Below are 141,044 nucleotides of genomic sequence, written 5' to 3' on the forward strand. Positions count from 1 at the left end.
AAAAAATTACCCAAATATTGGATGAAACTGGATCAGGATTTTTATAAAGACTTCCAGAATCGAGTTTCAATCCAAAAACTCTCTTGAGAAACTCGAGTTTCCTAAAGGGTTCACAATAGCATTCTGGGCTGTGTGGTTGAGAGAAGGCAGGCAAAGGCCCTTAGCATGGGAGTTAGTTCCAACCATTCCCAATTTCCAGAAGATTTAAAAGCTGAAAGCAAAAGAAAAAAAATAGTAGCATCTTAAGAAAAAATAAAATCAAACTGCCATGATTTATTTAACCTTGTTTTTCACAGAAAATACAATAATAAATATGTAACGTAAACACTGATACATGAAATAAAACCCAAAGGTCAGGAAGACAAATGAACTGGACAACACTCTGTGGCTTCAACACTGTAAGGTCTGCTCCTGGATGGCTGGAATGTAAGGTCTGCTCCTGGATGGCTGGAATGTAAGGTCCGCTCCTGGATGGCGAGCAGACTCCACCCTCCTCGAAGCAAAGTCTCCGCCCACCCAGTGCCTGTTACCTAGGCACCTGGCACACCTGGAAGAGGTCACATCGGCATCTGCCGAGGTCACATCTGAATTTGATGTGGCCACACCTTTCTCTGCCCATACCCTAGATAAGGCCTAGCCCTGACCCAGAGGCTCTTTCCCAGGCCTTTCCCAGCCACATGGCGGGCCAACATGGCCTGGCGCCAGCCAGAACAATGAATAAACCTACCTCTTACCTGAATACATGTGCATGGTGTGATTCTTACCCAGCAACCCCTCTTTAAAAACCTAACATAAATGGTGCCAAAACCTGGGAAGGGCTTAAAGTCAGGATAGGTGGGATTCCTCTCCATTTTTTTTTCTTTTGTTTGTTTTTTTCCTTTTTTGCTCTGAGGAATACCCACAGTTCTGACGGCCTTTTTGCAAACCGGTCTGTCTGCTGCGGACACAGCACCTCAACACCATTGCCGGCCTCTGCATCCACCTCCACGCTTCTACATTCTGGTGAGTGAACTACTTTCTGAGGGTTCTCTGTCACTCAGTCTCTCTCCAGATGTGGTACCACGCCGGAGAACCTGCTAGGCCTTTAACTGAAAGGCAGGTAACCTCTGGAGTCAAGGACACTTGACTCTGGTTGCTTAGCCACTCCTCCCTAGAGGGACGCCACTTCCATCCGATAAGCCCTCCTTCACTCACTAATTTCTTCTCTCCTACACCTTTAGTAGGGTGCTGTGTGTCACGCCAATGCCGTGAAACCCCTCTGAAATGCCTCCTGTGCTCCCTGGAAAGCCAGAGCGCCCAATTTTTTTTATGCTGTTCTCAGATTTAGACAATTTTTGCCTCTGCAATGGGAAATGGTCACAAGTCTGTTTACTTTCAGGCTCTCTTTGCTCTCTCTCTGCCAATCATGTCCAACTTTCCATATCTCTCCCTTTCACTTTTCTACAACATTTCGGCTTATGCCCTGAAGAGTGCGACGCAGGCCGGGTCCCGGGGACCCCCCTCTAGGTTCCTTCTCAAAGGCTAGCCAATGTAGGCTTGATCTATTTGTTCAGGCTTTCTTTGCATTTTTTTCAGAAATTCGCCATCTTGAGTCCCCCATCTTGGCCACATGGTGGGTTAAGGGTTTGGCCCCACCTGACCTACCCTTCCACCAAGCTTACTACTCCTCCATCTATTCTAAGGTGCCTTGCTAACAAGTTGTTCTTTTCACAGACCCTGGTAACTGAGGCCCAAACATCTGATGTGCTTTGTTAGCAAAGATGTCTAAACATTGTCAAAATTTTAGGTTTTGAGTTTTGCCTTTTTTGTGTTATGTATTCTAGTACTGACTACGTGATTCTAAAATACTGGGCATATCTGTGCTAAGATTCTCACATCTAATGAGTTTTGTCATTGCAGAATATTTCTTGGTCAATTCTTGATAAGGACCAGGTAAGCTCTATTCTATTTGATCTCCTTGTTGCTTTAATTGGAAATAATAAAGTGTTTTCATGGCAAAGATTGCAATTCAAAGCCAGCCCGGGCTGAAAAACCCCTAAGACTCCATCTCCTAACTAACCTGCAAAGAGCCAGGCTGGAAGCATGGCTCAAAACGCTTATCTCTAACCAGCCAAAGACAGTGGTAATGGTAGAGCACTAGCCTTGAGCACAAGTGCTCAGGGACAGTGCCCAGGCCTTGAGTTCAAACCTCCATGAATACTAATTGGGAAAAATTATCCCAGCAATGAGCACCTAGACTTAGCCAGTCTGGGGAACAAAGGACCATGGAGAGGAATAAGAGGCGATGATGTCATATCAGCAACTTTGTGCCTGCCCTTTCAAAATTAACCAAAGCCAGGAGGGTCAACAGAAGAAAGAAGCCTGCCCATCAGTATCCATACCTGTCTACTTATTAACTGGACAGGAACTTATATTCTTGCCTTTGTTACCTGACTTTTCCTCTATCTAGTTGCCAGATGCCAGAAGTAGCTAGGGACATTTATTTGCTCTTTAGTATCTTTTTCAGTCCATCAATGCCTCATGAGACTTCTCCAGACTTTATCTAAGGACTCACGCCACCAAGTGACAGTTGCTGCTCACTGACTTCTCTGGGAGGGGACCAAATCCCAGCCTTTTACCCCTAATGTCAACGCCCTGATCTCTGCTGCAGGGGAATGGGGTGTGTGTAAAGCATTTACTCAAGGCATTTCACGTAGAAGCATAAGAACAGATTAACATGTGAGCTTTGTTTGTGGATGTAAAGGTTTGACTGTGCCTCATTTAACCAAAGTAAAAGCAGAGCTGCCTGGGACTGGCCAGATGACCACACAATCACAGTGATTTCTTAATTCAATAAATCCCAGGAAACGCAAAAAAACTCAATAGAGGATTGCTTCTGGTATCTCATGCTGCAGATTCACATTGGGGTTTCACAGTTTTTTCCCTGAACTCCAGTCCAGTAAAAATGACTTAAATCCATGGTTCTGATCAAGAACCACCTCTATTCAAAACCGAGTCTTCCTCTGAATTTCAAATTTGACAATACAGAGTTTGGCCTGCAATTTTCCTTGATTATCCCAAGAGATTAAAAGGACCTGTCTTTGATTTTTTTTTTTTTTTTAATCAATGACACCTAGGAGGTGAGGGGACATTTTGAAAATAGATGCCTACCACACAGTCTGGCTAAGTTCAGATAAGGCACTTCAGAGCTAGGAATCAGAGAATCTGAGACTGACAAGTGTACTCACTCCCTCATTTAGCCCATAATCAAAGGCTATTCTGAATCATCCATAGTCCCTCCTTCTTTGATACTCAACAACCAATGGAGTAATAAGTACCTTATCTACTTTCTCCTTACAGGGAGCAGAGCAGAAGCTCATGTGGAACTCTGGTTCTTTGGAGGAGAAATGCTACTCTGACCAAGTGTCTCAATACACTTTTCCTCAGGCAAATCTAACTTCCCTATATTACTAAGAGAGGGGCGATTTTTTTTTAATGTTCAGAAAATATCACTTTTAAGATCTTTACAACATATAGCATTTAGCACAGTATTCTGCAATTCATTATGCTCTCATCAAAAGGATACATATGAGAGGAAAAAAATGAGGTTTTTCAAAGCAGAAGTCATATTCTCAAGGGAACCCTGCCTGGATCATATTTTCTGTGCTATGTTTAAGTTCTCTCTCAAGTCTTTGATTTTTTTTTTTAAATACACAGATGATAAAATAGATCAATGCTATACCATGTTTTTATGTGTACGTGTGTACACACACACGGCCTTAAACCTAGGGCCTCATGCATGCTACCACACTGTACCCTTTCCTCCTTGAACGCTCTACCACTTTGATTAGAAAAAAGGCTACTCTCCACTTACCCACATTGCTGGACTTGTTTTTCTTGGGGTTGTGCTTCCTAGGCAGGCGCTCTACCCCGAACCATGCTCCCAATGTTTTTTACCTTAGTTACTTTTTCAAATAGGGTCTCATAGTTACATTCAGGCCAGCCTGGACTGCAATCTTACCCTCTTATGTAGCTGGAATGGCAGGCACACAACACACTGGTGTTGTTTTAATTGGCTGAGATGGGAATATCTTAAACTTTTTTGTCTAGGATGGCCTTAAAGTGTGATGCTCTCCATCTCTACCTCCCAAGTAGCTAGAATTACAGGCCTATGAGCCACTATGCCCAGCTTAGACTCTTACACATCCCTAAAAAAAGAAAGGACTTTGGCTACTGTGAAGGACAGCACTGTTACCGAACATAAGGCAAGATGCTCCACTTACAGTGCGCTGTTCTGTTGTCAGATCATATACCCGCTATTTGCTCTGGAAGACAGTAGTGGAGTATGGAGACTTAAATGTCAAAGGTCTTTCTTCCTTTACTATTCTGCCTAGACCTATTCTCTCTCTGCTTCAACACCAGCTCAGCTATTCCTTTACAAGGAATTCTCAAGAAGAGACATGTTATATGGTAACTAGCATTTCTTAATTCCTACTGGGAAGTCTTTCTCTAAAAAAATTAAAGATGGAAATTCTAAAAAATAGGTCCATCCTATTTTCAGGTATTAGAATCAGCTTAGTAGAATAGGGCACGGATACCACGACCCCTGATGGGCAATAGGAACAGTGCCTGTGTGATGGTATGCCCTGTTGTGGGCCTGGCTCCGCCACCTAGCATTGCGCTGATGGGTTTTACACACAGGCATGTTGGAGGTGCCAAAGAACTAAGAAATATAAGTAAAACTCTTCCTTAAAATAGAAAGTTGTAATATCAACCAGGTCTTGGCCAACCTCATCCTCTACCACATCATGGTTGAACGGGGGGAAGCATGGAAATCATGCAACCTGGATTTCCCCAGGCAAGTCATTTTACCTCTACCACTTTCCTCGTCTGTAAAATGATAATAAATTCACCTGCCAGGCCTCCCCCTCATGGTGACTGAGGACACTGAGATGCTGTGAAAATGCCTTGGAACCTGTGAAATACTGTGTGTTAAGGTAAGTAATAGAATGTACTTACTGCGTGTGAACTGGGTCTTAATCACTGCCTACTAGAGTGCCCAGGGAGGTTGCAATAGAATGAAAAACCATGTGCTACAAGTATACACTGGTCCTTTTCACTAGCTTCCTCAGAGATGGCCTCAGAATGCATTACCTAGAAAGGTGTTGGCATCCGACTCTACCAATGGCGAGAATTAATTCTTTCCAAGGTTGCCCTATACAAATTTAGGCTGTTGATACCTTTGTACAGCAGAATCCAGAATTCAAGTTATAGCATGCTAAAGTTAAAACAAACACGGTTCAAGGTGGTTGTAAAGGAAATAAAATGAAAGTCAGAGGCATCATCTGTAACAAAATTAAGTCACAGTTCCTCCAGTGGTCGCCTTTTTCCTGAGATAGTCCTCCCTGTAAAGTGCTTCACAGAAGTTAGTCTTGCTGAAGGTGGAAAGGACATGTCAGTTGGCGACTAAGCTGAGCTCACTTTCAGTACTAGGATTGGAGCGTGAAGGTCTCCTAGGAGCGGCCAGATAGCTTTGGTGGAGAAGCCCCTTCATCCTGAGAGAGGCTTGCTACTTCTTGGGTGTGAGGCCACAATGTGGAGAACAGCTTAACATAGCCATCCAGCCCGGGGATTTTCAATTCTTCCTGTAAGTTGGTTCTGCTCTTCTCCGGTCTAGTAAGTAATTGAACAGAAGAAAAACAATGAGTCGTGGAGCCATATATCTACTGGTGCTTTAGGGCTTTTCTCTGCCTATCTACAAAAAGTTTACAGGCAGTACATTGATACAGGCAAGAATTGAATGTAACTTTAATTAGAATTTGAAACAGACTGATTAGCCAAGAGCACCTGGATTCCGGTGTTCCTGTCAGATGACTTTATTACAAAAGTTACAGGTGATGATATGGAGGGAGTCAGGTCAATGGAATCAGGTAACAAGATGGCTGTCCACGGGGGCCACGAGTGTGTTGCTAACCTCCACTCTTCTTCCTACTTTGCTTTGCTTTCCGAGGTTTAAGGATGGTGTAGTTCACATACACTGTATACTGATCTGACAGGAAGGGGATGTAGAATGCCCGAAACAGCTTTGAAGACCTGAAAAATAGGAGGAAAAGGACAGAATTTCATTAATGAGGAATATAGCTCCTAAAGAAGCAGCAAAAGAAAAAAAGCTTATATAGGTACCAGATCAGGATAAAAGATCTGAATCAAGACCAAGTATCTGTTATAGCAATCAATTAAACAATAAACAAATGTCTCCCTAATAAGTCACAGAACATCCTTCAAAATAGTGCCAGGTCTTTATTTTACCTTAGAATGCAACACAGAAAAGCACCAAGTCATTGAGCCCCTGCTACTGAAATGGGTTCTTTGGGGGGTAGGTTGACACAGGATCTTGCTATGTGGCCCAGGCTGGCCTAGAACTCACTTTGTGATGCAGGTAGCCCTTGAACTTAGCTCTTTTACGTTTACCTTCTAAATGCTGTGGTTACAGGGGGGTCTATCACAAAGCTTGAAATGAACCCTTAACACCCAAAAGATTTCTGCAAATAAAAAATCTGCAGAAATTCCAAATATATAAATGATCCTGACTTCAGCCCTAAATCTTCCTGAAGAGGAGAAAAAAATTATGTCTTGGATGCTTGTGCACAGTGTTCCAGTAATGCCTAAGTCAGAGAGCGAACGCAGATAAACAATTCATGTTGTAATAGCACAACCCTGTAAAATCCTATCTACTTATTACTGAACTATCAGAACAAGGAAAAACTGAGTTTCTTGTGGGTTTCTGAAGAGTGTCCTAAGTGCTTTTACACTTTTTAAACAGATCCTAAATACATAAGTGCTGGTATGTTTAAAGTGCTTTTTTTTTTTTCTTTTGGTCAGTCATGGAGCTTGAACTCTGGGCCTGGGTGCTGTCCCTCAGCTCTTCAGCTCAAGGCTAATGCTCTACTACTTAGGCCACAGCACCACTTTTTCTGCTCATGTGGTACTGAGGAATCAAACCCAGGGCCTCATGTATGCGAGGCAAGCACTCTACCACTGAGCCACCTTCCCATCCCCAAAAGTGCTTTTGCTTTTAAATATATTTACTCCATTTAAGAACTCCTAGGAGGAAGGAGACATTACTCACTCAGTATCCACAGTGAGCCTATGATAGAGTTTCATTCAAATCTGTTCTAGCATGCGCAAACTCGGCCAGCTTACAGGATTTATCATTTCCTAGAAAAAGTCGTGGCGAAAGCTACAAATTCTATATGAAATATTACTTCCTGAAAACGATTTCTGAGTCTGGAAGTGAAAAGCTGGCACAGTTCCTGCCACCTAGACAAGACAGCTGAGAGGTGTTCCACCACCAATCCTTTTCCAGATTCTAAACTTGTAAATGTCATGTCAACGTGGCATTTGGACTGGCAGCCTACCTCTGAGCTTGGCAGATTCCCACAATGCCTGCACACAATGATATCGTGCTTGGCAAACATAACTCTTGGAGATGCTTCCCAACTGGGATTCTGGCAGTGCCCTGTGCTCCCCAGAGATGCACTTCGCTTTACTAGCTAACAGCTTGAGGGCTCCGACAGAGAAGAGGCTTAGGGAAGAGACACAGGATAAGGGCTGGGCTCTTGCAAACAGAATGAACCCACCTCAGGCCAAAAGAACTGTTCAGTCTTTTGTTCAGTATGTACAGATGAGGTACTGGGATAGAAAGATGGAAACTGGAGCAAACTCCTGCAAGCGCAAGTGCCATTTCCACTTCAAGTTACTCCCCAATAAAAGCTTCATTCTTGGGGCTGGGAAGGTGGCTCAGTGGTAGAGCGCTTGCCTTACATGCCTGAGGCCCTGGGTTCGATTCCTCAGCACCACATAAGCAAAAAGAAAAAAAGCCAGAAGTGGCACTGTAGCTCAGGTAGTAGAGCGCTAGCCTTGAGCTGAAGAGCTGAGGGACAGCGCCCAGGCCCAGAGTTCAAGCCCCATGACCGGATCCCAAAAAAAAAAAAAAAAGCTTCATTCTTATAGGTACTAGAACAATGCTCAGCCCAGCCTTTAATTTAATACCAGGGTCCATAGACTCAACTACAATTTTTCACTTTCTTTCTAGAGCAATTCCTTTCAATTTCTTTCTAGAGAAATGAAAGTATTTGCAGTATATCTAATGGAGGATTCACATCAAGATTACAGAAACTTTCTACAATCAGTAAGAAGACATAACTCAATAGGAAAAAAAAATTGACGAAGACATGAACAGAGAAGAGAAACATAAGGGATAATAAACATATGAAATGATGTTCGATCTTACCAGCAATCATAGAAATGCAAAGCTAGACACAAAGTTTTCAGAGTTTTCAGTGATCAGTTGAAAGTTTAGAAAATAATCTTGGGGCTGGGAAGGTGGTTCAGTGATAGAATACTTGCCTTGCATGCATGAGGCCCTGGGTTTAACTCCTCAGCACCATATAAGCAGAAAAAGCCGGAAGTGGTGCTATGACTCAAGTGGTAGAGCGCTAGTCTTGAGCTGAAGAGTTGAGGGACAGCACCCAGGCCCAGAGTTCAGGCCTCATGACCTATAAAAAAAAAGTCTTGCCAGGCACAGGTGGCTCACACCTGTAATCCTACTCAGGAGACTGGATGAGGATCACAGTTTGAAGCCAGCCCAGGCAGGAAAGTCTGAGACTCATCTCCAACTAGCCACCAGAGAAGCAGAAATGATTTCGCTGTGGCCCAAAGTAGTAGAGTACCAGCCTTGAGCAAGAGTTCAGGGACAGTGACAAGGCCGAGAGTTCAAGCGCTATGTATCTGTTAGTTAACTTTTGTTTGTCCTTCTACCCTCTACATCTAGAGTTCAAGGACTGAGCCTGTTTTATTTACCAATATGTGGTTGGCCCTAGAGAGTTGGAAAAACTCACTGGAAAGAAAGACAGGTAGATAAAGAGAGTGAGGGAAGGATATTACATAAATGAGTTTAATTCAGTTCAACAAGTCACTGGGCTAATTAAGCAATGGGTGAATTAAGTAAACATCAAGAATGCAAAGATAAATACAAACAGCTCCTACTCCCAAGGAGACATTCAAAGTCCAAGACTTTGTGGTCTGGGATAGTATGTCTTACAGAACACAAACCTGTATCTAATTTCAAACTTAGGCCAAGAAACACCCTGATCCTGCCAGGCTTCCTCAGTGGAAAACCAGCCCATTTGGAATTGGAAATACTGTGTTCCGGAACCCAGGAGGCCTTTTTAGGTACTCCTGAACACAAACCTGTGCAAAAGACTGGGATTACATAAAAGCAGAAGCTGAGAAGACAGTCTCTCCTCCAAGTCCAGCCTGGAGAAGCTCTCAGTAAGGAGGTGGCCTCCTATTCTCCTGCAGGCCTGGGGTGTGTCCCATCTCCACTACAGATCTCTTCCAAAAGCAGCTGCTGTCAAAGCATGCTATACTCACTCTCCCCTCCCAGCTAGAATGGGAAGATTGTGTCACTTTCTTTCATTGAAACAACAGGGCAGGGCAGGGAATGTCATCAATGGTAGAGCGCTTGCCTTGCATGCATGAAGTCCTGAAGTTGGAATGACTGAACCTTTCATTAAGATTTTTTTTAAAACCAACAATAGCTTTATTAATGTTAAGCATGACTGGGCATTGTTAATTTGTTATATCATATTGTTGCTCAAGAACAAAAAGAGAAATCAAATTGGTTATTTGTCCTTAAGAAAGAAAAAAAGCAGTTGAGGATTAGAATACTATGAGTATTCCAAACATCACGTTCATAAAAATAAAATAAAACACGGCTAGAACAAAACTAATGCCTACCAAAACTCATATCACAATGTCTGCAACAAAGTAGAATGCCAAAGAATGACCCAAAGGAGCTTAGGGGAACTCAGAGAGACATAAATATGTGCCTCTCTCATAGAAAAAGACCTTCCCTCCCAGTGACAAGCCCATTCAAGTGATTCAAGGATGAAACAGACCTGGACAAAGCAACTGCCTGTGCAGCATAATTAACTGACAGCTCAGAATGTTTTCTAATTCAATTACCAGTCCTATTTACCAGGGCTCAGGAGCATTCTGCTGTGGAGATTTAAATCTGCACTTGCTGACGTCAATGGAAGACTGGCTGCCAGTCCCTGATGCCACCAGTTCAATAGGCGTAAATGGAAATGCTGGGTCAATTTGTTTAGTACTCCAGTTTCTCTTATCCATATATTTATCTATCCATCCATCCACTCATCCAGCCAGCCACTGATCCATGCAAACATCAATATCCCTGTAAACCTATACTCTAAGCCTCCTGCCAGTTCTCTTTCAGCTGGGTTTTGACCTAGCTTTTTCTCCCTTTCTCCTGCAGATGGGCTTTTCATGGCTACTTTCAGCTCTAAAGAGACTGTACTGCAGAGGTTCCTCAGAAGAGAAAGAACATATGAGTGGAATGTTGTATGTTCCATTCCTTTAGGCCACCAGCACCCTGAAGACAGAACTTCTCAAACATATTAGTTCTTAAGCCACTAGGTGGGGCAGAGCAAAGGTGGTTCCTGTACCATGTATGTGTGAAGGGGAGTGGGGGCCACAGTAGTCCATGGAATGTTGGTGTAGGAGGGAGCTGAAAGACATCCACATTAGCAAAGGTATTACCGTAAGAGGTCAGGTAACCTCTCCAGGTTTGTAGTAACCTCTCCAGGTTTCTGTTTATACAAACGTTGCTAAGTCACCATTATTTAGCACTATCCATGTGACCAGCATGATACTTTATTTTCAGTAGTCACATACAACAGAGCCTTGCCATTCAAGGAATATACACACAACTTTTTTCAGAGTAACCTCAGTGATACATTATATGGAACAATTGGAAGTTTATAGAGATTGGAATTAGCAGTGTAATACTGGGGTTCACAGTGAATCATCTGATCTGTGGTCCTAGCCAACAGCTGGCATACCATCAAAACCCCTGACCAGTGACCTTTAGCCAATATTCAGATTGAGGGAATTGAGGAAGCACTAGTATTAGGCAACTGGCTATTTTCTGACCTCCAGTCCCAGCCTGGCTTCTGGGGAAATGCTCCTCACCAGTCCCTTCCTCAAATGACTGGCATAGGTAGAACCTGCTCCCTTTACCATTGTGGTGGAAAAGAGGTCTCTGCCCCTGCCCTGTGGACTTTCGCTTAGGCTAGTTCTACGAGACCAACAGAAGCAGTGGTGGAGGCTATGCCACACTGACAGGCAAGCTTCAGAAAGCGCCGTTATAATCACGAGTAAACTTCTATTAATGATCACTGCTTTACCAAATAAAGCTACTACAGACTAATGAGGAAATCCTTCTGGCCATTTATTTTATTATTATTATTATTTTTTACTGTAACATAAATCTGGGCTTAGGAATGTGAAATACACCAAATGACTCCACAGTGTGCTAGGCGTAAAGAATTACTATTAAGGACTGGGAATGTGACTTAGTGGTCAAGTGCTCGCCTAGCATGCAGGAGGCCCTGGGTTTGATTCCTCAGTACCACATACACAACAACAACAAAAGAATTACTATTAAATGTGGTTCGAACTTCCAAAGAACCAAGAACAAAGACCTCTAATGATGCCAGCTGCTCAGTCTACTAGCTGGAAGCCGTAGACAGTCCTAAAACACACACACACACACACACACACACACACACACACACACACACACACACACACACACACACACACACACACACACACACACACACACACACACACACACACACACACACACACACACACACACACACACACACACCTCTGAGGTAAGATGGAGAGCACAGGCTGTGTCAACGGTCTCCTTCTACAAAATGTTTCATAACAATACAAAGTAGACTTGGAGCTCCAAAAGTCAAAAGGGGTTTTGTCTATCCTTCAAATATGAAGCAGCTGAATAATGCACTCAAAGTACCTCTTGCAGGGAAAGTCTCAGGAAAGTATCTCAAGAAGAAAACAAAAAACTAAAACCTGGGGCTGGGAAGGTGGCTCAGTGGTAGAGCGCTTGCCTTGCATGCCTGAGGCCCTGGGTTCGATTCCTCAGCACCACATAAGCAAAAAGAAAAAAGCCGGAAGTGGCGCTGTGGCTCAAATGGTAGAGAGCGCTAGCCTTGAGCTGAAGAGCTGAGGGACAGCGCCCAGGCCCAGAGTTCAGGCGCAACAACCGGACCCCCCCCCCAAAAAAACAAACAAAAAAACACTAAAACCTGACAGAGACCGAAACAAAAACTACAAATGAATAACAGGTGATTTTTTTTAAAAATACAAAAATAGGGCTAGATATAGTGGCATATACCTATAAAGTCAGCTACTTGGGAGGCAGAGGTAGAAGGAACTTGTGTTCATGGCTAGCTGAAGCTACATAGCAAAATCCTGTCGAAAAAAAGAAAGAAAGAAAGAAAAAAAGAACACCTATGCCCAGTGACAACCTACAATCTGCAGCTACTCAGGAGGTAGAGACCAGGAGGGTCACAATTCAAGGTCAGCCTAGGTAAAAAGTTAGCAAGATGCCATTTCTAAAAGTAAGCTAGGTGTGGTAGTGTTTGCCTATGGTCTCAGTTATGTGAGAGGTACAGGCAGGACAGTATTTGGAGGCAAGCCTCAGGCAAAGATGTAAGACCCTATGCAAAACAATAAATCAAGCCGGGCATCGATGGCTCATGCTGGTAATCCTAGCTACTCAGGAGGCTGAGATCTGAGGATGGAGGTTCAAAGCCAGCTCAGGGCAGGAATGTCCATGAGACTCTTATCTCCAATAAACCACCAGAAAACTGGAAGTGACGCAGTGGCTCAAGCAGTAGAGTGCTCACCTTGAGCTGAAGGGTGCAGGGACAGTGCCCAAGCCCAGCATTCAAGCCCCACAATCAACAGAAAGAAAGAAAGAAAGAAAAGAAAGAAAGAAAGAAAGAAAGAAAGAAAGAAAGAAAGAAAGAAAGAAAGAAAGAAAGAAAGAAAGAAAGAAAGAAAGAAAGAAAGAAAGAAAGAAAGGAAGGAAGGAAGAAAGGAAGAAAGAAAGAAAGGAAGGAAGAAAGGAAGAAAGAAAGAAAGAAAGGAAGGAAGGAAGAAAGGAAGGAAGGAAGGAAGGAAGGAAGGAAGGAAGGAAGGAAGGGAAAGGGTGGGAAGGGAGGGAGGGAGGGAGGGAGGGTGGGAAGGGAGGGAGGGAGGGAGGGAGGGTGGGAAGGGAGGGAGGGAGGGAGGGAGGGAGGAAGGAAGGGAGGAAGGAAGGAAGGGAGGAAGGAAGGAAGGAAGGAAGGAAGGCAGGCAGGCAGGCAGGCAGGAAGGCAGGTAGGCGCAGGTAGGCAGGCAGGCATGCAAGGCAGGCAAGGAAGGCAGGAAGGACAGGCAGACTAGGGACATAGTTCATGTAGTAGATAGAGCACCTGCCTAGCAAGTTTGATAACCTGAGTTCAAACTCCATTACCACCCAAAAAAGTAGTACAAAAGAAATTCTGATTTCTTGGAGTTCTTTCTTGGCCCTATGCAGATCACCGGGACTATTATGCTGGGAAAAGACAAGAGCATGCCAGCTACTACTCAGGAGGAAGAACCAATTCCACCAAAAGAGCACGTCATCCCATGGGCCCACAACCAAGCTGTGCCACAGGTATAGTCACCCTCGCAACTGCATACTAAGAAGCCCAGAGGGAAGCAGCCTGCTGGACTCCTTTAGGCACCATTTGTCTAAAAAATAAATAAACAAAATCTTGGAAAGGAAAAATTACTTAACTCAGGAGACTAGCCTTAAGAGAGCTGAAGTACTTTTAAGACATGTTCATAAATTCTCATTGCTTTTGCCATAAATAGGGAAACTAACTCTTCTCCTTTTGAACATGGGCTAGTCTACAAACTTGTTTCTATCCAACACAATATGAGACGTAAGTGATCCTATATGCATCCCAAAGTTCACTCATAAGAAGACTGGAGGGGTGGGAAGGTGGCTCAGTGGGAGAGTCTTGGCTTGCATGCATGAGGTCCTGGGTTTGATTCCTCAGCACCACATAAGCAGAAAAAGCTGGAGGTAGCACTGTGGCTCAAGTAGTAGAGCACTAGCCTTGAGCTGAAGAGCTGAAGAGCTGAGGGACAGCGCCCAGGGCCCAGACTTCAGGCCCCACGACTGACACAAAAAAAAAGAAGACTGGATTGCTTTTGCGATGCTTCCTTTTGGGAGTCAGCTACCATGCTGTACACAGGCCCAGATCACATGGATAAGGTTACCTATTCTGGCCAACAGCCAGCGTCCATTGCTAGAATGTCTCCAGCCTCATCCATCATTTCTCAGCTGTGCATAAGCAAGCCTGAGTCAGAAATGACTAGTTGAGCCTAGTCAGCACCTAGAACCACAAGGGAAAACAGTAATACTGTGTATCACTACTTTGAGTGCCTGCTACACCACAATAACTAGAATATAAATTTCCAATTCATTTATCCTGTATAGCTATTACTCAAAACAAACAAAAAGCAAACCAATAGACTGAGCTAGAGCCTGCGGGGAAACGATGAGTCTCATCAAACAGCCTACCCTACCACACAGGACACAAATGGACACAGACACATGGGGTGCCACGGACTCTGGGCCTGACAGCTACTGGGTTCACCTCTTAGAGGCTAAAAGGAAAGGCATGGGCTTAATATATTCTCCAGAGCCGCCACAGCTCATTGGCCTCTGTGAATCTTCTGCTGGACCCAGAATCAACAAAGCGGCATAGCTCATCAGCAGTCCCCACCTGACTGTGCTGAGAGGCCCTCTGAGAGGAAAAGGCCCCTCTCCTGTACACTAGCAGAAAGGTTGGACTCCTAGCTTTTCTTGCATCTGTTCTTCACCCATAATTATAAACAGGCAGGGCTTTGGAATCTTTTCCTATCTAAATTCTCAAGCCTCTCATCAAACAAGCCTGAAATTCATTTGGAGGCTAATATGCTCCAAAATATGGAAGAATAAAATCTCACAATCCAGGAACTACAAATGAAAGTAAAGCACATAAGCCAAAAGGAAGCTATAATGAAGGAGGAAGCAGTGGGTGGAAAGTAGCTGCACCAACAGACTCCGTGGCCCAGGAGGACAAGTCTGGCATCCTGGAGAGCCACTTCCCACCAGGCGCCCACAGCCCAAAAAACGCTCACCACATTCAGAAAGCAAGCCACCACCAAGCTGGCAATTGACGGTACCACTCTCCCATTGCTTCTCCCCAGGAATCTCAGAGTAGGCATTATATCCACCCACTTTTCAGGCTATTTTATACAAGTAGCAATTATGTCATGATTCTAAAAAAGAAAAAAAAAACCCTCTCTCATTTTTATAAAGTATGTGGCATGAGATGGCCAGAGTGACAATGTTCTTAGTTGGTGATATTGTCAACTAGTTTAGACTCCACATCCAGGGAGCCTGTAATCCTTTGTAAAATCAGCCAGCTACAAACATGGTAAACTCAAAGAGAGGAAGCTGGGGCTCTGGGACCAGAGCTAGAAATTGGTTGTGATCTTATTCTTGGATTCTCCCTCAAACTAATAGAGTTGGCTAAGTGTCTCTAAGCCCCTGATTAAACAGAGAAGCAGCAGATTCTGGATCTTGCTCTCCAGTCACACTACATTTCTCTAGCTCTTTTTGCCTTTTAGTATCCTCAATTATTTCACATTTTCTCTCACCTCAAATCTCCAACACTTCATCTCTTACTCTTTCTTCTCAACCTATAACCCTACACTCTACTGGTGAAGCCATCACATCATGTATTGTCAGAGATAAAAATTAAAACAAGATACCACTCTATACATGTGGACCCATTGCAACAATGAGATGTACAGGTCATTATGTCGAAAAAATGAACTTTACAACTTTGGGTGGGCAGGGGGGGCTGGAGGGGATGGGAGATGGGAAAGGATGGGTAAAAAAAGAAAATTAAAAAAAATGTAACTTACTCATGTAAATGTAACCCCTCTGTACAGCATCTTTATAATAAAATAGATTTTTTAAAAAGATACTACTCTACACCTATTTTGCATACATATATATACCTGCATACATAATATGTACCCAAATCCAGAACTATGACAATCCTAAATGCTTGCAAGAATGTAGAACAACAGACTAATTCACGGCTGGAAAGAATGAAAAATGGTAATCATTCTGAGAGAGATAATATGGCATTCTGAGAGAGATAATATGGTAGCTTCTTATAAAACTCAACATTTGTCGGGTGCTGGTGGCACACACCTGTAATCCTAGCTACTCAAGAGGCTGAGATCTGAGGATTGCTGTTTGAAGCCAGCCCATACAGGAAAGTCTGTGAGACTATTTTTTTTTTTTGTCAGTCGTAGGGCTTGAACTTTGGGCCTGAGCGCTATCCCTCAGCTCTTCAGCTCAAGGCGAGCACTCTACCACTTGAGCTACAGGGCCACTTCGGTTTTCTAGTGGTTTATTGGAGATAAGAGTTTCACAGACTTTCCTGCCCAGGCTGGCTTTGAACCAAGTTCCTCAAATCTCGCCTCCTCAGTAGCTAGGATTATAGGCGTGAGCCACCAGCACCTGGCTTTGTGAGACTATTACACCAATAAACTACTCAAAAAAGCCAGAAGTGGTGCTGTGACTCAAGTGATAGAGCACTAGCCTTGAGCAAAAGAAGTTCAGTGACAGTGGCCAGGCCCAGATTTCAAGCCCTAGAACCAGGAAAAAAACAAAACTAAACTGAACACTCATTCCATATAATCCACAATCACATGGCTTGCTATTTACCCAAAGGAGATGGAAACATGTTCACATAGAAACCTGGACATTTATTTTATACTGGTTGAACATCTATAACCTGAAAATGTAAAACCCAAAAAGGTCCAAAAGCCAAAATATCTTGAATTTTATCATGGTACCATCAGTGGAAACTTACATGCCATAAAAATTTGTCTCATAAATAGCATTATTTAAAATATTGATAAAATTACCTCAACTTTGTACAACTACTCAAAAATAAAAATATATTTAAAAATTACCTTCAAGCTATATGTATAAAGTATATATGAGAAATAAATGAATTTTGTGTTTAGTGCTTAGCTATCTCCTTATATATAAGCAAGTATTCCAGAATCTAAAATATGAAATACTTCTGGCCCAAAGCATTTTGGAAAAGAAATCTTCAAAGTTCATATTTGCAATCTATTCTCCACTGGATGGTATTCTGAATTGGACCTCTGGGAAGTAAACTTAGCCATGAGGGTAGAGTTCAAGAATGGGTTAAGTGTGGCTGGGAAGGTGGCTTAGTGGTAGAGTGCTTGCCTTGCATGGATGAGGCCCTGGGTTTGATTCCTCAGTACCACATAAGCAGAAAAAGCTGGAAGTGGTGCTATGGCTCAAAGTGGTATAGTGCTAGCCTTGAGCTGAAGAGCTGAGGGACAGTGCCCAGGCCCAGAGTTCAGGCCCCATGACTGACAGAAAAAAAAAAAAAAAAAAAAGAATGGGATAAGTGACCTTTCAGAGGCCAATGTGCCAATGCAAGAAGAACCTGCAAATGGAGGGACAAAGAGTAAATAAATGCAACAATGGTACTCACTGGACACCACGTTGAAAATGAATTTTACAACTTGTGGGTGGGGATAGGAGGGAAAAACTTGGAAAGAACAGGGGAAGTGGTAACAACAACAACAAAAAGTACCTGCAGCCTGGAGGAGGAACCTCATTGCAATCTGACTGTTAGCATCTTATCTTGGACTTCCGGCCTCCAGGACCGTGAAAGATAAATGTTGTTTATACTACCCAGTCCATGGTAATTTGTTATAGTATGAACTAAGACAATTGACAAAACTTGGAAGCAAGTAGATGCCCTTTGATAGTTGAGTGGATAAACAAACTGTGGTATATTTAAACTATGGAATATATGTTAGTCAAGACATGTACATCACTGTGACAGAATACCTAAGCAAAATAACTCAAGCCAGGGAATGTTTATTTTGTGTCATGGTTGCAGAGTTTTAGTCCATCATGGTAGGGAGGCTGAGGCAGAGCATCTATATAATGGCAACTAAGAAGGAGAGAAAAGAGTAAAAAGAGAGAACAGAAAAGGAGAAGGGGGGAGAAAAGGAGAGAGAGAGAGAGAGAGACAGAGACAGAGACAGACAGAGACAGAGACAGAGAGAATATGTCTATGCTAGTGGGTTCTCCTCTTTTCCATTCTATTCCATCTGGGTCTCTAACCCATTGGACGGTGCACCCTACATTCAGGTCAGGTCTTATTACTGCAATTAATCCTCTCTAGAAACATCTTCATGGACCCCAAAATGTCACTCACATATTTGGGTTCTCTACAGTAGACCTACCTTTTCACTTGAATGACATCAGAATATACTCTTAGAATGCTCTTAGAACTCTCAGGGAGCTGGACAAAAACAAACTATGCACTGGACCCAAATGAAAAAAAAAAAAAAAAGCATAGCCTAGGTCCGAAGTTACGCAATTCTAGAGTTCACTTTTAAAGACTGGTCTTAGGAATAAAGCCACATACCTAGAAGCATCAAGGAATGGTCTGTAGGCCAGGCTGATCCATTCTTCTTTATTGGATGCATATTTTGGTTCCCGCGGTGTTTCTGTCATGGTATCCAAATCCACCAAATAATGACATTTATTGATGTCAATCTGAAATGAAAAAGAAAACTCTCCATCGATAACTGTGAAGATCCCTGCATGGTAATAAACATTAATTGCGATTTCAAGAATTTTACAAGGTTTTAAAGGAACAAATATACCAGTCCTCTGACAAGGATACCAGTACTTTCTCCATTCTGATAAGACATCAAGATTTAAGGCTCATGGAGGGCAAACACTTGCTCAAACATAAAGGCCTGCAAGTTCTGAGTGATCTCATTCTTGTTTGGGTACAGTCCCTCTACTCCCACAGACATTCATGCAGCCCAAAGCTGTGCCCACAACTGACCTCTGCAAAATCTACCTTCTGCTCACCATTTCCCACTTCCAGTGTATCATCCTTTACTCCAGAGACTGAAAGGGCATGACTACATACAACCTCACTCCACACACTAAAGTCTCTTTCAGATAAACTATACACATAAACACAAAAGAAAATTATAAACCTCTTGGCAAATAATATATAGCATCTTCCAGAGCTTAGGGCAGAGGATAAGACCCAACATTAACTATAAAAAAGAAATGAAGCCAGGCGCTGGTGGCTCACCCCTGTAATCCTAGCTACTCAGGTGGCTGGGATCTGAGTATCACGGTTCAAAGTCTGCCTGGGCAGAAAAGTCGCTGAGACTCTTATCTCTTAATTAACCACCAGAAAACCAGAAGTGGTACTGTGGTTCAAGTGGTAAAACACTAGTCTTGAGCTGAAGAGCTGAAGGACAGCACCTAGGCTAGAGTTCAAGTCCCATGACCAACCAAAAAAGAAAGAAAGAAAGAAAGAGAGAGAGAGGGAGAGAGGGAAGGAAGGAGGGGGAGGGAGGGAGGGAAAGAAAGGAAAGGAAGGAAGGAGGGAAGGAAGGAAGAAAGGAGGGAAGAAAGGAGGGAAGAAAGAAAGAAAAGAAAAAGATAGTCAGATGCCGGGGCTCACACCTGTAATCTTAGCTACTTAGGAGGCTGACATCTGAGGATAATGGTTCAAAGCCAGCCCAGATAGGAAAGTCCATGAAACCCTTATCTCTAATAAACTCCCTCAAAACTGGAAGTGGAGCTATGGCTCAAGTGTTAGAGCACTACTTTGGCCAAAAGAAGCTCAAGGATAGCAACCAGGCTGTCCCTGAGTTCAAGTTCTTGAACCAGAAGAAAAAAAAAGATAAATTTAACTGGATTAAAAATAAGAATATCTGATCTGAAAGCATGGATGAAGTAGAAGACTGCTTGTCTAGCAAGTATATAGAGTTCAAACCCCAGTACCACCACACAAAAAAAAGGACACTTCTAGGGCATGAAAAGATGAGTATAGAAGAAGAGAGGGGACATAGGCCACACGTTTAGCCATCAGGAATTAATGTCTAGAATATATAAAGGACTCTTGCCAATCAATGAGATAAAGATAAACCACTCAATAAAAAATGGCAAATTATTTAAGTACTTCACAAAACCTCTAAATGGCCAAAACAAATGAAATTATATTCAATCTCATTAGCAATTATGAAGCCACATGAAAAATTATAATACCAAATACTGGCCATAATGTGAAGCAACAATTATATATTGATGGTAAGAAATTAAGTTGGTACAAAAATCTTTAGAAAACTATTTGGTAGACTCTACTAAAATTGAACACATGGATTCCTATGATGCAACAATCATAGGAAGTGATTTAATATCTAAACCTACACAGTAAGGTGCCCCATATGAAATCATTTATATTTAATGTTTGATCCACAAACATCAAATAGGCAATTTCCTATGGTTCATCTAAAGTATATCTAATAGAAATGCCTGCAACAAAATACAAGTTCAAGAATATCCTAAGTGATGTTATTTGTAGTTGTCCCAGATTGGAAAAAGCAAAACATTCATTAACAGTAAAATAATAAACAGTGGTACATACAATGAAAAACTACATACTAACGAGAGAACTATAGCTATAAATGTAATTATTAAAATAAAATACTGAGTGAAAGATTAAGACAAACACACACACAAAAATAAATACAACATAATTCAAGCAAAACTAACTTAAATCATTTAAGAGATGCATGTAAAAATGGCATATCAAAAGCCAAAAGCCAAAATATTATTACCATGTAAGTCAGCAGAACCTGCCTCTGAAAGGGGAATGTGAGCATGATCCAAAACAATTCTTGGAAAAGTTTGGGTGCTGGGAATGTTCTATTATCTGACCTTGGGTGGTGGTTTACACTGGCATTTTCTCTATTATAAGTGATTTATATTTACATTTTACAAATATTTAGGTTTATAGGTTTTTCATGACTAGAGAGTTTTTTTAAGTGCAATGAGAGCAACTTGCTCATTGCTAGCTTAGAGTAAACTCTGTTCTTTCCCAGATTCCACCTCGCAGCAGTGTTCTCATTCTCTGCAAGCATGGTTTGTAAAAAAGATTTCAGTCTCACATCTGTCTCTGCATATGGGCTATTCCTCCAGGGGAGAGAAAGCACACTGAGAATTGACGTCAGACCCAATTCCATTCTGCAGAACTCTCTAAAAATGATGCTCGGCATAAACACTTCAGGAAGTAGCCTTTTTTTGCCTAAACACCCACTTTGTAGCTCCCAAGCACTGTAAGAACATGAAGCAAGTTTTTAAAAGCTTTTATGATGCTTCTATTAAACAGAATGAGCAAAAAAGGAGATTCTTATGCTCTCAAGTGAGCCCTTGGTATTGATCTTTCAATTCTTGATCTCAGCCTGGCCTTTTCTAGACAGGCACAATACCAGTCTCAAAGGGAGATTGTGTGTTAGGCACAGAGTCTTCTGCAGATGTGGGTGGTTAACTATTAATACCCAATTCTACCATTCATCTTAAGTGTGTACTCATCACAGCTCCGTAAGTAAGTTCCATTTAAAATTTAGATACTAAAGCAAAATTATATTAATTGAGATACTAATACATTAAAATGTAACTTCTATTTCATCCTTTGGGAAGTAACTGCTAAAAATTAAAGTACATATGAACAAAGGCTTCTAGAACACACTGGTTAGGTGTAACTCAGGACAAGTTCTTCTTTAGAGGAAAAATAAGGTGATTAGAAAAGGAGTTTTAAGTCAGCAGGTCTTGACAAAGTCTGGATTCTGTCACAAACTAGCTCTTATTTATATCTTGAATACTTCTGTAACTTAAGTATGCTACCAATTACCTCAAAAAGCTACAATAAGGGAATTAGAGCTGTGGCTCAAAGCAGTAGAACCCTAGCCTTGAGTGCAACAGCTCAGGGATAGTGCCTAGGCCCTGAATTCAAGTCCCATGACCAATAATCCCCTCCCCGCTGAAAAAAAAAGGAAGAAAAGAAAAAGAGGAAAAGTTTGGGGGCTGGGAATTGGCCTCAGGGGTAGGGTGATTGCCTAGCATGCATGAAGCCCTGGGTTCGATTCTTTAGTACTACTTAAACAGAAAAGGCCTGAAGTGGCACTGTAGCTAAAGTGGTAGAGTGCTAGCCTTGAGCAAAAGAAGCTCAGGGACAGTGCCACCCAGGCCCTGAGTTCAAGCCCCAGAACTGGCCAAAAAAAAAAAAAAAGAATTAAATGAGATGAATCATTTAAATAAAACTGCCAAACAGTAAAGGATTATTTATACAAATAGCTGAAATATCAGAAGGAATATCTGACCAGCTGCCATTCAAAGCCAGCCAAGGCAGATAAGTTTGTGAAACTCTTATCTCCAGACAACCATCAAAAACCAGAAGCAGAACTGTGGATTAAGTGGTAGAGAGCAAGCCTTGAACAAAACAGTCATGTGAAAGCTTGAGGCTCTGAGTGTCTGCAGAGAAACAAAGCAGAGAGGGGAGGTGGGGGGAGAGAAAGAGAGAGAGTGTGTGTGTGTGTCTAAGGATTGGCAAGGGAGAACCCAAATGAGGAAAAGCTGGATCGTGTGCAACCGAAAAGGTAATACTTTATAGAGTAAAGAGTCTTAGAAAACACTTTGTATGCTAATAATCTCAGCTACACTGGAAGCACAGTTAGGAAGACCATAGCCCAAGGATGGCCTATGAGCAAATAGCACAAGACCCTATCTGAAAAATGACTGAAGCCAAGGGCTGGAGGCCTGGCCCAAGTGCCTTAGCAACCCCAATGGCCCTGACTTCACAACCCAGCATTGCCAAAACAAAACAAAAAAACCAATTGTTTAAAAAAAAGAGAGAGAAAAAGAAGCAAAAGAGGGCCCTATACTAACTCCCCTGGCGAGAGGAAAGCTGAAGCAACCACGCCAATCACTAATATGGTATCTAGATGTGCAAGGACAGAAAGTCTTCTTGAATTTTCATGCCTTCTTCTTTCTAATAAATCTCAAATCTACTCAAAGGAAATTAATGACACCAATGACACCAAGATTTCCAACTGAGGAAACAGGGGAAGAGAGGACTATACCAAAGAATTGGTACACTTGAGGAGAAGACAGGAATTATCTTACAGACCAAGGCAAGAAGCAGCATGATGTGTGTAACCAATTGAAAGAAGGCCAACTTGGCTAGAGTGAATACTGAGAGTAAGGAGTTAGCTTCTGGAACATTCTCTGCTGCTACCTCACAAATTTTTACTTATCCTTCAGATTTTACCTAAAAATTATTTCCTTAGGAAAGACTTCACTGACTGCTTAAACTAGGATAGATCCACAGGTAACACATTCTCAGAGCAGCTAGAACTTCTCAAAACATTTCACAGGGGCTGGGAAGGTGGCTCAGTGGTAGAGAGCTTGTCTTGCATGCAAGAAGCCCTGGATGGGCTGGGAAGGTGGCTCAGTGGTAGAGCGCTTGCCTTGCATGCATGAGACCGTGGGTTTGATTCCTCAGCACCACATAAGCAGAAAAAAAAAAAAAAAGCTGGAAGTGGCACTGTGGCTCAAGTGGTAGAGTGCTAGCCTTGAGCTGCAGAGCTAAGGGACAGCCCAGAGTTTAGGCCCCATAACCAACCAAAAAAAAAAAAATTCACAGTTACAATCTATGGTAACTGAGAAATTCATTTCAAACTTTATAGAAGATAACCACTTTATACTCCAAAAGCAAAGTACAAAGCACACAGCAGCTGCTAAGTAAGTCTAACAAACCAGACACGGAATGTATGAAATATGCTACACAGGAATGAAGGAGGGAAGGCCAAGTGCAAAGAGCATGAAAAGAGAGAGAAGGGAACAGAAAGTAGCCAAATGCCATGGACAAAGCTTTGGAAGAGGCAGGCGTGGTGGCCCATGCCTGCAATCCTGGCACTTAGGAAACTGAGACAGAAAGATCCTGAGTTTGGGTGCATTACAGCAAGATATTATCACACACAAAAATTAATTAAAAATCTAGCTTCAAAAAGAGGTATAAGAGGGGCTGGGAAGGTGGCTCAGTGGTAGAGCACTTGGCTTGCATGCATGCAGCCCTGGGTTTGATTCCTCAGCACCACATAAGCAAAAAGAAAAAAGCTGGAAGTGGCGCTGTGGCTCAAGTGGTAGAGCGCTAGCCTTGAGCTGAAGAGCTGAGGGACAGCGCCCAGGCCCAGAGTTCAGGCCCCACCACCACTGGACCCCCCCCCCCCAAAAAATAAAAAAGAAAAGAAAAGAAAGAGGTAGAAGATGTAAGAATAGAAGGGATAGCTACAAGAAAGGAGGTAGACACAGGGCACTTCACCATTTTGAAAAGCAGGATGGAGAGCAGACTTGAAACTAAACAGAAAGGCTAAGAGGAGGCTGAAGACTGAACCGGAATGGGTTCAACAATTGTATCAAGTAAAATTATCACAACATTCTAGCTGTGTGAGGACAAGGAATGAATTAATAGTCCACCCTCTTATTCTTGGTGATATCCCCTGCTGTCTATCCAGCTGCCAGAGTCAAGCCCTGCAAGTCCTCAAACAGGAAGGATGTGCACTTGCATTCAGGCATCTATCAGCTGGAAATGACAGTGACGCACGTAGCTGTAAAAATAGAGATCCCGGCAAGGGCCGACGTGCCGATGTGAAGTTCAGGGAACATCAATCACAGAGTAACTATCTCCACGAAGGCAGATCTGACTGCTCAAATGCCATCAAGATTCTTTGGTAAACAACCATAGTAAAAAGCAAGTCTTGTATGAGTTGAAGAGGAAAATGTGGGCGATCAGTCAAAGTCATTTGTCCTGGCCTTTAAGGCAAAGCAAAGATGAAAGCTGAAAAAAAACTCCTTGGAGGGCTGGGAAGGTGTCTCCATGGTAGAATGCTTGCCTCACAAGCATGAGGCCCTGGCTTCGATTCCTCAGCACCACAAAAACAGAAAAAAGCTGGAAGTGGTGCTGTGGCTCAAGTGGTAGAGCACTAGCCTCAAGCTGAAGAGCTGAGAGACAGCGCCCAGGCCCAGAGTTCAGCCCCCATGACCAACCAAAAAACAAAAAACAACAAAACTCCTTGGACACTTTGCCCATAGCAAAGGAAAATGTGACACTAAGACTAGCCAACAGCAACAATGGTTGACACATTTCGACATAGGATTCTGCAGTTTAATGTTCAATCTTAGGAAGGATATCTTCTTTCCAAGCACAAAATAAAATCTGATTGATAATATATTCTCTTCTATTTTTGTGAATAACTACAGCCAGAATGCCCAGGCTTTCCTACACCAAAGCATTTACAAGCTCTATGAGAACAGTGGTTGGGTCTTCGTGGTATCTGATATCATACCTGGCATACCTTAGGCAATCCAAGTGTTTGGGAGGGCTTGCCTGGTGGTACTAACAGAGACGCACAACAACTACTCATGTAGCCTTTTTCTATCAGGGAAGGTCATCCTCTTCCACCTGAGTATGCAGCTTCAGAAAGGAGGAGGGGGAAGAAGGGGAGAGAGGGGGAGGAAAAGAGGAAAGGAACACTTGCCTAGCTAGCCAGATCTCTACTTAGCAAGGTGAGTTTCTTTTCAAGGGGATACATTCAAACCATACATTAATCCAAAGCCCAAACAGATACCTCTTGCTTTTCTCAGTTCACAGAGAAAATACAGAGATAACTAAACCCAGTTCTGCATCTTACAGAACCTCCTGCATCTAAAGAATATTTCTGTTTACCTACAACTCTATTTTAGCCATAATATGTTAATATAAAAATTCAAGTTCAGTGGCATATTGTTTGTTTTATATACTTGAGGCCCTGGTTCAATCCCCAGAATTAAAAAATAAAGAAAAAAGAAAAAACATATTCTATTGCATGTGACACCCATGGTAGCTCACACTTCTAATTCCAGGTAATCTAGAGACAAAGATAGGAAAGAATGAGTTCTTGGGAGACCTTGGGTAAGAGGATTGCAGTCTGAGGCTGGCCCTAGGCAGAAAATATGAGGCCTTACATGAAAACCTACATTAAAACAAAAGCAAAAAGGGCCAGGGCATTGTTCAAGTGGTAGAACACTCCTGAGTTCAAACTCCAGTACTGCCAAAAAAAAGGCTATGTCTTTTTTTTTAACACTACACAAACCTGAAGATACATAATTGTCATAAATGGCATTCATTCAGTTCTGTTCATCTGTTCTTGTTGAGAAGCTAAGAGCCAAGTGTGGAGACATACAAGTGTGGACATGCAGCACTTGGGAGCTGAGGCAGGAGGATCATGAGTTGGAAGCCAGCCTGGGATACACAGTGCACTCCAGACCAATGTGGGATACGTAGCAAGACACTATCTTTAGACAACAGACAACAAAGACATTGGGTTGGGGAATAGCTCAATGGTAGAATATTTGCCTAGTTCAAGGCTAGCTTCTCAAACAGCTATCCTCCTGATCTCTACCTCCCTAGTAGGATTATAGCATGAACCATTAGTTCCTAGTGTGATCATTGCTACATAGGGAAAAGATTAGAGAATTTTTGTAGGTCTGCATGCCTGAAATGTTCTAAGTTTTCAGAGCTTCAAAACTAAGTACTTAATTAATATAAAAGATATGACTTAAGGGAGATAAGATGGTAGAGGTATCCAGACACACTTCTTGCTTCTCTCTGAGACTGAAACAGAACAAGAGCTGCATGACGGCAGGGAGAGGTGGATGGTGTGGAAAGGCACAGGAGTGACACCGTAAACACTAAACAGTAAACAATCAAGTGAGTTCCAGCAATATTCCACTTTAAATTTGTAAAACAAAGCACCCTAACACCAGGCACTCTGCAACATGGCACTACAGAAGGGGCTTTAAGCAAGGGAAAGAAGGAAAGCTTCTGTGAGTTCACAGCTGCAGCAGCTGCCTCTATAAAATGAGTCTGAGACCCAAAATCTGCAATTCGTGTAGCATGCAGATGCTGGTAAGGGCTCTGCTCCCCATCGCTTGCTCACTGGGGCTGTGATATGGAATTAACCTTGAGAGGGATCTGAATATGGAACTATAAGGCTGGTGGAAACTGGAGGCCCTTGAATATTTTTGTTTCCAAATCCCAAAAGTCTCTACACTTCAAAGCTAAGCAGCATCCCGAGTTTGTGTGACCCAGGAAACTGGTGGTGACTCTGCATCCAGATTTACAGACACAGGTCTGTATAGTTGGAAGAACTGAAACAGAGGTCACTTCCACCTGGGAACAGTGGCCTGACCTCTGGGAAAGGAGTCAGCCCAGCCTGTTGAGCACAAGAGGGGACTGGGATAGAGACTGGAATGGCCAGGGCAGACAGAACCACTGCCAATAGCAGCTTGCTTTTGTTTGATTGTCTTCTCCATGCCGAGTCCCAGAGACATTTGGTGGAAATAAAAGCTACTGCTCAGGCTTATCCCATACAACTCCATGCACTGACAAAGCAATGGGGGACATCCAACAGATGGTCCCTGTCCTCAGCCTGCAAGAGCAGCTTGAGGCAGCTCCTGCACTCTCTGCATTGCCAGGGCCATAGATGGATCTCACTGGCACATATGGACATCAGCCCAGCTTTGGTCATTGTCTTAGCTCACATGTACCTGCCCTGGGCAAGGCAGAACAGGGCTCAGCCTCCTCACACCTCTTTCAGGTTTGACTTGTTACGATGTGAGACAGAAAATGACTCACTGCTCCTCTCTCCCACACAGTGAACTTCAAAACAAGACATCTGGGGGAAAAGCAAAGCACTTCCCTTCTCCCTCTCTCAGCAGACAGAACGATTCACTGGTCTTTTGTTTTGTTATTTGTATTTATTTTGTTCTCCCTCATTATTTCCCTCACTTTTTTATTTTGCTGTTTCTCTCTCTCTCTTTCTCTCTCTCTCTCTTCTGACCTCACTTCCTTACCACTGTTATTAATATTCCTATCCTCATTACTTTATCATTTACCTTCTTTCTTTTCAGTCCTTATTATGGATGTTGGTGTTGTTTCCAAAGGTTTTTATGCTATTTAAATATCTGCTTTGCTTTTGTGTTCTTGTTACTGTAGTCTACTTTCTTTTTACCTCATAGAGTGCTAATGGGGATTGAAACCTCAAGAAAAGTCTGCTCAAAAAGAAAAAAAAAAGACATATAAAATTGGAAGAGATATCTACCCGTACATATGTAATCATAAAAAAGAACAAGAACTATGAAAAGCAAGGCAACATGACTCCAAAAATTCACAACTCTTCAATAACCATATCCAAAGACAGTGAAATAACCATATCCAAAGATAGTGAAATGGTTAAAATCATAAAGTACTCAAATGTTTGATTCCAAAATGAACAATTAATCTCAGAAAGAATATAAAGAAACAGATCATCAAGAAGTCACTTCACACTGGGTACTGCTGGCTCACGTCTGTGATCCTAGCTACTCAGGAAACTGAGATCTGACGATCATGGTTGGTACAACAAAGTCTGTGAGACTCTTCAAAAACCACTTAGAAAAAGCTGGAAGTGAGTGGCACTCTGGCTGAAGTGGTAGAGCGCTAGCCTTGAGCAGAAAGAGGCTCAGAGACAGCCCCCAGGCACCAGGGTCAGGACTAGAAAAAAAAAAAAAAGTCAATTCAAAGAGCACTAGAGGCTTACAGCTATAATCCTAGCTACTCAGAAGCCTGAGATTTGAGAATATCAGTTCAAAGCCAGCTCAAACAAAAAAGCCCCTAAAAATTCATCTAGAATTAACCAGAGAAGAAAAAGGAGAAAGGAGGAAGAAGAGGAACAGGAAGAGGAAAAGGTGGAAGAGGAGGGAGGAGGAAGGGAAGGAGGGAGAAAGGAAGAGAGGAGGAATGGGAAGGAGGGAGGGAAGAAAGGGAGAAGGGAGGGAGGGAGGGAAGAGGAGGAGGAAGAGGAGACAGAGGTCAATTTAAGATTTGAAGGAGAAATTCACCAGAAAAAGATCATGAAAAAATTAAAAATAAAAGGGAAATGAATCTTGGAACCAAAAAGCATGGTAGGTAAGATCTTACCAATGAACATCTTCCCAACCTCAGTTCCCAGACTTTGGTTGCCATAAATGACACTCACTGGGGAATTTAGAAGCATCTGTGTGAAATAGACCTAACATAGCTAAGAGACTTTCCATCTTCAGGCAACATATCACACTTGATAGGGAGCCATAATATGCAAGTGTGCCAAACTCAACCCTCTGCCAATTCCCATCAGAAACAAATGATAGAAGAAAGCCAGGCATGATCTCTGTTCTCTGGGAAGTTGTAACCTCAAGTTAATCAGAGCTTGAAAAATAGTAGTGTTTGGGTCCTAATTAGCCATTTCCCATCATTAACGGGTTTTACGGAGACCTTTCAAGGAAAGTAAATGAAGGACTATTTGAATATTTTCATGCATACTCTTTAAAAGTCATCTGCTGGTCCAGGAATGGTGGTGCAACCTGTAATCCCAACACTCAGGAAGCTGAGGCAGGAGGCTTCCCAGTGAGAACATTTTAAAATGATGGAGAAGGAAAGGAAGCAACTAAGATTCACAGCCCAGTGATAGACTTCTGGACTGCCCCACTAATAGACAGCCTCTAGCATGCTTACTGGACACACAGGGCTTTTGTCCAAACCCAACAACAGGCAAATGGATCTTATTTATTGTGTTTTGTTTCCTGCAGCACAGTCTTGCACCCCACACTGGTCTCAAATTCACAACTCTCCTGCCTTGGCCTCCTAAGTGCTGGAATTACAGATGGGTGCCACACACTTGGCTTTATTTAAACTTTTATGTAGTTCTTTAACTCTTCTCCTGCCTGGATGAGTTTAACATAGTTGACTTGCCTTTTCTACTGTAGTATGCTTTTTGGTTAAAAAAAAAAATTCCCTAGTCCTTATAGATAAAACACATCTATTTCTTTGAAGTAATCCAGATCGAGTTTGCAGAAAGAGCAGAAAAGGCATCTTAAATGAAATAACTGCAACAACTTACTGTAGAAGAGACCAGAAGGCTCAGAGACAACAATTAACTATCTCCCAATTTTGAACTTAAAGTTCCTCTTGTGCCCCACTAATAAAACACTGATAAAGCAAACTGGAAGATTTTCCAGGCAGTTTCAAAGGCATTTTTCCCCTTGAATGATAAAAGTAAAAAATAATTGGTTCTCAAAAGCAAGAGAAAAGTATTTTAAGAAGTTTCTGGGTTTTGTTGTTGCTGTTGTTTTCTTTTGTTTTTGCTGGTCCTGGGGCTTGAACTCAGAACCTGGGCTCTGTCCCTGAGCCTCTTTTGCTCAAGGCTAGCATTTCACCAATTGAGCCACAGCACCACATCTGGCTTTTTCTGAGTAGTTTATTGGACATAAGAGTCTCAGGGGGCTGGGAAGTTGGCTTAGTGGTAGAGTGCTTGCCTTGCATGCATGAGGCCCTGGGTTCCATTCCTCAGCACCACATAAAAAAGAAAAAAGCCGGAAGTGGCGCTGTGGCTCAAGTGGTAGAGCACTAGCCTTGAGCTGAAGAACTGAGGGACAGTGCTCAGGCCCAGAGTTCAGGCCCCACGACCAGACCCCAAAAAAAAAAAAAAAAAAATTAAAAAAAAAAAGCCGGGCGCTGGTGGCTCACGCCTGTAATCTTAGCTACGCAGGAGGCTGAGATCTGAGGATCACGGTTCAAAGCCAGCCCGGGCAGGAGAGACCGTGAGACTCCTATCTCCAATAAACCACCAGAAAACCGGAAGTGGCGCTGTAGCTCAAGTGGTAGAGCGCTCACTTTGAGCTGAAGAGCTGAGGGACAGCACCCAGGCCCAGAGGTTAAGCCCCACGACCGACAAAAAAAAAAAAAAAGTCTCAGGGACTTTCCTGCCCAGGTTGGCCTTGAACCTCAATCCTCAGATCTCAGTCTCCTGAGTAGCTGAGATACAGGCGTGAGCCACCAGTGCCTGACAACCCCCCCCCACCCCCCCACTCCCTGGGTAGTGGGGCCTGAACTCTGGGCCTGGGCGCTGTCCCTCAGTTCTTTAGCTCAAGGCTAGCGCTCTACCACTTGAGCCACAGTGCCACTTCCAGCTTTTTCTGCTTATGTGGTACTGAGGAATCAAACTCAGGGCCTCATGCATGCAAGGCAAGCACTCTACCACTGAGCCACCTTCCCAGCTGTGAAGAAGTATTTTTAAAAGAAAGAAATCATCAGCAACTTGTCAGATCTTTTTCTCCGCAAATACTGATCTTTCCTTACAAAATCTTGACATACTGTATATACTGCTCTATGTAATATGTTATATATAGATCACATATATATGCTGTTCTACTATATGTAATATGTGCATATGTATATTATATATACTTTAGTTTGAGATTTCTCAGTTTAAACCTCCAGTGACATCAGTAATCTCCTAAACGCTAAAGCAATACTAATTGAATTTGAAGCAGAAAAAAATAGTTCCCTCTCTCAATTTTATGAGTATCACATGCTGCCAGAATTTGAGGACACTCACCATAACCACATCATCTACAATTCAAAAATCAAGAAACTAGATTTAAATCTGCCTTAAGTGTAACCAAAGAGGTCATTTTTAAAATTTTTTCAGATTTAACCATTCTTTCTTACATCAAAAATAACAAAATTGCAGGGTGACATTAACACATGATCATGAAACAAAAATGTGTTTCATGTCATTAGTCACAGGCTATATATCAGCCAGCTGTTGAAGTTAAAAATATGCCTTAATTTGAAATTTTGTAAAATACAAGCATTCAACACTCATTCTGAAAGAAATGTAACTTCCTTTAGTTTCTCCCAGCCCACTAGAAGCTCTGTAGAGGCACACACACATGAGCACCTCTAAACCACAGAAAAAAAGGGTAATGATTGGGAAATTCAAACAAACTTACTAACCATCAACTTTACCTAGCAATAAACATATGTTAAGAATGACAATTTAATGGCACCACAAGTATAAACAAAACCACTAGTTCTCAATAAACCAAGAGTCTGGAACACAGATCAAGTTATGAATAATAATATGTGTGCATTTTCTTGGGGGAGGAATGAGCGAAGGAGAACTGAATGTAATAAAACAAGTATTGTCATAGTTTTTTCTCCTCCCTGGGAACAGAAACAAAAACTCTCAGGGTTGGAGTCTGCAGTAAAAACTTCCCAACCCTTCAACACCAGCAGTGCGGAGGAAGCTTCTAGTCTGCAGATTCTCCTCCTTTGCAAAGTGGCAGAAGGTAACTTGTCTTCCATCATGAGATCTCATGGCCCAGGTAAACTCTGCCACCCTAAAATATTTATGAGCAGACAGGTAATGGAATAATCTGAAATATAAACACTCCAACTGGATTTCAAATGGAGAAAAAAAGATGAAAAAAAAGAAGAGAGTCTAGTCTTTGAAATTCCCAGGCATTTGAAAAGAAAATACACTTTGCTCAAATCCAGACAAGTCCCACTCCACCTCCTAATCAGTGCTTTTGCCACTGCACCATGTGCCACACATCAATCAGTGTCTTCCTATGATAAAATCCTTTACTGAAATCAGAACACTGCGGCCTGGGAAGGAACTTTTGAAAGCGAAAGAGTATTTTTCTGGCTTTTCATTTCTTCTTTTAGATAGGCTCCATCCAACTAGATTCTAAAAAGTAGTTGCCACCAGGAGGCACAGACTGCCTTACAGTTTTCCTGTCCCACATACAGCCTTGCTAAATACATAGTTGTTAAATGAATGTTTAAATCCAGGCGAAAAAATGATGGCACTGTTATAATGTGAACTCACAAGAAAAATTTTTTGGCTATTCAAGCACTAGAGATCATTTAGAAAAATCAATTAATTTCTAAATGCCAATATGATGGATTTTAGAAAATTAATGTTTTTTTGGCTGGGTACTGTGCACTGTCCCTGAACTTTTCTGCTCAAAGCTAGTGGTATACCATTTTTTTAAGCCACAGCTCTACTTTGGTTTTCTGGTGGTTAATTGGAGATAAGTGTCTCTTGGACTTTCCTGCCCCAGCAGGCTTTGGATTTCAATCCTCAGATCTCAGCCTCCTAAGTAGCTAAGATACAGGCTTGAGCAACCAGCACCAAGCTAGAAATTAGTTTTTAAAAGTCTTCTGGGGCTGGGAAGGTGGCTCAGTGGTAGAGTGTTTGCCTTGCATACATGAGGCCCTGGGTTTGATTCCTCAGCACCACATAAGCAGAAAAAGCCTACGTGAGGCTGTGGCTTAAGTGGTAGAGTGCTAGCCTTGAGCTGAAGAGCTTGAGGGACAGCACCCAGGCCCAGAGTTCAGGCCCCACGACCCACAACAACAACAAAAAAAGTCTTCTGATGCCAGGTGCCAATGGCTCACGCTTGTAAGGCTAGCTACTCAGGAGTCTGAGATCTGAGGATCGCAGTTCAAAGCCAGCAATGGCAGGAAAGTCCGTGAGACTCATCTCTAATTAACCACCAGGAAACAAGAAGTGGTACTGTGGCTCAGGGACAGCATCCAGGCCCAGAGTTCAAGCCCTGTGACTGCCCGCCCCCCTAAAAAAGTCTCCTGGACCCCTCTCTTAAATTCTTAGTGAATTCTGGTCTATATATACTCTAAGTATAGCAATTTGAAACTGTACATTCATGCTCAAAGACTAGTAACAATTAACCCTGAGACCAGTAAGGCAATTTATCAAACTTCCAATCAAGGAAGGAGACAGGATGAAATGAGAGGGGGAGGAAAAAAACATCAAGTGAAAGTCAGAGAAACGTCTCTCCCTGTAAACTCCCTTCTTTTTTTTTTTTGTCGGTCGTGGGGCTTGAACTCTGGGCCTGGGCGCTGTCCCTCAGCTCTTCAGCTCAAGGCGAGCACTCTACCATTTGAGCTACAGCGCCACTTCCGGTTTTCTGGTGGTTTATTGGAGATAGGAGTCTCACGGTCTTATCTGCCCTGGCTGGCTTTGAACTGCGATCCTCAGATCTCAGCCTCCTGAGTAGCTAGGATTACAGGCGTGAGCCACCAGCGCCCGGCTAAACTCCCTTCTGAATGCTGTTTTTTCCCCATCTCTAATCATTGATTAGTTCCCAAATCAGATACTGGTCTTGGAGTCAGAGAAGGAAAATAAGTAAAGGATGATGGCACTAATTGGACACAATGGCTCAAAAATAACCAAGTGCAAAGCCAGGCACTGGTGGCTCATGCCTGTAATCCTAGCTACTCAGGAGGCTGAGATCTGAGGATCACAGTTCAAAGCCAGCCCGGGCAGGAAAGTCCGTGAGACTCTTATCTCCAATAAACAAATAGAAAACCAGAAGTGGTACTGTGGCTCAAGCAATAGAATGCTCACCTTGAACTGAAAAGTGTAGGGACAGCACCCAGGCCAACAGTTCAAGCCCCACAACAGACAGAAAGAAAGAAAGAAAGAAAAATAACCAAGTGCAAAAAAGACTGGAGCCATGGCTCAGCAGATAGGGTACATGAGTGGGAAGCATAAGTCATTGAGCTCAAACGGAAGGAAGGAAGGAAGGAAGGAAGGAGGCAAGCAAGCAAGCATGCAGGCAACATTGAGTTTATAGATTCTACCAAAAATCTTACCATAAGCCAGTCTACATGACAACTGCTCAATAATGGGAGGTTTAATAGCTACTAAATCCCTACCATGAAAAAATAGACAGAAAAATACTATTATCTCTGTAATACACTTCAAGCAGTAAATGAGAAACCAGAGGGCCTTCACAAGCATTCCTATTCCTGGTAAATTCAGAGTAAAGCAGGTCAATGAAATAAAAGAGGTCATGCATCTTCCCTAGTTCCCATGCAGGGCACAAACAAGGAACAGACTGAATCACTTAGCTAGAAAAAGGGCTGGCTAAAACCTGTCATTGAGAGCCAAAGGGCAGATAAAAATAATCCTACCAGCTGGACATAGTGGTACACATTGGCACTTGAGCAATAGTAGGATCCCAATTTCTATGTAGGCTACATAAAAATAAAAACAAAACAAAGCACTGTTTGGGGGTTTTTCGCTGCTAGTCAGGATATTCAGAAATGATAGAGAGCAAAATGATTTTGTCTTCTTGAACTAACCTGGACTTAGAACCAGAGCTGATACCAAATTTACAAACATATTTCAATCACTTAAAGGAAGGACTGCTATGTGCTTAAAGACCTGAGCATTATCTTCATTACTCTCACTTGTTTTACCACCAAAGATTTATAGGCATCAAATGCTGAAAGTTATCATCTTTCAAAAGAGTCAAAATAGAATTTTCCTGATCTCAGCATGTGTAAAGACATGTAGGCAGGAGATCTTGGCACTGACAAAGATTGTTCCATGGCTCTCACTATGGAAATAGTATGCCTGACTATTTCATGTGCTAAAACCAGAACATAGGAAGAGCTAGGTCAAAGGGAACTGATGAGTAACTGATGACTTGAAAATTCCCTACCAAGCATTTTAGTAGGCCAAGCAGTATTATGTGATTCAGTATGTTTCAGAATAGTTCAGATTTTACCATAAAAATTTTTCCAGCCTATCCAAAAGTTAAGAGGTTATACTGAAACTGTAGTTTACACAGAAAAACATAAAAGAAATATGAAAATTTAAAAAAATGATTCTGTTCACTCTGTCGCAACAAAAGTTGTTCTCTGCCTCACTCTAAAGAAATTACTTTATGCTTGGTATAGTGATTCACACCAGTAATCCTAGGTACTTGGAAGGCTACAAACAGGAGGATTGCTGATCAAGGCCAGCCTAAGCAGAAAAGTTCACAAGATCTCTACTCAACCCATAGCTGGGTATGGTGGTACACACCTCTCATCCCATGTTATGTGGGAGGCTAAGAATGGGAGGATCATGATTCTTGCCAACTCAAGCAGCCAAAGTCCAAGGGATTCCATCTCAGTGGAAAGAAGCTGGGTATGGTAACGTGAGCCTGTCAACCCAACTATAATGGGAAGACTAATATCTGTAAATCAAGACCAAGCATGTACCTGGGCAGAAAGTAAGACCCTCTCTCAGTGTAAAACAGGCAGGAGGAGGAGGAGGGGGAGGAGGGGGGGAGGAGAAAGAGGGGGAGGAAGAGGAGGAGGAGGAAGAAGAAAGAAGAAGAGGAGGAGGAGGGAGAGGAGGAGGAAGAGGAGGAGGAGGAGGAAGAGGAGGAGGAGGAGGAGGAAGAAGAAGAGGAAGAATAAGAAATCATTTTTCTGAGCAATTTTCATTTTCCTTTAATAATACACCAAAAGATTTTAGGAGCAGCATTCTTTTCAAAGAGGCAACAAAACAATATACTCCTTACATATCTGGATGGCTCTTCTAGGTTCTGGTCATTCATGTCAGTAGGAATAATCTGTGTGGCCAGTGGTCCCTCTGCAAAAGGTTTTGGTAGTTGACCTCTGAACTCTGATGGAATGAACTGTAGCTGCCAGCTGTCAAAAACAGGGGATTAAGAAAAACACAGGGGATTATGTTGCTAAATGTACTTGAAACAAATCATGCGAAAAACATTTCACTTGTAAGAAATATATATATTTCTGCTAAAACCTTAACCAGGGAACAGAGGCAAAGGTCACAACTCAAGTCCAAGATCATTGAGAAACTGACAACTAAGTCTCAATCTATTTCACCACAGTCTCAGAACCAAACTTTGCAACCAGATTTGGTCATTTTACCAAAAGAGAAGAAAAGTGTCCGCATTTATTGCCAATTAGCATATGCTCAATTGGAACTAGTGAAATTAAAGCAATTTATTAGGCATCTTAAAAGAATGAATGTAAGGTGAGCTGCTTAATACACTAGGAGAGAAGTACTGACAAGAGAAGTTCCTGAGTAATCACCAAAGGACCTTCACCTAAGAAACTATTTTGAATGTACAAGACAAAGGGCAAAATTCTTAAAAAACAAGTTTTAATCATTAATGACTGATACAGGATTTTTTTTTTTCTTCTTCCTTTTTTCTTTTTTTTTGAAGTGCTGGAGACCAAACACAGGCTCTTGTACATCCTAGGCACTGAGCTACATCCCCAGCCTGCTACAGGATCTTTACTAAGCACAAGATATCGCCACCAGGCAAAGGTAAGCTGCTAAAGCCTGTATTCAAATGGAGCAATGTTATTTCCCTTCACCAGAACAAGACCAAATTAAGAAAGATATGAGAAACTTCAAGGCATATGCTGTCACATCTAAAACGACAGTGCAAATGAAGCTGCTTTAGAAACCCTCATCTTCCCAGCGCCTTTTCACTGTTGTACAAAAAAGAATTATTTTCTAAGAAGAGAGATTTTTCTAAGAGATGACTTTTAAAAGTAGATTAATACCAAATAATTATAAAACTGTAAATATAAATCTTTAGAAGGGTTACTAGCAGAAGCCTAGGGCCCCAAGTATTTTCAGAAGTGCCCAGACACCTGAAGTTACAGGGCAGTGCAGTGTGCATACCCAGAAACAGCACCTGTCTAATGAATGTAATGCAGATCCTCAGCAATCAGAGATGGAAGATGGCTCAGTGACTTTCTGCAAAAACTCCTACACAAAACAAAAACTAAGAAGACCATGCCACAGAATTGCCATTTTTATTTTGTCATCTTAAGTTCTGGGAATTGAAGGGTAACATACTTCTCTGGAAGAAGGAAGCTGCTGGGAAATCGATACCATTCTTTTCCCACACAAACATTCACAGGTCTGCCTTCTGGGACAGTGTGGATGGTTGGGTCTGTGGCAATTCGGTAAAATTCTGGATACAGATCAAGGGGCCCATGATAACCTGGAAGAAAGAACAGTGGATGAAAGCCAAAGATGAGGAAGATGACATTTGGATATTTAATTACAACGCACATTCACATCCCGCTGTGATCCACATAAAACTGAAAGAATGTAAAGGAAGCTGCTCCTCCTGCTGGAAGTTGGAAAGATGGCTGCAGCAGAGACCCTGTTTTGCCAAACATAACTTGCCCCAATTAGCAACCTAAGTTTAAGCTTCAGCAGCAGCCCTTAAAAGTAAAGGGGGAAAACAATAGAGGAAAAAATATGTAACTACACTAAAAAAGAACTGTCAATCTCCTTTTTAAGTCTGAGGTTCAGAAGTCATACCCCAGCCACTGTGCAGTCCACATGCCCTCTCTTTAGGAAAGGCCCCTTCCCAGTGTTAAGTTAAACCATTCTGCAACAAGCAAACCCTGAAGTGAAATGCCTCATCAGTGGTCATTGCATCTACCTCTGAACAGTGCCACGGAGCGAGAGAAAGACAGGAGACCAAACAGGAAGACCGTGCCTAACGCCAACCAACTTGATGTCACAGTGTAGTGCTCCAGGCGATATTGCTGAAACACAAAGTGGTAGCATTTCTAGAAGGAGAGACAACTGTATTGACAAAAGAGACGATACACTCTGCAGAATACATATAATCATGAGCTCTCACAGAAACCCAAATGCAGTAGAAACAGAGGGGTCTGAGCAGATGCAGGCACTTGCCCAAATCCTAAGATCAAAGCCAAGTCCCCTGCACTATCTGGAGGTCAGCCCAGCCAGCCAACTTGCCAAGAATGTACTTTTACTTGCTTCACAGGATTATTTTAAAGTTCCAATAACTTACTCTTTTAGTAATTCAGCAAAAATGCTTTTTAGTAGTTTCATTTGATATATAAGGTATTTTGACTTTTTGATGCAGGTATTAACCTTTATTTTCCCTACCGACAAGTTTCCACAAAGCTTTTAGTGTCAACAAAATGGCTTATGACCAAACAATAAGAAAAAAAGGATTCCTTTCATAGATGTCTAGAAAAATACTGGTAATTATCAATAAACTACGTAACAAACCAGATGATTATTATAAAACATATATGTATATGCTTGGAGCCCACCATCTTCCCTACCTCACCACAATACCAGCAGTGCTAGGGATTAAGCCCAGAGCACGCATGGTAAGTCTGAACTCTATCTCTGAGCTATATCCTTAGTCCATCTTGGGAATCTAAGTAGAACAAACATATACTGCTACTAAAATAATGGGCACAGACATGGCAACACATATCTGCATATTATGAATGACATAATATTAAGTTAAATATTAAAGTGCTCTAAAATTAACTGTGCTGACAGTTGCATACATACATGTGAAGATGCTAAAAAAATTGACTTAAACAGATGTACAGAACTATAAGGTTTGTGAATTCTTTCTCAATAAATAAGAACAAAATCCATCCTATTAATTGTTCCCTGTCAATCAAGAGGTAGCAGAGGACATGAAAAAGTCCCAAGATGTCTTGGCCATACACAGAAATATAAAAACATGGGTAAGATTAACTCCCAGGGAGTCAACTTGGACAGGTTTTAACCCAGGATTACAAAAACTCCCCCACTGCTGTCTAATGGAATGCCAAAGTCTTAACATGTTTTACTCTGATCTGGTAGCTGAAGAGCTGACATGCTGTTAGCTCCACTCAGGGCCACCATCAGGTGGTCCATATGGTGAACTGAAAATGCACCTTTATCATCACGTCTTGGGTCTATCACCTCAGGCAAGTTACTTAACCTTTCTGTCTCATTTTTCTCAGTATAACTGGGGATAGGGGTCAGGAAGAAAAACTCTGGGAAAATGAGGGAAGAGATGACACTATTCAAAAAGAAATGCATTCATTACCTGACATATAACTGTAACCTCTCTGTACATCACTTTTATAATAAAAATTTCAAAAAATAAATGAGCATAATTACAGTCCCATTATAACAGTGAGAATTATTAACATATGGTACATAACAAATATTACCTCCTATTACTGTGTTTTATTTTTTTTTTATTTTTTTTTGTTTTTGTTTTTGCTTATGTGGTGCTGAGGAATCGAACCCAGGGCCTCATGCATGCAAGGCAAGCGCTCTACCACTGAGCCACCTTCCCAGCCCCCACTGTGTTTTATTTTTATATCTGAGTAAATAACTTTCAAAAAGTCAATGTCTTTTTTTTTTGGGGGGGTTCGGTAGTGGGGCCTGAACTCTGGGCCTGGGCGCTGTCCCTCAGCTCTTCAGCTCAAGGCTAGCATTCTACCACTTGAGCCACAGAGTCACTTCTGGCTTTTTTCTTTTGCTTATGTGGTGCTGAGGAATCGAACCCAGGGCCTCATGCATGCAAGGCAAGCGCTCTACCACTGAACCACCTTCCCAGCCCAGTCAATGTCTTATGTTTAAAATTAATGTATGTCCTGCCTAAGATCCAGTATTAAAATGCATGATACTATGAAGGCATTTGTATAAGGTAAAGTGATTTCCATGCCTTGAGTCTAAATATTTGCCTGCTGGTCTTTCTTTGAACTCCTTAAGGACAAAACTTTAGGTTTTGCTCATGTTTGTATTCTTCTTTTTTTTAAGTGCCAGTCCTGGGGCTTGAGCCTGGGCCCTGTTCCTAAGCTCCTTTTTTGCTGAAAGCTAGCACTCTATCACTTGAGCCACAGCACCACTTCCAGCTTTTCTGGTAGTTTATTGATGACAAGAGTCTCACAAACTTTGCTGCCAAGGCTGGCTTTGAACCGTGATCCTCAAATCTCAGCCTCTTAAGTAAATACCATTACAGGCACGAGCCAACAATGGCCTGGCTGTATGGCTCTTGATACTTAAAAGAGTACTTCATTCTCATTAGCTATTCAGTAAAATCTATAGAGCTAATAAATTAGTAAATAGACCAAAAAAATACATCTTTACTAGCAACCAGATTACTATTGATAAGAGACAAACTACTACACAAATATAAGCAAATAAAGTATGATAAACAGCTTTGTAACACATAAAACTTTAACAATATGATCTGAATCAGGCTTAATGTTATAGGCAAACTATCATGGGTGGACACACACTGTAATTTGCCTTTAAGCTTTGTGAGCAAGTTATGCAGTAAATATAAGAGAATCAACACATATGTTTCCCTGAAACTCACCTGAAGTGCAGAAAGAGCCACAGCACCACAGAGACATATAAGTGGATAGACAGGGAAAAGAAATCGCTCCTCTTTGTGAGGCTGGATGAAGAAAATTATAAACCAAATATACATTGGAGCCAAGGTAAGCCAATATGGATGGCCTAAATTCTGCACTGCAAGACACAGAAAAATATCCACCTTTCATCACATTAGAATAAAACAGCATACTTAATTTCAATGTTCTCTCTCTCTCTCTCCACGCCCCTCCCCCTCCACCTGGGGCTGGCTTGAACTAAGCACCTGGGCATTGTTCCTGAGCTTCTTATGCTCAAGGCTAGCACTCTACCACTTGAGCCACAGTGTCACTTCAGGCCTTTTCTGTTTATGTGGTACTGGGGAATCAAACCCAGGGCTTCATGCATATTAGGCAAGCACTCTACCACTAAGCCACATTCCTAGCTCTCAATGTTCTCTTTTTTTTTTCTTTTTAACATTTATTATTATCTTTAAGTAGTTGTACAAAGAAGTTCCCATTCTACAAAATACAAGGTGTCTGACCTCAATGTTCTCTTGATCTTAAACTTGGGAGACCACTATAGCGTATCCCATATCATGTTTCAAGTTGTGTTCACACTTTCTCCAATGTAACCAAGACAAGAAATAGTGTACTCTCTAGACAATCCAAGAGATCCAAAAGTTAAAGGGAGGCACAATACTGGATTTGGCCAGACATATATGAAAGCCATAAAATAGAACTTAGTAAATATACTACGTTTGATTAAAAAAAAGGAAAGGCCTTCTCTTCCTACAGTCCTTCCATGAGATTAAAGATTCCTGAGGGTAACCAAAAACATAACATAAACCCATTCCCTGGGTCTTAATTCCTGTGTTCTGTTTAAGCATTAATCCTTTTATCTGTATACCAATTAGACATAGATCAAAAGAAGAAAAAGTTGGATTCTCAAACACTTTTCATCAAGCTACAAATCAATTTGTTTTAGTTTAGGAATATTTTGGTTGGGGTGGGATATTTTGTTAAGTTTTGCTTTTTTTCTTTTTCTTTTTTTTCTTTTTTTTGTCGGTCCTGGGGCTTGAACTCTGGGCTTGGGCGCTGTCCTTGCGCTCTTCAGCCCAAGGCGAGCACTCTACTATACTTGAGCCACAGTACCACTTCTGGTTTTCTAGTGGTTTATTGGAGATAAGTCTCATGGATTTTCTTGCCTGGACTGGTTTTGAACTGTGATTCTCAGATCTCAGCCTCCTAAGTAGCTAGGATTGCAGGCATGAGCCACCAGCACCCCGCTAAGTTTTGCTTTTTGAGATAGGGTTTCATTATGTCACATCTAGCCTGGAGCTCATGATCCTATCTCATTCTCCTGGGTGCTGAGGTTACAGGTATGTTTCCCCAAGCCTGGTAGCCATTTGTTTCAAGTTAAATATAAGAACATTTCAAAGAAGTAGGCTTATAAAGTTTTCTAATTAAGTTTTCTCTTCTTAATACCTATCCATTCTGAATCTCAAAACAAAATGTGCTTAAAGCATAGAAAAGAATGAAAAGAATAACAATGAAATCCAAGCACTGCTGGAAAGTTCCTGGGGTTAGGTACAGGAGCACTGAGTGATAACTACAACCCACAGTGAAGGCATCTCCTACTGTGCTTACATTAGTGAAAACAAAAGTGTATGAAAAATGCTGTCTAAGGGTGGAAGCACAGTGCCCCCTGGTGTCCCCCATGTCTACAGTATATAGGGTTAAATTGTGGTTCAGCACTATCAAGAAAAAGTAATCCTTAAGAAATACAAAGGAGGAGAAGCAGGTGCCAGTCCCACTAGTCTGTGTCTTGCTTCAACAGTGTTTGTTTTCCATCACCAACTGCCTCTGAATCTCCTCTCCACTGACCCTTATCTTCTTGCCAGTCTCCAACCAACTCCATCTTTTTTTGTGATTAGCTCTGGATCGATGGCTAGCCATGACCTTGCAGATTCATCAGAATTATTCCACTGCGGTGGAGGCTGCCATCCGCTGCTGGTCAATTTGCGTTTGCAGGCCTCCTACACGTAATTCTCTCTGGGCTACTATTTCAATCGCCACGATGTTGGCTCTGGACGGCGTGGGACACTTCTTCTGCAAGTTGGCAGAGAAGTGAGAGGGCACCCACTGTCCCCTGAAGATACAGACCAGCATGGTGGCCATGTGCTGCTCCAGGATGTACAGAAGCCTTCTCAAGATTGAGTAGGGTAAAGCTGTGGAAGTCATGGAAGCTGCCCTGGCCCTGGAGAACCTGAAACAAGCCATTTTGGATCTTCATGTCTTGGGTTCTGCTGGCACAGACCCCCATCTCTGTGACTTCCTGGAGAACTACTTCCTAGATGAATAGGTGAAGCTCATCAAGAAGATTGAGCGGTCATCTAACCAACCTCTACAGGCTGGCAGCCCCTCGGGCTAGACTAGGCGAGTATCTCTTCAAACATCTCACCCTCAAGGACTAGAAGACCCCAGAGTCAAGCAGCCTTTGAGGGCCATCACTGCCTCACTTGACATTAGTGTTTCCATAAGAGTCTCTCCTTCTAGCCACTGGGCTTCCTAACTAACCATCCTGAAGTCTTTCCCAAGCCTTGAACCAAATGAAAACAAAGTTTTTTGCAGGAAAAAGACAGAGGTGTGGGTGACGGGGGGGAGAGAGAGAGAGAGAGAAAGAAAGAGAGAAAGAGAGAGAAAGAAAGAAAAAAGAAAGAAAGAGAAAGAGTGAGAGAAAGGAGAGAGAAAGAAAAAAAAAAGAAAGAAAGAAAGAGAGAAAGAGTGAGAGAGAGAAAGGAGAGAGAAAGAAAGAAAGAAGGAGAGAGAGGGGAGGGAGGAAGGAAGGAAGGAAGCAAGCAAGCAAGCAAGCAAGCAAGCAAGAGGTTAGCCAGGTACAGAGGCTCACATTTGTAAGCCTAGCTAACCAAAAAAAAGAGATCAGAAGGATTGCAATTTGAGGCCAGACTGAGCAAGGTTTGTGAGACCCTCACCTCAACCAAATAAAGCTGGATAAGATGGTTCACACCTGTCATCCTATGTGGAGAGGGTACGTAGGAGGACTGAGGGCTAGGCCAGCCTGGTCATAAATGTGAGACCCAATTTGCAAAATAAATAAAGCAAAAAGACCCAGAGGTAGAGTAACTGCTTAGCAAGGGCAAGGCCCAAAGTCCAAAATACAGCACTTAAGAAAAAACAAAAAACAAACAAAAAACAGGAAAGAAGGGAAAGGAGAGGAGAGGAGAATACAAGGGATAGAGGAATTAGTTGCCTCAAGAGAGAAAATAGCTGAATCTAAAATGCAGGACACTAGGTAAGATGAATATCTGGCTTAAAAATCTTTAGAAGAAAAATAAAACAAGAAGCATCATACAAAGCTTTAAAAAATGTAATATCAGAAGGGTGACAGTGGCTCATACCTGTAATCCTAGGTACTCAGAAGGCTGAGAGAGAATCACAGTTCAAAGCCAGCCTGGGCAGAAATCCCCATGAGACTCTTTTACCTCCAATAAACTATTTAAAAAAAAAAAAAAAGCTGCAAGTGGTGCTGTGGCTCAAGTGGTAGAGCACTAGCCTTAAGCACAAAGAGGCTCAGGGACAGCATCCAGGCTGAGTTCAAGTCCCAAGAGGGGCAAAAAAAAAGTAACATCAAATACTATATGACCTGTGATTATGTCCTGCTTTTCCACACAATATAGAAAATCTGATTTTCAACAGGTATTAGATTATTTTAAAGGGTTAATTTTGTTAGAATAATGGAAATATGCTTATGTTAAAACAAGAGTCCTAAAAAAAAAAATTAAGATTTTAACATTTAACAAAGAAAACTCCCCTATGAACCATGAACAATAAAAGCAGAACTGAGGGTGGGCTGGACAGGAATCAATCATATGGCATCCAAATCAGATTGACAAGTCTGAAGTTAAATCTTTCCAAAGCCCATATGAATTCTGCTCAAATCTGTCTTCCATTCAAGAAACAGTAGGCACCAGAGCCACGACAACTTGAGAAAACACCAGCTGTGCAGTACAGAACCAGAGCAAGTAAAACAAATGACACACCAAACCTTCCACAGGAAACCAAACAAATGGCACCCGGAGAAGACTCGTGTTTCTTAGGAAATTCAAAGCTTCTCCCTATTTCACTATCTATTTCAAGGAATTCCTATGTGTTTGTTTTCAAATTCTTAGTTGGAATAATTTCTCAAAGCATGTTTGCCTCTAGCATGGATTATCATACTTCTTTACAAGACTGAAGACTTGTACAGGCTTGTCATTTTAAGATTTTATAAATATGTTTGCTTTCCTGGATGATTGTGTAAATTATAATAACTTCCTCTCTTGAAGAAATATAAAACTAACCAAATTTTCAGAGAAGTCCAAATAACCTATAAATACAGACTGAAAAAGTCAGCAGAGCCAGCCATTTCTATAGAAAGAAAATGGAGAATAGTTCTTGTTCATGTACTGGCATTTCTTACTAGTTGGCTTTTTCCTCCCCAAATACCATCTTTAGTTACTCACCATGAAACCTCTGCAGCAGGTATTCCATAAGAGAAGTCAGTGGTAAGACCAGAAGAGCCAAAGCAAATGCTACATTGAAATTCAGAAATCCATTAATCAAATAAAAGTACCAGGGTTCCGTACCTAAAGAAAAAAAAAGGTAAGGAGCCATTAATGGTGTCTTCAATACCCACAGTATTGACTCTTCATGATCTTTGTTCAATTAACATGAAGGATCCAGCACCCCAAGTAAAGAATGAGAGACGTGTCTACCCCTTTTCACGCTCAGCCACACACAGGAAGCATAAGAGCAGAAGATGGGAAGAAAGTTTGGTCAAGATGCTTTATATAGAAATCAAGTTTTAAATGTTCAGCTATATTTCCTATCTGTAGAAAATATACTCTATCTTCTGCTCTTCTACTACAAAGGCATAGAGCTCCTCTTTTCCAAAGGATAAAGCAACAAGGGACCATTTAGAAGCAGAGACACAGCCCTAAATAGACACCAAATTAGCAAAAGGCTTGATTTTACACTTGTCTCCAGAACCATGAAAAATGCATTTGCTCTTTATAAATCATCCAGACTCAAGCATTTTCTTATGAGAGACAAATACACTAAGACAAAAATTTCAAGCCGGGCGCTGGTGGCTCACGCCTATAATCCTAGCTACTCAGGAGGCTGAGATCTGAGGATCGCGGTTCAAAGCCAGCCCGGGCAGGAGAGACCGTGAGACTCCTATCTCCAATAAACCACCAGAAAACCGGAAGTGGCGCTGTAGCTCAAGTGGTAGAGCGCTCGCCTAGAGCTGAAGAGCTGAAGGACAGTGCCCAGGCCCAGAGTTCAAGCCCCACGGCCGACCAAAAAAAAAAAAAAAATTTCACCCTACCTAGCCTTAAGTACCATACCTAAACAGGAATAATACTTTCTGAAACCACCAATTTTAATAGCTTAAGAACACAGGACCACATAGAGCTAAAAACAAAAACAAGCAACAACAACTACAACAAATTGCCATTTGAATGTAATTACTCTCTCAGCATTCTGCAGACCAAGAGAAACTAATAAATGAAACTTGGTTGGAGCTACTCAGTCTCTCCCACTTTGTTCTCATCTGCTTGTAGGGATTACTTACTTTCTAGCATCACAAAAAGCAACAACTCATGTTTTTATGGTTCATGTTCAGAGACCCAAGCCCTGCTCAGAGGCCTGAAGGACTCAGAATGAAGCAATCTGACAGAAAACACAAGCTTCACACACATTTTTACCCTTTAATTCACAATCCTTAAGTCAGAATATTGAGCCAGCCCGCTCTGTGCCGGTGGTAGGTTCTTCCATCAGGTGTGAGTGACATGTGAGGGTTTAATCACTGTCTGACACCCTCCTTGCACCACAGCAATTTTCTGTAATTCACATCGCTGAAAGGGCAATCAGAAGCCAGATGCTGGTGGCTCACGCCTGTAATCCTAGCTACTCAGGAGGCTGAAATCGGAGGACTTCGGTTCAAAGCCAGCCCAGGCAAGTAAGTCCGTGAGACCACCACAAAACTGAAAGTGCTGCTGTGGCTTAAGTGGTGAGTGCTAGCCTTGAGCTAAAGAGCTGAGGGACAGTACCCAGGCCCAGAGTTCAAGCCACACAACCTACAAAAATAAAGGGCAATCAGGAGATAGAGGAGTCTTCAGGAAAACAACAACAAGAACAACAAAAACCCGGGCATTTCTGCAGCTTGCACAACAAAAGAAGATTAGGAACCAAAGTCCTAATTCAAGAAATACTTAGAGGAGGAGTAAAAGGGAAGGGAGTACCAAGTAGGCAGGGTACATGATAAATACAATGACTGAGGTTGTTAGGAGCAGAGGCACTGTCCAAGGATATATTTATTAGAGACTTTTTTTTTTGGTCAGTCGTGGGAGTTGAACTCTGAGCCTGGGGGCTGTCCCTCAGCTCTTCAGCTCAAAGCTAGCGCTCTACCACTTGAGCCACAAGCGCCACTTCTGGTTTTCTAGTGGTTTATTGGAGATAAGTGCCTCACAGCCTTTCCTGCCCCGGCTGGCTTTGAACCATGATCCTCAGATCTCAGCCTCCTAAGTAGCTAAGGCATGAGCCACCACACCTGGCATTATTAGAAACATTTTTAATCTTTCATTCTATTTAACTGTTTAGTTTACATAAAAAGATGGGTTTAGTTACAAAACAGCGGTATATGTCTGCTGTGAATATTAATATTTAACAACATATTGCCTACACTGAGCTTTCTAGTTAGAATCAAGCTTCTGGAAAGGTAAGCATTCCATCACCCTCTCCTGACCCACTATGTGGATGGATGAAATGCTATCAACCTCTGACGGGCCTTTTTTCTTAACAGAATTCTAGAAATCTGAGCCTGTAAAAAAAAAAAAAGAATGAATAAGCAGAGAGAAGGGGAGCATCCTTTGTATCGTGTGTCACAGATGCACAGCCTCCACAGAAAAGTCTTTTTCTCTGATATTTGCAAATACAGATTGCTTTTTCAGAGAAGCTCCTTAGTTTCTAGCTAGTACTTGTCGCCACCACAACTTGCTGTATGATGTGTTTTCATCTAGATATTATATACTCTGGGATATAGAACCAAAAGAATTAAGTTAGTAAACTCAATCATTTTTATGTATTGGGGGGGCCAAAATCAAGTTGCCAACAAGGCTGTAAACATTTCATAACAGACTACTCTTTCCCTGGAGAATGGAGCAAAAAACCTGAGAATAAGCCAAGAGTGAAGAAAGTTCAAGTGGCCAGTCTTAAAAATAAGGGCAAAGAGGACACTTCTGTTGACTAGTGTTCTCTACTTGGTAAGACACTGCCTTAGGGGGGCAAATGGAACATAAACTTTTATCTCTATCCAGGGAGTTGCTCAATGCTGATGCTCACAAAGCATCAAAGCTGGAACGTTATAGAAAAAGCACATCTGAATGACAAGCTAAGCACTGAACTGTGCAAGAGGTAAGGTGAGAGCAAGCTGGCAGCAGAATCTGCAGGGGAGTGACTCACCCATCTCCCTCTTTATGGAAAGTACCTCAGTTCCTTTTACTCAGATGAGCTATGGGGGGGCTTTTAAAAAAAGCTAAAAAGAGAAGGAATAATGTTGATTGTCCCACAGACTGAACGAAGGGGAACCTTTTCACAGAACTGTAATTTTATAAAGCTGCAGGAACTAAATTATAATAAATCATCCTTATAAATGTCACATTTGAACCACCAAGAGGGAAAAGCCAGCAAGGTTCCACAGAAATGATTAACAAAGGAGAAAAGGCTCTAGAATAGTTCTGCCTCATGTTGAGTCAACTCTAAGCAGGCCTCAGGACACCTCCTGGGCCTTCCCCCTCCACTCCACTGGGGCAAAAGGAGGAAACAGCTAGCCTTCTAACAAGGCAATTCATCTTCACCTTCTGAAACTTCCTGTCTCATGACCTGAAAGATGTTGATAAAACACTGGCACCAAGCTAAGCTTCAGAGTGGTATCCCTGAGTAAACCTTCTGTCTTACCTCAAGGATTTTCCCATAAGGGCCCTATAAAACCTTTGCCAAGGCATGGACTCCTCAGAGTACCACCAGACAAAAATACTCATGGACATCAATATCTGAGTCCTTGAAATGTTACCAGAGGCAAAATCAATCACTTCCTTCTCTACTGTGCTAACTTTTACCTGCTAATCTTTGACCTTAAAGAGATATTTGTTCATGACTGTGCAATTTTAGTCTACACTACTCTAAATCTCTAAATGTCCTAAATGCTAAGTATTATTTACTTAGTCCACTCTTCCTTTCAACACTCCCATGTGAAATAGCCTGCCAGTATGCATGTCGCTCTGCTATCCCAGCCCTCCACAGGCTCCCCGTGCCTGATCACCCTTTAAGTCAATGCACAGAACTACAAAAGTTAACTTCATCCACTCCTTGGGTCAAATCTGAACCTCTGCTACTCTCAACACATGCTCCCTGTTTTTGCAAGCTTATTTTCCTGTCCTGTCACAGTGGCCAAATTGTTGGTTGTGTTGGTTTACTAAGGGTGCTTTCAGTGGAAAAGCTGCAGGCGTGGGAGTAAGACAGCTCTGGGCTTTCTTCCCATGCCTGTAATTATTTTTTTAAGTATTTTTTAATTTTTACCTTGGATGGTGGGTTCCTCACTATCAGCTCAGCTTTCTCACAGGGCAAGAAGGATAAATAATGCCTATCTCACAGAATTTGGGGGAGGGAAAGTAGACAGTACATAAAATTTCTGGCACAAAGCCGGGCGCTGGTGGCTCACGCCTGTAATCCTAGCTACTCAGGAGGCTGAGATCTGAGGATCGTGGTTCAAAGCCAGCCCGGGCAGGAAAGACAGTGAGACTCCTATCTCCAATAAACCACCAGAAAACCGGAAGTGGTGCTGTAGCTCAAGTGGTAGAGCGCTTGCCTTGAGCTGAAGAGCTGAGGGACAGCGCCCAGGCCCAGAGTTCAAGCCCCACGACCGACAAAAAAAAAAAAAAAAAAAAAAAAAAATTTCTGGCACAAAATACACAAAAAACAGAAAGTTGTAACTAATATCTGTGAAGAGGCACTCCTTTTCCTTTACTTCAAAAGAAAGAAGTCAGCTCACGTGGGGAATATCACTAAGATATGCTAGCAATAAGTGAGGTACCAGTGGCTCACACCTGGAATCCTAGCTACTCAAGAGGTTGAGATCTAAGGCTCAAGGCAAGGAAGTCTGTGAGGCTTTTATCTCCAATTTACTATCAAAAAAGCCAAAAGTGAAGCTGTGGCTCAACTGGGAGAGTGCTGGCCTTGAGCAAGAGAAGCTCAGGAACAGTAACCAGGGACTGAGTTCAGCCCCAGGACAGGCGTGTGCACACGTACACGCACGCACACACACAAATGGTATGTTATCTAGTCCCCAAAATGTAGACAAACTGATTCAACTAGGAATAATGGAGAAAATAAGTATTTATACAACAATCGTAATGGAGAGACTGAAGACATGTTCATAATACTAGAATAGTTTCCACCAAAAATTCAATCAAACCTGTAAAAGTAATGTTTAAGAGAATAATCCACTACTTGATCTTTGTTCTTCAGCAGTCTTTACACATGATAATCCGTCTGAAGTGTACCCCATTCCAGCACTTTCTAGGCAAATACCTACTCCTCCTCCTGGGCACAGACCTTACACCTTTCCTAATACCAGCAGAAGGATTTGCTCCCTACCATCCTGAAGCACCTAATATACTGTTCCATTAATTATTGTGTTTCTGCAGCTTTCTAAGGGCCTGAAGCAAGTGCTCAAAGGCAATTTATTCAATTATTCTTTAAAAAAAGTTTTCTTTGGGGCTGGGAAGGTGGCTCAGTGGTAGAGCGCTTGCCTTGCATGCTCGAGGCCCTGGGTTCGATTCCTCAGCACCACATAAGCAAAAAGAAAAAAGCTGGAAGTGGCGCTGTGGCTCAAGTGGTAGAGCGCTAGCCTTGAGCTGAAGAGCTGAGGGACAGCGCCCAGGCCCAGAGTTCAGGCCCCACGACCGGACCCAAAAAAAAAAAAAGTTTTGTCAGTTGTGGGGCTTGAACTCTGGGCCTGGGTACTGTCCCTCAGCTCTTCAGCTCAAGGCCAAGCACTACCATTTAAGCCACAGCTCTAGTTCCAGTTTTCTGGTGGTTTATTGGAGATAAGGGTCTCATGGACTTTCCTGCCCAGGCTGACTTTGAACCACAATCCTCAGATCTCAGCCTCCTGAGTAGCCAGGATTACAGGCATGAGCCTCCAGCATCCAGCTTCAGTGATTCTTTAACTGAAGTCTATCTATATATGAAGAAAGTAGGCTTGTACTTGTACAAAAGAAATGGCACCAAAAGATGTATACAGAAACGGTCAGTACAAGACATTTTTAACGTCCAGATAAAGTGTGTATCTAACATATTTAATGGGGCATCTAGACTAAGAAACTCATAAAATAGCCAGTATAATTCAAGCTAGTGTCAAACATTTAAGCAGCAGGAAGAGCTGAGTTTCTAAGACAGAAGACACACTGTCTCATTATTTGACAACCGTATAGGATAAAAGACTCGTGCCATTTACCAAATGGAAGCAATGTTCACAAAATATTTACATCTGTTCATCTTAATTGGTATCAAGAAATGCCCAAGCCAGCACCACAATATGTCTAACCAAGGTGGTTCTGGGACACAACTGCAATTAAGGCACTCAAGAATTCACTCATCCATTTATTCATTTGTTCATTCATACATTGTCAACAATTTTTTTACTGTAAACCTAGAATATATAGGGGATTCTACTTCTAAGATGAAAACAATATTCTCCAAGTAAGCTACACACACAAAAAAAGTTAATACTCTTTCCACAAATGAAAATCAGAAGAAAAAGAAACCATCAGATTCAAAGATAAGGTAAAAACACAAAATGTCTACTAGCAAGGAGCAGCTCCCTAAAGGCAGCTGACTATAGCATTCTAGCTGTCCATGGAAAGACCATAGACTGTGCTAAGGCCTAACTAACCAACCACCATTATACTAAAAACACAAACACACCAAAATTGATCCTCCTTCCCTACTGTCTCCATCTATCTGATCAGTAGATTAAAAAGCCTCACCAACCTAAAGAGGCCAGAGAAAATACAGCCCTGTTATAAACCCTCACAAAATGTTTTTATAAACAAGCAATCAAAATATCAACATCAGCCAGGCGTCGGTGGCTCATGTAATCCTAGTTACTCACGAGGCTAAGATCTAAGGATCAAAGTTCAAAGCCAGTCCACAAAAATGAAATAAAGTTTTTTGTTTTTTTTTAAAAAAGCCAGTCAAGGCAGGAAAAGTCTGTAAGACTCTTATCGCCAGTTAAGCACCAAAAATCTAGAAGTGGCACTGTGGCTCAAAGTGGTAGAGTGCTAGCCTTGAGCAAAAAGGCTAAGGGACAGCACCCAGGCCCTCAGTTCAAGCCCTACAACAACAACAATCAACATCTAATAAATTATTTATGAAAATGGAGAAGCCAATTTTTCAGAATTAACACAAACTCAATCTATTCCTCCATACAGAATGGGATACATCTAAATCAGTATTTACCACACAACCCATATTTTATTGGTTTTATTGTCTCCAGAAGTCAAATAAAATTTTACAAGTAAACTGAAAACAATGGGCAATTTAAATTTGCCAACTTTTCCTGGCTGAAGAGAGACATCTAGAGGCAAAAGCTTAGAACTGGAGGCTTTTCACCTATCCTTGGGAATCTAGGAAATAAAAAGGAGTCTTTTAAAGTTCTTTCATTTAACAATTACTCTTCAACTATGTGGTTTGTGAATTCAATTCACTGAATACAACACTATTTATTTTAGCCTGTTACTTGCCACCTAAGATAATATTCTCTAAATCTCAGGAAGCTCAAGTATCTCATTCAGAATTTTTGCTTTCAAGCTCCTCAGGCAAACTATTGGATCTACTAGCAATGTGGCCAAGGCACATGGAAAGGGCTGGCAACATCACAAATTTATAGGAAGGAAGAGAGAGAATATCGACTGCTTTGTAGCAGAGTCAGGACATTCAAATATATAGAAAACTCTAAGGATCCCCAAAAGATTAAAACAGAAGAAGCTATATTTATTTGATTTATTTATTATTATAGGTTCTGGGGCTTGATCTCAGGGCCTTGGCACTTCCCTGAGCCTTTTTGTGCTCAAGGCTACCACTCTATGACTTTGAACCACACCACCACTTCCAGTTTTCTGGTGATTAACTGGAGATAAGAGTCTCATAGACCTTCCTGCCCAGGCTGGCTTTGAATCAGGATTCTCAGATCTCAGCTTCCTCAGTAGCTACAATTTATTATAGGTGTGAACCATTGGCACCTAGCTATTTATTTTAATGTTAAAAAGTGTCTCCTTTGTAAAATATTTACTGATTTGGCTAACTTAATGGGAAGATATCTAGCTCATTCCCCTATAACTGTTCATTCTAATGTCCTCAGAAATCAAGTAAAACAAAAGGGACGCGGGAGAAAGGTGGTGATGGGGTACAGCATTCACCTCAAACTAAAGGCATTCAATTTTTCTCTTAACACTAAACTGACCAAGCCACCAACCCTCTTTCACTGACTCCATTCTCATTTGCTACACCTTGCAGATTTCCAAACTTTCTCCTCTAATCCCCGATACTAAATATGCATGTTTAAAAGAAGAAAAGTGGCATCAAATGTGTATATGCATAGAAATTATATGAAGGAGTATTCTCCCAAATATTAATTAGCTATATAATATGATGAGGTTGGATTATTTTTTTTTTTTGTTACCTAGATTTTCCTTTGCTTTGTCAATCCTAGGGCATGAACTCAGGGCCTAGGCTCTGTCCCTGAGCTTCTTTTTCTAAAGACTAGCACTCTACCCACTTGAGCCACAGCAACACTTCTGGCTTTTTCTGTTTATGTGGTACTGAGGAATGGAACCCAGGGCTTCATGCATGCTAGGCAAACGCTCTACCACTAAGCCACATTCCCAGTCCTATTACTTGGATTTTCTAACAAGAGAAAAAAGTAACTTTTAGGAGGGAGGGGAGAAGCATCAAAAGCTGTGGTACACCCAACCATCCTCAAAATTCTAACCCTAAAACTAGAAATAATCAATAGGAGGATAGAGAGCCAGTATCTGAGTATCACATAATCAAAGGGAAGTAGTAGTAGCTACCTGTCATCACTGTGCTCCATTCAAATGTCATTCTATTTTTAAGTAAGAAGACTTCTAGCAAAGACAAACTGTATTTGATGAAATAAGACAGCTGAATTAAAGTGTTGAAGCACTGATACATTAAGCTACTTTCTAACCGTTCCCCAGATTTTGTAAAAACTTACCATAAAGATCAGGTCCATGAGAAGTGAAGACATTATACAAAACAATGTTGAGAGGGGCAATCACCAACTTCCCGTAATAGCAGCTGTCTATGACCACCACAGGCACCTAAAACAACAACACACACACAACAATTAGAATTTTGTTCTGGGATTATTCTCAAAATGTTAATAGATAAACCTGTGAATGTAAAACAAAATGAACTCCGAATGTTTTCTTTTCCCACATCAGAAGTTGCTTTCATCATAACATGAGAATAAAACAAAAAAGAAAACTCACCAGGAAGAGAATTAGGGCCACTAGTGACCAACGAAGGAAACTCTTCCACCTGTGTTTCATGACCAGCAAATCGAAGGCAATTGGCAAACTATTTAACAGAAAAAATGGAAGTGGGGAGGTAAGTAAAATATTTATAGCTCGATCTCATTCACACGCACACACACCTATGCTGAACTGAGAATAAAATATCTCTACCAGTGACAGAAAAGGAAGAAAGCTGGTATGTGAAAGTACATCTTCTCTTCATTGGACCCATTAGAGCTAAGCATGCCACAGACACTCAGGAAACAGTGAGCTACTGTGTAATGGACATTTCAAATATATCAGTTAAAAGAAACCAGAGATTCCCTTGAACATGGTGTACAAGATACTAGAGCAAAAAAGAAGGAAACAGATCTTTAGCCTGAGTAGCAGAAAAATGCACAGCACAAGGTAGAAAGTGAGAAAATCAGCTGTAGTCAAAAAGGCCTTGATACAAGAGAAGCATAATCTCAACACAAATTACTCAAACCCTTGGGATCTTCTTAAAGCACTAATGATTGTAATTCTCAGAGTTTTCTATGATTAAAGAATATTTATAAATCTAACAGGTAGATATTTAATAGTTACCATTTAAATTAGGATAATCCTAATAACAAGTATTTTAATATGCTTTGCCAGGCACCAGTGGCTCATGCCTAAAATCCTAGATACTCAGGAAGCTGAGATTTGAGGACAAAGGTCCAAAACCAGCCCAAGCAGGAAAGGCCATGAGACTTTTATCTCCAGTTAACTACCAAAAAAAGTCAGAAGTAGTGCTGTGGCTCAAGAGGTAGAGTGTTAGCCTTGAGCACAAAAGCTCAGGGACAGTGCCCAGGCCCTGAGTTTAAGCCCCAGGACTTGGTACAAAAAGAAAAGATGGGGGCTGGGAAGATGGCTCAGTGGTAGAGTGCTGGCCTTGCATGCATGAGTCACTGGGTTCAATTCCTCAGCACCAATAAGCAGAAAAAGCTGGAAGTGGTGCTATGATTCATGTGGTACAGTGCTAACCTTGAGCTGAGGGACAGCACCCAGGACCAGAGTTCAAGCCCAACAACTGACCGCCCACCCCCCAAAAAAAGAAAAAAAGAAAAAGAAAAGAAGGGAAAGGGAAAAGGAAAGGGAATGTGGCTTAGTGGTAGAATGCTTGCCTAGCATGCATGAAGCCCCGAGTTAGATTCCTCTGTACCACATAAACAGAAAAAAGCTGGAAGTGGTGCTGTGGCTCAAGTGATAGAATTGCTAGTCTTAAACAAAAGAAGCTTAGGGACAGAGCCCAGGCCCTGAGTTCAAACCCCAGGACTGGCAAAAAGAGAAAGAAAAAGAAAAAGAAAGAAAGAAAGGGGGGGGAAGGAAGGAAGGCAGAAAGGAGCTTTAAAAAAAATGAAGAAATATGCTTTTACTTCTCAGTATTTTTGTCAAACTAATTCATTTAACTTTAGGTGCTACCTACACAACTTGGAGCTAATCCAAAATTTGGATTTGCCATTACGTCCAGTGATATATGGGACACTATGGTAAGTTCTTACCCAAGTGCAGCACTGAATGGCCAGCCTACAATAGTCCCAGCTGCTACTCCCAGCACAGCAATGGGAGTCTTGTCCATGTACCATCCAGTCATGGCTATCAATGTAGTGTACATACAGAAGCTACTGGGAAGGAATGCTGCAAGAGGAAAGAAATGAAAGGAAGAAGGAATAAAAGTCTAAGATTCAATATCAATAATTACCAACCTACCTATATTTTGAAATGCCAATAACCAAGATTATACTCTGAGCAATGCTACTAGAAATAGTAAAGGAGTAATCTAAAAAAACAAACAAACAGGCATTGGTGGCTCACAAAGGTAATCCTAGCTACTCAGGAGGCTGAGATCTGAAAATTGCAGTGTGAAGCCAGCCCAGGCAGGAAAGCCTGTAAGACTCCTATCCACCAGAAAACCAGAAGTGGCACTGTGGCTCAAAATGGTAGAGCATTAGCCTTAAGCAAAAAAGCTCAGGGACAGCACTCAGGCCTTGAGTTCAAGCCCCGTAACCAACCAAACAAACAACCAAACAAAAACAAAAAAACAACAACAAAAAAATAAGTAAGTTAAACTATGTTACTTTATCACTCCTATATTTTGGGCACCAACACATGGTTCACAGTTATACAGTATTACCCATACTTTTTCTCTTCCGACTGTATCTCAAATCCAAATTTACCAAAGTCCAGTTTCTCCAGGGAGACCTTGAGTTATATTTCCAAGCAGGGAATATACTTCTAAAGATTTAAGTCATTGCTGACAATTTATTTCTGAAACGTATCTCCTGGCATTCTTAAAGTGTTTGGTCCTACTATGTACCATACAGCGATCTGGGAAGGTTTCTGAAGGGCCAGGTAGGAGGCAACACTGCCTTGCATCCTGCATCCACCAACACAGATAGAGTGGTCCTCAGCTCTTCTCCATCTACCTCTACCACAATCTTGTCATGATATACACCAGAGAAACTAGGCATAGTCAAGGCCTCTGTAATAGCAATAAAGTATTTCACAACATGGAACAAAAATGTACATCTTCCCCTCCTGCTTCTTAAGTCCTCATTACTCTAAAATTCCTTAGACTCCAACAAGAACAACAAATAGAGTAAGATGTAAAGACTCAGCAGGCTCTACTCAGAGGGTCTGTATCTCTGCGCCTCAACTAACATCACAAAACTAGATACTTCCAGGAAACTTCCATATAAAAATCAATGCTAAGCCAGGTGCCAGTGGCTCATGGCTGTAATCCTAGCTACTCAGGAGGCTGAGATCTGAGGATCACAGTTCAAAACCAGCCTGGGCAGGAAAGTCCATGAGATAAGAATCTCCAATAAACCACCAGAAAACCGGAAGTGGCACTGGGGCTCAAGTGTAGAGCATTCGCTTTGAGCTGAAGAGCTGAGGGACAGTGCTCAGGCCCAGAGTTTGAGCCCCACGACTGTAAAAAAAAAAAAAAGAAAAATCAATTCTAGGAGTAGCAAAGTAAATGAAAAAAAAAGAAAGAAAAGAAAAAAGAAAAAACATAAGGTACAACTCTCACAGATCAATGCTAAATAATCTTGCTGCCATCAAAAGCTGATGATCCCAACAGCCAAGTCAAAAACAGCAGAGGTCTCTGTCAGCTCTGCCAGTAAAGTAGAGTTATGTCAAGTTTTTCTATGGTGGAACCTGTGGTCTCTGTACACACACACACATACACACACACTCTCTCTCTCTTTCTCTTTCTCTCTCTCTCTCCTCAGAGCTCAGTCTCCTTACTAGGATTACAGATGTGAGCCAGCACCCTGCTTAAAGTAGAAATCTTTGACATGTTAAATATAAACTATGTTTGGACAAGTACTTCCTTCAAGACATTGGTGAGCCACGGTGAGCCCTCTCGCCTTTTACCTACCAGACGATGAACAAAACATGCCAGTGCTGAGCACCAAGAAGGCCAGCATCATTCGACTCACATGCAGCCCAAACTTCTTGCACACAGCCCTAGAAGAAAGGCAAAAACTAATTTTTTATAACACATTTTGGACATTTCAAATCAAATCAGTTTTTAGCACATTGATAGTAGACGTAAGTATATATTCTCTCCTTGTAGATAGGGAGCTTCTTTCCTGTGTCTCAGTTTTTAATACACATCAAATCGCTAACAAACCTGTCAAAATAGTTCTGTATTTGACTTTCAGATCTTTGGTGATACTTCTGATGCAAGCATGTTTTTCTTAATTTGAAATGTCTGTGTAGCAAGGACTACACTGGTGCCTGGCTCTTAACCTCTTTATACTATATTCTTAGTAATTTCTTCAAATCAATCTTCCATTTTACTTATGTACTTGTTAGTGGTATCTAGTCTGTTTAAATTATCTGGCTGAAGAATTTAAAATGTCAATATTAAGTACATATTACATATTTTGTACTCAATAATATATTTTCATTTCTAGAAGTTCTGATTTTTTGAATTTGCATAATTTTGTAGTCTGTTTCTTGTTCACATTTTCAGTTCCTTCTTTCTCTTCTTTAAAACACTGAATGTACTTATCGTATATTCTTACTTTAACAACACTTGATAAATGATTAACTTTCTATTGATTTTTATTTCTGGTTTTCCTGATCCTTTCTTGTGACTTCCCTGTTTTATGATTTATTTCTACCATAATTTCTTCTTACAACTTTATTTCTCATAGCTTTTTGACTTCTGGGATAAAAGTCTAGTTCATTAAAGAAATTTTCACAAGATGTCCAGAGCAATTTGGAGTAAATCTTAAACTTGGGGCATAATGGAAAAGGAGATGATTTGAATTCAAGTCCAAATCCCTAAAAAGACCAACTTGTCATTGTAATCCTCAAAGGCAATAGTGGCTTTGTTTTTTCACACATGCCAAACACTTTTTTTTTATCTGATATAATGAGTTGGGGGAAAATCTTTAATAATGACCATTAAGCCCAAGCACTTTTTAATGAAGTGAGGTTCTATTAAAATAAAGTGTTAAAAAAGGGTGGCTATTTTTACTACTGAAACACTTAAATAAATAATAGTTCCATCAATATTCAATCAACTGATAGCTATGTTGTGTAAAAAGTACTGGGTACAAATCAGAGCAGGCTTTCACGTTACGAATAGTTGTCCATCAGCCAGGCTCAAGGAGAAAGATAAGTCATTACCCTGCATTTTAGGACCAAATTTGGTCCTACTAAATCCCAGTAAGACTAACTACATATGTATTCACAGAACTAAAATTAATGGCATGGTATTTAGTGGCACAGTATTAATGATAAAATCAGAAGTATTTTTCTTGTTTTTTCAACAAGACTTCATATTTCAGGAGCTAGAAGTGTTTTCTATTTTGGATCACTGCTTAGACTATCAGAGGGCTGATATATTAGGCTATCTCCTAGAACTTTTAGAAGCAAAGCTTTTCTACTCACTTGTAAAAGTAAAGCTCACAAATACAGCTCACAAAAGCCAGAAGACATCGCAAAAAGTAAAACACAAGAATCTGAAAAAAACCCAGAACAAGAGAACAGAAGTCACAGAGAGAAACCAAAACATTTTTCTTTTTTTTGGCTGTGGGGCTTGAACTCTGGACTTGGGCGCTGTCCCTCTACTCTTCAGCCCAATCTGGTTTTCTAGTGGTTTACTGGAGATAAGAGTCTCACAGACTTTCCTGCCTGAGCTGGCTTTAAACCTCCTGAGTAGCTAGGATTACAGGCATGAGCCACCGGTGCCGGGCGTCCACACACATTTTTCATGTCACTAGACTCCATACCTCCACCAGCATCACTCTAGCAGTGATAAGGAACTTCATTCCCTGCGTTGAAAATGTCAATCGCAGCACTAATATTTTAGTTAAAACTACAAAATATCCAATTACAGGAGTAGGATTAAGTTATACTACATTTCACAGGCTATTACACAGGCATTAAAATTTATTGTTATGAATATAGTAGGAAACTTCTTTCAATATAATGCTCATTCATTCACCAACCACTTAAGAATAAGTAGTCACAATGTTTTAAGTACCACTTATTTACAGAATACTAAGCAAAATGCATCATACAGGATTAAGATAAAATGAGGTCCTTATGAAATCTCTGTATGTATGACAAAACTGGAAAGAACAGAGTAGAATGGCATTATGGCAGCCTATTTCAAATTTACATAATTTTCCTCCAATCTTCCAAACTACTGTAATGTGATTTTTATTTATTTTCTAATTAAAAGTATCAGATTAAAAATAACACAATATGGGTATATCAAATTGTTTTTGCTATAAAATGTTTAGAAGCACTGAGGGCTGGATGGTAGAATACCTGTCTAGCAGGCACTAAGCCAAATGTTCAACCCCAATATTGTCTCCATCCCACAAACAAGGGTATTGAATTCCTCAGAAAATATGCCCTACACAAGAATATAAAACTTCTGTCCATTACTATAACCAACAAAATTCCAAGAATGAGTTCAATGAAGTGATGGAGATAATTACTAGTTTCATTAATTAATTCAGTGAAACATACTGAAAACTTACTATATGAGCACTATTACAGATGTGATTGGTGCAGTGTCTGTTTAAAGATTACTCATGTAATGGGAAAGAGAACCAACACAAAGTTAAAATTTTACATGAATTAACTAAAAGAACTACATCTGGCAAGACAACAATACCCCCATCTCTAATATCTAACTTAGTAACTGGAAGTGCTGGGTGGTACAAAAGGCATGAAAAAGAATGAGGTATGAGGAACAGAATAAAGGAAATGAAACTTAGTGTACTATTGTGGTTTGGGTATGGGTTGTGTCCCAGTGGTTCATGTGCTAGAATCCCAGTCACCAAAGTGGTGATATTAAGATGGTTCACTTATAAAATGTAAGACCTAGTAAAGGGTAATAAGGTTATAGGGGTTCCACTCTCATGAAGTGATTAATGCTTTCATAGGACTGGATTCGCTACCTTTAGAGGGTTATGCTAAGTACACTGTTTTCTTGAGTACACACATGCCCCTTCTGCATGTGGCCAGCTCCTGTTGGCTTTTCTGTCATGTGACAGACAGGGAATCCTTGCCAGGACACTGGTGTCACGCTGTTGGACCCTCCAGCCACCAGAATCATGAGCCAGATAAGCCCTCTTTTTCTTCGTAACTAGCAAACTTCAGGTATTTTGCAAAAAATGGAATAAGACGTATACGCAGCTGACAAGAACCCAGGAGATTCAGCTGATCAGCCACTGACACTAATTAGGGATTTTAATGAGATATTCAGTATTAAGACCAAAATACAACTGGGGATATAGCTGAAGTGGTAGAGTGCTTGCCTAGCAAAGATAAGGTTCTGAGCTTAAACTCCAGTATTGCCAAAAAAAGGAAGAAAAAAATTACTCAGAGTGAATAATGGGAAAAAAAGCAGATTGAAATAAAAAATAAATACACAGGGTCCCAGAGACTTTGTGAGATTAAATAATTACAGAAATCTAACATTCAGAGCTGGGAAGGTGGCTCAGTGTTACAGCGCTTGCCTTGCATGCATGAGGCCCTGGGTTTTATTCCTCAGAACCACATAAACAGAAAAAGCCAGAAGTGGCGCTGTGGCTCAAGTGGTAGAGCACTAGCCTTGAGCTGAAGAGTTGAGGGACAGCACCCAGGCCCAGAGTTCAAGCCCTATGACTGACAAAAAACCAAAAACAAACAAATAAAAAAACCCTCCAACCAAACCCTAATATTCATGTATTAAGAGTCTTAGTAGGGAAGAAGCAAATGAGTATGGATAATAAAATACTAAAAAAAAAATCTAAAATTTTACATATTTGGCAAAAAGCATGAATCTAAAGAATCAAGAAGCAGGGCTGGGAAGGTGGCTCAGTGGTAGAGCGCTTGCCTTGCATGCCTGAGACCCTGGGTTCGATTCCTCAGCACCACATAAGCAAAAAGAAAAAAGCCAGAAGTGGCGCTGTGGCTCAAGTGGTAGAGTGCTAGCCTTGAGCTGAAGAGCTGAGGGACAGCGCCCAGGCCGAGTTTGCCCCACGACCAGACCCAAAAAAACAAACAAAATAAAAAAAGAACCAAGAAGCAAAATAAACTCCAAAATAATCCACACCAAGACAGACTAGTCAAAAATTCTAAAAACTAAGTTAAGTACCAGTTATCACTTAATTACTACTCGGCACTCAAATGAGACCTTCCTAATCCATGCACATTACCCTCTGCATTTAGAATTACTTTTTCAATATGTATGTGGTCCCCTAAACCGTATGTTCTCAGAAAGCAGGGACTTCATCATTGTTATAGTCAAAGCACTTTGATAAATAATGAATATAGATTTTTCTTTTAAAAAAAAATCCTCTTAGATGAGCATGGTGTCTCAGGCCTATAAGCCCAAATACACAGCAGGAGGATCAATTATAACTTGAGCCCCAGCAGTTCAAGACAAGTCTGAGCAACACAGCAAGACTTCACCTAAAAAAAAGAAAAACAAAAAAAGTGCTTTCTGGGGCTGGGAAGGTGGCTCAGTGGTAGAGCGCTTGCCTTGCATGCTCGAGGCCCTGGGTTCGATTCCTCAGCACCACATAAGCAAAACGAAAAAAGCCAGAAGTGGCGCTGTGGCTCAAGTGGTAGAGCGCTAGCCTTGAGCTGAAGAGCTGAGGGACAGTGCCCAGGCCCAGAGTTCAGGGCCCATGACCGGACCAAAAAAAAAAAGTGCTTTCTTCATTACAATTTTTTTTTTTTTGTCCCATTCTCCGCTGTTCCAGGCAACACCTCTTGATTAGCTGTGATTGCTTTCAGGTCCCCTCCCTCACCTTATTAGTCTGTAGAATTCTTGCATGAAATGCAGCTGGCCAGGCATGAAGCAACAGATAGGCATAGGAGCGAATGGCATACACCGGGGAATATTCCCAAGTCTGAAACCCTTTCCCATAGATGAGGTAGTGTGTCTAAAAGAAAAAACAGAAGCAATCAGCCTTACAATAAATTCTTCAAAGTCTAATTAAGAGGAAACAGGTGATGTTTGTGGTAAAGACATAAGTACATAAAAATACTAAGTTCTCAACATCTGAATGTAATGGATAAGAAAACAAAATGACCCAATATTAACAATTTTAACATATAAGTTCTATAAAACTGCTCTTTGGTGAACACGAAAACCTTAAGTTTTAGTCACTTAATTTTTTAAATAGCCAAAACAGGAAAATCAAAATCTTGTATCTTCCTTAAACTACTCATGCCAAGTATCTATTCTCCTTTTGATATAAAATGTGAAAACTGTTCTTTTCAATTTTCTTTAATAGGAAGTCAACATTATTCTTAACGTATAAATTAAGAAATGGAATTATTAGCATTCTATTGAGTAACATTGTTGTGGTAAACATCAGAAGGAATAAACTAAAAAAGCTAGAAGTGATCCCTTATAGAAAATGGGGTTTGAACCTGAGGAGAACTCAGAACAATTTTCCTCCAAGTTTTGTGGTGTTAACTTTAAGAACTATGTCCAGGCTGGGAATGTGTTTAGTGGTATAGAGTGCTTGTCTAGCATGCATGAAGCCTTGGGTTCCATTCCTCAATACCTCATAAACAGAAAAAGCCAGAAGGTGCTGTGGTTCAAATGGTAGCATTGAGCAAAAGAAGCTCAGGGACAATGCCCAGGCCCTGAGTTCAAGCTCCAGGACTGGCCAAAAAAAAAAACTCCAAAAAATTGTTTTTAAAAACGTTAAAATTACAACAAAGGAGGAGGCTGCAATGCTTGATAAGAAATGTACGCATTATCCTGCCCATGTAATTGTAACCCCTCTGTACAGTATGTTCACAAAAAAAATTTAAAAAAAAAAGTTAAAATTACAAATAACACCTTTGATTTCATGCAACCTTCAATTACATACAACCTACCATTAATAGGTAATCAACAGCTTTAATTATACAAGAGTAAAATTATTTTCCTACTAGTTAAATTGATTCCTAGGTAGGAAAGTCAAAAACCAAAACCAAAACCAAAATGATTCTGGAGACGTAGCTTAAGGGTGAAGCACTTGCTTTGTTTGCATAGGCAAGGGCATGAGTTTAATTCCTCATCAGCGCAAAAGAAAAAGAAATCACCTACTGGTTCCCAATAGTTGAATGTTTCATCACAGTCAGAGATGTTGCTCAGCAGAGCAGCGCACAACCTTGCTGAGAGAAGACACTTGAAAGCGGTAGACCCGTCAGGTGCCCAGACTTGGCTGGCTTTGTTCCCAGATAACCTGCCCGGAAAGAAAGCCAAAGAAGACAAAGCCTCCATACCACATCAAGACACTGAAGTCATCCTCAAAAAGGTAGAAGAGGGGTGGGGGCGGAGAGGGATGGGAAGGGGAAACAAAGGAGGAGGCCACAATGCTTGATTAGGAATGGATTCACTATCTTGCCCATGTAATTGTAGCCCCTCTGTATGGTATTTTCACAATAAAATTTAAAAAAAAAAAGGTAGAACCGTGTGTGCTGTCTCGTTATTTATTGTCTCATATTAGCTGCAGAAAGCGTGTTCCTCGGTGGAATGGGTGTGGAATGAGGACGCCCTGCTTTTCAGTCATACACGGATTTGGCTCGTGGCCTCCACAACACTCCGTTCACCGCAAGCCGGCGGCCCCTCGCCGGAGGCCCCAGGCCCTCCTCCCCGGGGCCTTCCCGAGGCTTCACCCGCGTCCCCTCGGCTCTGACGCCAGAGGCTCCGGCCGCGCGAGGGGCACGACCTCCTCCCACCGCGCGCGGACGCAGCCCGCAGGCCCGGGCCGCGGGGCGAGGGGCTGCGGGTGCGGGCGGGAAGGTGCCGGGGTCCGGGCTGGGGGGTGCGGAGGGGCGAGGGCAGCCGAGGGGACCCGGACGGAAGCCCCGCGCCCCGCACTGCGCGCCCCGCGCCGCCCCGAGCTCCCCGCGCCCCCGCGCCCCCGCCGGCCACGCCCCCGCCGCGCCCGCCCCGCACGCGTACTCGGGCCGGGGCTCCGCGCCGCCCGCCTCCCGGCTGGCCGGCTGCTTCCGTAGCTTCTTGGTGGCGGGAGCCGGGTCCCCGCCGCCTTTCAAACGCTGCCGAGCCCCTCGGCTCGCCATGGCAGCGTGAGGGGCAGAAGGTGGAGCCCGGCGCTCTAGGAAGCCGGCGGAGGCGCAGACATCGCTAGCCGGGAAACGGAGTCCGCCGAGGGACAAAAATCCTCCGACATGCGCAGAACCGGCGCGATTCGCGTCCCGGAGGCCCGAAGGCGCCGACGCAGAGCCCCGGGCTATTTCTCCAGTTAATGCTCTTCCTTCGCGTTTCTTACTCACTTGACTACAATCCTGACTCCAGTCCTCTATTTAAATCAAGGCACACATAATAGAAAGTGACTAAGTGAATAGAAGCTATTCATTCTTCTAATCTTGAGTCTGTCCTTCCTAGTGGAGCTCGGTACGGTAACAAACTATGAAAGGAGCACTGAACTTGACAGGAAGGACTCCAGATTATAATTTCGGATTAAACCTTCCAAAATATTAAAATGGACATCGATCATACTGCTCAGTTCCCACTTGCAGCCATTAGTTACCAAATTCAAGCATCCAGCTTGTATGTAGCTCATTTATTCATTGCCTGCTAAAGACTGGAAGCAGAAGTAAATAACCTTAAATCAGGTATGATTAGTTCCGTGACTTTACTAAAGCTCAATCACAGAGAACATATGCCAGGATAATACCAACCATGGAGCACCTGCAACTTACCAAGGCAAAAAGTGTTCTAATTCCAAAACACACTGTCATAAATTGGTTTTGAGATGACAGGTCAAGGTGAAGAAACTGACAATATGGAAAATGAATGTAATTAATGATTTATTCAAGTTTTATTGCCTCGTCAGAAACTGGGCAACTAAAATACAAAACAGTTTTGTTTGTGTTTTGGTCATTACTCAGAATCAAAATTCTGTGCAACTCCAAAGGTTCAGTTGTACAAAATCACCTCTTACAGTTTATAAGAGTCATGGGTATATTTAAAGTCAATCAACAATGCTACAGTCACAAAGAAAAAGGTTTTATTACAAAAATAATATTAAAAAGATTCCAGAAAGGATTACTAGTTGCAAGTTGTTCTTTTTCATCTATCCCCAGTGAAGGACTGATGAACCTATCGAAGTGTAACATGTAATTGTTGAATCTCTTTTCTAAGTTGGAACTGCATTGATGCCACCTGCTGCTTAGTGAGGGCCTTATCACAGGCCTGGTAGGTCAATCTATAGCAGAGACTAACCTGCTCAGTCTCTGGATGCTGAAAACGACCAAGGAATTGTATGGATACAATAGTGTCCTGGGACACTGCTCGGGCCACAGTGTGAAACTCCAGTTCATCAAATCCTTGCTCTTCATTTAACCAAAAACTAATATCATGCACATAGCATGGAGGATATAAGGAATAACTTTTAAAGGGTTCTATTTTCCCTGGAACAAAACTTTTCAGGAAACGGTTATCAAAGGTCCACAATATTCTCCAATCAGAGATACCCCAAACAAGCATGGTTAATAAGTCCAAGTTTATAGATACCAACACAAAGCATTGATCTTCTTCATGTGTAATGCTCATTGCAGATATTATGGTGACAGACCCAATAATCAAATCCTTGTCATAGTCCTGGCCAAAATTATGAGACTTCACATGAATCAAACAATCTTTTCCATTTGGTTGGAGGACAAATTCCACTGATCTGCTCAGCTTAGAGCCCTCTAGCAATGTCTGAGTTAGAAGTCTATCCAGAATGCTCTTCAGGAGATCCAGAAGTAATGAAAGACAGCTATCCTTCAGATTTTTATTAAGCCCAAGTATAAATAAAGTTTCATGAAACGCTGGCATTGTAAAAGGCAAAATGTGGCACTTCCGAAACACTGGTCCGCTGAGGATGTGCAGAGAACCTGAAAGGAAGTCTGGTGCTTGGATGACAGCTTGAGCATAAACTAGAAGAGAAGACCTAAGGCACAGCTTGACTTGCTCATAGGTTCCTCCATGAGCTTCTTCCTTACCATCTCTCCTAGGACTCCTAGGAAAGCTAAGTTCTGAAAATGTAACTAGAAGGTCCTCCATTGTTTGTACTGTTTCACCAGTCAGGGAGTCATCATTTGAATTATCTTCACAGAGACTAATCCAAAAGACAGATGGAAGGTCATAGATCTCAGAAGGGAGAACGCTGGTGTCGCTCTGTGGCAATAAAGGGAAGGAACACTTCAACCTTTTTACAGAGAAGGCTGTGCCCAATTCAGCAATGATTTTTTCATTTATAGTTCTAGTAGGATGACATGAAGATGCTTCCAGGAAATTCCTGTTCAAAGACATAGAAAATATTCTCACTTAAAATAGTATAATGTAGCTAGAATTAAAAACAAATGGTTATGTGGCGAGCAATTACCCTTAAATTGATCCTTAAAAAGAAACAAACAAAAAGCCACCTACCATAAGAAGAAATATAGCCCCTCTGCAAAAAACAAACAAACAAAAAAAAACAGTAATGCTGGAGGTCAAGTCCAGGGCATAGTAGATAAGCAAGAGCTCTACTACCCAGCTATACCCAGGGCCCAGGAGAAATAATATGTATTCCTATGCTTTGGTAGCTACAAATCTAACAATAAGCCAGACTGACAAGTATTCATAGCACCAACATCATTGATAATTTATGTACTATGCATTCAAATTATGATTTTCATCAAGATAATCACAATTCAACTAGAGATAGAAGTGATTTTCAGCAAAAATAGTAGGTTACCTGTTCAGCTTTCCTGCAAGTGCTTCTGGTTCTAGAAAGGAAAACCACTGGTCTCCCAGTTTGAACCTGAAGATTCTGGATTGAGAAACTTCAAAGGGTAAACTCCGGGTGAAGATATGATTCAAAGCACCTTCTACATGAAAGGACTTATCTTGACTCCTGGCAAAAAAAGAAAGATGCAGCAGGGAGGAAGTCTGTCATTATTTTTTTTTAAAAAGTATATCTGTATGGAATCAGAAAATTGTTAGGAAAAAAATTATTTTTTTATCACTAGTGAGAGAGATGACAAAGGAAAAGGCTACCTACCTATATCCAGTGCACTTGTACCCTGGCACAGTCTCACAGCTGAAGGGATGCACATCACTTAAAACAAGCCCCCCCAGAGCTGCCATGGCAACCACTTGCCAACTGTTGTGCCATTCTCTCTGGGGCTTATCAGCCGGGGTTCCACCTTGTCCTTTACACAATGCCACATGTACCTCTCCTTCCTCTGCAAGAACATCTGCACAGCTAATAGAGTGGAAAACCCCAGGGGCTCATCAGGAACAGGTTGAAATTACCATATGAAGTAGCATTACACACAGTTCAGTTGAGAAATAATTAAAACCCAAACATACTTGCAAAAGTCTATGAAACCTCCAACATACAAAGTATGCTTATGCACCCAATAATATTCATCATTGCTTTGCTTTAGTCCCTCTTCTTTATGTCACTAAAAGGTCAATTCTCTGCAGTGAGTTATTTAAGAAAATAAGTATTTGCTGTCTTGTAGTCCAGCATTTTGCTTGTTCACTGGGGATAGAGTCTTATAGGGATCCTCCAGGTCGCAGCCTTTTAATAGGACTACAGCCATGAGTCACCGGCAACAGGCTCATTCCCACCCCACCCCCAGCTTCTTCCTATCAAAATTCTGTATTTTTTATATACTAGCTTAAAACATGCCTCTTTGAAAGGTTTAACAACTATGACACCCAATGTAGACCTCCAACAGAATCACCTATTTTGGCATAACAGCATATAGCACTGTTTTATGTGAGCATCATTTTATGGAGCAGTTACTGTTCATACTGTATCTCAGATGAGAAGACAAATACTTAAGGATTAATTAAGCTTGCTTAAAGTTGTAACAACTAAGCTATGGGCAGGATTTGAATCCTGACAATCTGGATCCTAATTCTGTGCTATTGACCTTCTGACTGTACTGACTGTTACTAGTTTGTGTTAATAAAATAAGCAACCCTTTATACTCCCAGAAGTTAGTTCCTTTGGGGTTTTATAGTCTCTCCAAATATACTAATTCACACTAAGTGTGCTTTATTACATGGTTGCATGTGGTAACTATGTACATCTTCAACTTTTACTCGTCTCCCCTTCCCTCACCTCTGGAAAAACTTGGCAAGCAGATGCCTGTTCTTAGCTACTCCAGCTTTGCGTCCACAGTGCGGAAAATTAAAATAAATTCGGTCAAAGTCCCTGTCCTGTGGTTCAAAGGCATTTGCCAGTTGGGTGCAGTCCACACCGAATCGCACCTCGGTACCTGGCAAAGATAGTTTGAGGGTGAGAAAAACACACAAAAGGATGTCTTAAGATCTGAAATCAGGGTGGTGGGGCGGGGGAACCAACTTCCAAGGAGAACCTTGCACACCAGTCTGGGCACATAGTAACTCATAGAAATTTACAAATCCCTGTGGATTTCCTATTATGATCAAGGGCAACCCGCACACTGCCTCCCATCCCATTGTTCCAACAGCTTTCCACGGGAGGGGGGGTGGAGGGAGGAGGGAGGGGGGAGGGGGGAGGGGAGGGGGGAGGGGGAGAGGGAGGGAGGGGAACGGCGCCAGAAGCTGGGCGGAGCCTGGGGGAGGAGCCAGTCCCGTCACCTCGCTCGCGCAGGCGCAGTAGATTCTTCCGGGTTCCCGGATCGTGAGCAAAGTCGACCGGTTGCTGGAGGCAGGTGGCTATAAGTCTAGAGTTCGGATCCAGAGTCTCGCTCAGAGCAGCCGCGAAGGAGAAATTTCCTTCTCCAACCAATAGGAGGCGCCGAGGAGCCATAGCTCCTCACCGATGCGCCTCGTTTCGGACTCCGGGCACTCCGCGGCGCTCTCTTCTGACGTCACTTCCGCATCCCGTATACGTCCGCTCCTTCCTCCCCGTCCGCCCCACCCCGGCCACTGGTTGGTGACACTCGCACAGCGTCTCTCGTTTTGACAAAACTGCGGGACCCCCCCCCCCCCCTGTCCCGAGAGGACCGACATGAGAGCTAAATCGTGGTGCCCGCCTCCGCTTCACACTCCTCGGAAAAGGTCAAAATGTCCTTGGATGACCCGGAACGGATTCGTCGCACCTGCATGATGTCACGGAGTGAAAAGCGGAGCCGGGACTGAAGCCCAGAAGTTAGGCTGTTGTGGTTCCTCAAGCCGAGGATTCTGTAACTGCCTTTATCTCGTCCGCGATGGCGGTCTCGCACTGTCCCTGCTGTTCACAGTTTCTCAAGGTGCCTCTCCTACCTTCTGTCCATTCAAGAAATAACTAGTGCTCCTTAGGAGCCCAGCCTGGATGTAGGCAGTTACACCTGTGGAAGGACGGGTTGTGGCCTGCTGACCCAACAGTGGGGGATGCACGCGGCTCCAGAGGCGATTCTGATGTAGGGGGCCTGCTGGGAGTGAAATAACTCAGGCTGCTAGGAAAGCCTGCACAAGGAAAACCTTGCTGGGCGCCGGTGTCTTACGCCTGTAATCCCAGCTACTCAGGAGGCTGAGATTTGAGGGTCATGGTTTGAAGCCAGTCCGGCAGGAAAGTCCCTGAGACTCCATCTCCAATAAACTTCTAAAAAAAAAAAAACGGAAGTGGCACTGTGGCTTCAAGCCCCAGGGTCAGCACACGCACAAAGACGAAACCTTCCTAATTTTGAGGACAAAGATTCTGTGAGCCTGAATTCATACCTAAAGAGGCGAGAAGGGAAGATTTGTGCAATGTTTGGCGAACTCACAGTAATTGAGTTTATCTGAAACTCAGAGAAAGAGTAGGTAACCAAAACTGAAAGAATGCTGAGATTTGAACACACAGCCTCTAGTTTGCCAGACAGATGCTTTACCTTGAGCCAGTCCCCCAGCTTTTTTCTTTATTTTTTTGATAGAATTTTGAGTTTTGTTTGCCTAGGCTAGCCTTGAACCATAGTCCTTCCATATCTGCCTCCTGGTAGGTAGGCACACTTATGGGTGAATCTGTAGATGATTCCCAGCTATGTATTTTAAACTAAATCTTATTCTGAAAATAATAGAACGCCACAAAGTGATGTTAAGTAGGAGGGTAACACAAGTACTTTCATTTTCAAAAAATTTTGGAGAAAGAATTGGGGAGAAGCCAAAGTAATAGCAAGAAATCAGATAGGGGGCTCTTGTGCTCATGGGAGACAAAGGCTGACAGTGACCTGAATTAAAACTTGGCAGTAAAGAGAGTAACAGACTGATTTTTTAAAAAATCAAGATTCAAGGGCACAGAGGCTCACGCCTCCCCATTCAAAGCTAGCTGAATCAGGAAAGGCTGTGAGATTCTCCGGTTAACCACTAAAAACCTAGAAGTGGAGCTGTGGCTCAAGTGGTAGAGTGCTAGCCTTGAGCAGAAAACCTCAGGACCAACATATAATCAAGACTTTCTGGAAAAATAAAAAAAAATTGTTAATATCGGGCTAGGAAGGTGGCTCAGTGGTAGAGCACTTGCCTTGCATGCATGAGGCCCTGGGTTCGATTCCTCAGCACCACATAAGCAAAAAGAAAAAAGCCGGAAGTGGTGCTGTGGCTCAAGTGATAGAGCGCTAGCCTTGAGCTGAAGAGCTGAGAGGGACAGCACTCAGGCTCAGAGTTCAGGCAGGCCTCAGGAACAGACCCCCCCAAAAAATTGAATATGTAATAATATGTAATAAATGAATGGTAACAGAGAAGTTGAGAATCAAAGTTAAGCCCTAGGCTTCTGGCTTGGACAACTGAGTGAATCTGTCATTCTAACTCTAGGGACAGCATCACGGACTAACTCTAGGGACAGCATCACGTCAGTCTAGTCTGAGCACTAGGCCTTATGGGACTTCAGTCATCTTGCTGTCTGGTGACATCAGTGCTTGTATCTTATCTTCACAAAGGCATATGGTGTGAGAGCAGTTAACAGAGATGCCATCCTACATTACTGCTTCATTAGTCTTGTCTCTGCCTATGAAAAGGCCAGTGGGTTGTTACTCCCAAATCATGACCATCTGATCATAGTAGTATCTACATTATTTCATTGCTTGGGGAACTGTGAAGATTAGGTTTAGTAACATCTTTATTGGACATGGAACAGACACAGTCATTAATGGATTTCTATAACAGTCTTCTGAGATCTTCAGACGACTCCTTCTACACATTTACAACTTACACTTCTTCAGGGAAGGTATCACTTTGCTCCAAAGATGGGACCAGAAATATATGGGGGTCAAAAAGAATGTTTTTGTTTTGTTTTTTGGGTCCGGTCATGGGACCTGAACTCTGGGCCTGGGTGCTGTCCCTCAGCTCTTCAGCTCAAGGCTAGCACTCTACCACTTGAGCCATAGCACCACTTCCAGCTTTTTTTTTCCTGATTATATGGTGCTGAGGAATCGAACCCAGGGCCTCATGCATGCCAGGCAAGCGCTCTACCACTGAGCCACCTTCCCAGACCCCAAAAAGAATGTTGAGCTTTTGATTCTTTGCCAAAAACAAACTGAAGTTCAGATACTGGTCATCTGTAGAGCACTATGGACTTGGTTGGGACTGTAGACAAAGGGAAGGGGTGCCATTATGGTCTGTCTGCAAGGGACATGAAGTTCAATACATTTACTTGAAAAAAAATTTTTTTCAGTACTGAGGTTTCAATTCAGAGCAATGTTCTTGCTAGACAGGTATACTCTACCACTTGAGCTAGAACCTCCAGCCTAAGAATTCATTTGTATGTTACAAATGTGTAAATACAGTGTAAGATGTGAAGTCCTAGAAGTAAAAGGAAAGTGATGATAACTCCCTATGAGCTGAGCCTAGAAGAAAGGAAATGATCATTTTATTGTGTTATCTAGATACTTGATTCCCATTGTTATTCTCATTGTAGCAATATCTTTAGTCCCTCAAGTCCTACATCTCAAAATTACCTAATCATTGAGCTAGTTCTTCATATATTATTGAAGACACTGATTTTTTTTCTTTTTTCTTTCTTTTTCTTTCTTTTTTTTTTTTTTTTGCCACTCCTGGGTCTTGAACTCAAGGCCTAGGTACTGTCCCTGGACCTCTTTCTGCTCAAGGCTAGCACTCTACCACTCTCCCCACTTCTAGCTTTTTCTGAGTAGCTTATTGGATTTGCCTGGGATGGCTTCAAACCATGATCCTCAGATCTCAGCCTCCTGAGTAGCTAGGGTTACAGGCATGTGCCACTGGTACCCAGCTGACACTGAAATTTTTTTTTCATTTTTTTCAAGGGGTCAGGGATGGTGACATATAGCCAACTACTACTGCTTATTGACATTATAGGTCAGTGGATGCATGAACCTGGGAAGGAAGAGAACCACATATAATAGACACTCTGTATCCTTGAGTAGCTATAGGCTTCCAAGGAGATCACCCTCAGGAAAAACTGCAAATACTCAGGATGCATACGGTTCAGTACTGTACTACAGATGCTTGGCTTAATACCACCCAACTTCGGCTAAAGACATGCTGCCTTTGAATACATTTAAAAAATTTTTATCTATCACTTCAATAAGAACCTTCATTTTTGTCTTGCTTTTTGGGAACCATTTTTTTAGGGGAGGCATATTTTCACAAAATTAAGGGGAGGAAATAACAGATCACAACTGATGATAGTGTGGGACTATATGTATAATGTACATAGGAAGACTTAAATTTTTCCTTTTGAAGTTTAGATTTTCAATTAAAAATTGATTGCACTTGTCAGGCACTGCTGGCTCATGCCTGTAATCCTAGCTACTCAGGAATCTGAGATCTGAGGATCGCAGTGCAAAGCCAGCCTGGGCAGAAAAGTCCGTGAGACTCTTATCTCCAATTAACCACCAGAAAACGAAGTGGCACTGTGGCTCACACAGTACAGCACTTAGTTGAGCTAAAGAGCTTAGGGACAGTGCCCAGGCCCAGAGTTCAAGCCCCACGACTGACAAAAAAAAAACAAAAGTGATTGCACTTGGTCCAAACTGTATGCAATAGATCAACAAATCAAGTTTACTGTAAATTAAGTTTGGAAATCAGATTCAGTAATATACAACTGTAATCCCAGCTAGTCAGGACACAGAGATGGAGGAGATTGTGTTTCAGAGCCAGCTGACATCTCTTATCAATAAACCAAGCATGGTAGGGGATGCCTGTTATCCAAAGTACTTAGAATACACAGGTAGGAGCATCACCTATGACTAAGGTTGTTGTGAAGTAAAAACACAAGATGATATCTGAAAAATAACTGAGGTGACTGAAGTAATAGATTCAAGTTCAGGACCTTAGGTTCAAATCCCAGAACTACAAACTAATATATTTGGAAAAAAGCCTAGAGTGATATTAAGGTGTGCTTGTGTTACACCTTCCAGTATAAGGAGAGGTAGGAAACGATGCCTTTTCTATTCTTTGTACAATAAGGATGCATGCCTTTTTTCAGAGACAGGACCTTGTATGTTTCCTCACAAACCCACACTATGGAAGCCTCATTTATGCAGATGGTCATGGTGAAATATGGACAGATTGGAATAATATGTCAAAGTTTTCCCAGTATGGATGGAGATGCACCACTAATGAGAATTCATATTCGAACCGTACTCTGATGGGCAACTGGAACCAAGAAAGATATGACCTGAAGAATATTGTAATGCCCAAACCTTTGCCTTCCCAGGTAATCTGTCTTTGTCTTGTTTCTTTCCATTAACAGAAGAAAAGCCAGTGGCCATTTGAGAGGCTAGAATTGACTTTTTAGGCTATTTTTCACTCAAGGGTGGGTGGGAAGCAGTCTTCAGTCCAACCATCCTACTTTATTGTCAGGTGGTTATCTATGGAAAGAATGTAGTTTCCTTTTCTTCTTGCTTCTCTTTCTACTTTACCTCTGAATCTAAAGAAAGTTGTAATGTTTTCTGACTCAGGTTGTCCTCTGTTTCTTCCCTACCTAGGCTAGACATTTGCTCTTAAATTTCTCCTAAACATAAAATGACATGAAAGAAACTGTGCACTGGTGCCCCATACCTGTAATCCTAGTTGCTCAGGAGTCTGAGTTCTGAGGATCGTGGTTCAAAGCCAGCCCAGGCAGGAAAGTCTGAGACTCCAATAAACTACTCAAAAAAGCTGAAAGTGGATCAGTGGCTGAAGTGTTAGAGTGCTTGCCTTGAGCAAAAGAAGCTCAGGGTCCAGAGTTGAAGCTCCAGGACTGGCACAAAAAAAAATGGAAGTAAGATACAGACCAACAACATATAGACACTTAGTCTGTCTCAAATATGACAAAACTTATTAGAATTCATGTCTATTCTCTTGTCCTTCATTTTCTGATATTAGCTGAAGACTCCTCGATTCTTAATCCATTAATTTTTCTTTCCAGTTTGGACACTACTTTGAAACAACATATGATGCAAGCTACAACATCAACATGCCAATTTCAACACAAAGTAGGTGGACTAGTCCAATTATTACATTCTCAGCACTGAATTCAGTGCTTGGCACATAGGGGGAACTTAAATAGAAGTAAACTGAATGGGTGGTAAACCATTTGCCGGGCGCCAGTGGCTCACACCTGTAATCCTAGCTACTCAGGGGGCTGAGATCTGAGGGTTCAAAGCCAGCCTGGGCAGAAAAGTCTGTGAGACTTTTATCTCCAATAAACCACCAGAAAACCAGAAGTGGCGCTGTGGCTCAAGTGGCGCTGTGGCTCAAGAGAGCTTGCCTTGAGCTGTAAGAGCTGAGGGACAGTGAATGCCCAGGCCCAGAGTTCAAGCCCCACGACCGATAAACAAACAACCAAATAAATAAGTGAACCATTTTTTCCCTCAATTTTTGGGGGAACTTGCTGTTTCATCTCTAAGAAATAAAGAATAAAAGCTAGGCACTGGTGGCTCATGCCTGTAGTTCTGAATACTCAGGAGGCTGAGTTCTGAGGATCACAGTTCAAAGCCAGCCCAGTCAGGAAAGTCTGTGAGACTTACCTCCAATCAACAATCTGAAAAACAGTAGTGAAGCTGTGTCTAAAAGTGATAGAGTGCTAGCCCTGAGCACAAAGAGCTCAGAGACAGCGCCCAGGCCCCAAGTTCACTCCCACTCCAACAAAAAAGAAAAAAGAATGAGATCAATTATCAGACTTCTTGTTTACGGTCTCCATATGTCTTTCCTTCCCTCAGGCTTTAAAAGACAGCCCCGCTGGTTCCCAGGACATCAACCTGAATTGGATCCTCCCCAATACAAATGCACAGAAAAATCAACTTATACGATCAGCTATACAAAGCCTCAGATTGAACACCCCCCTGAGTGCATATGCAATTCTCAGACTGTCCAATTTCGGGATCCAGAGTCTTGAAAAAGAATAAGTTTCATTTTTGTGGAGTAGAATGTAAAAGGGAGCACAAATCTAAACCCAAGTAAATACTTAGCTCACTATAACCCAGTTTCATTATGAATAAATAAAGTACAAGACAGACTATTTTCTATTTTCTGTTCTTAGTTCTACATTAGAGGTACAGTAGAAGGCATGGAAAACATACTGTTTCTCTCAGACATCACAGTACTAGAGGTACAAACTGGTAGTCATCAAGCTAAAGAAAGAAGCAGGAGAATCTCAAGTTCAAGGCCATCCTGGTCTACTTAGTGTGACTCTGCTCAAAGAATTTTTTTTTCCAGTCCTAGGGCTTGAACTCAGGACCTGGACTCTCCCTGAGCTTCTTTTTCTCTCAAGGCTAGCTCTCTACCACTTGAGCCACAATGCCACTTCTGGCTTTTTTCTGAGTAGTTTATTGGAGATAAGAGTCTTGGGCTGGGAAGGTGGCTTAGTGGTAGAGTGCTTGCCTTGCATGCATGAGGCCCTGGGTTCGATTCCTCAGCACCACATAAGCAAAAAGAAAAAAGCCGGAAGTGGCACTGTGGCTCAAGTGGTAGAGTGCTAGCCTTGAGCTGAAGAGCTGAGGGACAGCGCCCAGGCCCAGAGTTCAGGCCCCGTGACTGGACCAAAAAAAAAAAGAGTCTCACACACTTTCCTGCCTAGGTTGGCTTTGAATCGTGATCCTCAGATCTCAATCTCCTGAGTAGGTATGATTATAGGCCTGAGCCACCAGCATCCAGCTACAAAATTTCTTTCAAATCTATAAATGCTCTTCTCTGTGCTTTTCTGTGACAGAACTGCAAACCCAGTACAGCTGAGGTGGTTTTGCCACCTGTGATCTCATCATAAGCCCTTGTAGTCACAGTCAAGGAATGTAATTTTGTCATTGTCTTCAAGAATATACCCTGATGAAAATAACTTTTTCCTGGGCTGGGAAGGTGGCTCAGTGGTAGAGTGCTTGCCTTGCATGTCTGAGGCCCTGGGTTCGATTCCTCAGCACCACATAAGCAAAAAGAAGCCGGAAGTGGCGCTGTGGCTCAAGTGGTAGAGTGCTAGCCTTGAGCTGAAGAGCTGAGGGACAGCGCCCAGGCCCAGAGTTCAGGCTCCACGACCGGACCCAAAAAAAAAAATTAAAAAAAAAAAAAGAAAATAACTTTTTCCTTATTTCAGAAAATCTAAAATGTCAACCAAGTGCTGGTGGCTCATTCCTGTGATCCTAGCTAGTCAGAAGGCGGAAATCTGAGGACCATGGTTCAAAACCAGCCAGGCAGGAAAGTCTGTGAGACTCTTATCTCTATTAAATTACCAAAAAAGCCAAAAGTGGAGCTGTGACTGAAGTGGTGGCACACTAGCCTTGAGCAAAAGCAGCTCAGGGACAGTGCCCAGGCCCTGAGTTCAAGCCCACAACCAGCACACACACACACAAATACACACACACACACACACACTGCAACGAAACACACAGACAGCAACAAAAGTAGACATTATATCCTAAAGGCCTCCTGTCATGTGCCATTACAAAAACCATTAAGGAAATCTAATTAAAGTGTAGCAAACCTACCACAGCAAGGGAGAATATCAGTTTGATAGAGTCTTGGCAATGATTTCAAAGGAAGATACTAAAAGAAACTTACTGGTTTAAGATGCTTATTTCAAAAGCAGGCAAAGGTAGAGACTGAAAGATGGTTATGAATTGTTTAAGGCTGCTGAACTTATGGAGGCACCAGCCTTAATTTTAATATGGTTAAACTATATATTGTCCTAAGAGGACAATATGTTTTTATTATATATTTGAAATTATCTCTCATATATTGCCCACCAAGCATCATTATTTTATGTTGTCTATGAGGATCTGTAATTTATGTTGTATATGATGTGTGACTAAGTTTCATTCTGCATGACTACCTATTTTCACCATTAGTTATTAGAAAGACCATAATTTCTGTATTGCTCTTCAATTGTCATTTTCTTTTTTCTTTTTTCATCAGTCATGGGGCTTGAATTAGGGGCCTGGGCATACCCTGAGCTCTTGCTCAAGGCTATCACTCTGCCACTTAGAGCCACAGCACCACTTCCAGTTTTCTGGTGTTAATTGGTGATAAGAGTCTTATAAGGGGCTGAGAATGTGGCTCAGTGGTAGAGTGCTTGCCTAGCATGCATGAAGCCCTGGGTTCAGTTCCTCAGTACCACATAAACAGAAAAAGCTGGAAGTGGTGCTATGGCTCAAGTGGTAGAGTGCTAGCCTTGAACAAAAGAAAGCACAGGGCCATGGACTTATGGACAGGGCTTATGGACTTTCCTGCCTGGGCTGGCTTTGAACCGCGATCTTCAGATCTCAGCCCGATCTGCCACACCCAACTGGCCATCAATCAACTGTTTATATATGCAGGGTCTGTATTATCATCTGTTAACCAATTGTCATTTTTATATGCTCTTAAATATGAGCCACTATGCCTCAATGAATTGGATCTTTCTCAGGCTTAGTCCTGTAGGTATTTGCTGGATGATTTGGATTATACTTGAGAGAATTGTTTTGTGTGTGATAATCTTCTATTTATAGTCCTTGTGACTCAGCTGAAGGCAGTTCTTATTGGGAAATGGTCAAGTAATACTGGTGATGCAATTAATTTCAGAGATGTATTGAAGCCTTTCATGTAGTGTTTATTTAGAGTTTATTCATATTTGTTCCAAATTTTTAAATAGCTACAGTCAAAGAAAGAAGAAAGACTTTGCCAGGGACCTATCTACTCTTTTTCCTTAGTCTACAAGTCACAACTCTGTATAAATACAGAGTTATAAGTGGAAGACCCAAACACTAGAAACACTTAGGCTGTGGTGGAGACAGACTTTCTGACTCCAAAAATCCCTGGAGTAAATATTCAAACACAAAAATAAGCTTTCTGTTGCTGAATGGTATTTTATTAGCTTAATAATTTGGGCCTGCCCTTAGCATTAAGAAGCTTCAGCACTAGTCATGAGATTTTTCATTCACAAGTGAGGAAACTTTCTTCTTTTTAAAAAAAGCATTTAGGAGACAGGGCATCTACTTCTTGGGGGCCGCAGCGACAGCAGGCTTCTCTTCACGAGTGATGGGAATGGTGCGCTCAGGGCCAGAGGCCTGTTTCCTTGGTCCATTCACAGTGAGGACCCCATCAGAGGACAGGGATGAAGTGATGGTGAGAGGGTCCACATCAGCGGGGATCCGGTATTTCCTGTGGAACTCCCTGGAGATAAAGCCGTGTTCATCCTAAATCCAGAGAAAAAGGTAAAAAGCAAAGAAATCAGAACAACAGATAATACCACTCGCCCAAAATTCAAGACATCCCCCAGGTCCCCTTCAGTGAGACCAAATGCCATGACATCATGGAAAAAATAAACAAGTTATAGTTTTTTTTTGGGGGGGGGGGATGGGCAGGGAGTCCAGTCGTGGGGCCTGAACTCTGGGTCTGGGCGCTGTCCCTCAGCTCTTCAGCTCAAGGCTAGCGCTCTACCACTTGAGCCACAGTGCCACTTCTGGCTTTTTTCTTTTTGCTTATGTGGTGCTGAGGACTCGAACCCAGGGCCTCATGCATGCAAGGCAAGCGCTCTACCACTGAGCCACCTTTCCAGCCCCAAACAAGCTATAGTTTAGTGATAGAATGCTTTATCTAGCATGCGCAAGGCCCTGGGTTCAAGCCCCACCACTGCTGCAAATAAATAAGTTCATGAATAAATACTGTTCCTTTCAAATTTAAGACTAAGACCCAGCTGGTCACTTCCATCAGTGAAAGAACTCTGAAACAGCCCCAAATTTCATAGCTTTTCAAACCCTGAGGCACAGTTACATCGGAGGGACTTTCCTAAAGGTTTAGACCAACATTGGCTGGACCTGTACAATTTGGAATCTCATCCTAGACTTCAGAAATGTCTCAGAACGTTCCAGACTAATGAGACTGCTGCTTAAATAAACAAAAACAGGACAACAAAAAACCCAGACCCCATTCAGAGAAATTGTGGCTGAATGGTAAGTTACATGAGCAAAACTAAAACAGCCCAAAGGTATTAAGCTGTACTAATTATGTACAGGTTCTGGCTGCTCATTAATTTCTATGGAGGGATGGGGTGTGTGCTCAAGGCTTAGATAATTGAACTCAGGGCTTCAAGCTCTTGTTTGGCTTTTTCCACTGTGGCTAGAGCTCTACCAATTGAGCCACACATCCAGTTTCTGCTTTTGGGTGGTTAGGCTCACAGATTTGTCTGTTTGGCTTTTAACTGAGCTCGTCAGATCTCAGCCTCCTATGTAACTAGGATTATAGGCATGAGCCACCAGTGCCTTGTTCTTCTCATTCATTTTTGGGAAACAAGTTAGAAATCATGCTGTAATTTCCCAGAATTGTGGCCCCTGGTCTTTAACCAGCTGAATCCCAATCATCCATCCAAGCAAGTTTCAGTTAACTGACTTTCTCATGGCTCTAGGGGATTCGAGGTGAGGCATAGTTCGGGAAATGAAAGCAAACAAAATAGTTTAGCATGAAGATGCACTGAAAGAGAAAAGGTTTCCGGAGCAGCTCTAATAAGTAAGCTCACAAATTCAAGTGCCTTCAGGGTACAAACAGTTAATGTCATTATGTAAAACACCCAAGTGTCTGACTAGCTTTGGGCATACCCAAAGAGATGCTTATGAGATCAAAGTTTGCTAGGGAGATTTTTAAAAATGCAGATGCATGGGTTATACCCTTAACCATTCTGATTTAATTAGTCTAGGATATTGGAAACTACCATAATTCTACTGTGGCTAAGGTTCAAAACCACCAGCTTAAAAAAAAACATCCCATCCCTGTTCAAAGCAATCAAAACAAATGTCTCTAAAGACCACTTCTCTCCCTAGTTTAGTTTTGTAGCTACTGATTGGTCCCTCCCGATCCAGACCTTTGTGTCTTTGGACTGGAATGTTAGCAGCCTTGGAGGCTGATGGCAGTCACCTCTGATATCTAGGATGCAGCGAATGAAGGAGCAAAAAATAAAGCACACTACATACCTGGCGCTCTTCATGCTTGCCATGCACCTCAATCACATCTCCCAGCACCTTGACCTTGAGTTCCTCTGGAGAAAAGTGCTTCACATCCAGGTTGACAGAGAACCTGTCCTTCTCCATACGCATCTAGACATTGTAAGGGGAGGAAAAAAGATGGCAGGGATGATGATCACATCGCTGCACCTTCATCATTCTGCAGACTTTGCTTTCTGTCCAGATAATGGATCCTCCCCTTGTCTGCTAAAAGTCTTTCAGGCAAGATTGTAAGGGCACCCAAGTGCACCTTGATTAAGCCTGAACTTTATTTAGAGGCATGGAGAAGAAGACAGATCACCAGATCACCGAGAGGACCCCCATCACAAGGATGGAGTTTGACATGGCTTCTGCTGCCTGATCTCTCAGCCCAATGCCTCGCTTTGTCATTTGTCTGTGAGACAAAGATCCATTTTTCTTGCTCAGGTCTCTGCCAAGTTTCCTACCCACTCAATCTGGAATGTTCTGCTGGTTCTGTTTGTCCTTCCAAAGCCCTTGCTTTCTCAGCTCCTGTTTACTCACACTTAAATATTTTTAAACCAGTCTGTTATCTATGACAATTTCTGTCCATCTTATCAGTTCACCTCTTCTCCCACCTCCCAAGAATGAACTTACATTCTTTTCCTCATAGGCTGGGATAGCTCAGGCTACTGCCTTGCACAGCCCTGATTCCCCCCCCCCAAAAAAAAGGGAACAAAAATGAAGAAAGTAGTTTTCTCCAGCTCAACCTAGCTCAGAATGAGATAGGTCTCTCTCTCTCTCTGAGCTCTAAAACTTGAGCTGATCAAAACTCAAGTTTGGGAAGTAGTAGAAGTAAACAAAGGAGTTAAGGCAGCCTTTTACCCTGCAGATCAGAAAGGGGTGTCCTGCTGAAAAGTTCAGAGAGAGGCTGATCATCACTGTACATGGGAAAAAACAGAATAGAATAGGATATAGAGGAGCATTCAGCAGCTACCTGGGGGAAGGAGGCATTAGTTCACCTCTGGACGTTGTATGCCTAAAAAAGGTCTCAGGCAAGGAAGAAAAGGAAAACAGATAGAATGTCCAGGTCTCTCCAGAAGGGATGCACTCCTGCACTGCCACAGAGAACACAGACTCACCTCTGAGAGTCCAGTGTCGATCCAGCTCGGTGTCCGCAGGAAGGAGGGTGGCCGAAGGTAGAAGGGGCTCAGGGAAGTAGAAGTTGGGAAGAGGTCAGATTCCAACAGGTGCTCCCCGAAGAACTGGTCGAAGAGGCGGCTGGGAGAGTGGAAAGAAAAGAAAGGGCGGCGGATCCAGGGGTGGTGGATGGCGATGTCCATGATGGTTTAGGTGAATGTAGGGTTTCAGCTGGCTGGTCAGCTCCTTCAATGGCAAGCTACAGCCCGCCTCTTATTTATACAGTCTTGTGAAGCTTCTGGAATGGTGATGTCAGGGGTTTTATTATCCCCGCTCACCGCCAGTTCATGGAGACTTGTGATTGGGGATTTGGCAGTGTGACACATACCCAGTACTCACTGAGCTAAGAAAAGAGAAACACAAACCCGTCTGAGCTGGTCAGTGACTTGTCCTGGTCTTGATTCACTACTTCTCTCTCCACACCTAATGCCCCCCTCCCTCCCCTCCTCCCCCCTCCCCTCCTCCCCCCTCCCCACCTTCTGTTTGCTGGAGCTGGGACAGAGTCAAGAATCCCAAACAGCTGGTCCTGTGCCCCTCCTTCTGCTCTCTGGTGTGCATGCCAGGGGAATTGAGCCAGCAACTATCTTGGGCCCTGGGCGGGTACTGGAATCTTCCTAGGCTGGGCCCCTGTGGGACATTTAACTCTTTGTTCCTCCCTGGAGAAAAAAACAGTGAGTGACCATGCATACGTTGAGTGACATTCTGGCTTGATCTGGGTTCAGAAGACCTTCATCTTAATCTGGGCAGAGAATCTTCATCTTTGTCTCCCCTCCTCCTACGCCCCCCCCAAAAGATGTGGGGGGGGGGGAGGCAGAAAAGTTGGGTGCTTATTTCATGCTATGTGACTCATAGGATATTAAACTGAGACAGAAGAGAATGGAAATATACAAAGGATTTGGGGGGGGGTCTCTCAGCTAGGCTTCTTGCTGTCCTGTGGGGCACCATTGTCCCCTCTCCAGCTTGTCCTAGGCCCAGGGCCCTCAGCTGTACCCCCCCCAACCCTGTGACAGCTGATGGGTAGGTGTGGGGGAGGGGGTCGGGGGTCCAGGCCGTGTGCGCTGTCACATCCTTGTCCCTGCAAGGCTGGGCCTGAACTCCCCGCCCTTCCCCCCACCCCCAGAGGCCCAGCACTATTTTGGGTGGTGTAGACCCCGCCCCCACTCCAGCTGAGCCCTGCCTGGCTCCCCGGGCCAGCTTGGAGGGGCAACATCAGACTCCAGGGGCCACTACCACCACTGCAGCCATGTCGGGCCGTTCGGTGCCACACGCCCACCCCGCCACCGCCGAGTATGAATTTGCCAACCCCAGCCACCTAGGCGAGCAGCGCTTTGGAGAAGGTAGGGCCCACAGGCAATCCCCCCCCGCCTAGCACCCCCACCTCCTGAAATTCTGGGCTGAGCGCCCAGTGTTATTGGCTTCTACCCCATCTGGGGCTTAACTGAACTCCTGGGGCAGGCCATCTCCCACCCCAGTCTCCCCTTCACCCCCCTAAGCAGGCCTCTGTCCCCTTCCCACTGGTCCCAGGACAGACCTCAGGCCTGGGCCTTGCCAAGTCGTGTGTCCTCTTCCTTCCCCCTTCATCCTCCTTGTCCCTGCTGGGTAGGCCTCTCCCAAGCCCACCTGGCCTCCTCTTCCCAGCTGCCTCCCTTCCCTAGCTTCTCGACTTCTGCTTCTCCTGACCTCTCCTTCCACCTGGCCTCCACCCCCTCCTCCCTCATCCTGCCTCTTGCCTCCTCTCTCTCTCTCTCCCTTTCTCTGCTCCTCAGGCCTCCTACCAGAAGACATCCTGACCCCTACTCTCTACCATGGCTACTATGTCCGGCCTCGAGCCACCCAAGCTAGAGAGGGAAGCAGGGCAGGGGCTTCTGAGCTTAGACTCAGCGAGGGCAAGTTCCAGGCCTTTCTGGATGTGAGCCACTTCACCCCGGATGAGGTGACCGTAAGGACTGTGGATAACCTCCTGGAGGTGTCTGCCCGTCATCCCCAGCGCCTGGACCGCCACGGCTTCATCTCCAGAGAGTTCTGCCGCACCTACGTCCTGCCTGCTGACGTGGACCCCTGGAGGGTCCGAGCTGCCCTCTCCCACGATGGCATCCTCAATCTGGAGGCCCCTCGAGGAGGCCGACATTTGGACACAGAGGTTAATGAGGTCTACATCTCCCTGCTGCCCGCACCTCCTGACCCTGAGGAAGAAGAAGAGGTAGCCCAAGTTGAGCCCTGACTGCCACAGACCCAGCACCCAGAGAAATCCCTTTCTACCTCCGGCTGGGATTTCCAGCAGCTGCCCACCACCCCCAGAGGTAGCCGGCATCCTTACAGGGCAGGGGAGGGGCAGGGGAGGGAGGGAAAGGCCCCCGGTCCACAATGTCTGGTTTCATCTCTTGGGACATGTCCTAAGCCTTTTGCTTTGGTTCTTGGTGGAGCTGAATAAACCCAACTGTCCCAGGGCCTTGGTTGTGCTGCTCCCTATTCTGTGGCCTGGAAGGTGGGATGGGTGGAAAGGAAGAGGTAGACATGCTGGACAAGCCAGCTAGATGTCCAGCCCCCCCCCCCTTTTCTCCCTTCTCCCCCCAAAAAACCCCTCCTCGGTTAAATATGGCTAACATCACAGTACCCTGAGCTCACACTTGGATGCTGAGATCACACACGGAAGCAGATACTGGCTCCAGATCAAATTCCTAGCTATAATTTTCTCACAATGAAACAAAAGAGAGAGTGATCCTGGGAGGGAAAAGGGATATGCCATCCAAACAGCCCAGAGGGCACTGTCTGAGCTGGTGATTAGAGACACAAAAACAAGGGTCTCCAGACTGTCTGCCGCTTTCTGGGTAGGGGTTGGGGAGAAATTGTTTTTTGGCTAGAGTGAATACATTGTTTTCCCCTACTAAGGTTTGGCCCCTGAAATGGTCTCTGATTCTGAGGGACTGAGTTTGCATGCAGAAAGGGCACAGACACAGAGAGAAGCCGCCACCATTATCTCTCAGTCTTTCATCCTCTGCACGGGGGAGCTTCATGGGAGAAAGCATTTGTCCCTGGCTTTGTAGCATCCCAGAGAGGTATGGCTGTATCTCTAACACTCACCCAAGACTAAATACAGAGATTTTAGGCTCCTGTAGCACTGAATATATTCCTTTGGAAGGAGAATTGTAGTATCCACAGGTATGGTGTGTTCAAACAAGCCCACGATACACACTTAGGTTTTGCAACCAGGGCAGCAGGTTTGTGTGTGATTTGCAAAATATCCAAGAAAAGACTTTCTTTGCCCTCCACCCGATACATTTTTTTTCAGGTCTTTCATTAACCTAATTGTTCCATAACTGTGTGAGAGTAAAGACCCATATGAAAATCTCACAAAAGCTATCCATCAATCCTCTGCTCAGAAAAATACTCATACTCCCAAGTTTGTCAAGACAATCGGAATGGTTTCACACAGTATCTGACAATCCTATAAATCCTTAGGGATTTGTAGATAAGAACATTTCCTGAAGGAATTCATTATTGGTTAAGAAAAAATAAGGGCAGGCCTGGGGATGGAGCTCAGTGGAAGAGAACTTGCTTAACATGCATAAGGTCCTGGGTTCAATCCCCAGTATACTAAATAAATAGTATAAGAATACATCAGAGTCTGGGCACCAGTGGCTCACCCTGTAATCCTAGCTACTCACGTGGCTAAGATCTGAGGATTGCAGTTCATAGTCAGCCTGGGCAGAAAAGTCTGAGACTCTTACCACCAATTAACCACCAGAAAAATGGAAGTGGTACTAATGCTCAAAGTGGTAAAGTGCTAGCGTTGAGCAAAAGAGCTCAGGGACTGTGTCCAGGCCCTGAGATCAAGCCCCAAGACTGACAAAAAAGAAAGAAAGAAAGAAGAAAAAAGAATACAGCAGAGAAGTAAGATTGATATATCTATCATTCGTTCATTTAACAAATGTTTATGAAACCCCAAAATAATACACTATGGAGAATATATTTATATCTAAACATAAATTATACAGATGATAGTCTTATTATCTATGCTCAGGAATCTTAACATCTAGTTGAGAAGAAAATTATTTCTATACGGACTTCAATCAGAACAGCTTCATATTGATCTCTTGTGCAATTAAGCTTTATTTGTTTACTTGGAGGCTAGGGATTGAACCCAGGGCCTCAGACCTGCAAACCATACACTCTGTGCTACATCCCCTGTCCCCAAGATTTGTTTTGTTTAAAAGAATTCTCAAGAATCTTTTTTTTTTTTTTTTTTTTAAATAAAGCACTGGAAGCTGGGTGCTGGTGGCTCACACCTGTAATCCTAGCTACTCAGGAGGCTGAGATCTGAGGATTGTGGTTCAAAGCCAGCCCCGGCAGGAAAATCTGTGAGACTCTTATCTCCAATAAACCACCAGAAAACCGGAAGGGGCCCTGTGGCTCAAGTGGTAGAGCACTAGCCTTTAGCTGAAGAGCTGTGGGAGAGTGCCCAAGCCCAGAGTTCAAGCCCTACGACTGACAAAAATAAATAAATAAATAAAGTACTGGAGGTTTGAAAGGGCCCCTATGCTTGCTAGGTTGACAAGATACCACTAAGCCATGATCCAACCCTGTGTTTTTGCTGCTTATTTTTAGGATAGGATCTTGTATCCTGCCTGGTTGCTCATCTGAGCTACCATCACCCACTTCTTTTTGGCTTCATAGACATGAGCCACTGTATCTAGCTTCCTTTCTATGGAAATGAAGTGGGATTTTTCTGTCCGGGTTGACCTTGCACCAGGATCCTCTCAATCTCAGCCTCCCATGTGGTTAGGATTATAAGCATGAACCATCTGTGCCAGGCCTTGCTGGTTCTTTTTAAAATAGGATCTTGTTCTTGCCCAGGCATTTATCTGGACAGTGATCGCCTGTGTCATGCTTCCTGTAATTGCTGGGATGATAGGCAGGCATCATTTCATCTAGTTTCCTTCCATGGAGATGGAGTCTTGAGGGTTTTTCTGCCTGGGCTAGCCTTGAACTTCGACTCCTCCATTCTCATCCTGCCAAGTAACTAGGATACAAGTGTAGCATTGGCCCCTATCGTACTGGGTTTCGAACTTGATGAAGAAGGGCAGGAAAGAAGATGGAAAGGAACAGTTAACTGTAGTGTTGTATAGAGAAGAAGCTTGTGCAATGATTGGGACACAAGCTAATAAAATAACCATCTGATAATCCACTGTGACTTGTAGTAACAATAGTTTATTCCCATTTTTCATAAGAGGATGGGGAGAAGTTTAGAGCTGAAGACACTAAAGATATGTGTCATGTTTTACATACCTTGAGCAGAATAGCTCAGGGATAGTTCCAGGACCTGAGTTCAAGACCCACAACCAACAATAAAATAAAATAAATTTCAGCCCTTCCACTTTATGATCCTAGAAATCTAGGACCTAAATGGCTAAGCAATTTCCCCAGTTATTTCCAATAGCAAGAAATAAAAAAGGAATCCATTTCCCTAAATTTTAGATTCCAAGAGACTCTAGTATTCAAACCCAGGTTCTGGACAGAAATCCTAAGAAACTTCTTACCAGTTCCTTTGATAGTACAACTCCATTGTGGGTGTTGCGGGAGGAATGTAAGGCAGACTCCTTTGTTCATGATGTAGGATATATTTCAAAGGTAAGTGTGAGAGTATGGAGAAACATTTCCTAAGAAAATCCCAGAGAAATTTCTCTAGCTCAGGTTTCTGATGCTCAAAGTTCATGGCTTTATCCAAAGAAGTTTCAAATCCCCAAGGTGAGCTAGCTCTCACCTTGGAGTCTGTGTATAGAAATACTCCGCTTCGGGCGGTCACTTGGGATTCATTCCAGCAGGTGGCCTCCAAAGTCCAACCTGTTAGGTTGAAATCTGACACTGACAGAGACTCACTCCCTGGGAGCTTTGCCACTGAAAACTGAACCGGGAACCAGGAAATGAACAAACCTCTTCTTACTGAAAACCAAGCGGGCTCCGTGGGAAACAAGCAAGCACCATGGGAAACCGGCTATGCTGCGGGGGAAACTGGTGAGTAGGTAGGGTGGCAGGGTTGAGGGGACCCATCTGTTGGTCGATGGGGTGGCCTGAGAGCCAGAGAACCTGGAAACGGTACCTCCCATTGCCTCCATCTTCCTCCTGGCCCCCCACATTAGAGCAGTACCTCCTTTACAGCTTCCTCCTTCAGGGAAGTTTTTAGAAAACAGTCAAGTCAGTTGTCTATAGAGTGGCCAGAGCAGGACTGGAAAGACAGACTGACATTGTTCTCTTTGTCCCCAGGTGATAATGATTGTCATGTCTGACTGAGAGTTTAGTGCCAGCCACTGTATAAGGGGATCTTTTTCTCCCTATTCCTCATCGCAGGTCCACAAAAAGCTGGAGCTCAGAGACGTTCCTTAACTTGCTCTGTGTCACGAGGTTGGAAAGCAGCTAAAGCAAGATTCCAACCCAGGCCCCAATTCAGACTTCATACTTGCACAGCTAGGTCATCACAAATGGAATCACAGATTGAGCAAAGTGACTTGGGGCAAATGTTTATTTAAAAGGGAGGAAGTGGCAGGCAGAATGTCCATGGAATGTGTGAATAGAACTTTTCACACTTGCTGGCTAGGTGACTTTTAGGCACTCTTAATGTTTCTAGATCAGATCCACCCAAGAGAAAAATGTAGATTAACATAACTACCTATTGTTTAGACCGTAGGTTTGTTTTGAAGAGCAAAAGATACTGGGAAAAAAAACAATAGGAAGTTATGTGCAGTATTGTAATTTAACTGTTCCATCCTAGAGATTTCACACTACAATAAACTCCCAGGACTGGGTTCATCCTATCTGCTGCCTCTTAGCTAGATCATAGCACATCCCAAGGATATCTTGTTTCTTTTTTTTTTTTTGGGTACGGTCGTGGGGCTGAACTCTGGGCCTGGGCGCTGTCCCTCAGCTCTTCAGCTCAAGGCTAGCACTCTACACTTGAGCCACAGCGTCACTTCCGGCTTTTTATTTTCTGCTTATGTGGTACTGAGGAATCAAACCCAGGACCTCAGGCATGCAAGGCAAGCGCTCTACCACTGAGCCACCTTCCCAGCCCGGATATCTTGTTTCTAATGAAGCATCATTATAGGTAGAGACAAGTGGAAGGTGCAATGAAAAGCCCAAAGCATTTGGAATCAGTATTTTGGGTTCAAGTTCTGTCCTTCCACACAATCGTTTATCTAATCATTTAGCCGGTTTATCTGAACATAGAATGATTCATAAATCATGCATATTACATACTGAAGTGTTACTGGAAAGTCAGTGCAGCTAATCAACTTAATCTTTGAGTCTGGAAGAAGTCAGGTAAGACACAAAGTAGCCAAAGCGATAGGAAAGTGTCATCGTTATAAAGGAAGACTTTAAAGTGATAACCTTTAAAGTGATCATGACCAGCAAATATTTATTGGATATGTACTATGTACCCGGTACAGTGACAGATACAGACTTTTTAAAAAGGAAATGTGGGGCTGGGAATGTGGCTTAGTTGGTAGAGTGCTTGCCTAGCATCTGTGAAGCTCTGGATTCCATTCCTCAGTACCACATACACAGAAAAAGCTAGAAGTGGTGCTATGGCTCAAGTGGTAGAGTGCTAGCCTTGAGCAAAAGAAGCCTAGGGACAGTGCCCAGGCCCTGAGTTCAAGCCTCAGGACTGGTAAAAAAAAAAAAAAGAAAAAGGAAATGTGCTCCCTGACTTCTTGAGTAAGATACCACATTCTAAGGCTTTAGTTGACTCATTGAAGCAAAAATATGTGACTCAGGAGGCTGAAATCTGAGGATGGAGGTTTGAAACTAGTAAGGGCAGAAAATTCCATGAGACTCTTATCTCAGATTAATAAGAAAAAGCAGGAAGTGGAGGTATTCTTTAAGTGGTAGAGCATCAGCCTTGAGCAGAAAAAGCCAAGTAAGAGCCCTGAATTCACACACGCACAAGCACGCACGCGCACGCGCGCGCGCACACACACACACACATATACACACAAAAAAAAAGGAAAAGGAAAAAGAGGAAAAAACAAATAAACAAAGCACCCTTTAAAGTTTGAATTGTCCTAGATGTAAGACAACTAGAAACACAGAGAAGCTTCTCTCACTCCATCTTCTCTTGTGTTTATATCCTATATATTATTGGATAGTTTTCTGACAGTAATAGCTATTGATAGTTTTACTATATTCCTGGAGCCCTGCTAAGTATTTTACACTTACTATTGAATTTAATCTTACAATAACTCCTAGAATGTTTAGATTTTATTATCATCCTTATTTTGTTAATAAGGACATGGAAGCCTAGAGAGGTTAAGGACTTGCCAAAAGTTGCACCATTAATCTGACATGATGAGTCTGACTCTTAAGTCTATTCTGAGAATATGAGTATAGGGGCTGGGAAGGTGACTCAGTGGTAGAGTGCTTGCCTTGCATGCATGAGGCCCTGGGTTCGATTCCTCAGCACCACATAAGCAGAAAAAAAAGCCAGAAGTGGCGCTGTGTCTCAAGTGGTAGAACGCTAGCCTTGAGGTGAAGAGCTGTGGGACAGTGTCCAGGCCCAGAGTTCAGGCCCGATGACCGGACCCAAAAAATAAAATAAAATAAAATATGAGTATAACTACTCAGGAGGCCAAGATCCCAGGATCACAGTTCTAAGCCAGCACTAGCAGAAAAGGCAGAGATTCTTATCTCCATTAAACTCCTTAGAAAAAACCAGAAGTGGTGCTGTGCTCAAGGCTAGTGCACTACCACTTGAGCCACAGCACCACTTCTGGCTTTTTCTAAAGAGGCTCAGGGACAGCGCCTAGGCTTTGAGTTTAAGTCCCAGAACTGGAAAAAAAAAAAAAAGTTAGAATTAGATAAAAATTGTTATCCACTGTTTCTTGTTATCTCTGTAAAACTCCAAAGACTTAAATATACTATGGCAATGGAAGATTCTTACTGTAAGATATCATTTGTAGTTGTTCTACTATGAAAATAATGACTTTTGAAAATTGGGAAAATTCCCCAAAGCAAAGAATAAAAAGCAGTTATAAACCTACGCATCCAGAGATGATGGGAACATTTTGTGTATTTCCATTTTATTTTTAAATATGCATAGCTTGTGTACGTGTGTGTGTGTGTGTGTGTGTGTGTGTGTGTGTGTGTGTGTGTTGATACTGGGGCTTAAACTCAGGTCCTCATGCTTTCACTTGGGTTTTTTCTGCTCAAGGCTGGCACTCTACCACATCTCTACTTGAGCCACACTTCTACTTCCTTAAATAAGTACATTAAAAAATTCCAAAATACATTATATGTGTGTATAAAGACATCATATCATATATAAATAAATAAATAAATATATATATATATATATATATATATATATATATTAGATTTTGAGATAGGGTTTTACTATGTTGCTAAAGCTGGTCTCATTCTTGCAACATTCCTACCTCAGCCTCTCAAGTACTGGATTATTGGCATGTTACACCATGCCCTAGATTTATCTTTATACTCACTTACTATGTTATTTTTTTTTTTTTTGCCAGTTCTGGGGCTTGAACTCAGGGCCTGGGCACTGTCTCTGAGCTTCTTTTGTTCAAGGCTAGTACTCTACCACTTGAGCCCCAGCACCACTTCTGGCTTTTTGTGCTTATTTGGTATGAGGAATCGAACCCAGAGTCTCATGCATGCTAGGCAAGAACTCTACCATTAAGCCACATTCCCAGCCCTACACTAATTAAAGAGTAAAAATTTCCAGCCTATTAGGTATTTTTCCAACATCCTTTTCTTAAGAGGCTACATAGTTTCCATTCATAGTTCCAAATGTCCAACTGGACATTCAGGATATTTCTTATTTTTCTGAAATTATGAGTAATACTGCAATGAGTATCTATATTGACATATGTGTATATATATATATATATATATATATATATATATATAATTACTCATCAACATATGAGATTGCTTCATTATAGAGTATATACTTTTTTTTTCTTTTTTGGTCGGTCGTGGGGCTTGAGCTCTGGGCTTGGGTGCTGTCCCTGTGCTCTTCAGCTCAAGACAAGTGCTCTACCACTTGAGCCACAGTGCCACTCCCGTTTTTCTAATGGTTTATTGGAGATATGAGTCTCACGGACTTTCCTGCCCAGGCTGGTTTTGAACTGCGATCCTCAGATCTCAGCCTCCTGAGTAGCTAGAATTACAGGCATGAGCCACCAGCACCCGGCTTGAGTATATACATTTATGTTTAAGGCTTTTTTATACTGATTGACGATTGTATTCTAGAAGAAAGCACCAGTTTTTCTTCCTACGACCACTGTGGGAGAGCGTCCATTTAGTTTCCTTAATACTGGTCTAAAAATAAATCTGTCACCTAAGAATATTCTGAGGTTCGTCCAGGCTCTGCATAATCTCTAACTTGGGACAGGCTCTGTTCATTAAAATTGGTTAATCCCAGTCATATGGTTGAGAATTGTTATTTTCTTTATCCATTTAAGCAGAAATACATAGAAAACAGTAGTGTCAGGGGCCAAGGCATTAGAACATTCGGCAGTTATTACACACACCATCAGCTAAAGGGGAAGGAAGAAGTTGGTTTTTGTTCTTTTTTTTTTTGTGCTGATCCTAAGACTTGAACTTGAGGCTGAGTGCTGTCCATTAGCTCAAGGCTGGCACTCTACTACTTAAGCCATAGCTCCACTTCTGGCTTTTTGCTGGTCAATTCGAGATAAGAGTCTCATGAACTTACCTGCCTGGGCTGGGTTAAAACTGCAATACTGGGGCTGGGAAGTTGGCTCAGTGGTAGAGCGCTTGCCTTGTATGCCTGAGGCCCTGGGTTCGATTCTTTAGCACCACATAAGCAAAAAGAAAAAAGCTGGAAGTGGTGCTGTGGCTCAAGTGGTAGAGCGCTAGCCTTGAGCTGAAGAGCTGAGGGACAGTGCCCAGGCCCCACGACCAGAACCCCCCCCAAAAAAAAAAAAAAACTGCAATACTCAGATCTCAGCCTCCTGAGTACCTAGGATTACAGGCATGAGCTACCAGAACCCAGCTGGGCTGGTTTGTTTTGTTTTCCTGCTAGATCTTCTGTAGTGTTGGGATGCAGATTAAATGCTCTCAACTCAGCAATGAGCCTTTAAACCAAAATCGATATCCAAACATAGATCTCTATCAAACCTGTGTGGAAAAATTCTGAAAATATTTTTCCTGTCGTAGTACAGACAACATGCTTTAGAAGTCTTGTCTGTCTCTTTCTTTCTAACCAACAAAAGAAGGAAGCGTTTCAAGGAGAGGAGAAATCAGACAAATTGGGTTGGCTCTGGGGAGATTTGGAAATGTACTAGCAAGAAAAAAGCATCTGGAGTAAGTCCCAAACTATTCAACCTATTTCCTCAGACAAGTGTTACTTCTCTGGGCAATTGAAATTGTTGACAATTCTGTAGACGCACAGGCTCCAACAGGGGACCCTAGGGTGTCCAAAATTAATAGCAGGACAAGGTAGCTGAGTCACTCACCAAATCTGGTACTCCCTGTTCTGTAGACAGAACTTCCCAAAGGATAGTGAGAGTTAAATATCTCTTACTTTCTCTTAATTAAAAACGACAGGGAATCAGAGACTGAGGTCACTTTTCAGAAAAGGGCCTGGGGATGGGGTTGGGGGTAGGGGGGAGAGAGGGAAGTCCCTAGAGGTAACCCCTGGTTGTGGTAGTTTCTAGGACTTTCAGAATGAAAGTCTCATGTTGGTAAATTCTCCCCGCTCCCCTCATAGCACCAAAGAAATAGCAATGAGCATCTCTGGATCTCGAGTAACCAACCCATTATTTGGCAGGTCTTCCTCCCCCTCTGCTGGGAATAACTTGTTAGACAATCCCAGAATAACCCTCAGCCTGCAACGTCCCTGGCATGTTGTGTGCCTGATTGCCTAAAGCTGTATTTTGGGTTTGATTATGTCAGTTGTACCATTCCACTTTCCAGAACCATCCATGTGGGAGAGGTGTGATTCCCTGGGCAGATGCTTTGGGGATGCACCTGACTCGGGGCGACTCTTCAGGGAGATGGGAGAAGGTCATCCCAGAATATTAAGCAGACCACAGAGCAAATGAAGGAGAGAAGACAGGGAGGGAGGGGGCATTAGAGGCCTTGCAGATGCATGATCTGTTTTTCTTACCACAGGAGTTGCACATCCATTTTCCAGAAGAAAAACAAAGCAGGTAAGTTTGGGGGGGGCGGTGCATAAGGGAGGGAAAATTACAGCAGACAATAGATGTGGTATTTTTGGAAAGGACATAAGAGTAGAAAAGATGAGAGATCTTGGAGGCATAGAGGGCAACAGTGTATCAAAGAAAATCTTTTTGGCTGGGAATGTGGCTCAGTCGTAGAGTGCTTGCCTAGCATGCATGAATCCATTCCTCAGCTCATATACATAGAAAAAGCTGCTGTGGTTCAAGTGGTAGAGTGCCAGCCTTGAGTAAAAGAAGCTCAGGGACAATGCCCAGGCCCTGAGTTCAAGCCCCAGGACTGGCAATATGATTTTTAATTTTTTTTAGATCTTATCCTTCCATCTTTTAAAAAAATTTATGGTTCTTATGAAGGTGACAGAAAGGTTATGGGAACATAAGTCAGGTAAAGCGTACATTGCTTTTTGGACAATGTCACGTCTTCCCTTGCTCTCTCCCCATTTTTCCCTGCTGTCCCCACACAAAGAGAATCTTTAGTTTACTAATATCCAGCCCTGAACTACGGGATCTCATCTTTTCTATCATTCCAGAGTGGTTGGTTGCTTCTTTCATCTAGAAAATACTACTGAACAAATTTAGCAAATACTACTACAGTATATGTAAGCCACTCTGTAGGATCCCAAAGAGGAAGAGAAGTACAAGGAACTCAGAGCAGTAATCCCAGCTACTTAGGAGGCGACAGGAGGATTGTGAATTATGATTTGGAGGCCAGCCTGGGAAAACACAGCAAATGCCTCCAGGTGATGATGACTCATGCCTGGAATCTTGGCTACCCAGGAAACTGAGATCTGGGATTGCAGTTCAAAGCCAATCTGGGAAGAAAAGTCTGTGAGAGACTCTTCCTATGTCCAATTTGGAGGAGAACGGAAAAGGAATAGACCGGACTCCATCATCAACAGGCGAGGACTGTTTATTGAGGAACAGCAAGAGGCACAGACTTTCCCGAGGGTTTGGAGGTTGTGCCAGAGAGTTGGGACAGGAGCTGGGTTTTTATAGGAGGTCCGAGCAAGGAGGCAGAGGTTCATGAAAACGCCACTAGGCCAAGGAAGGTGGGGGCTTTTCAGTTGGGCCCACAATGGGATGTTTACAGGTCGATTGCCCTGCCTGCACACCAAACAAGTTTGCTTATACCTGGGATTTTGCCTGGTGTCAGTGTGCACCTGGGACAATATGGTATGGGGGTCAATCCTGCACAATTAACCAACAAAAAGACAAAAGTGGAAGTGTGACTAAAGTGGTAGAGCACCAGCCTTTGAGCTTGGGAAAAAAAACCAAAACAGCAAGAATGAGAGGCACTGATTTCAAACTCTAGAACAAGCACAGAGGGGAAACAAAGAAAAGAAAAAGAAAAAAAGACAGCAGATAACCAAGGCCCTGGGGGAGAGGGATATTAAAAGGTTAGGAGTGTGGCTCAAGTGCCCTTGGGCACAATACCTGAGAGACAGAGACAGATACCGAGGGACAAAAAGAGAAGAAAAGGGTGATGGAGAGAGAGGATTCAATACTGAGAAGAGAAAAGAGAATTGGTTCAAATGAGCACTTAATTCTTTTTTGTTTTTTTTTTCCGGTCGGTCGTGGGGCTTGAACTCTGGGCTTGGGCTCTGTCCCTCAACTCTTCAGCTCAAGGCAAGCACTCTACCGATTGAGTCACAGCATCACTTCCAGCTTATCTAGTGGTTAATTGGAGATAAGAGTCTCACAGACTTTTCTGCCCAGGCTGGCTTTGAACTGTGATCCTCAGATCTCAGCCTCCTGAGTAGCTAGGATTACAGATGTGAGCCACTGGCACCCAGCAGCATTTAATTCTTTTTATGTGTTTATCTAGTAGACAGTAAGCTCCTTGAGACAGAGGAAACAGCCAGTTTATCCCAGGGCATGTTATAGAGCCTGGTATATCGTGACCTCTCAGCATGTATTGGTGGAGCTATGTTAGGGGCTGATGGAAGTCAGTCCGGGCAGACAGTGAAAGGGTCAGGACATACAACCTGTGAAGGTGTCTGGATGTAGGATCAGTAGACATGAGAGAAGTGGGAATGGAGGTAGAAAGATTCATTCCAAGCTCACCAAATAGTTTGATAGAGACTGAAAAGGGCTGTCTCAATAGAGACAGGGATGTAAGTTGGGTTTCTTTTCCACAGAGAGCCAAGTAAGACGCACATCAAAGCATCAGCAGCAAGAAGAGCTGCAGAAGAATGGCACCAAGGTAATGTCAGAGTTTGAACTCAAAGATTGGATGTTGTCCCTGAGCTGTTTTTTGCTCAAGGCTAGGGCTCTACCACTTGAGCCAGAGCTCCACTTCCATGTTTTTGGTAGTTAATTGGAGCTAAGAGGCTCATATACTTTCCTGCCCAAGCTAGCTTTGAATCATAATCTTCAAATCTCAGGCTCCTGAGTAGCTAGGATTACAGGTGTGAGCCACCAGTGCTCCCTGCTTTTTGAACTACTTAAATATAGAATCCTAGTACTCAGCTTTTTTACCCTGGGACACATATCTCAGTCATCTGTAGAATTCCCTGGTGCTGCTGAGTTTCCTCTGTCTTTCAAAGGGGCAAAGCAATGGGACACCAATTCAACTTGTCCTGCATGAGAGATAAGGGGGAAATGTAGGCTCTCCTTTAATCCTGTCAATTTCTCCCTCCCCACCCAGGGCCATGAAACCACTGGACACACATATGAGAGAGTGTTACAACAGTCTGTATCTCAAAGGAGAAGTCAAGCCCTTACATCAGACAGCGATTTACATTATGCGGACATTCAAGTGTGCACCTCTATCCAGTCTCGCTCAGCTAGCGAGGTCAAACACCAGCATTTACAAACTGCTACAGAGTATGCCACCCTTCACTTCCCCCAGGCGACGCCACGCTATGACAGCAAGAATGGGACCTTGGTGTGAACTTTAGGGAAGGTGGACCAGTCTCGTCATTTTACCACTACTCCTATGGGGAGTAATCTTCTGCTTTGAGAAATTGGTGACAGCCCAGGGATGTTGCCTACTTGATTTTTTTTTTAAGTCCTTGAAATGGTGTGTGTCCCTTGTCTCTCCCTAGGACTCTTTGTTACTGTTAGTTTGGAGTTGTGGTTAGATTAGCTATGCATGGATGGATGGATGGATGGATGGAGTTCCACACAGAAAGGTAGGAGTGTGCAGGAGTGGGTCTTCAACCCCTCCAGCATTGCTTGGGCTCCCAAGTGCAGAAGGAAAAGGGTCCTATCTATGCACGTGGGCTTCATTTAATGACTTCTTTTGTTCACAGTGAATCCAGAGCTGAAGAATGGCTCTGGAAAAGCATTTTGAGCTTTTTGCACACAGCCCAGGGACTGGCTTGGGCAATTTCCTCAGTAGCTGGCCCTAGGGTTCCAGACAAATGAGGTCAAGGGTGAGGCAGAAAGCCTTCCAAACCACCGGCCCCAAGGACTTCAACTCATTGATACTAACAGCCCGGAGATGCCTGGAAACTCCTTTGGATGAACTGATGTTAGTTCTTGTCACTCAAAGCCACTAGAATCAATAAAGGAGCATAAAGAACAAGCTTGGTTCGTGTTCTGGGGCGGGGTTTTGCAGCTGTCACAGTTCAGTGTGCAGGCCATCAATCAATCGGAAGATCCAACTAGCAGAGGGCTCTGTGAGTCCCGTTCTCTAGGAGGCAGAAGGCAGAGGAGCGGGGTGTGGCTTAGGCAACAGGAAGCGAATCCCCATTGGTTGAAATTGGACTCAAGAGGCGGGTCCATACCGTCAGGGGCGTGGCCATGAGGGTAGGGGCGGGGTCAGAGCTGTCTAGGCATGTGGGCTGCACTGTTAGGAGAGCGAGTCTAGCCCAATGGAGGCAGGGCATAGGCCGGGGAGAGGAGGGACTTGGAAGGCTGGGGGCGTGGTCAAGGTCTGCACCTGCTAGTGGCGAGGCTGTCACCATGGTAACAGGAACACAGCAGCAAATTCTTGGTAAGTGCTGACTGGATCCACCAGAAAGGCTGGGAGGGACAGGTAACTGGACAATATTCTTACTCATGGTTAAATATGCACATGGGAACGAGGGTGAGGTAGGAAGGAGGGGGAACTTTCAGGGTCTGGGCTTTGCAGATTCTTACGGTGCATTTCCTGTCGCAGACTTTCAGGGTGTGGAAAACCGTGGAAATGCACTTTTCTTTCTTTCCAGATACCTCAATCTTGATGGTTGATCCCTGCGATTCTCTGCAGATTGGTAGAGTACTAAAAATGGAATCGTGCATGCACGACGACATTCACACACAGTTGGTAATGATAATAATACCGACTTTATAGAGTGTCGATGAGAATTTAAAGCACTTCCACCATTGCATAGTAAGTATGTGATCGGGAGTTGACTGCTATCATCATCGTAGACGATGTTAACATTATTTTTTACAGCATGTTCTGCAAGGGGACTAGGAAGAATTGAGCCATAGGACTGCCTCTGTCACTAACCAGCAGAAGCGTTAAGTCCCTAGCCTCTTTTCTCTATGTTAGCTGAGAGTAAAGAAAAATTAACTCTCAGTATCAAATAAGATGCTGTAGGTAACACTGTGTAAACTTTTAAAATTCTTTATACAAATTCTGGGTGGGAATGTTAAGTGCTTTCTTTCTGTGTTACAACTGAATTCCTTAGGATGAAAAGAGTTAAGCGTTTGGAGTCAGAGCTGCCATGTTGTCTACTGATTATCATCAGAATATGGCTTTTGGCCCTTGGCTTATAAATGGAGGAAGGAGGGAAAAGAGTAAGGAAATGTTACTCTTTATTCCTATGAAAACCTAAGTAAATAAGCTTCTTTTTGTATTTTTTATTGTTCTTATAAAGGTGATTACAAAGAGGGTACAGGTACATAAGAACAGGTAAAGAGTACATTTCTTTTTTGGCAATGTCATCTCTTTTTTTTTTTTTTGTCGGTCGTGGGGCTTGAACTCCAGGCCTGGGCGCTGTCCCTCAGCTCTTCAGCTCAAGGCGAGCGCTCTACCATTTGAGCTACAGCGCCACTTCCGCAATGTCATCTCTTCTCTTGCTCTTTCTTGGTTTTTCCCTACTGTCCCCACCCACAAGTTGTATAGTTTTTTTTTTTTTTTTTTTTTTTTTTGGGTCCGGTCGTGGGGCCTGAACTCTGGGCCTGGGCGCTGTCCCTCAGCTCTTCAGATCCAGGCTAGCACTCTACCGCTTGAGCCACAGCACCACTTCCGGCTTTTTTCTTTTTGCTTATGTGGTGCTGAGGAATCGAACCCAGGGCCTCAGGCATGCAAGGCAAGCGCTCTACCACTGAGCCACCTTCCCAGCCCCTGTATAGTTTATTTTTCACAAAGTGTCTAGTGAGTACCGCTGCTGCATTTATTCACCCTTTGTCCCTCCATTTCTGTGCCCCCGTTATAAAGACAAATAATGAGCAAACAAAAACAGCAACAAAGAAAAAAACCCTCTTGTTTCCATTTTAAATAAGCTTTGAAATGGCTTTGCGATGTAGCCAGGTTATGATGTCAACACTATCATAGGATACATTTCCTGTTCATCAGAATCCTAATGCTCACACTTCAAGATGATGGCAATTGGTAGATTTAGGAGGAAGGACTTGATCCTTACTAGGACAGTTTAAATTTACTTGTTTGTTTATTTTTGCCATTCCTGGGGCTTGACCTCAGGGTCTAGGCACTGTCCCTGAGCTTCTTTTGCTCAAGGCTAGCACTCTACCACTTGAGCCACAGCTCTACTTCTAGCTTTTTCTGTTCATGTGGTGCTGAGGAATGGAACCCAGGGCTTCATGCATGCTAGGCAAGCACTCTACCACTAAGCCATATTCCCAGCCGTGGTTTAAATATTTTGGAGTATTTCCGCCCCCCTTCCTGCACAGTTGTACATCTCTTCCTTTTTCTATTTAAGGTGATGGCCCTGATTCAGCTCTACTAGAGATTCTGAAGATGGAGACACAGGTGGTCATGAGAGTCTGTGACTCCTTGCGGCCAACAGAGCCCTCTGTAAGTTTCTGGTATTCTGTTGGGAGCATATTTCTGGAATTTCAGTTCTACACTGGAGGGATTTCTCTATCAGAACTCAGATCCTAGAAGCAAAGAATATTTGCCTTCTTTTTCTTGCTTCACCTTGTGGAAATTTTAGCTCACTTGAGTCTCAATTCATCATCTTTGTTTTTCTTTTTTTAATTAATTTATTTTTATTGTGAAGATGCTGTACAGAGGGGTAACAGTTTCATGAGTAAGGTAATGAGTACATTTCTTGTCCAACATTGTTACCCACTCCTTTGTTTTTCTGTCACTATCCCTCCCCTCCCCCACACTTCTTCCCCCTCTTTGTTTTTCTTGAATTAACAAAATCTGTCAGAGCTTGAAAAACTCTTTTACAATTGATTAGAATGTCTGCAGTGTTTAAAACACTTAAAAGTTTACTGCAGAGATAACATGTTAATTACAGAACACTTCAGAAATATGGTAAAATAGGATTAAAAATAAACAATAATTCAACAGTCTCCTACATGTAAACAAACATTGTATTTTAGAATGTATTTGTCCAGTCTTTTTTCTGATATAAATTTGCATGAGAGCATATTATATAAAATTTTTTGACCCTTTTTTTTTCTTTTTGTGGGGGTGAGGGGTTTGAACTCAGGGCCTAGCACTGTCCCTGAACTTTTTCCTCTCTCTCACCTCAGCCACAGCTCCATTTCTGGCTTTTTGGTAGTTAATTGGAGTCTCATGGACTTCCCTGACCAGGCTGGATATTGTCAATACAGAAAGAAACAAGGCAGCCTTTACAGTTTGCCTAATAGAGAAAACTCAGGGATTACTTTACTCCCCAAACAGCCACCAGATGGCGCTCTCTCAATCTAATTTTCACCGATTAGGATAACAGGCATCTTGAAATGTGAATTAAAAAAAATATGTAGACTATATTTGCATATCTGCTTTGGCACAGTTTATATTAAGCAATACCATCTGGTGATTACTTTGGCACCATCCTAACCTAGTCTCTCACTACTCCGTCTCAGTTTTTTTCCTGTTCTTCTACCCATTCGTCTGTCACGTTCACCCTGTATATTTTCCCCAATTCTAACTTTGAATTCTCAGTTTTCCAAGTCTTCCTTCACTATTTTTCCCCTTCAGTCTTGTTTCTTGTCTCTGTGTGTTGTATGAGTGCTTAAATGTAAATTTAGTTCTTCAAGTTTTTGCTTAAAGAATAGAACCTGGCATGTAATTATTTATAATAGATCCCCAACATGTATGTAGTGGCTGGTGAATGAAAGAATCCATGCATTTGTCAAGGGAAATACAGAATGCCAAAATTTTTCATTTGACTTCAGAATACAGTTATAGAGACATAGATCCATAGTCCTAAATTAACCATAACTGTTAAATGGTACAACATTGAACATGCTAAAACTTTGAATTTTAAAAAGAGAAAGATGTATTCAGTCAGTATTTTATTAAACATCTACTGCATGCCAGACAGTTTTCTTGGCACGGAATATTGTAAAAACAAATTTTAAAAAGCAGTAACAAAAAATACCAAACTCCTTGCCCTCATGAGCTAACTCATGGTAAGCTCTTCGAGGGAGAAACAGCTAATAAAGGGACAAGTAAGCTGAGTGTGATGATGCTCTCCTTTAATCCTGGCATTCAGGAGATGGATACAGGAGAATTGTGAATTTGTAGTTAGCCTGGGCTAGACAGCAAGACCCTGTCTCACAAACAAAGGAACAAGTTACTGGGGACCAGTGGCTCACACCTATAATTCTAGCTTCTCAGGAGACTGAGATCTGGTGGACTGCAACTCCATGTAAGCCCCAGGTTGAAAAACCTGTGAGACTTCATCTGCAAATGAACCAGTTGGAAGCATGGCTCAGGTGGTAGTGTGCCAGTGGACCAAGCAAACCAGGCCAGAGCACGAGGCTCTGAGTTCAAGCCCTGGCACCAGCAAAACCAAACAAGGAAATATAGAATAGCCACAGAAATGATGAATGTTATAGAGAAAAAAAAAACAAGTCAGGCAAAGAGGCCTGAGAATACAGATTTGAAGGGGTGTTGAAGGGTGTGATCAGAGGAGGGATACAACTCAACAGTAGAGAGCTTGCTTAGTGCATATGAGGCCCTGGGTTCATCCCTAGTGCTTCCTTAAAAAAAAAAAAAAAGAAAGAAAGAAAGAAAAAGAAAAAAGAAAGAAAAAGTGGTCAGAGTTGTTCCAGAGAAAGTGGAGCTTGAGGGGAGGAAGTAGGAGCTAGGTGTAGAGTCATGAATGGTGGCAGGGTGGAGCATGGGATAGTCTGAGTTGTGAAAACATGGAGATGAATGAGCCAGCTAAGCCTGGTGCTGGTGGCTCTTGCCTATAATCCTATGATCTGAGGATTGAGGTTCAAAGCCAGCCTGGGCAGGAAAATTTGTGAGACTTTTATCTCCAACTAACCACCAGAAAATAGGAAGTGGTGCTGTGGCTCAAAGTGGTAGAGACCTAGCCTTGAGCTGCAGAGCTCAAGGACAGTGCCCAGGCCCAGAGTACAAGCCCCATGACTGACAAAAGAATGCAAAGAAGAAGAAAGAAAGAAAGAAAGAAAGAGAGAGAGAGAGAAAGAAAGAAAGAAAGAAAAAAGAAAGAGAAAGAAAGAAAGAAAGAAAGAAAGAAAGAAAGAAAGAAAGAAAGAAAGAAAGAAAGAAAGAAAGAAAGTAAGTTTGGAAAATGAGCCAGCTAAATGACAACTCTAACTTGCACAGAGGTGATTTGGGAGCGAGCCCCCAAAGCTGGACACCAAGAACTTCCATCTGACAGACTACACGAAAGGAGTATTAGAAGCCATTGAACAGTAAAGCAGCAAACCAAATGTATTATCTGAAAAAGATTAAGATGGATGTAGAGTGGCATGGAGACTAAAGGTCATTTTAAGGCTGGGGATAGAGCACTTGCCTACCATACATGAGGCCCTGGGTTCAAATCCCTGTGCTATAAAAATAAAGGACAGGTAGGGAATCAGGATATGTTAGTATCCTTTGCTGGTTGGTTTAAGCCTCTTTTGCATATGACTGCACAGACATCTGGGAAATGTAGATAGAATAGAAATTGTAAACATGTTACCCTTAAGGAACTCAGCTGGTCTGAGAAGAGAGAAAGAAGATTAAGGAGTTATTTTGAGGGTCATTTATAACATTTTCATTGATAATTTAAAGTTTTTATTAAAACTGTCTTTCTGCTTCTTTAGTCATGAATGATTGCCCATAATAGAAGTGTTAAATTTTTCCTAGGTGTGAATTTCACACATCTGAGTTTTACATGAGAGAGAGAGAAGTCACCGGCAGTGTTTTCACCAAAATGACAGTTTTGTTTAAGGCTCAAAGTCTTAATTAGGTAAACATGTTTTATTTATTAGTAGAAGGGACAAATGTACTTGGAAATATTTCCTCCACTGGTTCCTTCATTCATTTAAAGTCATTTTCTGAGTAACTTCTGTGTTGCCAGCATCATATGAAAGTATTGCAGAATGATTAAGAACCAGACTTAGGCTTTACCCACTGGGTAGCTACTGAGTCTGGGGCAATTTAAATGGTTTAGGATAAATGTGACCATCAGATGTATGTATATTAATGTTTAATACGGGACTTGACAGTAAAAAAAAGTCAGTTTTATTATTATTATAGGTATGTTAAATATTTGAGTGGCTTTTAGTTTCCTCTCTCTCTCTCTCTCTCTCTCTCTCTCTCTCTCTCCTTCTCAAGCCATATCTCCTGTCCAGATTTTGGCTGATTATTTTGGAGATAGTATCATGAAGACTTCTTTGCCTCATCTGTTTTTAAGCCATAACTTGCCAGATCTCAGCCTCCTGAGTAGCTGGGATTACAGGTATGAGCCACTTATGCCCCATATTTGTCTCTGTCTCTGATTCAGTCAAACTGTGTCTCTCTGTCTCTGTCTCTCTGTTTCTGTCTCTTTCTCTCCCTTCCCTGACCCTTTCTCTTCTGCCAGTCCTCGAGCTTGAACTCAGGGTCTGGACACAGTTCCTGAGCTCCTTTTGCTCAAGGGCAGTGCTCTACCACTTGAGCCACAGTGCCATTTCCCACTTTTTCGGTGATTAATTGGAGATAAGAGTCTCACGGCCCAGGGCCATGCACTGGTGGCTCACTCCTGTAATCCTAGCTACTCAGGAGGCTGAGAATTGAGGATCTCGGTTCAAAGCCAGCCCAGGCAGGAAAGTCCGTGGGACTCTTATCTCCAATAAACCAGTAGAAAACTGAAAGTGGAGCTGTGGCTCAAGTGGTAGAGCACTCACCTTGAGCTGAAGAGCACAAGGACAGTGCCCAAGCCCAGAGTTCAAGCCCCACGACTGACAAAAAAAAGAGTCTCATGGCCGGGCTGAGAAGGTGGCTCAGTGGTAGAGTGCTTGCCTTGCATGCATGAGGCCCTGGGTTTGATTCCTCAGCACCACATAAGCAGAAAAAGTCAGAAGTGGTGCTGTGGCTCAAGTGGTAGAGCTCTAGCCTTGAGGTGAAGAGCTGTGGGACAGTGCCCAGGCCCAGAGTTCAGGCCCTACGACCAACAACAACAACAAAGAGTCTCACGGCCTTTCCTGCTCTGGCTGGCTTCAAACTGCAATCCTCATATCTTGGCTAGGATTACAGGCATGAGTTACTAGCACCTGGCTCTCTCTTTCTCTTTCTATCCCAGGAACTGAACCCCGAGCCTAGACAAGTGCTCTATAACTCATACATGACTTTTATCAAGTCATTATAATTGCCCCAATTCTCTCATAATTTCTCAGCATGCTGTGAAGTGCTATGCACTGGGCACACCACCAGGCCTCAGAGATCTTTGTTTCAAATCTTAGCTCCCATGTAAATTAATTTTCTGAATGACTATGAGCAACCCCTTGGCCTGGAATAATTCTTCTTTTTATTGGCTTATATCACTTATGGGGGAGGTGGACTTCATTGTTACATCTCCACACGCTTGCACTATATTTATTCCAATCCAATCAATCCCCTCTGTCACACTCCCTGCATCCTTCCCTCTATTGATTCCTTCTTATAGGAAATAAGGGAGCTGGGCCAAATGAGCCAATTTTCTACTTGGGAGCTTTAAAATTCAGTTATTTAATAAGTTTTTTCAGAAGCATTAAGTTTACAGGTCCTACTTTGATAAAAATAAAAAAATAAATTAAGTTTTGGGCTTGGCAATGTGGCTTAGCAGTAGAGTTCTTGCCTAGCATGCATGAAGCCCTGGGTTCCAGTCCTCAGTACCACATACACAGAAAAAGCCGGAAGTGGCGTTGTGGCTCAAGTGGTAGTCTTGATCAAAAAAGAAGCTCAGGGGCTGGGAAGATGGCTCAATGGTAGAGCGCTTGCCTTGCATACATGAAGCCCTGGGTTCTATTCCTCAGCACCACATAAGCAGAAAAAAAAAAAAAAAGCCTGAAGTGGCGCTGTGGCTCAAGTGGTAAAGTGCTAGCCGAAGAGTTGAGGGACAGAGTTCAGGCCCCATGACCGGACCCCCCCCCCAAAAAAAAATGAAGCTCAGACAGTGCCCAGGCCCTGAGTTTGAGCCCCAGGACTGGCAAAAAAAAAAAAAAAGTTTAAATCACTGTTTAAGAAACAGCGATTTCTTGGCACAGGTAAGTGTCAGCAGGCCTCCCCCTGATGTCTAGGGATTTTTGCTCTAGGTCCAAAGCATGGTAGTTTCTCAGTCAATCAGGATCCCTATTTATCCACCAACTGAGTCTTTTGGTTTGGCCTCATGATACGTGTAGTGTGTATCATTGGAAATTTCATATAAGGAAATTTCATTTCTTAACAAAGGGTGTCTTTGCATTCACATAGATTACATCTCTCCTGACAGCATTGCACCATGAACTGAGGTAATTCACAATGAAGGGAGTTCTTGGCAATTAAACTCCCCAGTTAGATTATGAAGGCCAGTGGTCTGATTTATGGGCTGCTAAGGTTCAAGCTTAATTAGGTGTTATAGCATTCCCCTAGCTTTAGCTAGAGTTGAACTCAGAACACTTAGCCAGCAGCAGCCATTCAATACTTTGCTTCCTGCTTGTGGTAGTCAGAGGCAAGTCTATTTTTGCTGAAGACTTTTGTGCTTAGCATCTTTAGACATCAGACAAACTATTGCTGGTCTCGTTGACTCAGATAAAGATTTTCTTCCTCTAGTGACTTAAGAAAGGAGTTCATTAGGTTGAATACGATTCATTAGACTCGCTACTGACTTTACTTGCTAAGGTACTAAGGGAGGTTTGAGGGAAAACATACATAGTGTCCTGGCTCCGGCTCCCCCTCCGCCCCCCTCCCCAATCCTGGGGCTTGAACTCAGGCCCAGGGCACTGTCTCTGAGCCTCTCTGTTCTCAAGGCTAGCGCTCTATCACTTTAGCCACAGCGCCATTTCCAGCCTTTTCTGTTTATGTGGTACTGAGGAATGGAAGCCAGGGCTTCATGTGTGCTAGGCAAGCACTGTACAATAAGCCACATTCCCAGCCTATCCTGGCTGTTTAAACTGTCTGTCACTGACCAGCCATGCCCTTGTACTAGGCTCTGACCTATTCTTAGCCTTAACAATCTGTACATTCTTCACCTCCATCTGGTCTCACAAGGCACAATACTACACGGACATTCTTTCAGCCTCCAGTTTTCCTAGCTGAGTAAGTTTGCACTGGACAGGATGTATCTGACTAGTATTCATAACAAAAACTAATCAAGGCTGTGATTTCAATCATGGTCACAAGAGGAATAACTGTTTCATCTGAAGCAGTCTATAGCTAGCTCTATCAAATGTATCAGGTCAATTTTTTTTTTTTTTGCTGCAAAAACAGCAAAATAAAAATGTTAATTAAAACCCACTTAGGGATGGAGTTCTGGTTCAAGTGGTAGACTACCTGCCTAGCAAGTACAAAACACAGTGGCTCAAGCCTATAATCCTAGCGACTTGGAAGACAGAGATCTGGAGAATTTTTGAGGCCAGGCTGGGCAAAGAGGACTGTAGACTACAAGTCCATAAATGGCTGGGTGTGGTGGTGTGCCTTTCACTTCAGCTACACTGGGAGGCACAATCAGGAAGATCACAATCTAGGCTTCCCAGGACAGGAAGTGAGACCCTATCTGCAAAATAACCAGCACACACAGAGCCACAGGCATGGCTCAGAGGGTAGCGCAGTTGCCTGGCTAGTGCCTGCCTAACAGGTTCAAGGCCCTGTACACAAACCTTGTGATAGCTCAGAACCAACTCTATTTAAAACAACAACAATAACCTCACTGAATTCTAAGTTTTACTTTTTTTTCTCTTCTTTTTCTGGACACACAGCCTGGCTATGAGACCAGGCTGGCCTCAAACTGTCATTCCTTGTTTTTCAGCCTCCCCTGAACAGTGGAATTAAAGGTGTATGCTACCATGTCAGGTGAGGACTTTAGCTTTATGCAGTGATTTTAAAAAGAAAAGAGGGGGGAAAAACACATTTCAGTAAAGCTTTGGTCATCCTCAGATTATCTTTGAGGTGTCTGTTGTGATTCTGTGATATTCTGTATGTATTGTTACTATACCATTGTATTAATTGTATCCCACTGTTGCTAGAACCTATGGTTCCCTCTACCTTCCAATCCTCCCACCTCCTTATTTCTGTTTGTCTCCTTCTGCGTCTTCTTGTTTAGCCTGGCATCACTCCCAGCCCCTTAGTCTGGAAGGAAGGGGAAAAAAAATCCTTGTTTTCTCACCCACCTGGTGATGGAGTGTAGCGTGTGTGTGTGTGTGTGTGTGTGTGTGTGTGTATGTGTGTGGTGTGTGCAAGCACACACCACATGCACATGCTTGCATGGCCTCCTGCGTCAGCGTGTGTGTGCATGTGTGTGTGCATGCACGCTGCGCGCACTGCAAGCTTGGTGTGTGTGATTGCAAACACATGCACACGCTGGCATCACTCCGTATGTGTCAGAGAGTGTGTGTTTGCGTGCGTGCGTGCACGCACATGCTGACCCGCCCGGCCCGCACTCCTGCTGTGCGTGGGCACGCGCGTACCGAGCACGCTCCCGCCCGCGCCGGCGCCCGCGGGCTCTCCCGCAGGCACGCACGCACGCGCCTGCGCGCGCACACGCCGCGGGCCGGGGCAAGCCCGCTCCCGGCGCGCGCCCGGCCGTTTCTATGGGAACCACTCGGGCGCCGGGTCCGGCCGCCAGAGGCCCCGCGCGAGCATGCCCAGTGCAAGCCGCTGCTCCGGCTCGGGTCTGGGTTTCCAGTAAGTGGCGTGCGGGACTCCGCCGAGACTCCCCCATGCGCTGAGCCGAGAGCCTTTGTGTGCTGAGGGGAGGCGGGGTGGGTGGGGGGGCGCCCGGCGGACACCCCCGCCCGGGGACCCCGGCGGGAACGATGCTCGCCTGCCTGGCCCGCGGGAGCCTCCTGGACGTCCTGCAGGAGGGCTTCAACGAGGTAACCGTCCCGCCCTCCCCTCCCGGGCCCCCACTCCGCACCCCCCTCCGCCGAAGGGCTGGAGAGGAGTCCCCCCCCATCACCCTCGTCTCGGGGACCCCCGGGGCGAGCCGTCTGCGGGAGGGCCCCCCCCCAGGCGGCGGTGGGCGTGGTGCAGGCTGCGGGAGCGCGGGGACGTCCGCGGGCCGCCGGCCTCCCGCAGAGCTGGCGGGGGACCCCCCCCCCCCCAAGACCAGGCAGACGTGAGCGCTTCACGGGCTGAGCCGAGAGCCAGGGTGGCGGGGCCCGGGGTGGGCGGAAAAGTGTAGAGAGGGGGGGCGGACCGCCACGGTGCCCGGGACGCGCGCCCTCCCCGCGCCAGCCTCATCTCCCGGCCCGCCCCAGAGCTGCGCAGAGAGAGGGGCCCCCGCGCCGGGGGCCCAGCTCGGGAAGCCAGCGTTCTGCTCCCCGGGAGCCAGCACAGCGGCCTCGGGTCTGCCCGGTGGGATGGGCGAGGGCCGGAGCCTCTGTGTCATTTGCTTCCCCCCGCCCCCCCCCCCCCCTGCCATTTGCTCTTTTTCCTCCTGTTTCTGCATCTCACCGGAGCATCCCGGGCGTCGTGACCCCTTCCTTTCCCCGATCTCCTGTTCTTTCCACCGATCTTAAATGGAAGTTGTTTATTTCTGTGGTTGTGGCTGCTGCTGGGCTCGATATTGAACCTAGGGCTTTGGGGGTGCTAGGGAAGTTTCTACCGCTGAGCTGACTGCACCCCTCAACCCTTAAGATTCTTGAAGTTTAAAAGCAACAACGAAACAGCTTTTAGGCAAATAACCTAGGAATGCATTCCCTTTTTGTTTGGGTAGTGGGGTTGAAACCCAGAGCCCGACCCATGCCTAGCACGTGTTGCATTACTGCGCGACACCCCCAGCTTAATTCTCGTCTGCAGTCTGAACGTGACAGGCAAGATGGAAGCACCTTTGTCCTTACACTCCTCTCCCCCTTTTCTCCAGAGGAAGTCAGTCTTGTGAATGTGTGTGTACGATTTTCCACAGCTGCAGGACAGATTCTTTCCCTGGATTTCTGGTTCTAATTAGGAAGTCTTGCAGTTTCTGACCTGCCTTAGAGCCCTCTCCCCCAGACCTGGCCCCCTGTTCCCCAGCCTTGTTCCTGAAGGAGAGAGGAAAAACTGCAGAAATGCTGTCCCAGCCTCAGCAACTGTGCTGGAATTTTCCTTTGGCAGAGGGGTGTCACAATTCATTGAAGGGCAGAGCTTGCATCCCGCCTGCACTGCAGGGCTCCTCAGCTTTGCACCATTCCTGTCTGAACACATGTAAAGCATTGCTAACAAAGAGGGTGACAGGCAGAGAGTTGAGGTACAGAAAAGCCAGGAAGGTTTTCCATTCTCCCTCTCTGCCTTTGCGTTGCCCGCCTAAGGCTGACCTGTCCACCGGTCTGTGGCAGAAGCTCATTGGGTCGTCCTGCGGCCTCCTCCCTTTTAATGATCCTCCCAGGCATCAGGACTCAGTGTCTGATTAGGAGGAGAAAACCAGCACAGCGCTAGCCCTAGTCATTGTTTCTGCTCATTTTTACTTCTAAATCTTCCAGTGGAAGGGCCACATGAGCTAGGAGGGCTGGCTATGTTTTTCATCCCTTGGTACTTCTGTAAATACCCACTAACCTCCAAATCTTGGAAAGCAAGGGAGACAGGGAAAGTGGGAGAGTTTTCCTGAAGACAAAAGTACAACTTTATTATGAATTCTATTCTGGAATTAGGCAGTAACACCTCTTTTCCCTGCTGATACTTGATTTTTTTTCCTACCCATCCCATAAACTTTCCCCTACCCTCTCTGTGGACCAATGTATGTCTGTCCCTCTCTGTTAGTAGATTTGGGAAAGCCAATAAACACTTTCGATTTTTCTGAAAAAAAAAATAACATCATCTACTTAATAAAAACATGAATATGTTCAACTTGACTGGTCCTTTGCAGTTTCAAATAATTCTTTCACATAGATAATCCATTTTATTAAAGAATTCTTTTTGCAGACAGAATCCCCTTTTGTGTTACTGAACAGTGGTATGAGTGGTTCCTTCCAGAGTTAGTGGGGCCCTGTTTGACCTAGTTCAGGCTTCAAGGTTCCTTAATAGATCTAGTTATATTCAGTCACTTTGGTTTGAGTCATGTGATACGATGTAAATAGGGCTTAAAAGCCAGCATCAGAATACACTTTTAATTCCTCTGAGACACTTTTTACTGAGACTAAGAATACTACACATGTATCCAGTCCCCTCCTGGGAATGATCCATATCCGAAGCTATCCTTCATCACCAAGATGCTTTAGAAGTCTGTGTGGTTAGGGGCTATGACCTCATTCTCTGTGGCAGAAAAAAACTGCCATATGAACTATGGTCCTAATTGGTTAATTATAAGAGAACCCTACAGAGAGAAACCTGGCCTTCTGAATCAAAGCATCTCTCCTCTACCCACTCTTGGCCTCTGTTCTCAATTCATATGATATTATGTATAATGATACACAACAGCATTTTCTTCTGTATATTTCCTTCATCGAACCGGTCAGCCTGGCAAATAATTCCAGAATCGATCCTCATCAATGATGTCAGTATACCCTCCCTTTATTGACATAGTTGGTTTTGTTGGGAATTATCCTTATGATTGGGCAACTGGCATTCCTCACTCTCCTCTGTGATGGGTTTTCTATAGTTGACAATTTCCCCATTCTGCCTCTGCCTCAAAGCTATTTGTTTTCTCTGCCACTTGATTATTGGTGTTATATGAACATTGTCCTCGGTTAATGTGCCAAGATGAATTTCTGCCAGTGTTTTTTTTTTCCTGATGACTGAACTTTCTTTAAAAGACTTTAGTGTTTGCATTGGAAGGTTTTGATAGTCCTAAGATTGTAATAGGATTTGGCCAGTACCATTCATTCATTTAGGAATTGGCCCTTTATTGCTTAGGTGTTGACAAACACTCTACTCAGTTCCTGTTTCCAAGGGATTAATACAGAAAGCTAGAACATAATAGGATGCTTAATGTCATAAAGAAATAATGTTCGTGGGCTGGGAAGGTGGCTCAGTGGTAGAGCGCTTGCCTTGCATGCCTGAGGCCCTGGGTTCGATTCCTCAGCACCACATAAGCAAAAAAGAAAAAAAGCCGGAAGTGACGCTGTGGCTCAAGTGGTAGAGTGCTAGCCTTGAGCTGAAGAGCTGAGGGACAGTGCCCAGGCCTAGAGTTCAGGCCCCACAACCGGACCCAAAAAAAAAAAAAAAAAAAAAAGAAATAATGTTTGTGGATGGCTGTAGAGATAACTTCTAGTTAATGATATCATGAAAATCACTAAATATTTACCAACTTTCTTGCTCATTAAAGCTAGAATTTTCCCCCTACTATTCTGGTATATGCATGCAAGCAATCACTCACTAGACGTTTGCTGAATTACCGTGTTTACCAGGCCTCATGCCAGGCTCTGAAAATAGAAGTCAAATGACAGATTCTGTGCCCTGATGGAGCTCACAGGCCAATGAAGATAAAGAAAGCAAATGCAAAAGTGAAGGAAGAGGTGACATTGTCCCAAAAGAAATATACTCACTACCTGACTTATCAAGTAGTAACCCCTCTGTACAACACCTTAATAAGAACAATAAAATTATACTGAAAAAAATAAAGTAAATGCTCAGGGTCCCATACTTGTGGTGATACAGAAATCTCACTTGTGGAGAAGAGTGAACTTTGGAGTGAACACCTGAGAGGCTAGACATTGTACCTGACAGAAAATTAGTTTGGCTGAATGTTAGCCTTTTGGGGCCTATTACCTGGCAGGTTTTCCCTACCAGTTTTCCTCTTAGTAGAAAAATACAAACTGAAATTCACATTAAGAGGTATCTATTTGGCTGTGTGAAATGGCATATGCCTGTAGTCCCAGCTTCTCAGGAGGTCGTAGCAGGAAGATCACTTGGGTCCATGAATTGGAGAACAGCTTGGGCAACATAGCAAGACCTTGCCTGGAAAAAAAATTGATCTGCTTGGCAGTCCTTGAGAAATGGCACATGAGCCTTTGCCAGGTATCATCCCAGTAAGGGGAGCGCTGAGTACTGGCAGGTAGAGTGGCTGGAGCGTCACTCCTGAGTGCTTCGTGCTTCCCAGTGGAGTATCATCACATCCCTGGATCCACAGGAGGCTGCTAGACACTTCCATAAATCCTTCTGTGCTTGGCTATAGAATCAAAGGCCTACTAAGTCTTTTTTTTTTGGGGGGGGGGTCAGTTATGGGGCTTGAACTCAGGGCCTGGGTACTGTCCCTGAGCTCTTTTGCTTAAGGCTAGAGCCCTACCGCTTTGAGCCATGGCACAACTTCCAGTTTTTGAGTAGTTTATTGGAGATAAGAGTCTCACAGGGACTTTTCTGCCCAGGCTGGCCTTTGAACTGTGATCCTCAGATATCAGCCTCCTGAGTAGCGACAATTACAGGCATGAGCCGCCAGTGCCTGGCCCTGCTGTCTTTAATGTAACAAAGTACCACAACTTGCAGACTTCTTTTCTTTCTTTCTTTCTTTCTTTTCTTTCTTTCTTTCTTTCTTTCTTTCTTTCTTTCTTTCTTTCTTTCTTTCTTTCTTTCTTTCTTTCTTTCTTTCTTTCTTTCTTTCTTTCTTTTTCTATGCAGACTGATTTCTGTCCTCCCACCAGGTTCCTGGCTTTGTTCCCACAGAAGCCAATGCCAGCTCAACAGATGCTCCCTGGCCGAGAGCTTTCAGGCAGCTTTGTGGTTCTCCTCCTGTGTGATGTGCTGGCTGGGTGTGTGCCACTGGGGGAGGGTACTGGTTTTCAGGTGTCATGGCCTCCCCCACACACACTCCTGGCAGCTTTGAGGGTGTGGAGAGCACTAGAAATGCTTCATTTGCCATGACTGGCCTTATTGTCTGGGCTTCATACCAAAGGCTCGAAACTGACCTTTTTCTGAATGCGTTGCTGTTTGTGAGCCGGTGCTCACTGAAGTGCTCATAGTGGTAGCCTCGAGTGGCCAGGCTTAGATAGGGGCTGGGGTTTTTCTAGGACAAGGGATACTCTAGACTAAGAGTGTGGTCACCCTTCCATCCATTTCCATGCATTTATTACCTTGTAGCATGGATGCATGGAGGATCAGGGATTGTTTAGGAAACTTGCAGTTAATAGAAATTTAACAAGAAGGATAGGAAGTGATGTTTTTCAGAAAACCTTTAGCTCTTCTTATATTATCCTTTGACAAGAGGCCTCAATACTAATATCAAGATCCTGTCCATAGGAAGAAGAAATTCAATAGTATTTTTTTCTGGTGAACTTCGTTTTTCACCTAACTAGCCAGCAAGTACAATGAAGAAATAATTTTACCTAGTTCAGTAAAGGCCTGAATGAGTTAATAGGGGGGAAAAAGGCATTTAGGCCAGTTACAACAAGATTTCCAAACTTCCGGCCCTGTTTCTCAGCATCCCTGGAACTCTGGCCCCCATCTGCTCACCTTCTGCTGCTGCGGGGTCTCTAAGTTCTACACAGGTATCTGGTTTCACTGTGAAGCCAATGGCTTTCCTGCTCCCCCACCCCCCATTCCAGTGTCAACTGTCTCCTGTACTGCACAAAAGCCCAGCTGCTCTGGTTTCTCAGGAAGGAGCAGACTGCGGGGACCAAGAGGTACCAGGACTTCCCTGGTGAAACCCACTCAGGACTTTTACAACTCTAACCAAACAAGTCCCCCACAAATTCTCTCTGACCTTGAGTCCTAGAGGCGGTTCAAAGCCTAGGCTGGGTTTACAGAGTTGTGTTTGGAGTGAAGAGCAGATCCTGGAAAAAAAAAAAATTGGAGGAAAGTTACATTTGGCAGCAAGAAAGCTTTCAAGGTCATCGTTCCTGCCTGAATGAAGAACATGAAGAACTGTCTGTACTAGAAGAGTTGTAACCCCAATTGTAGGGTAACACGGGGTGTCTGTGAAGGAGCAACCAGCTCACACCATTCCTGACCCTGGACCAGAACATGAATAAATAAAAATCCTCAGTTATTTTAGAAACATCTTTCTCAAAATTGAGATTAGTTCTATACTTTCACCAATGTAGTATGTCTCATCCTGCCTTAAAACATTATTGCAAGTACTAGAATCAAACTTGAACTAGAAGAGGTAGGAAATGGAACTTACTGACTCATGGAATCCAAGGAAAATCTGAAAAAAGAAACCACAGAGAGGGCAGGGCACAGCAGAATGTGAGGCAGAGAGAACATTAAGAACTCAAACACTGGCAGATTGGCTCCTCCTATTTCTGTCCCTGCTCTCCATATCAGGAGTTTCTTCTGCTTGCATTGGCTCACTGCAGCATCTACGTTTTGTATCTTACAGCTTGGTTTGAGAGAGAGGGAGCTGGAGATGGGAGGTAGAGGAGGGACTGATTCAATTCCAAAATGCCAGTTCAAAACATTCCAGTGATTGGCTGGGCTTGACTAATCAATTTAGGTAGACCAATCAGCTATGGCTGCGGAGCAAGTGATAGCAGCCTAGTCACCTGACCACTGGATGCAGAGGGATATGTCCTCTGAAACAGGAAATCAGTGTGAGCCGCCGGCTACCTCGGAGAGAGTTAGCTTTGCCACTACCAAGGCCCAGCTGGAACGTGTCATTGTCCCCTGGTTCCTCTCCAGCAGTTCTTGGAAACAGACCAATAACAGAGGCATGTTCAAGATACTCTTCATGTTCTAGATATCTCTGTTCTACTGAACCTGTTCTATCTTGTCTACACTTAATAGTAGACCCATAAAGTGATAGTAAAAGTGATAGTACTAGAAGGAAACAAAATACAATTGTTTATTCGTGTGTAATTTTTTTCTTTTGGTTTGTTTTGAACTGCTACCAAAAAAAAAAACTTTTAAAATTTTGCTTTAGTTGCCAGGGTACAGGGAGGAGGTTGGAGAGGTTTCAAGATGGAGAAAAAGATGCCAAGAGAGCTGAGCTCTGAACCCCCAACGCCAGCCCTACCTGGAGTAGGTCTGTTTTTCCCTATTTAGAATGTCTGGTTTTGCTGGGTACCAGTGGCTCAGCCACTCAGTACCTGAGGATCATGGTTTGAAGCCAGCCTGAGCAGTAAAGTCCACAAGACTCATATCTCTAATTAACCACCAAAAAGCTAAAAGTAGAGCTATGGATCAAGTGGTAGAATGTTAGCCTTGATAAGAAAAAAAGGAAGGAAGGAAAGAAAAAAAGATCAAGCTCAGGGATAGTGCCTGGTGCACGTGCATGTGTGCACACACACAGAGTTGAGTTTTCACATAGTTATATGGTTTTTTTTTGCTTTTTTTTTTTTTTGTCGGTCGTGGGGCTAGAACCCTGCCTGGGCGCTATCCCTAAGCTCTTCAGCTCAAGGCTAGTGCTTTACCTTTTTTTTTTTGGTCGGTCGTGGGGCTTGAACTCTGGGCTTGGGCGCCGTCCCTGCGCTCTTCAGCTCAAGGCGAGTGCTCTACCGCTTGAGCCACAGTGCCACTTCTGGTTTTCTGGTGTTTAACTGGAGATGAGTCTTGCGGACTTTCCTGCCCAGGCTGGCTTTGAACCAAGATCCTCAGATCTCAGACTCCTGAGTAGCTAGGATTATAGGCGTGAGCCACTGGCACCTGGCTTACTTATAATTTTTTTTTAATTTTAAGAGAAATAAGAGGAAGTTAAACAAAAAATTAGTAGTTTAACCCCAAGAAAATAACAGTAAAAGGGACCATATAAGAACTAGAAAAGAATGGGTAAATTTTTCTTTCATCTCTTAGGCTTTCTAACTGTGACTCTTAACATTCAGAGGCAATAAAATATCAATACACTTGGTTATAATAAAAATCCTTTTCAGGGGCTGAGAAGGTGGCTTAGTGATAGAGTACTTGCCTCCCATGCATGAGGCCCAGGGTTCGATTCCTCAGCACCACATAAGCAGAAAAAGCAAGAAGTGGCGCTGTGACTCAAGTGGTAGAGTGTTAGCCTTGAGCTGAAGAGCTGAGGGACAGTGCCCAGGTCCAGAGTTCAGGCCCCACAACTGACAGAAAAAAAAATCCTTTTCATTGCCAAAAATACCCCCATAAACAAAATGCCTACTCATGAGCTGCAACATATATTAAAAACAAAAGGCTGACAAAAGTAATATATACAGAACTCCTAAAGATGGGGAACTTGAGGGACAGAGGACTGAACACTTTGATAGAAAAATGTGGAAAAAAACAGGAACAAACAATTCATGTGGATATAAAAAAAAGTCAAAGATACAGATTCCCACACCTGCTAAAAAACAATTTGGGCTAAACAACATGGAGACATCATTTCCTTCCTACCATATTGGCAAAAATTAGAATATGGCATGTTCAGTGGACAAGGCTGTGGGGAAACAGGCAGGAAAACAGATGAGTACAACTGTTGTGGTGGTGAGTTTAGCAGCATCTGACATTTGACCTAGCAATTTCATCTTGGTATCTACCCTGAAGCTGGACATCAGTCAACATGAAGACACCTATGTGCAAAGTTACTGATTGCAGCAGTGTTTGTCATTGTGTGTGAGTGTGTGTGTGAGAGAGAGACCGAGACAGAGAGAAAGAGAGTGAGGGAGGGAGAGAGGGAGGGCGAAGAAGAGGAGGAGGAGGAGGAGGAGGACCCAAATACCCATATGAAAGAGAGTATTCTGTGGCTCCACAAATAAGTAAGGCAGAGCTCTGTTAACCAGCATAAAGTGGGTAAAGAGACCAATTAGTTTGTTTATCCATAGGATATACATGGGAATAGGGTACAAAGAATGAAGAAAGAGCTGGGAATGTGGCTTAGTGGTAGAGTGTTTGCTTAGCATGCATAAAGCTTTAGGTTTGATTCCTCAGTACCACATAAACAGAAAAAAAGAAGAAGCTGGAAGTGGTGCTGTGCTCAAGTGGTAGAGTGCTAGTCTTGAGCAAAAGAAGCCTGGACAGTGTCCAGGCCCTGAGTTCAAGATCCAGGACTAGCAAAAAATAAAAATTAAAAATAAAAAAATAAAAGTAGCAGCAGCAGAAGAGGAGGAGGAGGAAGAGGAGGAGGAATGGGAGGAACGGGGTAGGAAGAGTAATGGAAAAATGCCTCTTATTAAAATTTTTATTTATAGCTTTAACTTCCCTCCCTCCCTCCCTCCCTGCCTGCCTGCCTCCCTCCCTCCCTCCCTTCCTTCCTTCCTTCCTTCTTTCCTTCCTTCCTTCTACCAGCTCAGAGCCTGGATGCTGTCCCTGAGCTTTTTGCTCAAGGCTAGAGCTCTACCACTTGAGCCACACCTCCACTTTTGGCTTCTTTTGGTAGTTAATTGGAGATGATAATCTCATGGACTTCACTGCCTTGCCAGTTGTGAACTGTGATTTTCAGATCTCAGCCACCTGAGTAGCAAGGATTATAGGCATGATCACCAGCATCTGGCTATTGCTTTAACTTTCAGAACATTTCAGATAATGTCCCTCCTTACCTCACTAGAATGTGGGAGAAACCTTGAAACAATAGCAAACAAACCTAACTATATTATCCTTATTAATAAGTAGCATACTCACAGAGAAAGGAGTAGAAAAGAACTAACCCAAGGAGAATCCATTCTTTGTACACTATAGGCTAAAGTCAAAAGAACAGTACATAGATATTACAATTATTTTTTACAACGTACAGGGATGAGGTGTGCTTCAAGGTATATGTGTGTGTGTTGGGAGGCTGGGGATGGACCCTCAGAGCATCTTGCATGTTAGACCAGTGCTCTAACCCAGAGCTATATCCTCAGCTCCTCTTTCGTTCTCAGTGTACAGCCCGATGTGGAAACAGTGGGTGTTTAGTGTTTTTAACACTTACATGTGCTTATGAATCCCTAGGAGATGGTGTTAAAATAGAAGTCCTGACTTGGTAGGGGTGGAAAGGAGCTGGGCATCTGCTTTTCCAACAGGTTTCCAAGCTGCTGAGGCTGCTTCAGTTGTTGACAACCACATAGGGTAGATCACTACATGCGTCCCTGCCTCCACTCAAGCATTGGATGTATAGTAAAAGGGTGGCTTAGAGTCAGGTGTGTCCCAAAGGTTTCAGTGACATCATTTAAATCTCAGATGCTTTCATTCAAGTGTAGAAAGACTTTTGTCATGGGAAGGAAGTCCGAACCCCTTACTTTGGCTCACTATCTGGGTGATCTTGTTTTGAGTTTCAGTTTCCAATCCATAAAGCAGATGACAATAATATCTCCCTGGAAAATTAACATTAGAAGAAAATGTTTAAAGGACTTGGCATAGCCAGGCCCTGGTGGCTCACACCTGTAATCCTAACTACTCAGGAGGCTGAGATCTGAGGATTGCTGTTCAAAGCCAGCCCAGGAAGGAATATCTGTGAGACTCTTATCTCCAATTAACCACTAGAAAACCGGAAGTGGTGCTGTGGCCCAAGAGGTAGAGCACTCGCTTTGAGCTGAAGAGCTGAGGGACAGTACCCAGGCCCAGAGTTCAAGCCTGACAAAAAAAAAAAGGACAGCATAGCCATTGGCTGATCAGCGTTGGCTGATTTTGGTGCCAAAGGCCTCAAGTATGCTAGGCAAGGTTCCACCACTCACTATAGCCTCATAGATTGTGAACAGAATAGGTGTTCAGAAAGGTGACATTATCATTTGTGCTGAGGAGAGGGCCACAGCTGTGGCTAATATGCATGAAAACTGCGGCGAGGAACCTCTATAATCAGTTTTGCATCAAAGACAATGAACTCCTATTTTTCAGCCACAGGAAAGGCTATAGTTACTTAAGTAGAAATTGTCATGGCCTAATGAAAAGTACTCATTCTTGTCTATCCTTGCACAATTAACTTTTGCAATCACCTCAGGTCTGGCCTGATGAAATAATGCAAACAAATACGTGTGGAGCGCCTGTTACTGAGTCAAACAATGCTGAACTGATGTGACTTTTCAGGGAGTGTATTTCAGACCTTAGCTCCTTTGGGGTCACCACTTAGCTTCCTTTTCTCCTTCAGGACCTCCCCTTCCCTTGGGCTTCAAACTCTCAGTACCCAGGAGCCCCACTGTAGCATTTTCCCTTATCAGCCTGCAGGCTTCTCCTTGTTCTTCCATTCCTTTCCTGCTTCTTGAGGTCACAGGGCTCTTTCTAGCCCTATAATACGGTGTAGTGCTTGCGCTCACAGTACTGTTGGACTGATTTTATGTGATGCTCTCCAGGAATCAGGTATGTAAGAGGCTCTGGAAAAGCTTTCTAGGAAAGGTAATGCTTGAGTTAGTACTTAAAAAGGATATCAGAGAGAAAGAAAAGCATGGTGTCTTTGGAGAGTGCATACAGTTTTGGATAGCTCATGAAGGAGTAGGGGTGAAGCTGGAGAATAGGCAAAGGCTAGCTCATGGCTGACCTGAATAACAGCTAAGGAGACTGGATTTTATCTTGAGGATAATGGAAAAAGCATGTATGGAGAGGGAGCTGATGGTGATACTACTACTATTATAGGGAAATTGGTTAGGACTTCTGTAACAATCCAAGTACTCATATTTCTGCTGTTACTCTCAATGCCTTTTCTAGTCTCAACACATTTTTCTCAAACCAGAGAGGTTCACTCCCAAGGCTCCTTGTGCTTGGTTTGTCTTAGGTGGTCCTACCTTGCCCATGTTAGGCAGAAGATGCAGCCTTGTGTGTACTTCAGAGTGAGCTGGATAGCAAGAGGCCCCTGATACATGTATGGATCCCATTTACTGGGCTGTAAAACCAGATCTGCTATGTCCTAGCTATGGGGACAATGGAGAAGTTAACATAACTTATCAAAACTTATCGTACAATGAAGATGTTGACTCTAATGTATTTTGTGTGTGTGTGTGTCCACGTGTGTATGCATACATGTGTGCTCTGTAGTATATTTATATATATACATAGATATATATATAATTGTAAAGGTGAAGTACATAGGGTTTACAGTTCCATAAGTAAGGAAATGAGTACATGTTGAACATCATTACCTCATCTTGTAGTACATTTTTTGAGGATCATATTGAATGATGATGGTTATGACAACAGTACTGACCATTTAGTAAGCCTCAGTTGCATGTCAGGCTCTGTGCCGGGCATTCAGGAACTACTTAAATATATGTAAGATACCACAAATAGTGCTTAGTTTTGTGCAGTACATATTAGATTCCTCCCTCAGCTCCTCCTGCTCGTTCACTGCCTGCAGTTTGTTCGTGGCTGGTACATTATTGCCTCAGTGCACTCTCCCAAAGACTTTATTTCCACAAATCAACAAGAGAGCAAAACTAATGTCGCTTTAATTTAAGATCAGGAAGCAGCCAAGGAGTAATTTCCAACTTCATTTCATTAAGGCAGTACTTGGGACTTAGCGACAGCTGTACTTTAAGTAAATTAAAATTTAATACAATTAGCCCTGGAACTTAATTTTTAGGTTCAGGGTCTTGGGCTGCTGCAGAAACCAAACAGAGCTGCTGCCCGAATTATGACATTGTTCATGTGCTAATTAGATTTAAATGCCCATCTTCTGACCAGATAATTAGAACAAACATCTGAGTACATGTTCTGTTCAAGGGACAAAATGGATTATGTCAGGTTGTCCAAAGGTTGAGATACATTAGTCACATGTTTCTACCTGGTTGTCTTAAGCAAATCATAGTGATGATGTTCACCATACTCTTTCCTTTGTGTCAGTTTTATGCAACCAGATCCTCTTTGGCAATATAAAAACACGGATTAAAACTAACTTGGCGGCAATCCTAGGATTAAGGGATCAAGAGAGTAAATCTTGTATTGGCTGTGAGATGATTACATGTAAGTCTCATTCTGAAGCAATCAGCAATGGAAGAGGCAGCTCTGAGCTGGGGTTGCTGTTTATTTCTGGTTCTGCACCATCCATTTGTGTGAGTGCCACAGTCCACCATGCCTGTGTGCATGAGGGATTGTAGTGGAGAGTGTGGTGGGTTCCTGGCAGCAGTGAAAAACTGGCTGAGCTCCCAAATCTAGCCCTCCTCACTGTCAGCAGAGGAAAGCTCAAGGAACGCAGGAGCCATTTGTCCTTGAGACACTCAGTTGCTGAATTTATGCCTTCTGGGCCACCCAAGTTAATCTTTATCTCTGAAGATAGGCATTGAACCTGCGAGTTTTGGAACACATGTTCTAGGCCTGACCACGATAGAGTCTTAGCATCTTTGTTATTGTTGTTTGGGTACGGTCTGGCTGCTGTCCCTGAACTTGTTTTGCTCAAGGATGGTGCTCTACCACTTGAACCATTTCTGCCTTTTTTGTTGCTTAACTGGAAACAAGAATCACACAGACTTACCTGCCCAGGCTGTCTTTGAACCGTGATCTCAGATCTCAGCCTCTTGAGTAGCTAGGATTACAGGCATGGGCTACTAGCTCCTGGTCATGATACCACCTTTATTTTTTCTTTCCCACTAAACCACATCTCTCAGGTGGCCTTAGAGGGTGCACAATAGGAGATAAGATAATGTGTCACTTTTCCCTTATTTCCATCTTTTGTTTTCCAGCAACAGCTACAGGCCTACGTGGCCTGGGTGAATGCACAGCTGAAGAAGAGGCCATCAGTACAGCCTGTGCAGGATCTGCGGCAGGATCTCCGGGATGGGGTGATCCTGGCGTATCTCATCGAGATTGTTGGTCAGTTGGCCCTGGACTCTGACGCTAGCATAGACCAGAACATGACCTGCTATATCCTCCATATGCCCTTCAAAGCAGGTTGTTTCTTCTTTAGAATATATGCCAATGAAAGTAGGGAAGATGTAACATATTCAAAGTCAATTCACTTATTTAGTGGTCAATAACCACTGTGTGCTTGGAACTGTATATGTTTGGGTGTATGCTGGGCCTATTCTTTCAGGAGTTTCCCAGTCCAAAGTCAATACTATTCATGTTCTTAGTATTCTGGTTGGCTAATCAGAGTATATGCAGAAAGGACAACCTCTGCCTAGTCTTTGGGGTTCAGGGATGTCTGCTCATATGGAATGATGACTAAATTGAGGCCTGCCAGAAGAACCTACATCTAACCTGAGACTAGATGAGGAAACTGGCCAGGCAAACAGAATTTGTCACCTTTCTGTAATATATGTTCCATAAAAGAATTACTCTTCCTGGAGCCTGGGTATCATTCTTAATACATGGTAGTATCAAACCTTATCTTCTTAGCATTTGTCCATAATACTGTTATTATTTCTCTCATTGAATGGTAATTACTTGAAATCCATTTGCTTACCCACTTTTTCCTTCTGTATGGATTGGGCTCCATAAGACCATGTATAGTAAATAAATGTTTTCTTTCTATGACCCCTAACCAAGGGCACAAACTGTGTACTCAAACATTTATAATTAGCCCACTGGCCGTGCTTGGAGTTCTTGAGGGTTATGGGCCTTGCAAGTGCGTGGGAGAAGCAAGGTTTAGAACAATGCCCCCACCTCTGTGCTTACCTGTGGACAGCTCATGTATTCTTCATTGTGATAATAACAATGGCAATAGTAATCAGAGCTGTCAGGATTAAGCACTTTCTACCTTGTTAATTTCACTTAATCATCACACCCTTGGGAAACCAATGTTATTATTCCTACTTCCAGGAAACAAGCTGAAAGAGAGGATTTATTGATTCATTAAAAATTTTTTTTGTCAGTTGTGGGGCTTGAACTTAGGGCCTGGGCACTGTCCCTGAGCTCTTTTGCTCTACCACTTTGAGTGACATCACCACTTCCAGTTTTCTGGTGTTTAATTGGAGACAAGAATTTCACAGCAGGACTTTCCTGCCTGATCTGGCTTTGAATGACAATCCTCAAATCTCAGTGTCCTGAGTAGCCAGGATTACAAGTGTGAGCTAATAGTGCCCAGCTAGGATTTTTTTCCCCTTAATCATATTGAGTAGTTTCTGTCAAACAGAAACTACAAACTCAAAGCATGCTGCTTTGAGTATTTATAATATGGGTATAAATATAGGTTGAGTGTGTTTCTTATCCAAAATGCTTGGGTTAAAAAATGTTTTACATGTCATAGTTTAAAAAAATTTTTGGAATATTTGACTATAATTTAACCACTTATCATTTAAGCATTACTAATCCAAATATTTGAAATATGCAGTACTCCAAAATCTGAAACTTTTTGAGCACCATATGGATTAGGCATAGCCAACCCATACTAATGTTTTACTCCATTTGTAAAGTTTAGAGAAGCTAAGCAACTTTCCACTCACATAACTAAGTACCAAAATGTTTGTACAGCCTGGATCTGCTTTCATTCCAAAGCCCATTTGAAACCTTTAATGTTGCAATTACTTAAATAGGTTACACATGGGCTCGTAGGACATCCAGATGCCACAAAAGAATATGAAGCCCAAAGCCTTTTTCTCTACCTCTGTCTACCAGCTCCTCATTCTCCATTCTAGAAACAGCCAGGTTTTACATTCCTTACATTTCTTTCCAGAGATATTCTGTGCATCTAGAAACAGTATGAAAATATATTCTTATTTTTCCCAAACCCAGGTCGTATGTGTGTTGTAAGGGATGAATCCAGAGCCTATGCATGCTAAGCAGATCTACCACTCAGACATATGCCCAGCTCTAAATACAGCTTTTTGTTGAGACTTTGCTATATAGAAATAACCTCAGCCTAGTGCTGGTGGCCCAGCTACTCAGGAGGCTGAGATCTGAGGATCGAAGCTAGCAGCCAGCCTGGGCAGGAAAATCTATGAAACTCTTTATCACCAGTTAAACACCAAAAATCAAAAAGCTGAACATGGAGTTGTGGCTTAAGTGATAGAGCACTAACTTTGAACAAAAACGCTCAGGGAGGGCTGGGAAGGTGGCTCAGTGGTAGAGTGCTTGCCTTGCATGTATGAGGCCCTGGGTTCAATTCCTCAGCACCACATAAGCAGAAAAAAGCCAGAAATGGTGCTGTAGCTCAAGTGGTAGGGCACTAGCCTTGAGCTGAAGAGCTGAGGAACAGTGCCCAGGCCCAGAGTTCAGTCCCCATGACCGACCAAAAAAAGCTCAGGGACAGTGCCCAGTTTGTGAGTTCAAGCCCTAGGACTAGCACACACACACAAAACTTCAGGGTCTCTTCTCAGATTTGTTTAGCCATGAACTTTTCCTAGAGTTTTACTCATGAATAGCCAGCTTCCTATTCAATATTTCCACGTGGAGGTCTTATTTGCAGCTCTTAACTTTCTATGCCCTACCAGTCCCTTTATCCTGCAAGCATGAGCCACCAGTGCCTGGCTTCATTTCTTGAAATGATATTAATGTTAACTTAACTTAGTTGTTATCTTCCATCCCTATAGATGTAAACTTGGTGAGGGAAAGAATTTACTTGTCTATTGCTTTCTGTTGTGCCAGAGCAGTGCCTGGCACCCAGGTGGATGCTTGGTGAATAAAATAAATGTACCCATAATAACTTCATAGGCACTCAGGGGGTAAATCTGAACCTTTGAAGGTACTCTCCTCTTCCCCATCCAAAGTACAACCTCTAAGATTTAATTTGCCCGTATACTTATAAATAATTGTGTCAAATATTCCCTCCCTTGTTCCTGGCTGTTATATCACCTATGACACCGTATCTTTTCTCTCTCATAACAGCAGGAGAGAAGCTGAGTGGTGTACAGTTGAGTCCCAGTAACCAGCAGGAGATGAAGAGTAATGTGGAGAAAGTACTACAGTTTGTGGCCTCCAAGAAGATTCGTATGCACCAGACATCAGCTAAAGGTCAATGTTCTTCATGTCCTTCATGGACAGACCACACTCAGCTTTAGTGGTGCTCACAGCCTCTATACCTTGGTCCTGTATCAGGGGCTCTGAGTGGATTGAAATAGAAACAGCCTCTTGAACTCTTTTTTTTCCCCATAAAGATAGGTATCTTCTTCGTCCTTCTCCCCCTCCTCCTCCTCCCCCCCCCTCCTTCTCCCCCCCCCACCCTCCTCCTCTTCTTCCTTCCAGTCCTGGGGCTTAAATTCAGGACCTGAGCACTGTCCCTGAGCTTCTTTTGCTCAAGGCTAGCACTCTACCACTTGAGCCACAGCCCTACTTCTAGCTTTTTTTATGTATGTGGTACTGAGGAATCAAATCCAAGGGCTTCATGCATGCTGGGCAAGCACTCTACCACTAAGCCACATTCCTAGCACAGTAAGTATCTTCTAGAGATGGAGTGATTATCAAAATCCAAATGCTGGGACTGGGAATGTGACTCAGTGGTAGAGAGCTTGTCTTGAATGCATGAGGCCCTGGGTTCGATTCCTCAGCACCACATAATTAGAAAAAGCCAGAAGTGGCACGGCACTGTAGGTCAAGTGGTAGAGCACTAGCCTTGAGCAGAAGAGCTGAAGGACAGCACCCAGACCCAGAGTTCAGGCCCCACGACAGGAAAAAAAATCCAAATGCTTTGGATTGGAGCATTGGGTGGAGATAGAAATTCTCTATTTATTTAACTAATCACAGTTTGTTTGAATAGGAATAGAAAAAATATTTCAGAATTTTCATTTATCATCAATGAAGACAAATAGTATTTTCAAATTCTGTTGGTTTCCTGACCAAATATTATTTCAAATTATTATAAACTATGGTGGTGGTAGTTTTATATTTTTGTTGGTTATGGGGCTTGAACTCAGAGGCTGAGTGCTGTCTCAGAGATGTTTTTGTTTTGTTTTTCCTCAAGGATAGTGCTCTACCTAAGCCACCACTCTACTTCTGGTTCTCTGGTATATAATCAAAGATAAGAGTCTCAAGGACTTTTCTGCCCCAGCTGGCTTTGAACCATAATCCTTAGATCTCAGCCTCCTGAGTAGCTAGGATTACAGGCATGAGTCACCAGTGACCTGTGCTTTTTTTTTTTTTTTTTTTAAAGATACTAAGGATTGGACTCAGGGTCTTGTGCTTGCTACTCAGGCATCTACCACTTGAGCCTTCAGCTCCTTTTTATATTGGCTGTTTGCCAGGTAGGGTCTCACTTGATGTGCTGTGATCCTCCTATTGGCAATTTCCTGTATCTCTAGAGATGAGAGGCAGACGTAAACCTGCCCAGTCACTGAGTGAGATGATATCTCATAAACTTGTTTTTTTTTTATCTCATAAACTTTTATGCTCAGGCTGGTCTTGAACCCTGAATCAAGTAGCTAGATTACAGGCTTGAACCACTATGTTTGACTATGCTTTTTCCATAGTTTTCCTTCCTTCCTTCCTTCCTTTCTTCCTTCCTTCCTTCCTTCCTTCCTTCCTTCCTTCCTTCCTTCCTTCCTCCTTTCATTCTTGTATGGTAATAGGTTTTGAATTCAAAGCCTTATGCTTGCTTTGGCAGGTGAACTACACATTTTGCTTTAGCTCTCTTCAGGTATAATCTGGCAGTTTACACCCGGGCTGGCTAGACTGAACTGTGGTTCTCCTACTTAAGCTTCTCAAATAGATAGCTGAGCTGACAGGCTTGAAGCACTACGCCCAGCTTTTTCATTCAAATTACTATAACCTTTTTCATAGGGGAGGGGGTGTTTCAAGAACTTTCTGCCTATGCTAGCCTTAAAACCACGATCCTCCTGATCCACATTTCCTAAATAGTCCAACCATTTTTCTAGAAGAAAAATATTTTATAGGTTTTGTGTGTGTGTGTGTGTGTGTGTGTGTGTGTGTGTGTGTGTGTGTGTGTGTGCATGAGAACATCCTAGGCAGGACAGAATGGTCTCGGTGGCCACTGCACATGACTCCTTGTGCAGTGGACTGATGAAGGTGAGTTTTCCCAGGCTATGAGGAAGGAGCAATATAGATTTCCTGAGAAAGTAAAGGCTGCCTGGTCCTCTTGCTGATTCTCTAGAACTGACTGTATCTGGTTCTGTTTCAGCGTCAGAAACCTGGGGCTGACTTCCTGCGGGTCAGATGAGAAAGAGAGCACAGGGGAACCCTTCTTTCATGTTGAATTGTTGGTTTCCTCTGTGTTGGGGTCATCCAGCCACTGAGAGCATGCAGTAACTGGTATTGAATAAGCTCTTCCAAGCTTTGCACATTTGAAAGGGTATGAAGTCAAATAAATAGAATTTTACCCATTTCCCTCGCGTTAGCTTTTATCACATCTATCACCTTTTCTTTTCTAGGGCAGAATGTGGAGTGCAGTGGTATGCTTGATCTGGTCCCCATGTGGAGAGGGCTTGGGGATCTGGCCCAGTAAAGTGGGCTATTTTGAGGGAAACTGCCACTCAGGGCATCATTGTCTTTTACCAGGAGAAGCACAAACGCTTCCTAATTAGCCCTCTCCCTCAGCCTTCCACGCTGCAGGCAGAAATAATCCAAGAGCACGTTGGCTGTGCTACAAGACTGTATCTGAAGGACCTTTGATGAAATCCAGAATATTCCCTATGGCTCAGCCGGTCCCACATGACCGTTGCCACCTCTGATTCCTCCTGTTTTACCTTTCTTCTCTCTCCTTTTTTTTTTTTTTTGTTTGTGGGGCCTGAGCACTGTCCCTCAGCTCTTCAGCTCAAGGCTAGTGCTCTTCCACTTGAGCCACAGCACTACTTCCAGCTTTTTCTGGTACTGAGGAATTGAACCCAGGGCCTCATGCATGCAAGGCAAACACTCTACCACTGAGCTACTTCCCAGCCCTCTTCTCTCTTCTTGACCCTGGTGCCCTGGAGCTTTGAACTAAGGGCCTTATACTTGGTAGGCAGGCACTGTCCCACTTGAGCCATGCCCTCCAGCCAGGTCTTATGCTTTTGCTTGAGCTGGCCCAGAAAACAATCTTCCTACTTCTGCCATTTGAGTAGCTGGGATTACGCATGTACATCACCATGCTTGGCTTCTATTATTTCTTATTTATGTTGAATTTCTTTCACTTCCTCCTCCATATAGTGCAGGATTCCAGACATACAATGTAAGTCACTTAAAAGTTTCTAATAGCCACATTGTAAAACAAAAGCAACTGGGCTGGGAAGGTGGCTCAGTGGTAGAGCACTTGCCTTGTATGCATGAGGCCTTGGGTTCAGTTCCTTAGCACTATATAAGCAGGAAAAAAAAGCTGGAAGTGGCTCTGTGGCTCAAGTGGTAGAGCACTAGCCTTGAGCTAAAGAGCTGAGGGACAGCACCCAGGCCCAGAGTTCAGGCCCCATGACCAGACCCCCAACCCCCCCCCCAAAAAAAAAACCAACTGAAATTAATTTTGCTAATATACTTTGTCTGACACAATACATCCAGAATATTATCACTCACCATGAGATCAAGATAAGTTATTGAGCTATTTGACATACTACTTTTATATCAAATGCAGTGTGATGTTTTCTTGTATGTGTGTGTGTGCGCAGGCCTGTGTGTGTGAGGCACTTAACACAGTGCAAACCCTACTGCACAATTTCATTTCAGAGAAGTGATGTTTAAAGTGCTCAGTAGCTACCTGTGACTTGAGGTTCCGTGTTGGGTATAGCTAGCACAGCTCTCCTAAGTTGCTGTCTGAACTTCTCACCTACCATTCCTTCTCCTGGATTATTCTTTTCCCCTCTATCCCATCCGTTGAAGCACTCTTCATCAATCAGGTCTCAGCTGAGGACTCACTCACTCTAGGAATCCATCCCTGAGCCTTCTAAGATGCCTATACTCCTGTATTTTGGAGATCAGAATCTCACAGACTCCTTCCCAGGCTGGTTTTGAGCCATAATCCTCAGATCTCAGCCTCCTGAGTCGCTAGGATTACAGGTGTGAGCCACCAGTGCCTGGCTTAGAAGCATTCTTTTTTTGTTGTTGTTGTTGGTTGTGGGGCCTGAACTCTGGGTCTGAGTGCTGTCCCTCAGCTCTTTAGCTCAAGGCTAGCGCTCTACTACTTGAGCCATAGCACTACTTCCAGCTTTTTCTGCTTATGTGGTGCTGAGGAATCGAACCCAGGGCCTCATGCATGCAAGGCAAGCACTCTACCACTGAGCCACCTTCCCAGCCCAGTCCTATTTCTTATACCTCACTGTAATTTTTTTAACCTGCCTCTCTCGTGGAACATGGCTTTGTGAAGACAGACCTTCGAATGCTTTGCTTGCGTCTTGCATGTGTCATGTGCTAGACACCCAAGTCTGCGGCCTTTGTTTCCTGCTGAAGACTTCTTGGTCTGTCCTTTCCTTCAGATATTGTGGAAGGAAACCTGAAGTCCATCATGAGGCTGGTTCTTGCCTTGGCAGCTCATTTTAAACCTGGCTCTAACAGGACCGTGAGCCATGGACGAGATTCTAGAATGTCTCTGCAAAGTCACCAACCACACTGCGCCACTGCTGTGGCCCAGGGAGCAGCTGCTGCTCTGGCCGATGTGTGCCATGACATGTCACGGTCCGGACGGGATGTCTTTCGATACAGACAGAGGTAAGGGTGGATGGGTGGGGATAAGAACTTGAACTTGACCTCTCGCTGGCTAGTTCTTCTCTCAGGTAGCACAGGGGAATAGATGAAAAGATCTCCTCACCAGCCCCACACTGCTGAACAGAACACAGAATGGGGATGGGGGAGGACATATCAAAAGAGAAAAGTTCTTTAGAGATGTTTATTTTGCAGTTGTTAGCACAATGTAAAGGAGCTATGTGTGTACATTTTTTTTTTCTTTTTCTCTTTTTTTGCTCTGGTGCCTAAAATTTCAACATATACTTTGGCACAGTATGTTTTCTGCACTGGGAGATATGCTGTGGTCCACATGTGGGAGGCTGTACCCTGGATTGTGTCCAGAAGGCCAGGCTGCCCTGTAGAGTCAGGGCAGGTTGCATGTCAGAGGTCGTCTACCTGTGTGTAGGGAGAGCACAACCCGGGGTACTGCGGAGATTGTCTCTGTGTTCCTTCCCTCCTTAGCGAAAGGTGCTTTTGAGTGAGGGTTTTGTCTTATGTGTTCCCAGTGGCTGGGTGTCAGTACTTGAAATTGACCTTCTCCCTTGCTGCATTCCCTGGCTCTAGGAACAGCAGCATGGATGAGGAGATCGAGAATCCATATTGGAGCGTGCGGGCGCTGGTGCAGCAGTATGAAGGACAGCAGAGGTCCCCGTCAGAGTCCAGCTGCTCCAGGTAAGCTTGGTTCTCTACCACCACTGTCTTGTCTGAAAGCTGCATTCTTGGAGCTTTGTAGGGTTCTCAGCTTCAAAGAACAACACAACACCAGTAAAGCAGGGGTGTCCCTGGAGTGTAGCTTAGTGGTAGAGCTCTTGCCAAACGTGTGTCTGCTCTGGGTTCAGTCCCTAACCACACTGTGCAGGCGCATGTGCACGAACACACACACACACACACACACACACACACACACACACACACACACTTTCTTCCCTCAATTTGTGTTTGGCATGAAAGGATCAGACCTCAGCACTCCCTGTGTAAGGTGCTGGTGAGCTGTCCGAGCCCCAGTGCCAATGCTCACCTGTCACCACACGGGGGCCCAGTGGTTGGCATCTGTATCTCATCAGCTGCCTGTGTCTAAGACAGCCAGTTCTACAGCATTGTCCTGTACCTAGGGTCTGAGACAGCTGTGTAAAGTTCATAACAAGAGGGGAAATGGTGCCGAGTTGTCTCAGCACCCGTGTTTCCATGTTCACTTACAGGTCTGGGAATCGTGGCAGATTAGGATGCATGTGAGTGGGCTAATGATGGTTATGACCGTAGCCGGGAGGTGGTGCACAGACTGGAACAGTACACTCTGCTCTAATAAAAGCCTGGTCAATGCCAAGTGTAGTGGCAGAAAAGGATTACTCTCCTATAAACACATCCCCAGATCACATCAGTTATTTTTTTTCCTAACTTGATTTTGGTGCTGAATCATAAGTAATTCATGCTTTGATGACCTTTTCTTTCCTACCCCATCCCAGCATAGCCTGTTTCCCTTCAATCTAGTTGTTTTGTACATGTATTGTTATGTGTCTTTGTTTATTCTTCCTACTTCCCTCCCCCCAAATTGCCTATTGGTCTACTTTGGTTTTTTAAAAAAAACCTGCCTAATTTATTGAAGCCATATGGAACTTACGAGCATTTTAATATACTGGTAACATGGTTCAACTTTTTGTTTATAAAATGCACAAACATTTTAAAATGTTCAGTTCAGTGCCAGTTAGTACCTTCCATTAGGAAGGTTGTGTAATCATCCAGTTTAATGAATCTTATCTTCATCAGCCCCAAGGAAAACCTATATCCATTAAGCAATGGCGCCTTCTGAATGAGATTCTAAACCATTGCTTCCTTGATTGGTTGTTTGGATTATCACTTGGTACAGAATCCGGAGATGTTTCCTTGTATAAGGAAGTCTATTGCTTCCTGCCTGCCTGTAGGCCTTCCATGCACTCCCTGAGCATTCTCTCTACCCTGTTTGCCATTTTCTTGTAATGCCGGTCCTTCACTCCGCTCTCTGGGAGGCTCAATCAGCTCTCCTCTTGTTTGTCACTGGAACCAGGGGAGGGGAGGGCTTGTCACAGCTACTGGAGACCCTGGAGGCTCTGCATGGCCACCCTTCTGTCCTGAGAGCCCACCTAAATGGCCCTGTGACCTCTCCTCCGACCCCTCCCCGCCCTGGGAGGCTCCTGTTTGGGGTGGGGAGAGGCTCTGAAGGTGATCTGAAAGCCAGCCCTGGTGTCCGTTCCCTTCCTCCGCGGCCGCAGGCGAGCCCAGGCACGGCTCTGCCCGCCTGTTGCTCCCTGAACCTCCGGCCAGCCTCTCCAGCACATCCCCGCGAATCGATCCTCAGTTGGGGACCAGAGGCCCAGAAACGCCGGAGGGGAAGGGGGAGGCGAAGGGCGTTGGGGCTTCTACTTTTTTTTTTCCTGGGGTGAGCTCGCGTCCCTATCCCGTTGGCCTCCCCTACCAGCCGGGAGCTGGGCCGGGCTCCCTGCGGTCCGACCTGCCCCCGGCCCGCGTCCTCGGGAACCCGGGAGGGCAGCCACGTTTCCACGCCGCGCCAACGGCGTCGGGACCACCCGCAGCCCCTCCCTCGCCCCTCCCCGGCCCGTCCAGGGGCTCAACTCCCCCCCTCCCCAGCCCAGTCTTCCTGCCCTCCCCTCCCCGTCCCCCTCCATCTCGGGCTCACCTCTCCCCGTTACCCCCCTCGCACCTATCCCGCCCCCCTCCCCACCGGCAGCCCCTCCCTCGCCCCTCCCCGGCCCGTCCAGGGGCTCAACTCCCCCCTCCCCAGCCCAGTCTTCCTGCCCCCCCCCCCGTCCCCCTCCATCTCGGACTCTCCCCGTTACCCCCTCGCACCTATCCCGTCCCCCCTCCCCACACCCCCGTCCCCACCCGCGCTTTTCGGGGGGGCTCCCTCCCCATCCTCCCCCCATCCCGGTCCCCCCACCCCGCCTCGCCCCGCCCCTACCTCTGCCCAGCGCCGCTGCGGGCGGTGACAGCCGGGGGAGGGCGGGGGCGCGGAGGGCGGGATTGAGGGGCGGTGCGGGGCGGTGCGGAGCGGGGTCGGCGCGCAGCCCGAGTCGCGGGAGCGTCGCGGGCCGGGCATGGGCTGAGACGCGGCCGCCCGCGGGGATGCCCGGCGCCGCGCGGCCGAGCCCGGGATGCGGCTGCTGGGGACCCGGCGCCGCCGCCGGCGAGGGGAGGCCGGGCCTCGGCGGGGTCTGAGCCGCCGGCTAGCGCGCCCCGCACCCAGGGGCGTCCCGGTCCCCGGGGCCCCGCCATTGCCCCCCCTTTCCTCCGGGGACCCCGGCGGGGGGCTTGTCCCCGAAGTCCTCGCTCGCGCCCCTCGGGGGGCTATGCCCGAGCTTGGGGGCGCTGTGACGCCCGGCCGCCCACCCCAGCCCCAGCCCCAGCCCGGGCGGCGCGCTCGCTGAAGCCGCGGAGGGGCGATGGGCGGGACGCAGGTCAAATGGTGAGCTCGGGGCGCGCGGGGGGCTCGGGGCGCGCGGGGGCCGGGGGGCCGGGGCGGGGGGGGGGCGCGGCACGCCGGGGAGAACGGGCTGCGGCCGGCCCCGCATCCGCGCTGGAAAATGCGGGGTTTTCGGAGCCAGCTGTAGGGGAAGGAGAGGCCCCCTCGCCCTGCCTCGGCACCGGATGGGATTTGCGGGGTGGGGTGGGGTGTCGCTTGCTTGGTAAATTGGGGTCGGAGAGCCATTAGATCTGTGGGAATTCAGCAGCGTCACCCCGGCCTGGGACCTCGGACAGGGTTAGGGTGTCGAAGTGGGCGACTGTTTGTGGACGAAATGGGACTCCTAAGCTCATCCGCGGGAGCCCGCGCCCTAAGATTAACTCGCGTGGAGATGCGCTTCTCCGGCCTGGGGCAGAGGACGCCACGTCCGGCCAGCAGGTACCCGGGGCTGTACCCCAGGGCTCTCCTCCCTGGAGCCCTCGGGCAGGCCACGTCTACTTCCCTGGCCTTACCTCTCTCTCTCTCTGTCTCTCTGTCTGTCTGTCTCTCTCTCTGGCCTCACCCGGGCAGCCTCCATTCAAGAAAGGAAAATGTTGTTTTCCTCTGGCGGCTCTGCCACTCCCCCATCGGGGCTGGGTACCCTGACTCCCGCCCCTTTCTGCCCTTGTATGGGAGACAGCCCTCCTCGGAGGAAGGAGGTGGAGCCGAGCATGCGTCCGTGCTTTTAGGAAAGCAGTTTTCCAGCACCCTAGATTGGCACACACACATTCCCCCCCCCCCCTCCGCCCCCCTTTGTCTGGCACCTACCTCCAGCGGTCCAGTCGAGTGCCGGCAGTGGAACCTGTAGTTCTCAGCACCTTGTCAGTTGAGAACGGCGTGTCTTCTTCTGCAAAGAGGAACAGCTGGTGTAGGCTTCTTCCTGCACCTGGATCCCATTTCAAACGTAAATGCTGAGCCTGAACAGTCACACATCTGTCTATTCTCTTTAAAAGGGCATGGGACCTTTAGCCCAGAGTTCTTCCAGCAGAGTTGGCTTGCAAGTCAGATTTCCTAAGCAGCGAGCGTTGGATGAAAAAGAGTTCTCATTTCAGAATACCATTTCCTAGTGACCCTCACCTCTTTGCCTACTTGAGTTGTAGATCGATCTAGACATGATAAAGCAACTTTAGTTCAAAATAGCCCAAACTTGACATTTTTCCCCCCTGTAGTTTCAAGAGGGATGAGAAGGTAATATGGATTGAGATCATTCCTAACAGAGCTCTTCCACTGTGGACTTTGAGCAGAAGGAGACACTAGTCCTCCGGTTTTGAAATCTCTGGCTCTTGTTTTTCACTTGTTTCTAGAAGATGAAACTTTCCTGCTCCTGGTTTTGAGGACTAGCCTGGGAGACTTTAGGGGCACATTAAGTGGGTCAGTGACTCCTAGACACTTTGTTGTCTGGGTGATGGATTTGGAAAGAATTCCTAAGAGGGGGCTGAGCCTGCAGCCCTGCAGCCCCTGAGATTGTTTGAGTGCCCATGTTCTCAAGGTGCAGTGCAAAGAGAAACAGCTCTTCAGATTCCCTTTCCCCAATAGCTGAAGCACTAGTCCCACGCTCCTATCTTGTCTTGTCCATTTGCTGCTGTTCTGGGGATGTAAAGCCTGCTCCCCTGAAGATCTGGTCTGTTCCTCCCAAGGCTGACAGTTACAATAGAACTTAAGACTTTTTCACAGCTTTCTGAGGGAAATTTGAAACCACTTTGTCAGAAATATAAATACTTCTTTGGTGAGAGTAAATCAAGAAAACTTTTTTTAAACCACTCCGACATGTATTTCTCCTTTTGACTTACTACCCTTCTTACCATGTTCCAACTTAATTGTGGATAAGTCACTCCAAATCTTGCAATAGTGTATACTCTCCTGCAATTACTACCCCCAAATACCTTCTATGCAGTCCACTCCTGTGGGGTCAGTCTACATCTGATCTATGATTGCTCTACTGGTGGTGTTTGCGAGATCACCGTTTTGGAAATGCCATTTCCTTCCAGCTACTAAGATATATACTGCACGGTGGTGGTAGAGGTAAAAAACAGCTAGCTCTCATGGCTCATGCCTTGTAATCCTAGCTACTCAGGAGGCTGAGATCTGAGGATCAGGACTGGAAGCCAACCCTTGAGACTCATCTCCAATAAACTACCAAAAAACCTGAAGTGGAGCTGTGGCTCAAGGACATTGCCCAGGCAGGCCCTGAGGTCAAGCTCCAGGACCAGCACCAAAAAAAATCCCAAAACTGAACCCCCCCCCAAACAAAAAACTACCACCACCACCACCAACCAAAGTCCAAACAAAACTGAAAAGTTAAAAAAAAAAGTCAGATTGCCTGTCCTGATAATTTGTCAGTTAGTTATGCTTAACAGCAGCCTCGTTGTAGAATAGACTATGTAGGACTAGGTTGTTCATTCAATCAATGTACATTTCATTCATTCAACAAAGTTGTCTTCAACGAATATTCGTTTTTACTATGGGGTAGGTATGTTAGGCATTCAGAGTAAGAAAAATAAGAAAGTCTCTGGGATAAATTTTGAAGTTTGGCTTCTAGACAACTGTTCATAATCATTGTTGCTCTTTTTTTTTTTTCTTTGACCACAGCCTGACTTCACCCAGTCCAATTCACAGTGCGAAGAGTGAATCCATTATAACCCAGGCGGAGGAGAAGGCAGAGTTTGTGATCATTCCCTCTGAAGGAATAGAGAACAGAACAGGTACTGTCTGTCTGCTGCCTGGGCTGGCTTAAGGAAAGGCCTCAGCTTTTGGAAAGTTGGGAGGTCTTGACAACCTACCTGCCTGTCTAAGCTTCCTGGTTTTGTGACCAAGCCAGATACTGGTGGTTTACAACTATAATCTTAGTTATTCAGGGGCTGAGATTGGAAAATCTCAGTTTGACCAGTCTAGGCTGACAAGTCAGTGAAACTCTTTATTTACAATTAACTAGCAGAAAGCCAGAACTAAAGATATGGGTCAAATGGTAGAGTGCCACCTGAAATGAAAAAATCTGAGCAAGAATGTGAGGCCCTGAGTTCAAGCCCCAGTACTGGCCACAGACAAACACCAAAATGACTCTTCTATCCATGTAGACAAGGATTTTGTGTAGCTTGCTGCTTGTGAATTAGGAAATGATATTGGGACAGATGTCTCAATGCCTTAGTTGAGTAAACAATTTTTTATTATTCTGATCTTACAATAATAATTTTGGCATTTTCCTACTTTAAATTGGGCTGGGAATATGTAGTATGAACCAAGATGCTGTAAGAATGTTCAGCAGAGCACAGGTCTACGTGGGGCTAGGGATGAGGGACACAGAAAGGACTACAAAGAGGTTCTTTTGTTTAGACTTTTTGGTCTGTCTCACTTGTTTTACTTTTTCTCTTCTTTAAACATGAACTATGAAAGAAGCAAAGCACAAGAGTTAGACTGAGGGGCTGGGAAGCTGGCTCAGTGGTAGAGCACTTGCCTTGCATGCATGAGGCCCTGGGTTTGATTCCTCAGCACCACATAAGCAAAAAGAAAAAAGCCGGAAGTGGTGCTGTGGCTCAAGTGGTAGAGCGCTAGCCTTGAGCTGAAGAGCTGAGGGACAGCGCCCAGGCCCAGAGTTCAGGCCCCACGACCGGACCCAAAAAAAAAGAGTTAGACTGAATTTCATTCACCCATAAAGATTGTCATGAAACCAAAGCCCTAGGAAGAAAAACTAGAATTCAGTTCTTCTAAAACTCTGCTTTGACTCAGCCCTGGCATTAGTACCAAAGAAACTCCTAGAGCCTTGGGGGGACGTGGAGGGAAGGAGAATATTTATTGAGTACTTTTTCTGGGGTAGGTACCACCAAGCCCAACACATAAGTTACTTTTTTGAATCTTTACTACAACCTAGAGGAATTACTACATTCCTCTTTCTTTTCTTTTCTGTTCTTTTTCTTTTCTTTTTTTTTTTTGGGTCCAGTCGTGGGGCCTGAACTCTGGGCCTGGGCGCTGTCCCTCAGCTCTTCAGCTCAAGGCTAGTGCTCTACCACTTGAGCCACAGCGCCACTTCCGGCTTTTTTCTTTTTGCTTATGTGGTACTGAGGAATCGAACCCAGGGCCTCATGCATGCAAGGCAAGCACTCTACCACTGAGCCACCTTCCCAGCCCTACATTCCTCTTAAGAGTAAAAATAACTTCTGTATTCCATAATGAGTTTTAAATGACTATGCATATAATTAGGATAAAATGGATGAGGACACCAGAGTGAGCCAAGAGGTCTTAAAAGTAGGGAAATAAGACTGGGTGTCAGTGGCTTATACCTATATTCCTAGCTACTCAGGAAGCTGAGATCTGAGGATCTCGGCTCAAAGCCAGCCTGGGCAGGAAAGTCTAAGAAACTCCAATTAGCCGCAAAAACATTGGAAGTGGAGCTGGGGCTCAAGTGGTTGAGCACTAGCTTTGAGCACAAAAGCTCAAGGACAGCTCCCAGTCCCAGAGTTCAAGCTCCCTGACTGGCAGAAACAAAAACAAACTAAAGTAGTGAAATAAAACAAAACCCACTAACAGTACTAAATATTTTACTATTACTAGTATAACAGTTTAGTATTAACGGTACTAAATAGCTTTACTAGTTAGGTTCCAGTATGGCTCACAGTTATGTCGAAGAGGCTCCAGTTATATGCAAAGAAGTCAAAGAAATATTGAAGAATGGTCTTGAATTGAATGCTCCAAATCAACAGGAATTTTATTTTACTTTATTTTATTTTGTTACATCTGACAGCCCCTCTCTTTGCTCCTGGTAACATTAGTCTCTGGGAGTTCTAGGCAATTAAGCGTAGAACCTCTTCACAAGGGTCCTGAGGTAACTGTCCCTCAGCCTGAGTGATGCCTTCTGGACTGGGTGTTAACAGCCAGTTCTTCATGCTTTGCAACCCCACCTGGTGGTGAGTTTGGTTCGTTTGTGCAGAAAGGTTCAGAAGGCAGGTGACCTGAACCTGTAAAGTACTCTGAATGCTTTGGGCCGGCAAATCAGTTTTCTCCAACATGGACTACCCTCCCTCCTTTCATTTTGTAGAGGAGACGGGCTCTCCCTTATGCCGAGACTGGCAGCCAGGGAGCCCTGCTGCCTATCTGGAAACCTCATGGGAAGAACAGCTGTTGGAACAACAAGAGCATTTGGAGAAAGAAATGGAGGAAGCAAAGAAAATGATATCAGGACTACAGGTAGCTCTTTCGCTTGCCATTTGTCCTGGGTGTACCAGCTGATTATTGTTTTTGCCGCTCATGCCAGCTGGAAAAGACCAGATTTTAGTTGTTTATGAAGTCAGAGTTGAAGGAGGGGGATGGGCAGTTTATATTTCTAGAGGAGAAAAAAATTCCTTCTGTGTGAGGGCTTTAAATGGACTTGTGGACTGTTTGCCCTAGTGCGGCTGTTAGGATTTCTGCAAGCTGCGGAGCCATTATGGACCCCTCACCAGCCCTTATTCTAACTCTGCCGCACAGGTGGGTTTCTCTTTTATGCGACTACAGACCTGCAATTGCAGCTTTCAGCAAAGAATGGCACAGTGCATGCCCAGGAATTTTCTTCCGGGCATTCTGCGGTAGGAAAGGTGGAGGAGCCAGCCATGCTGCCAGGCTTCCACTCGAGTGTAGCCACAGGTTTTGGCTCACTCCTGGGCCTTGGTAAGTGGATGCCAGGGTATGAGGATCAGGTAGAAGAGGCTCTCCTGAGCAACAAAGCCCTTCAGTGTTTCCTATACCTGCAGTGTCAGCTCAGCAAATGTCCCCCAGAGACTGGCTGACCCACTTGACATACTGTCCACCCCTAATGCCCCCGGCAATCCTGGGCCTTTGTGCCACCGTCTGCATTTGGTGGGAGTTCTTGTCGTGTGCTGATGACCCTGGAATTGCCCAGGCGTATTCCTTTCTGTTTGTGCTGGGAACTGCACTGCTTTCTGAATTGTGAAATATTTATGGACACGTAAACAAAGCCCACATTATGTGTGTGGCTCTGGCAGCCGGCAGGCAATGGAGGGCGTGCTCCTAGCCAGCTAGCCACAGGGTGGGGACACAAAGAATTTCCAAAGGAAAAGGGGAGGGAGGAAAGATTGGTAGTAAAACAATTTGCATAATGTATGCCCAGGAACCAAGAGAGATTGGAGGAGTATATGCACTGCCTAACTAGTCCCAATGAAATTTGTTGGTTTCTGCAACATTTGCTCCATATTTTTAAGATCTCTGGCTTGAGAGGCCTTGTGGATCATTTAAATGCCCTTCCTGCATAAGGAATACTTGAACAGATTTGTTGTTGTTCTTCTGTGCTTTATTGGGAAGTATTCCATGGAGAACATCTGGATTATACCCAAGTTTTCCTTGGGATAATTTGCATGATATAAACATGGATATCAGTCTGGCTTTAAGTTTGGTTTAAATTTCTCAGTCTGGGAGAAATTCTATAGCCAATTGCTTCTTGGCCTTTTGGCTGAGACCAAATGTAGAAGTTCCTTTGGCGATGAAAAAGATAAAGAAGAAAATTGACTGGGATGAAGTCAGCCTCTCAATATTCCCTGCAAACAGGCATTTTAATTCACAGCCACATGATCACAATGAGGATTCAGTTCCATTGTAGAAAACAAAAGGACTCACAGCATCCCTGGGCTTCTTAACTCTTTCTGCGATGAACAAATTGCATGCTAAGCCACATCCAGGCTTTCTGACCTATTAATATGCCTTAGTTAGAGCCTAACAATTTGCTACACTGTTGTGGTAATGGTGCTCTCCCTTAGCTCTCTGTAAACCTGTAGCTTCTTATGCATAATCTAACCCTCTTGCCTGGACTCCTAGGATAACCAAATTCATTTGACTTACTAAAATTTTCTTATTCATGTCTAGCACATCAACCACTGCTAGGATTTGAAAACATTATCAACAGTGATGAATTTGTTTCACCTCTGGTTATATCCTATTTATAATTCAATTGAGACAGAAATGTGGTGTAAAATAGGCATGCATTTTCAGTCCTTCACAGAGCTGATTTATCTCATAATACTTATCTACAGGGGTAACACAGAAGTTTATGATTGTCTTTAGGAATAGAATAGCCTGTGTGAGGTATTGGAAGAGGCCGTGTACACAGGTGCATAAAGCTGGAGCTTCCTTAGCTTTGGGGCAAATCTACCTGGTTCCTGCTTGCTAGTATTCTAATGAAAACAGCCTGGCTTTGGGATGAAT

At 43.6% G+C, this 141,044-nt stretch overlaps 7 protein-coding genes across 14 annotated transcripts in view; 4 read left to right on the top strand and 3 right to left on the bottom strand.

Moving 5' to 3' along the window:
- Positions 1 to 4,085: 4,085 nt before the first annotated feature.
- Positions 4,086 to 65,038, bottom strand: Alg9 (ALG9 alpha-1,2-mannosyltransferase). 5 transcript variants are annotated; one of them, XR_006147852.1, is made up of 16 exons: positions 64,860 to 65,037; positions 63,999 to 64,137; positions 62,704 to 62,838; positions 59,342 to 59,412; positions 57,816 to 57,904; positions 55,933 to 56,068; positions 54,386 to 54,473; positions 54,109 to 54,214; positions 45,272 to 45,394; positions 40,751 to 40,905; positions 38,042 to 38,171; positions 37,444 to 37,591; positions 36,128 to 36,257; positions 18,459 to 18,589; positions 5,827 to 6,072; positions 4,086 to 5,652 (listed from the first exon to the last, which is right to left on the bottom strand). XR_006147852.1 is itself a non-coding variant. In XM_042682795.1 (16 exons), exons 1-16 carry the CDS (start codon positions 64,976 to 64,978, stop codon positions 5,615 to 5,617), a joined length of 1,857 nt encoding a protein of 618 aa, XP_042538729.1. In that variant the 5' UTR covers positions 64,979 to 65,038; the 3' UTR covers positions 4,086 to 5,614. The 5 variants fall into 5 exon arrangements, 4 of the variants coding, with proteins under 4 accessions (XP_042538729.1, XP_042538730.1, XP_042538731.1 ...); XM_042682795.1 differs by having other exon boundaries at positions 5,954 to 6,072; positions 64,860 to 65,038; XM_042682796.1 differs by having other exon boundaries at positions 5,954 to 6,072; positions 38,042 to 38,147.
- Positions 65,039 to 65,717: 679 nt separating this feature from the next.
- On the bottom strand, positions 65,718 to 69,755 carry Fdxacb1 (ferredoxin-fold anticodon binding domain containing 1). The gene is made up of 5 exons (XM_042682961.1): positions 69,525 to 69,755; positions 69,025 to 69,181; positions 67,951 to 68,154; positions 67,645 to 67,803; positions 65,718 to 67,203 (listed from the first exon to the last, which is right to left on the bottom strand). Exons 1-5 carry the CDS (start codon positions 69,694 to 69,696, stop codon positions 66,021 to 66,023), a joined length of 1,875 nt encoding a protein of 624 aa, XP_042538895.1. The 5' UTR covers positions 69,697 to 69,755; the 3' UTR covers positions 65,718 to 66,020.
- Positions 69,756 to 69,826: 71 nt separating this feature from the next.
- Positions 69,827 to 76,320, top strand: CUNH11orf1 (chromosome unknown C11orf1 homolog). The gene is made up of 4 exons (XM_042682962.1): positions 69,827 to 70,138; positions 74,305 to 74,535; positions 75,229 to 75,295; positions 76,022 to 76,320. The coding sequence occupies exons 1-4, from the start codon at positions 70,097 to 70,099 to the stop codon at positions 76,195 to 76,197; spliced, it is 516 nt and encodes a 171-aa protein (XP_042538896.1). The 5' UTR covers positions 69,827 to 70,096; the 3' UTR covers positions 76,198 to 76,320.
- A 2,535-nt stretch (positions 76,321 to 78,855) lies between these two features.
- Positions 78,856 to 82,859, bottom strand: Cryab (crystallin alpha B). The gene is made up of 3 exons (XM_042682852.1): positions 82,363 to 82,859; positions 81,233 to 81,355; positions 78,856 to 79,462 (listed from the first exon to the last, which is right to left on the bottom strand). Exons 1-3 carry the CDS (start codon positions 82,561 to 82,563, stop codon positions 79,259 to 79,261), a joined length of 528 nt encoding a protein of 175 aa, XP_042538786.1. The 5' UTR covers positions 82,564 to 82,859; the 3' UTR covers positions 78,856 to 79,258.
- A 30-nt stretch (positions 82,860 to 82,889) lies between these two features.
- Hspb2 (heat shock protein family B (small) member 2) lies at positions 82,890 to 84,836 on the top strand. The gene is made up of 3 exons (XM_042682851.1): positions 82,890 to 83,091; positions 83,541 to 83,757; positions 84,187 to 84,836. Exons 2-3 carry the CDS (start codon positions 83,664 to 83,666, stop codon positions 84,639 to 84,641), a joined length of 549 nt encoding a protein of 182 aa, XP_042538785.1. The 5' UTR covers positions 82,890 to 83,091; positions 83,541 to 83,663; the 3' UTR covers positions 84,642 to 84,836.
- A 3,327-nt stretch (positions 84,837 to 88,163) lies between these two features.
- CUNH11orf52 (chromosome unknown C11orf52 homolog) lies at positions 88,164 to 98,143 on the top strand. The gene is made up of 4 exons (XM_042682853.1): positions 88,164 to 88,432; positions 94,568 to 94,605; positions 96,771 to 96,835; positions 97,280 to 98,143. Exons 1-4 carry the CDS (start codon positions 88,401 to 88,403, stop codon positions 97,523 to 97,525), a joined length of 381 nt encoding a protein of 126 aa, XP_042538787.1. The 5' UTR covers positions 88,164 to 88,400; the 3' UTR covers positions 97,526 to 98,143.
- A 2,418-nt stretch (positions 98,144 to 100,561) lies between these two features.
- Positions 100,562 to 141,044, top strand: part of Dixdc1 (DIX domain containing 1) — a 59,519-nt gene continuing 19,036 nt past the window's right edge. For 2 of the 4 annotated variants that reach the window (XM_042682955.1, XM_042682957.1), the window contains exons 1-7: positions 108,944 to 109,035; positions 122,536 to 122,665; positions 125,618 to 125,743; positions 130,120 to 130,351; positions 130,931 to 131,038; positions 136,449 to 136,561; positions 138,889 to 139,037. In XM_042682955.1, the coding sequence (XP_042538889.1) occupies positions 108,976 to 109,035; positions 122,536 to 122,665; positions 125,618 to 125,743; positions 130,120 to 130,351; positions 130,931 to 131,038; positions 136,449 to 136,561; positions 138,889 to 139,037 (918 nt within the window). In that variant the 5' untranslated portion in view covers positions 108,944 to 108,975. Of the gene's footprint in view, positions 100,604 to 108,943; positions 109,036 to 122,535; positions 122,666 to 125,617; positions 125,744 to 130,119; positions 130,352 to 130,930; positions 131,039 to 133,762; positions 133,824 to 136,448; positions 136,562 to 138,888; positions 139,038 to 141,044 lie in introns of those variants that run through there. The other 2 variants (XM_042682956.1, XM_042682959.1) reach the window with 2 other exon arrangements.

The sequence above is a fragment of the Dipodomys spectabilis genome, unplaced genomic scaffold (genome assembly GCF_019054845.1).
Source record: "Dipodomys spectabilis isolate Male_0828 unplaced genomic scaffold, ASM1905484v1 ptg000076l, whole genome shotgun sequence".
NCBI classification, from domain to species: Eukaryota; Metazoa; Chordata; class Mammalia; order Rodentia; family Heteromyidae; genus Dipodomys; species Dipodomys spectabilis.

Excerpts from the sequence above, each read along its gene's own strand:
- Alg9 (XM_042682795.1), bottom strand. The coding sequence starts at position 64,978 with ATGGCGAGCCGAGGGGCTCGGCAGCGTTTGAAAGGCGGCGGGGACCCG. Across the intron at positions 36,258-37,443 it reads AGCTTCCTTCTTCCAGAGAA|CTGGCAGCTACAGTTCATTC; the intron begins GTATGTTACCCT and ends TGTTTTTGACAG. Across the intron at positions 5,653-5,953 it reads AAGTAGGAAGAAGAGTGGAG|ACCGGAGAAGAGCAGAACCA; the intron begins GTTAGCAACACA and ends ATTACTTACTAG.
- Fdxacb1 (XM_042682961.1), bottom strand. The coding sequence starts at position 69,696 with ATGGCTCCTCGGCGCCTCCTATTGGTTGGAGAAGGAAATTTCTCCTTC. Across the intron at positions 69,182-69,524 it reads ACTGCGCCTGCGCGAGCGAG|GTACCGAGGTGCGATTCGGT; the intron begins GTGACGGGACTG and ends TATCTTTGCCAG. Across the intron at positions 68,155-69,024 it reads CTTGCCAAGTTTTTCCAGAG|CTGTGCAGATGTTCTTGCAG; the intron begins GTGAGGGAAGGG and ends CCACTCTATTAG.
- CUNH11orf1 (XM_042682962.1), top strand. The coding sequence starts at position 70,097 with ATGGCGGTCTCGCACTGTCCCTGCTGTTCACAGTTTCTCAAG. Across the intron at positions 74,536-75,228 it reads CCAAACCTTTGCCTTCCCAG|TTTGGACACTACTTTGAAAC; the intron begins GTAATCTGTCTT and ends TTTTCTTTCCAG. Across the intron at positions 75,296-76,021 it reads CATGCCAATTTCAACACAAA|GCTTTAAAAGACAGCCCCGC; the intron begins GTAGGTGGACTA and ends TCCTTCCCTCAG.
- Cryab (XM_042682852.1), bottom strand. The coding sequence starts at position 82,563 with ATGGACATCGCCATCCACCACCCCTGGATCCGCCGCCCTTTCTTTTCT. Across the intron at positions 81,356-82,362 it reads TCGACACTGGACTCTCAGAG|ATGCGTATGGAGAAGGACAG; the intron begins GTGAGTCTGTGT and ends TACAATGTCTAG. Across the intron at positions 79,463-81,232 it reads GCAAGCATGAAGAGCGCCAG|GATGAACACGGCTTTATCTC; the intron begins GTATGTAGTGTG and ends CTCTGGATTTAG.
- Hspb2 (XM_042682851.1), top strand. The coding sequence starts at position 83,664 with ATGTCGGGCCGTTCGGTGCCACACGCCCACCCCGCCACCGCCGAGTAT. Across the intron at positions 83,758-84,186 it reads CGAGCAGCGCTTTGGAGAAG|GCCTCCTACCAGAAGACATC; the intron begins GTAGGGCCCACA and ends TCTGCTCCTCAG.
- CUNH11orf52 (XM_042682853.1), top strand. The coding sequence starts at position 88,401 with ATGGGAAACCGGCTATGCTGCGGGGGAAACTG. Across the intron at positions 88,433-94,567 it reads CTATGCTGCGGGGGAAACTG|GAGTTGCACATCCATTTTCC; the intron begins GTGAGTAGGTAG and ends TTCTTACCACAG. Across the intron at positions 96,836-97,279 it reads TGCAGAAGAATGGCACCAAG|GGCCATGAAACCACTGGACA; the intron begins GTAATGTCAGAG and ends CTCCCCACCCAG.